The sequence below is a fragment of the Athene noctua genome, chromosome Z (genome assembly GCF_965140245.1).
Source record: "Athene noctua chromosome Z, bAthNoc1.hap1.1, whole genome shotgun sequence".
Lineage (NCBI taxonomy): Eukaryota > Metazoa > Chordata > Aves > Strigiformes > Strigidae > Athene > Athene noctua.
In genome coordinates, this window is record NC_134077.1 from 39,710,031 (window position 1) to 39,854,209 (window position 144,179).

Here is a 144,179-nt window from a genome sequence, read left to right on the forward strand (position 1 = left end):
ATAGTTAATACTATTAAACACATTGCATAGGACTAAATCAGAGTTAAAAGTGTTAAGCAAATGCAAGAATGAAGCATCAGGCATGTCTATTCCTGAAACAGAAGCATGTACAAACACATGACCTTTCCACAACACTGAGTATTCTGTTAAAAGTTATTATACATGAATCTGAAGATCTACTTGCTGTCCATTGAGCAGATTTACATTAAAATACTTAGAAGGGATTAAAATACTTAAAAGTTACTCATCCATCCTTCCACCTTCAGTTAAGAATCCAGAGATTAGTGTAACTTGTTCCTAAAGACACCCAGTGATGGAAATGATACAGCTTTCCCAGGCAAACTCTTCTTGTTTTTCTATCTTCGTTGACAAGAAGAACAAAATTATGTCAGAAAGTACTTCTGGGCAACCATACACAACATGAAATACTCTTAATGCCAAATGGACTTTATATGGTAGTATGATTTAACAAATGTCAATGTTTCAAATTTCAAATGCAGCTTTTCAAGAACTATTTGCCATAGTAACTAATTAGCACTCTGAAATCTGAAATGCTCAAATGCATGATTATTTGTATTCACATTTTTGCTCCTCCATTAGTCCCCATGAACAAAATTGTTCTGTCATCACCAGCTATCATGAAATATGATTTACTGAATATATTTCTGGGTTCACAGAGCTAAATCATCCCTTTAATTAATGTAAAACAAATAATACTATTTGATATAAACTCTATTAATTATTTAAATATCATTAGATTGTGTGAGAAAGGAAATCATTTAAAGGCATAACTTAAGTAGCTGTTTAGAATTATGAAGTGCTATTGATACACTAAAGGCAGGTAATTAAAGAAATTGGTGAATACTAGATATGAATGTTTAAATTCAAATACTCTATAAATTCATTTTGTGTTATAATGAACTTTGTCATTGCAATTGAAATGTATCACCTGGCTCAATTACCTTATATATGCTATATACTTACATACTATATGCATCTGCCTATTATTTGAGTACATCAGAGAGCTAGAGAATAAGACGATATTAAGAGGTTAGAACAGCTATGAGAGGGGTCTTCCTCGCTGTAGTGACAGCTATAAGGCTATTTTTGAAATAGAGCTCAGACTGATTTGGGAGAGCAGTGAACAAGTTGGGAACTTGCCCTGGATCAACCTTTAAGCAACTCCTGTGATTCTGGGACCCTGTTACATAGATAACCTCAGAGCTTAGAACAGCATGCACAGAAGGTGAAGACAGTGAATCACTGTAGGATCAGATCTATGGGAGACAGTTGGTGGTGGAGTTGCCACCTCAGAACTCTTACATTATAAGAGTCGGGTACATGAGTGATATCGCCCCTTGTGACAGGGAATGCGCTGATTACATCTCAGGATCCCACAGTCCTCTTCTGACCCAGCAGTTTTCATGGTAGTAGAATGACAGGCATGGGAACAGCCTTCATTTTCAGCAAAATGGTCACAGATTATTAATGCGTGCTTTTGGAGAAGCATTTTTCTCCATATTTTACTCAAATGTAAACTGACATTTTAACATTTTAATAACAGAATAAAAGTTTTTGAGTCTGGATGGGTTAAAGCTTGTTAATTACAAAATTAGATAGCTTCCTCAAGGATGCTGGGAACATCACAGAGCACATGATGGTACTGCTGATGGTATTCAAAACCACACAGACATAAAAAATCCCTGAAGTGTCCACTAGCCTGAATGATGCAGCTGTGGCTACCTGTACATAGTCAGTTTGGAGTCAACTTTTTTGACCTCTCCAGGTGGTAGAGGTCAGTTTCAGTCAGACTGGTTGCAAACAGCCTGAGCACACAGAGAAAAGTGGACAAGGCACCTCATGACACCCATCATCGTCAGTCCTCAAGTCTGTTGGATGCAAGCAGGGATTCCTTGTGTGGGGTGAGTATTAATCCATATGAAATAGCAGGGGTGCTGGGTTTTAAGCTTCAGAGGGAAGGAAGTGCAGCAGAAGGTGGGGAAGAAGAAGATGAAAGTACACTACTTTCTGAATGTGCACATGGCCTGGCACAAAACCAAGAGCTGCTGTGGCTATCTGCCATTGGTAGTTGTGGGGGAACCAAGTAAAACCACCACTGAAGGTGAGTTAATTTGGGATCCTCTGTATACATTTCCAGTATCTGTTGCTGATGAGCCCATCTAACTATAAAAATAATCTAACATACAAAAATAATATAATGTATAAAAAAGACTATTACAAATGCTCAACAGGACTGACAAGACTGATGGAATCCTAACTTCTAAGATGAGTAAGTGATGTCATTTTTACAACGGGATTAAATAGGTGTTTGCACTGAATTGTCTCTTTTTCTAGAAGAAACTGACATGAATTATTCTAAATGAAAGTTGAAGATCATGTTCACAGATAGAGTGGGGTTTTCTCCTTTTACTGGTGATGCTATTTAAAGGTCACTTTCTGAGACTAGGTTATCAGAGTCACAGCAGAGGAAACACAAAAAACAGTGTTGATCTGGCTTGTGTGGAAGGAAGTTGCACACTTTCATTCCACTGAGGCTGAATTAAACCTTTCCTTTTAAACAACACTGATTTTTAGAACATAATGATACCGAAAATGTCGAGGAAGAACTCTCTAAGACTCAGAATCAGAGTATCAGAAAGCAGGCATTCTTTATTGCAGAGCTGGGTGCATGGGGAATCTCTCCACCTAATGTGCACACCCAAGCCCCTTAGGTTAATCTTAATTGTAGGTACCTTATACATATTCATAGGGTTGCACAGTACAAATGTCACCAAAATCCGGGATAAAATAACTTATCGACACCAATTTGATGCAGATAAGCAGACACTTTTTTATTGATGGCCAGACCTGTAGGAGAGTATCCTTACCAGCAACGTGTGCCAGGCACCAGAATCATACACCTTATATAGAACTTACTCATACATATTCATTAAGTATTCATACATAAACATACAACTTCCAAGAAATCATTAACATATTCTCCTCCTATTTCTGATTCTGTGCAGTAAAGGTTAGAAATGTCTAGAAATAGGTCTGGGGTGTAATGTGAGTAGGTGGTCCATGAGTCGGTGGTCGCGATCTCCCCCTGCTGGAATTACCTTTTGCTTAAGGACACAGTTTTCTTGGCAGGTACTTGCAAGCTGCTACGGCCACTTCCCCCAGTTCCCATTAATCCTGGACCTTGACAACTACTTGCATTCTTCTAGTCCTATTTATGTATTATAAATCAGTCTACAAACCACCCCGTGTTTTGTTACCTAGGTTCTAACCATTTCTACTAAACAATTATGACCAATCCCTTCGGCCTTGGTACGGGGCTGTACAGGGGATTTTAGAGTAGCAGTCAGTTGCTAGATTCAAAATACAATAAATGTAAAATAAATGATTCTTACTAAAATATCTCTTAGCTCTATACTTATATTAAAATCAAAACACAATCAAACACAATTTGGTCACTTGATAATAAAATCAGTAACGCAAACATACATATACATAACTGAGGTGGGGTTTAGTTCACTGTGTCAGCAGTTCTGGCATGTTTATGTCATCTTTGCACCTGCGTATTGCCTCCTTGTGGCCGTCTTCAGGGATCTTCAGGTGGAAGGCAGGTAGTCTTCCTCATCACCTTTTCCCCAGTTTCGACAGTGCCAAGACTCAGAACCAGTTTCTTCTGGCTGTCCTGCTTGTTGGCCCCCTTATCTAGGAAATGTTGCACATCCTTCAGCCTTGGCTCAGCCAGTTGGGTCAAAAAATGCCCGTTATCTTCTGTTGCCATGGTTTCACCTCCTCTGCCTTGTGCCTCTGTCTCTTCATGGGTCTGAGTCTTTGTTCCCAGAGCTTAACATTCCTGAGCTTGAATAGACAATTCTTAAACCTAATATTGTTAGTCATCTTATTAATCATGTGCTTAATTTCTCAATATTTCTATATCATTAACATAAGCAACCCTGACATTCTCAAGGATTTCTATAACATTTCTTCACTTTTAATGCCTGTGAAGGAATACTCTATTGGGAAGGAAAAATCTGTGCTTATCTCCAAATTGGTTGCATCTTGTTGTGAAATGTCTATTACCAAACAGTTCTGGAGATAGCATAACAGACCAAATAGACCCAGGGAAGGGTTCTGTCATCACATGAGCTTGTGCTCTTAACCTGTTAAGAGGAGAGGACTGACACAGAGAAATGACCACTTTCCTTGCAAGTTATTTACTTAGAGTAACATATGATGATTTCTGAACATTGTCTAAGAATCCTGCTTGTCCAGACTTGTTTTGTGGATTCAGTGTAGCTTAGCAGATAGTTTGGGGACTGGCTACGATAAGAAAGTAGCAAGTAGCCTGGGGGTATGAATTAAAAGGACAATTCACCCATAGCAGAGTCAAAGACCTGAATGGGCACTTAGGTAAACTTAAACTTGAACAAAAGGACTCAGAGATGCTATCTAGAAGGATGATCTTGCCGATTTAGGAAGAAGACACCTGGACTTTGCTTCACAGCCCGCATGCCCTGGAAAGAGTGGACACCATGAAGAGGACCACATACTTCTCCCCTTAAATAATTATAATAATCACACGTATTTCCCGAATGAATTGTAATAACCCGTCCCTTCCTAATGAATATGTATGCTTTGGTGTAATAAGTATTTGGCTACTTGCCAGAAACGGTGTGCAAGCTTTGTTGAGAAATCCCCTTGCACCCTGGCCGGCATAAACATACCTGCTTTATAACTCTATTCGAGTTGTAGAGTTTGTTTCCGCGCGTCAGGACTCACGCTAAATTTGTCATAAACCCTTCCGGGATCCTCGTGGGAGTGTCACCAAAATCTGGGATAAAAACAACTTATTGACACTGTTATAATCAGTCAAAGCCAATTTTAATAAAAATATATATTTTTATTTGGGTTCAATCAATTTAGGGTGGGAAGCAATAGGCAAGGCAGTGCTGGGTGCATGGAGAGCCGCAGCTCTGCCACACGCACCCCGAGTTCCAAAAAGCAGCGTTTTTTATACTCTTGTGCCATTGTCTTTAACCAATCTCCCGTCGGATAGTTGTCCTGCTCTTTTCCATTGGGTCATTTGGGTTGCTGGGGTGCATGTCCTCCTCCTATTGGTATTTTGAAGGTCTCAAAGCGTTGGTCTCCTGGCGCGCTTTTCTCCTATTGGATCTTTTAAAAGCCTCATAGTCTTGTAATAAATTATTGTAACTAATTTGCTAAATTAAACAGGGCAGGTGTTGTAATAAAACTATTGTAACTAATCTGCTGGGCTGGGCAAGGCGGGTATGGTACACTTGAACGAACTGTAAATGTTAGACAATTAAATGTAAAATGGGCCATTCAGATTGGAACAATGTAACCATGTCTCTGAAACCCCACCTAACATTAGATGGGAACAATGTAACTATGCCTCAAAAAAAACTCCACCAAGAACTGATAGGTAATTTCTGTTTGAAGAAAAGCCTGCCAGAAGGATGAGATCATGAGGCTTTAAAAAGATTCAATAGGAGAAAAGCGCGCCAAGAGATCAAGGTTTTGAAACTTTCAAAAGACCCAATAGGAGGAGGACATGCACCCCAGCAACCCAAATGATCCAATGAAAAAGAGCAGGACAATCATCTGACGAGAAAGACTGGTTAAAGACCATGACACAAGAGTATAAGAACACGGGTTTTTTGGAATTCGGTGTGCATGTGACAGAGTTGTGGCTCTCCATGCACCCAGCGCTGCTTTGCCTATTGCCTCTCACCCTAAATTGACTGAACTCAAATAAAAATATTTTTTTAATGAAAATTGGCTTCATCTGATTATAACAATTTGGTGACCCCGATGTGATCTCAGTGTGCTTTCCTGGACTGTGGCTTCTCGAGGGGAGCCCCACAGGTTGTGGCTCGAAGGCAACAGTCTGGGTCAGTCTCCAGAGATCAACGGACAAAAAGAGAAGCAATAGTCAAAAGAATCGGAGCTCCAAAGGAAAGACTGCAGTATTAAATACCCGTAATTCTGGTGCACGAAGATCCGAACGCAGACGATGGAGTCGTGAGTATAAGGCATACCGTTCGGTTGGGTGGGATTCGGTTGCTTATGTGTGAGAGTGTGATTGAGACGGAACCTCTTTCTGGAAACAAAAGTAGTTTTGGAGCCAGGATTTGAGTTCAAATCGAGTGTGGAGGTCTTCTAACCGCGGTTCCAAACTCTTGCGAGGGATTTGGCCGGTGAAGGACCGAAGAGGATCCTATAGGACTCGTGGGTGGGAGCACGGGTTCTAGGGGTATGCGGGTTGGTAAAGGGTTCAGCCCCCCCCGCAGGACACTCTCAATGGTAACCAAGGGCGAGAGGAATTGCTGTAGAAAATTCCCAAGGCGAGAGGAATTGCCGTAGAAAATTCCCAAGGCGAGAAGAATTGCCGTAGAAAATTCCCAGGAGGTACGTGGGTGGGTAAGATATTCAGCTCCCTGGATCTAACCCCCTACAAGGGTGAGAGAAACTGCCACAGTAAAACCCCTAGATGGGTCAAAGAGAATCAAAAAACCGGGACCAGAAAAAAATTAGTAAATTACCAGATATACCACCAGATAGCCCATTAGGCATAATGAGTAGAAATTGGAATGAAAATGGTCCTACAAAAGGAAAAAGTAAATTAAAATTAGTCCAATATTGTATGGTTGAATGGCCGAAGAAACCTTTAAAACCACATGTCTTCTGGCCTACTTTTGGATCTTTTGAAGACTGGATTTGCCAGGCTTTAAGTACATATGTTTACTCAAAAAGACCTTTTAGTCAAGAAGAAAGTGATTACGCAAAATTGTGGATCAGGACTTCACGTCCCTATCCAGCTTCAATATTTACACTAAAAAAAGAATGAGAAATCTGAAGAAAAAGGGGACAAGAACAAGAAAGGGACAGAGAAAGATGATGAATGGGAACCACTAGATAACTTGCCACCCCCATACTTTAATTACACAGCTCCGGTGGCTTTAACAGCCCCGGCGGCTTTAACAGCCCCGGCGGCCGTAACAGCTCCATTGGCTTTAACAGCTCTGGCGGCTTCAACAGCCCAGGCGGCCTTAACTCCGGCTGCTTCAACTGCCCTGTCGACTTTAACAGCTCTGGCGGCTTTGCCGGCCCCGGCCCCAGCGGCCGTAACAACCCCGGCAGTTCCCCTTCTACATCCAGCTGCATGTACAAGAAGTAAAACTGCCGTAACTGAGGGAGCCTCTTTATATCCCTTACAGGAGGTACCCCTCGGAGGCAATCGAGGAGGCATCGGATTTGTGGCAGTCCCATTAAACACCTCTGATGTATGAAATTTTAAAAAAGAAATGGGGACTCTATTAGATGATCCTCTCGGAGTAGCTGAGAGGTTAGATCAATTTTTAGGTCCCAATACTTACCCTTGGGAAGAAGTACAGTCCATTTTAAGCATCTTATTTACTGCCGAAGAAAGAGGAATGATCAGGCAAGCCGGAATGAGAATTTGGGAGAGTCAAAATCAGGCAGGACCTCCAGGGGACCATAAATGGCCAAATGTGGATCCCCACTGGGATCACCAACAACCCCAGGGGAGAAAAAATATGAGAGATCTAAGAATAATAATTATTCAAGGCATAAGGGAAGCAGTTCCCCGAGGACAAAACATTAATAAAGCATTTAATGAACAACAGGGAAAAGATGAATCTCCAATGGAATGGTTGGAAAGGTTAAGAAAAAGCCTACAGATGTATTCTGGCATTGATCCGAATACAGTAGCGGGAACAGCACTCCTCAGAACACAATTTGTGGCAAAATCTTTGGAAGATATAAGAAAGAAATTAGAAAAATTAGAAAATTGGCAAGAAAGAGGATTGGAAGAATTACTTAGAGAAGATCAAAAAGTTTATGTTAGAAAAGATGAAGAAAAACAGAAAACAAAGGCAAAGATTTTTGTAGCGGCCGTAAGAGAAAGCCAGAAAAATCAGACTCCTTCCGGGGAGAAGAAGGAGAAGAAATCAGAGCGGCCAACCCGGGAAAGACCTCACCGAGAAAGGTCTGCTGCCCCTATTTGTTACTATTGCAATAAGAAGGGACATGTTAAAAGAAACTGTCAAAAACGAGAACAAGATGAGAGAATGTTTCAAGAAGAATAGGGGTGTCAGGGGCTATGTCTTTTGGGGACTTTAACATCAACAGAGCCCTTGATAAAATTATTAGTTGGTCCCCACAGAGAAGAAGTTTTATTTCTAGTTGATACAGGAGCTGAAAAATCAACCATTCAAAAATTACCAAAAGGAATAGAAAAAGGGAAAAAAATATATATCAGTAATAGGAGCAAAAGGGGAACCCTTTCAGGTACCTAATTTGAAAGATGTAGAGATAGAAGCTGAAGAAAAAATTTGTCTTAATGATTTACTTTTGCTCCCTGAAGCAGAATATAATTTATTGGGAAGAGATCTAATTCTAAAACTTAATTTAAGCATCCAGAGCCAGGGGGATAAATTTCAAATTAAATTATATAATCTAACACAAGAAGATGAAGAAGTTATTGATCCCCCAGTGTGGTATAAAGAAGGGGACTCTGGAAAAATAGAAATGGCTCCCGTAAGTATCCAAATAATAGACCCACACCATCCAATTAGAATAAAACAATACCCTATACCAATGGAGGGTCCAAAAGGATTAAAACCAGTAGTTGATGGGCTTTTGAAGAAGGGAATATTGGAGCCATGCATGTCACCTCACAACACACCCATCCTCCCTGTAAAGAAACAGGATGGATCATATAGAATCGTACAGGATTTGAGAGCTGTAAACCAGCGAACTATTACTAAATTCCCTGTGGTAGCAAATCCGTATACTTTATTAAGCTATATTTCCCCTAAGTATACCTGGTATAGTGTAATAGATTTAAAGGATGCTTTTTGGGCTTGTCCTCTGGATGAAGGGTCTAGAGATTACTTTGCTTTTGAATGGGAAGACCCTGAGACAAGACGAAAACAGCAATTAAGGTGGACAGTATTACCACAAGGATTTACAGAGTCACCAAATTAATTTGGTCAGACTCTGGAAAAAATATTACAAGATTTTGTGCTTCCTGAAGAGGTGAAGTTACTACAGTATGTGGATGATTTATTAATAGCTGCAGAAACTGAAGAGGAAGCCAGAAAAACCACTACTAAATTGCTCAATTTCCTGGGAGGAAAGGGATTAAAAGTGTCCCGAACAAAATTACAATTTGTACAACAAGAGGTGAAATACTTAGGACATTGGCTGAGTGAAGGAAAAAAAAAGTTGGACCCTGACAGGGTGTCTGGGATCTTATCCTTAAGGCCCCCACAAACAAAAAAAGAAATTCGGCAAGTATTAGGACTGCTAGGGTACTGCAGACCATGGATTGAATGTTACAGTGAAAAAGTGAAATTTTTATATGAAAAACTAACCAATAACCAACTTAAATGGTTTATGGAGGATGATCAGAAATTTGAGGAAATAAAAAAAGCCTTAATACAAGCACCTGTATTAAGTTTACCGGATATGGAGCAACCTTTTTATCTTTTTGTGAACACATCAAATCAGACAGCATATGGAGTTCTTACTCAGGACTGGGCAGGAGTCAAGAAACCTGTAGGATATTATTCTAAGCTTCTTGATCCAGTAAGCAGAGGATGGCCTGCTTGTCTCCAAGCTTTAGTTGCCACAGCATTATTAGTAGAAGAAGTCAGGAAAATCACCTTTAGCGCTCCTTTAAAAGTATATACTCCACATAATGTCAGAGGTGTGTTACAGCAAAAAGCGGAAAAATGGCTAACAGACAGCCGAATTTTAAAATATGAAACGATACTGATTGACTCCCCTGATTTGGAATTAAGAGTGACCTCTGCCTAAAGTCCAGCTCAATTTTTATTTGGAGAACCATCAAAAACATTGCAACATAATTGTTTGGAAGTAATTGAAACCCAAACAAAAATCAGACCAGACTTAAGTGACATTGAATTAGAAAAAGGAGAAATACTGTTTATAGATGGCTCTTCCAGAGTAATAGAAGGTAAAAGAAAATCAGGATATGCAATAATTAATAAAAACTTGGAGCTTATGGAATCAGGACCTCTAAGCCCATCGTGGTCAGCTCAGGCTTGTGAACTGTATGCCTTATGCAGAGCTTTGGAGCTGCTAAAAGGAAAAAGCGGGACTGTGTTCACAGATTCCAAATATGCATATGGGGTAGTTCACACCTTTGGAAAAATTTGGGAAGAAAGGGGTTTAATTAACACCCAGGGAAAAGGTCTTACACACCAGGAGTTAGTGGTAAAAGTTTTAAAGGCATTAAGAGAACCAAAAGAAATAGCAGTGGTACATGTGAAGGGACATCAAAAAGGATTGGATTCTCAAACTAGGGGAAATAATTTAGCAGATAAGGAGGCTCAGGAAGCAGCCCTGAAGGCTCAGGTAATCAAGATCAATGCAGTACAGAAGAACAGTAGTGAAAATGAACAGGAGGAGGGAGAAAAGAAGTTCACTCCTGAGGAACAATCAAAGCTGGAAAAAGTAGGGGCTAAATTGGAACAAGGAAAATGGATACTACCTGATGGACGGGAAATGTTACCAAAAGCTTATACCAGGCAAATAATAGAACGCTTACATACACAGACACATTGGGGCACTAAAGCGTTAAGTGATCATTTTCTTAAACAATTCAGTTGTATTGGAATTATTGAAATAGCAAAACAAATTACGCAAGGCTGCTTAACTTGTCAAAAAATAAATAAAAAGGTATTCCGACAAGTGGCAATGGGGGGAAGAAAAACAGCTTATAGGCCTTTTGAAAGGGTACAAATTGATTTTACAGAATTACCTAAAGTAGGAAGAACAAGATATTTACTGGTAATAGTGGATCATTTAACACAGTGGGTAGAAGCTTATCCTACAACACGAACCACAGCTCAGACAGTAGTAAAAACATTATTAGAACATTTAATTCCTAGATATGGAATAATACAATATATTGATTCTGATCAAGGCACACATTTTACTTCTAATATAATAAAATTATTAAGTCAATCATTAGGTATTCTGTGGGAATACCATACCCCATGGCATCCACAGAGTTCAGGAAAAGTAGAAAGAATGAATCAAACAATAAAACAACAACTGGCCAAATTAATGGTTGAGACGCAAATGCCTTGGGCAAAATGTTTACCATTGGCACTTTTAAATATAAGAACCAAACCATATAGCGAGACTGGATTATCCCCTTATGAAATGCTATATCGTATGCCTTATTTTCAGGGAATGCCCCTGGAGAATAATGTAATTGAAGATTATAATATTAAAAAATATATAATTGCCATTGGGAAAAGATTAAAAGAACTAAGAGAAATTGGAATAAGAGCTCAAACCCCACCTTTAGGACTCCCAATTCACCAAATAAAACCAGGAGATAAAGTTTTAATAAAAAGCTGGAAAGAAGATAATTTATCCCCTCGATGGGAGGGAACATTTCTTGTTCTTCTAACTACAGAGACTGCGGTACGGACAGCTGAAAGAGGTTGGACTCACGCCACTCGAGTTAAAGGACCAGTGAAGCAGCCTTCAGCAGAATGGATGGCGGTGTCTAAACCAGGAAGTCTCCAAATGACTATAAGGAAAGACCAGAAGAAAACTGAATGACCCACTCTAGAAGGGAAGTAAGAAATAGTCTATACCAGTGGCTCCAGATAGCCCCTGGGGATACTTTACAAAAAGTATATTTTGCACCTTGGAGAAGAGAAAGGATACCTTACCAAACTGGGGGAACGGGGTTATGTAAGTTAAAAGGAACTCCACAGGTTTATCCTTTCTGTTGTGAAACCGAAACTGATATACCTGAACTACCCGCAACAGAAGATATATTGGAAATGCCATGCATAAAACATCCTACTTCTGGGTGCTCATGCTGGGTTACTTGTCAATGTTCAAATTGTAATAAGAAATGGTCTTGTGTTTCGCTTAGAAGGCATCTTTATTGTATTCAATGCCGGGATAGTATAAATAATATAACAGTTAATAGGGAAGAGTTTGCTCAAATAGAAATCTGTACTCTGTTTTGTGGATGGGAGTTGCTAATACCTACAACCTGGGAAATATATGAAACAGACTGGTATAAAGTCTTAAGACAATGTGCCACAAGATTTGCTTGGAAGCGGGCACAACAACAAAATAGATGGAAATATCAATGCATTTTAGATTTTTAAATTTGATTAACAGTCATAAATATGGAATAAACCTCAGAATAGACTGTGTGTCTTCAGTTAATTAGGCTTATGACTAAAAAAAAAAAAATTTCACTCCTGAAGAATACCACTGCTGTTGAGAAGAATTCATACCTCGTTGCTCCAAGCAAAGGAGTAGACCAAGGAGACAGAGGGGTATAACAGTGGAGATAACATCTAGATAAAATACATCCACTAGTAAGCCTACAACTGAAGACAATGCACAGAAATATGAGTGGTATTCTAATATTGTTATACATAATTCATATTAAAAGTGTAACAAATTATTGGGTACACCAACCTTTTGAATGGATTTTAGCTCATTACAAGGATTCAACTATCATTCAAAAAGTAATTACTTCCGGAACTCCCACATTCAATGTCACAAATTGTGATTTATTGAACCCTACTTTGGGGTCTCATTGTAACTCTGAACACCAATGGGACTGGGGCACAACTAACCTAAAGGCCACTTATTGGTGTCCAAGTTCAAACCCAGGAAGAAGGTATTGCAACTCACCAGGTTACCTTTATTGTGCCTATTGGGGTTGTGAAACTATAGCCACTGCTTGGGATGTATCAGAGAAGGACAAATATCTGAAAGTCAGGTGGAGTCCTGAACATTGTAAAACTCCAACCTATGACTATTCTGGGGGTATACTCAACAGTGGAAATTGTAAAAGTTTAACCCTGACAATACAGAAACCTGAAGAGCCAGGATGGACTGTAGGAAGAACTTGGGGCGTAATGTTGAGGGAACCTGGAACTGATAGGGGAGGATTAATCCTGATCCAAAAAAGACCAGTCCTACTGACACTTCAACCTAAATCCATAGGCCCAAACAAGGTAATAACAAATGAAATTGGTCAGAATAAGACAGTAACAGATAAAACTGGAACTAACACTACAAATACCCAGAAAAATATTACTGCTTTGAGACCCATAGGATCTAACCCCTTATGGCTACTACTACAGACTGCATACCAAGCCCTTAACAGTACCAATCCTAATGTTACTTTCGGATGTTGGCTGTGCTACGATGTAAGACCACCTTTATATGAAGGGATAGGACTTAAGGCTACATACCGCCTAAGTAATGAAGCTAGCCCAGAGCAATGTAAATGGAACAAAAAGAAGATTGGGCTTACTATGCAACGAGTTAGAGGACAATGCACATGTATAGGAAAAGTGCCTAGAAACCAAAAGAATTTGTGTGGAAATAAAAAACGACAAATAAACAAGGCTGGAAATAAATGGGCCATACCGAAAAAAGGGTGATGGTGGATCTGCTCAGGGACAGGACTAACTCCCTGTTTGTCCCTAACTATGTTTAATGAAAGCAAAGAGTTTTGCATACAAATAGCAGTCATGCCTCGGATCTTATATCATCCAAAAGAAACTGTTTTTGAATATTGGAATAATAATAGCCTCAGGATAAGGAAAAGGGAACCACTCACAGCCCTAACAATTGTGACCCTCATAGGTCTAGGAACTGCAGGGGCAGCAACTGGAATTACTTCTCTAGTACAACAACATAAAGGATTATCATCCTTAAGAACTGCAGTTGATGAAGATTTGGAAAGAATTGAAAAATCAATATCATTACTAGAAAAATCCCTTACTTCCCTTTCAGAGGTCGTGCTACAGAATAGAAGGGGTTTAGACTTACTATTTTTACAGCAAGGAGGGCTTTGTGTAGCTCTAGGGGAAGAGTGCTGCTTTTATGCAGACCACTCTGGGGTAGTCCAAGAATCCATGACCAAGCTGCGTGAGGGCATCATAAAAAGAAAAAAGGAAAGGGAAACTCAACAAAACTGGTTTGAATAATGGTTTAATCAATCCCCTTGGATGACCACTCTAATAACAACCTTAACTGGACCCCTGATTATTCTGTTATTAATTCTCACTTTTGGACCTTGTATCCTGAACAAAATAATTAACCTTGTTAAGAACAGGAGTGAAGCTGTCCAACTCATGATGTTAAGGCAACAGTACACTGGTTTAGCCCAACAAGAAGAACACCGACTAGAGACTGAACGAGAAGATACCACCCTTTTAGAGGCTACGAGAGGAGCTATTTTAAAGCTTAAACCAGCAAATTAGGGTATATATAAAAAAAAAAAAAAAAAAAAAGGGGGGGGGATTGTAATAAATTATTGTAACTAATTTGCTAAATTAAGCAGGGCGGGTGTTGTAATAAAACTATTGTAACTAATCTGCTGGGCTGGGCAGGGCGGGTATGGTACACTTGAACGAACTGTAAATGTTAGACAATTAAATGTAACCGTGTCTCTGAAACCCCACCTAACATTAGATGGGAACAATGTAACTATGCCTCAAAAACCCCACCTAGAGCTGACATGTAACTGCTGTTTGAAGAGAAGCCCGCCAAAAGGATGAGATCATGAGGCTTTTAAAAGATCCAATAGGAGAAAAGCGCGCCAAGAGATCAAGGTTTTGAAACTTTCAAAAGACTCAATAGGAGGAGGACACGCACCCCAGCAACCCAAATGATCCAATGGAAAAGAGCAGGACAATCATCTGACGAGAAAGACTGGTTAAAGACGATGACACAAGAGTATAAGAACGCTTTTTTTTTTGAATTCTGGGTGCGTGTGACAGAGTTGTGGCTCTCCATGCACCCAGCGCTGCTTTGCCTATTGCCTCTCACCCTAAATTGATTGAATTCAAATAAAAATATTTTTTTAATGAAAATTGGCTTCGTCTGATTATAACAGTCTCATGCTTTTGGCGGCTTTTCTTCAAACAGCAGTTACATGTCAACTCTAGGTGGGGTTTCTGAGACACAGTTACATTGTTCCAATCCGAATGACACACTTTACATTTGATTGTTTAACATTTACAGATCATTCAAGTGTACCTACCCGCCTTGCCCAGCCTAGCAAATTAGTTACAATAGTTTATTACAACACCAATTTGATGCAGATAAGCAGACACTTCTTTATTGACGGCTGGACATGTAGGGGAGTGCTCTCACCAACAACACATGCCAGGCACCAGAATCATACTCCTTATATAGAACTTACTCATACATATTCATTAAGCATACATACATAAACATACAATCTCCAAGAAATCATTAACATTTTCTCCTCCTATTTCCGATTCTGCGCAGTAGAGGTTAGAAATGTCTAGAAATGGGTCTGGGGTGCAATGTGAGTAGGTGGTCCATGAGTCGGTGGTCGCGATCTCCCCCTGACGGAATTACCTTTTGCTTAAGGACACAGTTTTCTTGGCAGGTACTTGCAAGCTGCTACAGCCACTTTCCCCAGTTCCCACTAATCCTGGACCTTGACAACTACTTGCATTCTTCTAGTCCTATGTATGTATTATAAATCAGTTTACAAATCACCCCGTGTTTTGTTACCTAGGTTCTAACCATTCCTACTAAACAATTATGACCAATCCCTTCGGCCTTGGTACGGGGCTGTACAGGGATTTTAGAGTAGCAGTCGATTGCTAGATTCAAAATACAATAAATGTAAAATGATTTTTACTAAAATATCCCTTAATTCTATACTTACATTAAAATCAAACACAATTTAATTTCAGTTGATAATAGAATCAGTAACAGGAGAAGAGCGATGTTGGTATTGAAGCCTGTTCCATAAATGCAAATTTAAGGGCTGTGGGCAGACCCCTGTCACACAGACTAAGGGTAGTCCAGGACAGCCCAGTCACTTTGAAGAGGGCTGAATAATACTAAGAAAAGTGGATATAGTTCATGGTTTCTTTTTCATGTTGTGTTATGCATTGTAAAGGTGGTTTTTTTGTTGTTGTTTTTTTTGTTGTTGTTGTTGTCGTTGTTCTGTTTTGGGGTTCGTGGGTTTGGTGTTTTGGTGGGTTTTTTTTCCGTGTATTTCAGAGAAATCGTACTAGCAGAAGTACGAAACTAACGGCCATGTTGGGACCGTGTAGATGAAAGAGGATGTGGGGGAGCGGGGGTTGGGCGGTGAATTTGGCCAGGCTCCGAGGCTAACCTCCCACAGGCTGTGTGCAGGAACCCTGCAGTTTCCTTTCCTCCCCGACCCCGCTCCTCATCCCGCTCCCGCTGGTGTTGGGGCAGGGTTTGCTGCCGAGATGGCGCTCCGAGGCTGGGAAAAACCTCCAATGTTTCAAGCTCCAACTGTCCATCGGGGGAGAAAAGAAAAAAAAAATAAATTAGCAAATCCTTCTCAAAAAAGGACCAGTGTCGTTTCTTCTTAGTGGCACTGCACTGGAAGTCCTTTACTTAAACTTTCTGACACCCAACAAGCGACAAGGTACAACGTGCTTCGGCGTAGAAAGGCACTCCCTCCCCACACAGCGGGATACAAAAGGGGAGCCTCCATCCTCGGCACAGCGAATTCCGCTACGTGAGCTTCCGCGCCGCGGCGCACACCTCACGCTACCGCGGGCCCCCGCGCCCCCCAGCCGGGTGTGCCCACTCCTGGCAGCCGCTGCCCAGCGCCGCTGCCCGCCCCCAGGCGGCGCCCATTGGCTGTGCTCCGCCCGCCACCGCCCCGCCGTGGGGAGGGAGGTGCCAGCGTCGCCTCCGGCCCGTTGTCGCCGTGATCGCAACTGGGCTGCCGCGGGCCAGAGCTAGAGCGGAGCGGCGCTGGGCTGGGAGGAGAGTGGCTTGGCCGGGTTCGCGCGCAGTGGCGGCACCACGGACTTCTCCCCCCGGCCGAGTAGAGCGAGCTGCTGCCTGAGAGCCTGGCTTCTGGGTAGGGGAAGAACAAGGTGAAAGAAAGACAAACTAAACGCCGAACAACCCCCAGCGTCAGCGCCCGCCTGATTTTAAATATTTTTTCTTTAATTATTTCTAAAAAAGAAATCATTGTGGTTTTAGTAATTTGTGCTGCGTGTGGAGTTGTTTTTCGCTCACCCCTGACAAACAAAGGAAAAGGGGGAGGAGGACCACGTTTCGCAGAAGACATGCGTTCAGTCAGGAAGAGGTGGACTGTGTGCACGATAAGTCTCCTCCTCATCTTTTATAAGACGAAAGAAATAGCGCGGACCGAAGAGCTCCAGGAGGCACCTCTAGCTGGGTAATTGTGGGGCGCCGGGGGGGCTCCCTGAGAGGGCGACGGGGCGATATCGCTGCCAGAGGTCCTCTCCGCGGCCCCACCGGGGTCTCCCGGCGACCCTGGGCCGTGACCCGCTCACCCAGCGCAGCTTGGCGCTCTCGCTGCGGGGGGTGCCGGAGAGGGGTGGCGGGACGGGTAACGAGCGGAGCTCAGCGGCTGGGGCCGAGGGGGATGGGGTCGAGCGGAAGGTTGCGTGATGTTGGGGTTGCGGCTGGTGCTGTTCCCCCCGCAGCCCCAGTGGTAGGACGCGCCGGGGAAGTAAAGCTGGCCGCGACTGCTCACCGAGGGTCGGGGTGGCTGGAGATGCTGGTGGCGGCCGCCGAAGCGCGTTGTGCCTCGTTTCCTGCCTTGGGGGTCCTTAAGAGGCGAGCATGCTGAGGTGCGTGGCCGCTGGCAGCTCCAGGCGGCCTTTGCCTTCGTCCTTGAAGTTTGCCTGGGAGCTGTGCTTAACTTCGGTGCTCCTTGGGGAATCTTGCTTTGAGAGTCCGCGGGACATCCCCCTTAGCTCCCGAGGCTACTTCGCTGGAAATTCCTGTCCCTTCGCTGAGACCCTCTGTTGTGTATTTTCCCTCTCCTGCTTGTCTTGAAAATAAAAGGCGAAATGTTGCTTGCCATTTTTCTGTTTGCACCTCAGCTTTCTCCTTGTCGTGCCGTGTGTTTTGTGTTCGTCCATGCCTATATTCCTTATTTTTCTTTTGCAGCTATCCTGTGAAGATGTTCGGTTTTCAGCCAAATCTGTTTCTTCTTAGAGGGGTATAATATTTTGTTTTCATAGAAGGGATGCATAAATTCCGTGGTGACTGAGTGAAATCAGCAAGGAGGGAAAGGGGCTCACACTTCCTGTTTGCGCATATCGACTGGGGGAGAGATGCATTCTCAGCAGATTTTCATTCTTTGGTGGAGACCCTTGCCTTGATTTGAGGAGGAGACATAAGGAGGTTGTAAGTGCCCACAGAGGTCTGGAGGAAGCTGGGACAATTACAACCTTAGTCCCCTCTTCGCCCCTGCGGACCCCATTGTTAAAGGCAGAAAGTTTATCACTCTTCCCGGACGCTTGCCCAGGCACACCGGTGGGGAAGCAAGGCACAGATGCAGTAGGAAGGCAGTAGCCCCGATACTTCCCGAGAGCAGGGAAAGGCCTCGCCTCTGTGTGTGCCTGATTAATGATGCGATGTTTACTTCACTTGGTATTAGGGATTTTCAGAACTTGATGGTAACTTTCCCGCTTGTTCAGCTTGAGTGTAAGCCCAGTTTCTGTCATCATGCTATGGTATCTGCATACTTATGAGATACACAAAAGTTTAACATTTTTGGGTTTTAGGTGCGCACAAATACTTGTGAAAACGAATGTGTGAGGGAGAATCAGCATTAACGATACCCATGTTTCTTAATATATACTTCTTCCTTTCAGACTAGAGGTAGCTGCTAAAATGATTCAGAAATTAGTCACTAGGTAGAATCCATATATGTTTTCAAAAAAGGCCCCCTCCAGCTTATGATATGTTGTTTGACATGATTTAAAAGGTACTAAAACGAGCTGATGATTTAATATTAAATGAAATGTGTATTTGGTCAAAAATATGTATGTCCTTAACAACAATTTAAAATACAGCTGTAATGTACAGTTCATTTAGTGATATCTCTATTTCTTTGGTATCTGTGCAATTTCTTGAGCAGTATGGTGCTACTCACTTTGGCTAAGTATATTGGAATATAGTTTCTTTTCCCAGCCTGTCATCCCATCCATTACTGTATGAAGCAGGAAAAAAACAAAACAAAACAAACTAGAGTGTCCTACTAGTGCATGCTGCTGCTATTGATGTTACAGTTGTCTTTCTTCTGAAGGAAGGGCTTACGCTGTTTGGTTATTTTTGACTCATCACGTGGGCAAGCAAAGTCAGTCTTCCATGGGATGTTTTACTTCCGGAAGTAATGCAGAACTGTGAATGCATGAGATGGCCCATCTTACGGTTATAGTGACACTGCAGGTATATCCCAGATGTTCCAAAATGAACTATGTGCAATTCCAAAGCATGTGATAAACCTTAAATCAGCTGTGTTCTCATAGCAGTTTGTTAGGACAATAGTTGCAAAAGCATGCCCTTCTAAAGAAGGCATGTCCCTTTAAATGTTAAGCAAGTAAGGAAACATGCATAGTATGTGGAATGCAGTGTTTCTTAAACAGTATGGTCTTCTGCTGATATGGAAAATGCTTGCAGGAAGTTATTTGCATTTCATGAATTGTCTTCAGGGGAAGAGATAGTTGTCTTATATTGGTCTGATTGGTCACCAAGGCAAAGTACTTCAGAGTGAAGGTTGATACTCTTGCTGTCACACTTTGGCAGCTATTTCATTTACATCAGAGAGGATTTGCAGTGATTCTAGAAGATAGAAAGTAGCCCAAATTTATTTCACAGTTATGTACACAATGAAGAATTTTCTGAAGTAAATTTAGGGTTTTATGTGTTCGTTTATTTAATATTACTTTAGTGAAAATTAAACCAGTACCAATAGAAGGGAGAGGAGCTTTTAAATGAAGACCTTTGTGTTCATAGTAGTTTAACAGTGTCTAGGTCCTTTTAGCTCAGTGGAACATAATTTATCATTGTTTTACTGCACAATCTATATAGCTCACTGCACCTGTAAACTATGAATATCGAAGGCGACCACATTTCAAGTGGTACAGTGGTTTAGGTGTTGGCAACATACTTTGTTGCTGACTTTTCTCAACTCTGTCACTGTCAAAGTGTCTACCGGGCAATGGTTAACCCAGCATAAACTGCAGACATACTTTCAGACTGAGTATTTTAACTGGATCTATTTTGGTAATTTTCCTTTAGATGCATACACTCTATGCATCTAGAAAATACATGAAGGAAAATATATGTAATAAATACATTTACAACCATTATGGAAATTTTTTTTGAATTAAAAATTTTAAAAGAGGCAAAAGTATTAATTATATTCTAGTTATTGAGTTAAGGGACTTCTGCAGCATCCTCCCATGCCCTCAAGTTAGAATAATTTGGATAATTTGCGTACAGATCTTGTACCTACACAATTGCTTAAAGTTGTAGGTTTTTCGGTAGGTGGCAGTCTTACCTGTGAGTCAGTGTAATTATCAGTGCTGCAGTTGTGTTGGCATAGAGAGATGAGGGTGGGAGAGCATTGCTAATATGCTGGATTATTTTTCATTAACTGTATAATACTGACTTATTAGTTACAGGGGCTTTTGCAATCACAGAACTTCTTGCAGATGACTACACATTACCACTTTTATTAATTTAGCTTAATTAATGTCCTGTTGCAGGTTAGTGTAGTTTGCTATATAATTTACCAAATTTGAATACTTTATATACTGCAGTAATAATGTTGTAGCTCTTACTAAGTGCCAGGATCCAGTTATTTTAAGAACTTATAGTCATAGGAAAACAAGAGACAGCAATTCTTTGGAAAGCTTAGTCTCACATCTTTTCCATTTTGTTGGTTGAATGGTTGGTAGTCAAAAGTTTTGTTTGCAAGCTAAGTGAAATTATTGTTATTGGCAGTATTTCAGAGCATGCTTAAACAGATAAAGAGATTTCTGTATATTTATATATACTCCTGAGATACAAGATATTTTACATGGTAGATTGTTATATCCAACAACTTTGATATATTTATGATTAATAGCTATGTTTGAACTCAGCTGAATGTTGCTCTGACACCTAAATGGAAACAGTATGGAAGATAATGGAAACATATGAAGATAAAATCAGATTTTAGATGTAAGATGTTAGGTTGTACTTGGAGTGTTTTAGCTTTTCTGTCACATATGTGTGACCCTTATGGCTAAATAATTGCAACTGATAACATTATTGGACACTTCTAAGATTCAGCTGGACAGGGTTCTGGGCCATCTTGTCTAGACCAGGTCCCTTCCAACCTGGTATACTATGATTATGATACTCCTCAGATGTTCAGAGGTCGCTACTCACAGTTTACTTTTTTAAAATTATTTTTTAATGTTTCTTTATCAGAATTTATGAATATTATAAGATTGATAAAGAGAATAAGACAACTGGGGTTGTCTGGATGTGTGCATACAAAAGTTTCAGGAAGTCTTTAGGAAATTTTGTCGTTTGCCATTAAGCTCCATAATTCAGTGCATGAAAGTCTGTTGGTATCAATAGTCTATTAGGCCATTATTGTAGAACATGAACAGTTGTTGGGCAAAGGCTTGCAAGTTAACACTTAATTCTTAGTTTAGTAGTGAAAATTTGGAACATAGAAGTGCAGAATCTGCCTCACAATCATACTGAATTTTGGTCCAGGTTCACAGTTTGGAATTTACTGTAATTTTTGTTATGTTTATTTCATTACAATTATAAACATATTTAAGCTCTTAAGTTGCATATTCAAGTATTAGATATAGGTGTCTTACAGGTAGAGTTTATTTGCTTTGGCAAGCAGAGAGATAATTGCTTCCTTTTGTTGTGAATGAAAGGAAGTATGTGATGTAAATTAATTAAAACTAAAGTTAGCCTTAATGTAATTGTGTCTTTTCTATATTGCATTGCAGAGATGGAGAACTGAGTTTGAGTAGATCAATGATCAACAGCTCTGATAAGGTTATTCGAAAGGGTGGCTCCTCAATCTTCCAGCATGCTGTAGAAGGTTGGAAAATCAATAATTCTTTGGTGCTGGAAATAAGGTGAGTGTCTTAAATAAAAAGCAGTGCATTTCATATTACCTATAACTCTTTTCATTTCATATTGCTTATAATTCTTCTGTTCTGGAAAGCAGTCTTTTGATTTACTGTTGTAGGTGGATGTTTTATAACTGTACATATGTAGTGTTCAGTGTTAAATGCAGCTAAATTACATTAGACTCCAAAGTCAAGTCATCCTTCATCAGAATAAATAAAATGTTTTCATCTGTCTGTGTCAATCAGACCTGTGCAGTCAGTATGTACATTATGAATGTCCACATTTGACCTGGTTGTCTAGAACTGTCTTGTCATCAGTGGTGAGTAACTGGCACTTCTAGGACTTGATTTCCTCTCATGCTAAAGGTCTGAAATAGAACAGATGGAAGTACCCTGAATATACTACTTTTTCTCCCTTAACTACAAAGGGAGCTTAGGCAGGCAACTTTAAATGTAGGAGTCAAGAGCTAGGACATCAGGTGCTGTGAATCCAACCCTGTCTATCGCTGGTCCATGTTACAAGGTCAGATGTTGACAGTACCCATATCTTACGCAGGTTTCTTTTTTTAAGTCAGAGGAGCCAAAAAGAGCCTTAGACTCATGCTGAGGAGGAAGACACCATAGCAGAGTTAATAGTGAGTGAAAGTTCCGATGTGTCTGCAAGAGTTACAGTGAGTCTACTCACCCTGGAGCCTGAGAGAAGGCAGAAGCCTCTTCATGTGTTGTACTGTCTTTGTATCTTCCCTGCTTAATGAGGAAGATGGCCAGTGAGAGAAGTGTGTGGAGTATGGGTTGGGAGTGTGGAGAGCTAGGAGTGTCACATTCTTTGAAAAAAAAATACAGAAAATAACTGTTTTAAGCAGCAATCACATAGCAGAGTAGACTCAATTTTCTGAATGGGAATTTGATCTAAATAAAATGTCATTTCTATGTAATTTCCCTTTCTACTTTTTTTTTTTTTTTTTTTTTTTTCCAATTTACATCTTACAAAACCTTTAAACTGGCAATGTTCCCATGTACGAAAGCATGGCTTCTCTGAATGAGGAACTTGTGGATTTTTTTTGACGGATGTTTTATGTCCCTACTTCTAAAACATGCATAATATATGAATAGCTCAGAAATGTATGAAGCTGTAGAAAAGGACTTATGTTCTAGAAGTCTTGAGGTATGATTGACATGGCACAGCCCTGCTATGAAAGCCAAGGAACAGCATCAGGCATGGAAAGAGTGGCAGAATTTGGGTAGGCAGCAGATTAATACTCTGGAGCCTGTAACTGTGTTGCAACTGCCTGACAGGGACTCCGTGGAGTTCCGTTGTGTCCCCACTCCCTGACTGCCTAGACTAAGGGACCCTCAGACACTTGGCTGCTCCTAGGTATCTTAATTTCCTACTGGTGAGGACCTGGTGATGGCCCTAAAATGCAGCTGAGGTCAGCTCAGGAATGGAGTTTCTTCCAGGGCTGTCTGTTCAGATGCAGCCTGTTTGACCAATGTATGGTTGTTCATGAAGGCTAAGTTATGCTCCAAGGTAGTCTAGGAAAGATAAGCACATATTCTATATCAATATTTAAAATTTATATGCATATAACTGACAATTTAAGTTGAAAAATATTGAGTAACTTCAGAAAAATACTGTTGGAATTTCAAATAATAGATTATGGTTCTGGCAATTAGGAGAAAATAGCATGCTGTTTTACTTGTGAAGTAAACTGATTTGGAAGCCATTGAGTGACTTCAAGTAGAGGCAGATAACTATTTACAGTCATTTTGTTAAAAAAATTTAGTGTCATGTTTCTGAACCATTTAAAACCAGTACACGTTGCTCAAGCCAAACCATGAACAAGTAAAATTATTACAATAACTTCTTGATTAAAGTTAAGAGAGAAAGTGATGCATAGATTATGCTCATTTCTTACCTTTTTCAAAAGCAAAATACATCATTCAGACAAAGAGGTAAAATGGTAGAGAATGCTTTAGGGTTTTTTTAAGCCTGTTGCTACACGTGTATGATCTCAATCTACTAAAATCATGATTTTTAAAATCAGTTTTTCCTTACTGTTGACCGGCAGGGCAAAGTTGTCTCATTTTGTAAATTACTAACATGCTCTTTAGAAGCATCATGATGTGATTATGTAGTGATTTTTAAAAACTGTACAGTGAAAGATTTTTTTTTCTGTCTCAGTAGTACAGTGAAGAAAAACACGTGTCTTGCACACTGGTTTAAGCAGTAAAGGTTCCACTTTATCAGCCTAAAGATTTTCTGTAGAGATCTTTAAGCTGAGGTTATCCAGATGTCTGCATTGCTTGTCTTGTTTTTCAGTTAAATAGAACATTGAACATGAACAATGAACATGCCCAATCATGAACACTGGGACAGAGAACAGGTGTTTTCACTGAACCAGTAAAAGATTTTATGTCAGATTTTGGCCCTAAATCACATTAATCTAAACTATATGAAAGTGCTACCAGCCAGATGTATTCATTCCAGAAATCCTCTTGCTAATGTGCGTAACATATTCAGTTATGGTACTCAGTGGTGAGGGAGGGAAAATTGGTATGTCTTTCCCTGAGGAAGCCACATGCAGCCCCTTATGATATGTGTTGCACTCTGATGCTGACTAAACAATATGCATTCTTCTTTCACTTTTACAGGAGGTTTGCTATACAGCTTTCTTTTCTGTCACAGCAGTAAGAAGCATCTTAGTCGTAAATGTTTTTACACTTATGGACTTATCAGGACTAATGTCAAATGTGTCTAGCAGTATCGTAGAGTGTTCTCATGGTTAAAGTAACTGTTCGGCCCTTCAAAGTATATTACATGCACTGTGTAGACCATGAAGATTCATACTCTAATACTGCAACAGTTAGTGTGAACAGGGGTGGTTTTGTGTGAGGTTGACCATAGCAAGTAACAGTAAGAAAGAAACAAAAAAAGTTAGTGCCTGTTGAATAATGTATAAAAAGTTGTCAGTTCTTGGCCGTGAAGAAATGATTTGTGAAATCATTTAACGTACAGCACAAAAGACATTTCATAAAACTTATAATCACCCACAAACGGCAGCTACTTCAGTGTCTTATGTTAGCTTACAGCCACATTAGCAATTTTAAAATGTAGAAGATATTCAGTAGTGAATTTTGCTTTGTGTGAGGACTGTTCATCAATGGTATGTCTGCAATTAGTTGTCTGGTAGCTGGAATATTATGCTTTGTTATTTGCTTTGCTGACCATGGGCATCTTCTCTGGCCATCTTATTTTTGCTCAGGTTAGTTACCAGTCCATCAGCCTCAAAGGTCCCATGAATTCTTGTCAAGGCCAGACTCATATAGGAGTCAATGAGTGAAAAAGCTCCTTTATCAGGACCACATGGGAGGACGGAAAGCTTCAGATGGGTTACTGGTATCACAAGATGCTGTCTGGGACTTTACAGCCAGAAGAGGCAATCTAGTGAGTGTAGCAGCACTGTTGAGAGGGCAGCAGCCCTTTGGACATGTTAAGCAGGCATTGGAAGAAGGAGCTAGACTTTTATGTTACTGAGATGGAAATCATGGGTATTACACACTTGAGACTGTAGCAGATCTGCTGCCTTGCCAATCATGACTAGTCTAGTGGAAGAGGGTTTTTTTTCCAGCTGATGTTACTTTCAGATTGCTGACAACTTCTTTGATAATAATTAGTCATCCCTGTGCCAAAGGGAAGAAGGCTTCTATGTCCTTCTATGACAAAATGACCCAACTATTGGATGAGGGAAAAGCTGTGGATATTGTCTACCTGGATTTCAAAAAGCATTTGACAAAGTTCCCCATAGAATTCTCATAGAAAAAGTGGCTGCTCATGTCCTGAATGAGCGTACACTGGCTGGCTGGCTGGTCCCAGAGGGTGGTGGTCAGTGGAGCTAAATCCAGCTGGCAGCCAGTCACAAGTGGTGTTCCTCAGGGCTCGGTGTTGGGACCATTTCTGTTCAACATCTTTATTGATGATGTTGATAAGGACATAGAGTGTATCGTCAGTAAATTGTCAGATGACACCAAGTAAAGCAGGAGTGTTGATCTACATGAGGATAGGGAGGCTCTGCAGAGAGACTTGGATAGATTGGATCGGTGGGCAAACATTAACGGGATGATCTTCGACAAGGCCAAGTGCCAAGTCCTGCACTTGGGCCACAACAACCCCCTGCATGGCTACAGGCTTGGGCAGGTGTGGCTGGAGAGCTGTGTGGAAGAGAAGGATCTGGGGGTTCTAAATGACAAGCAGCTGAACACGAGCCAGCAGTGTGCCCAGGTGGCCATGAAAGCCAACGGCATCCTGGCTTGTATTAGTAATAGTATGACCAGCAGAAGTAGGGAGGTGATAGTCCCCCTGTACTCTGCACTGGTGAGGCCACACCTGGAGTATTGTGTCCAGTTTTGGGCACCTCAATACGAGAGAGATCTCGAGGTGCTGGAGCGAGTGCAGAGGAGGGCAACGAAGCTGGTGAAGGGCCTGGAGAATAAATCCTGTGAGGAGTGATTGAAGGAGCTGGGACTGTTTAGTTTGAGGAAGAGAAGGCTGAGGGGAGACCTCATTGCTCTCTACAGCTACCTGAAAGGACATTGTAGAGAGGTTGGTGCTGGTCTCTTCTCACAGGTGATTAGTGACAGAACAAGGGGAATGGCTTTAAACCCCAACAAGAAAGGTTCAGACTGGACATTAGGAAAAAAAAATTCCCAGAAAGAGTGGTCAGACAGTGGAATAGGCTGCCCATGGAGGTGGTGGAATCACCATCCTTGGATGTGTTTAAAGGTCGTTTAGATGAGATGCTGGGGGACATGGTATAGGGGAGAACTTTGTAGAGTAGGGCTGATGGTTGGACTCGATCCCATGGGTCTTTTCCAACCTGAATGATTCTGTGATTCTAAGACTGCTTTCTTGGCTCCCCTTCTACCTGAATGATTTCAGTCATGATGGAGAGAGAATCCACCATATTCAAACTCTTATGTCTTAAGTCCTTTCTGCTCTCTGTAGGAATGTGAAGGTTTTTCCAGTGAAGAAAACAGGAAATTCCAATTGCATTTAAGGCCATACTTTCAGAAAGGACAGATGTGGATGAGTTGGTACAAACCTATGCAGGGAAGCCTTCCATACAGGACTGATGCCAGCACATCTGTGACCTGTGTGAAATGAACTGCAGTCTGACATCTCCAGTGTGACTTCGTTCTTCAACTTATTTTTGATTAAATTTGGGATTTTATATTGGAAGGAGCAGATGAAGATTTGAATTGCAGGAAGCCAAAGTGAAAAAAAGTGTGTCAAGGATGTATTTATCTCTTTACAATGTGTCAGAGAACTTGATGAGTGGAAATTTCCTGTCAGGAAAGTGTGAGAACTTGTAAGATGTTAACAGCATCGTGGGAAAAAAAAAAAAAAAGTGCAACTTCCTCCTTAGAAAGGTTCAGATTATTATCATTGTTTATTTTTCAAGATAATATGAAACAGCCATGATGAGTCCCTGAAATGGAAACGGTAAATTCTGAACTGTTAGTGGAGCAGTACTGCTCTGAAGGCTTTTGGTGCAATGTTTTGGGGCCAGTTGCACTGTTTCCTTAGATCTTCTGTGTCTCCAAGACATGCGAAATGGAGCTCTCTAGTCTGATGTAGTGATAATAAACCTTAAGGGTTTTTTGCCTCCTTAGACCCTTACCTCCACTGAAAGGTCTATTCACTGTCAGTTGGGGTGATTAACTCCTTTAAATCCTTTCTTTTGACTAACTTGCTTAACTTCATGAAAGGCTGATATATGTTGACCTTCCTTTAGTTAAGTAGTAGCTGAGTCATGCTCTGTTTCATTTTGCATGCCAACTGAAGATTTGTGCCCTATTAGTAGGTACTTCAACTACTGAAGTGACCTTTCTGGTCAAGGGAGAGTGAAGCCAAAAACTAGCCACAGAGCAGCTTCCCATAATACGGCACTTATGTTTGTGTGGTCCTTCATGGGCTGGGGAATGCCAGGAACCTTTCCATGGTTAGTTGCAGTTAGTCATGTTTTTAACAAATCCAAACTGGTGTTGGACTAGATGACCTTTAATGTCCCCTTCCAACCCAAACTATTATACGATTCTATGTGCTGTTTTCCTTGAAGAGGATTTCTTAAGCTCCCTTTCAGTTAGACTAAAGCCAAACCCAACTGCACCTGTGTTGGGGTCACAGTCCCCACTGCCTCAGGAAGCCAACAGGAGCTGTAATTGTAGCCCTGTAAAAGGGTAGGCTGTGACTTTGTGTTACCACACAGTTGGTTCTTGTTTTGTTGTTTAATTAAACTAATGTAGCTGGCAAAAAGAATGCTTTACCTAGGTCAGAGTCCTTTGTGGTTTCAAAGTCTCAGAGCCACCTTCTGCCTTCCAGCTGGGGAGTGCAAAGCAGCATCAGCACTGGCTAGGGTAAGAAAATCAAGTTGTTTAAAAACCTGTGTGAATCCGTCAGAGAAAGTCTGCAGGAGGGCAACAAGAGGGATCAGAGGTCTACAACACATGACTTGTCCAACTAAAAAATAAAAGATGAAGCCATCCAACTTTTTTTTTTTTTTTTTATAACCTTAGCTAAATGCAGGCTGTTGCCAAGAGTAAGGAAAAGTCTGTCCTCCATAGTCAAGGTATAACGAACAAGAACAGGCTTCAGTTGCTGTGGAAAAGATCCGAGGTAGCATGAGGAATATTTTGCTGTTGTTAAGGCTAGGCAAGCACTGTCGTAGACTGTGTGAGGAGTTTGCTGAGTCCCTACTACAAGAAAGAGGTGGTTAGGAATATATTAGATGAATGTGGGCTGTGGGTGATGTAGATAAAGACACATGTTCAGTGAGGACAGAGTGTGGACTAAGTAATCACTTGGTCCATCTCTGTTTCCATAATATGGTTGCTGGTTAGCTAGCTCAGCTTTCTAGGTACAAAGATGCAGTTCAGGGGCTTCCCCTCACAGCTAGGGTACAGACAAGTGCAGATGCCCCAGCAGCGAGGATCTCTGACACTGCCTTTCTCAAATTGGGGTGGCTCTGTATGTTAAGGACTGTTATGATTTCTTTGAGTAGAAGTGTAGTGAAGACAGGGTAGAATGTCTTTTCGTTAGAATCAGGGGGAAGGCCAACAGGGCAGATGTTGTAGTAGGAGTCTACTATAGGCCACCCAGCCAGGACACAGAGGTGGATGAGATAGTTTATAGGCATTTAGGTGAAATCTCACAATCACTTGCCCTTATTCTTGTGGGAGAATTTAACTTCCTAGACATCTGCTGGAAATACAACACAGCAAAGCGGGACCAAAATCCCGGAGATTCCTGGAATGTGTGGGAGATAATTTCCTGATGCAGCTGGTGAGAGAAGCGACCAGAGAAAGTGCCCTGCTGGACTTTGTGAACAGAGAAGGAATGGTGGAGAATGTGGTGGTTGGAGGCTGACTAGGGCAGAGTGATCTCTGATAATAAGCGATAATAGAGTTCTCTATTCTTAGAGAGACCAGGAGAGGGGGAAGTAGAACTGTCATCCTGTACTTCCCAAGGGCTGACTTTGTCTTGTTTAGGTACTTGCTTGAAAGGATCTCTTGGGAGATGGTCCTGAAGGGTATAGGGGTCCAGGAAGGCTGGGCGCTCTTTAAGAAGAAAGTCTTAATGAAGGCACAGGAGCAGGCAGTCCCCAGTAGCTGTAAGAGAAGCCGGTGGCAGAGAAGACCACCCTGGCTGAACAGGGAGCTTTGGCTGCAACTCAGGGAGAAAAGGAGAGGTTACAGCCTTTGGAAGAAGGGGCTAGCCACACACAGTGATTACGAAGAGGCTGTGAGGCTATGCAGGGTGGAAATCAGGAGGTATAAAGCCCGGCTAGAAATTAAGTCTTCAGCAATAAAGGAGAAAAAGAAATGTTCATTGAGATCCTCCTGATGGTCGGCTTTGCCATTAAGCAAAAGAAATTTAAGGAGCCTGCAATGGAAATTCAATTCCTACGGATAAAATGGCAAGATGGGCGTCGCCACATCCCAATGGAGGTGATAAACAAGATAACAGCCATGGCCCCACCAACCTCTAAGAAGGAGACTCAGTCTTTCCTGGGTGCTGTGGGGTTTTGCAGGATGCACATCCCGAACTACAACCTGATTGTGAGCCCTCTCTACCATGTAACCCGCAATAAGAATGATTTTGAATGGGGCCCTGAGCAACAACAATCCTTTGAACAAATTAAACGGGAGATTGCCCAAGCAGTAGCCCTCGGGCCAGTCCGGGAAGGGCGGGAGGTTAAGAACATGCACTACACCGCAGCCGGGGAGAATGGCCCTACCTGGAGCCTCTGGCAGAGAGCACCTGGGGAAACCCAAGGCCAACCTCTAGGCTTTTGGAGCCGGGGATACAAAGGTTCTGAAGCTAATTATACACCAACTGATAAGGAGATACTGGCAGCATATGAAGGAGTTCGGGCTGCCTCAGAAGTGGTCAGCACTGAAACACAGCTCCTCCTGGCACCCCGACTGCCGGTGCTGGGGTGGATGTTCAAAGGAAAGGCTTCCTCCACGCATCATGCAACCGATGCCACGTGGAGTAAATGGGTCGCATTGATAACACAACGGGCTCGAATAGGGAACCCCAGCCGCCCAGGAATACTAGAGGTGATTACGAACTGGCCAGAGAGCAAAGATTCCGGGATGTCACCAGAACAGGAGGTGACACGTGCTAAGGAGGCCCCACCATATAACAAGCTGCCGGATGAGGAGGAGCGATATGCCCTGTTCACTGATGGGTCTTGTCGCATTGTGGGAAAACATCGATAATGGAAGGGTGCTGTATGGAGTCCCACACGACGGGTCACTGAAGCTGCTGAGGGACAGGGTGAATCCAGCCAGTTTGCAGAGGTGGAAGCCGTTCAGCTGGCTTTGGACATTGCTGAGCGGGAAAAGTGGCCAAGGCTCTACCTCTACACTGACTCGTGGGCAGTGGCGAATACCCTGTGGAAATGGTTGCAGCAATGGAAGCAGAACAACTGGCAACGTTAGGGTAAAACTGTCTGGGCTGCTGAAGTATGGCAGGACATTGCAGCCCGTTTGGAAAACCTCCTTGTGAAGGTGCGCCACGTGGATGCCCATGTACCCAAGAGTCGGGCCACTGATGAACATCGACACAACCAGCATGCAGACCAAGCTGCTAAGATTAGAGTGGCTCAGGTGGACTTGGACTGGCAGCGCAAAGGTGAACTGGTCATAGCCCGGTGTGTCCATGAGGCCTCAGACCACCAAGGTAGGGATGCAACATACAGGTGGGCTCGAGATCGAGGGGTGGACCTTACTATTGACACCATTGCAGAGATCATCCATGGATTTGAGACATGTGCCACAGTCAAACATGCCAAGCGGGTGAAGCCCCAGAGAAATGGAGAGCGATGGCTGAAATATAGATATGGAGAGGCCTGGCAGATCGGCTACATCACACTGCCACAGACCCGCCACAGGAAGCGCCATGTGCTCACAATGGTGGAAGTAACCACTGGATGGCTGGAAGCTTACCCAGCACCCCACGCCACCGCCCGAAACACCATCCTTGGCCTTGAAACCCAAGTTCTGTGGCGACACGGCACCCCAGAGAGAATTGAATTAGACAACGGGACCCTCTTCTGTAACAACCTCATAAATGCCTGGGCAGAAGAACACGGCATCGAGTGGGTCTACCATATCCCCTACCACGCACGAGCCTCTGGGAATATTGAGTGCTACAATGGACTGTTAAAAACCACATTGAAAGCACTGGGAGATGGGACCTTCAAAGACTGGGACATGCATCTAGCAAAGGCCACCTGGCTAGTCAACACAAGAGGGTCTGCCAGTCGAGCTGGCCTGGCTCAGTCGAAACCTCCACGTGCTGTGGATGGGGATAAAGTCCCTGTGGTGCGCATGAGGAATATATTGGGAAAAATGGTCTGGTTTAGTCCTGTGCCAGGCAAAGGTAAAGGCAAACCCATCCACGGGATTGCTTTTGCCCAAGGACCTGGGTGCACCTGGTGGGTGATGCAGGACAATGGAGAGGTCCGATGCATACCATAGGGGGACTTGATTCTGGGTGAGAACATGCCATAAATTATGCTGTGCCTGTGTAAATTATTACTTTGTTATTGTTAACTGCTAAATGGCAACTGGACATGACGCAGATGGTATAGAATAATGGTGTGTATTAATTATGTCCTGGTTCAGCTAGGCTAGAGTCAAGTTTTTCCCCAGCAGAGAGAGATGGGGAAGGGATCTCCAGCCGGGTTATTCATACCATGCTGATGTCAGGTCCAGGGGCGGAGCCTTTTTACTTTCGCTTCTGGTTTTGGGGGTTGCCATACACACGGCGGGCTTGCTCCTTGACCATTTAGCGGTATTTCTCCGTGTATCTTTTGTCTTGTTCACTGTTATTGCTGTTTATTGTTATTATCATTGCTACTGTTGTTGTTCAGATTGTTCTATCACTCTGTTGTATAAAATTCCTTGTTACTTTAGCCCGGGTCTGTTCCTAACTTCCAACCCGACCGGCCGCGGGTGGGGGAGGGGCAACGGCAACGTGCTCTCCGATCCCGACAGGAGTTAAACCTGTACAGTAGCAAAAGAAAGACCAGGGAGTCTCCATCCCCTGCTAGATGCAGGAGTAAACATGGTAACAAGTGATGAGGAGAAGTCTGAGGTGCTTAATGCCTTCTTTGCCTCAGTCTTTAATAATGAATCCACACTCCTCAGCCAGAAGATAGAGACTGGCAGAACGACCCCCCTGCAATCCAGGAGACAGTCAGTGAGTGACCTACTGCATCACATAGACATACACAAGTCTATGGAACTGGATGGGATACACCCAAGAGTGCTGAAGGACCTGGCTGGGGTGCTCGCCAAGCCACTTTCCATCATTTACCAGCAGTCCTGGCTGACCGGGGAGGTCCCGACAGATTGGAATTTGGCCAATGTGACGCCCATATATAAGAATGGTCTGAAGGATGATCTGGGAAATTGCATGCCTGTCAGCTTGACTTCGATGCCCGGGAAGCTGATGGAGCAACTCATACTAAATACAATCACACAACACATGCAGGACAACCAGCTGATCAGGCCCAGTCAGCATGGGTTTATGAAAGGCAGGTCCTGCTTGACAAACCTGATCTCTTTCTACGACAGGGAGACCTGCTTATTGGATGAGGGAAAGGCTGTGGATGTTGTTTACCTTGACTTTAGGAAGGCCTTTGGCATTGTTTCCCAAAGCATTTTCCTGGCAAAACTGGCTGCTCAAGGTTTGGACAATCGAACGCTTTGCTGGGTAAAAAAATGGCTGGATGGCTGGGCCCAAAGAGTTGTGGTGAATGGAGTTAAATCCAGTTGGCAGCCAGTCACGAGTGGTGTTCCCCAGGGCTTGGTTTTGGGGCCAGTCCCGTTTAACATCTTTATTGATGATTTGGACGAGGGGATCGAGTGCACCCTCAGTAAGTTTGCAGATGACACCCAGTTGGGTGGGAGTGTTGATCTGCTCGAGGGTAGGGAGGCTCTGCAGAGAGACCTGGACAGGCTGGAGCCATGGGCTGAGGCCAACTGCAGGAGTTTCAATAAGGCCCAATGCCGGGGGCTGCCCTTGGGCCACAACAACCCCCAGCAGCGCTACAGGCTTGGGGAGGAGACCTGGGAGTGTTGATTGACGGCCGGCTGAACAGGAGCCAGCAGTGTGCCCAGGATGACCAAGAAGGCCAATGACATCCTGGCTTGTGTCAGCAATAGTGTGGCCAGCAGGGACAGGGAAGGGATTTTACCCCTGTGCTGTGCTTGGCACTGGTGAGGTTGCCCCTTGATTACTGTGTTCAGTTTTGGGCCCCTCACTACAAAACGGACATTGAATGACTTGAGTGTGTTCAGACAAGGTCAATGAAGCTCGTGCAGGGACTGGAGCACATGTCATACGAGGAGTGGCTGAGGCAACTGGGGTTGTTTAGTCTGGAGAAGAGGAGGCTGGGGGGAGACCTCATCTCCCTTCACAACTACGTGAAAGGAAGCTGCAGAGAGCTGTGTTTGAACTTGTTTAAGCAAGTAGTAAGCGATAGGATAAGAGGTAATGTCCTCTATTTGTGCCAGGGAAAGTTTATACTAGATATCAGGAAGTATTTCTTTACAGAACAGGTTGTTAGGTGTTGGAATGGGCTTCCCAGGGAGGTGGTGGAGTCCCCATCCCTGGAGGTGTTTAAGAGTTGCATTGACGTAGCCCTGAGTGATATGGTGTAGTTGGGAACTGTCAGTGCTAAGTGAACAGTTGGACTAGATGATCTTCACGGTCCTTTCTAACCTAGATGATTCTGTGAAAAGGAATAATTTTTCCAGGAAAAGTGTTGAGGGTCATATTTCAGTGTTCTTTACAATATCTAAAAATATAAATTTATTTGTTATCTTTAATGTCAGATGTTTAAGTGATTTATTTTCATTCCTTAGTCCGGACAGTTTTGAGGCAGATGAGGATGAGTTTGCCATTATATAACAGTTGTGTAATACAAAGACTACAGTAGAAAATAAAACCAGAGAAATGTCACCACATTGCCCCAGAGCAATACATATTTGTATCATTTGGAAAGCTGTTTGGAGACAATGCTGCCTGTTACTTTATCAGATAACCAGGAGTTGTTGTTAGTATTTAAATATTATGAATATCTGTTTGTGATTATCAAAGGAAAAACTGAGGTCAACCACTGATTGTGACAACATGTTTCTGTGAGTCATGTAAATATGTTGCAAACAGCTGCTTGGCTTCAGATAAGAATGAGTCACATCTCCCTCACCTGCCCATAAACGTCGCACGCCACTCCCCAGATACAGTTTAATTCCTCAAAACAAAACTTGAAGACTTGAAATAAAAGTTTCTTTATACATTTTAGCTTAAGTTTGCAGAACACCTTTGCTTTCATGTTGTTTTCTTCCTTCATCTAATTGAGTTTACTTTGAAATTTTATATGCAGCTGGATGTGGATTAGCACTTACTGTTTCCATTATATACTACTTATTATTTTGTCATGTCTTTTTAATCAAAATAACCTTGTTGTGCTATTTTCAGTGTTGTTTGTGGGACAGAACAGAGGTTTAAAGAAGTTATTATTATTAATCAGCATCAGGACTGAGACACTCATGTATGTACTTTCAGTTTTTGTCATATATTCCAGTATTTTTTTTTTTCTCTCAGCACTTACATGAAAATGGGAAGTACTACTATCCCCATGGTACAGATGAGTCAGTAACACAGAGGAACTTAACACAATAGCATGGGCTTTTGCATTCTTAATATTTTTTTTTCAGTGTTAAATGATATCAGGATACAGGCAGATGAATCAATTAAAATATTTTAATGTTGGCATTATTACACACCTTTTGTATGAGGATTCTTATGTGTACTGCAATACCTGTATGTTCAATTGAATATGCTACTGACAACTTCAGATAAGAAAATGTTTTTAAATGTGAGAAGATAGTAAGATTCGGTGACTTTTGCCTATCTCAAAATTATATTGAAAAGTAAAGTCCTTAGACATTTTTGAAATTTAAGCTCTGTTAAATAAGTGGTTGACTATCTAAATCTAATTCAAGTCCACTTGAAACCCTCTGGAGGACTTGTATGAGCATATGTAAGCACATGTATCGATAAATATGCTCTGACTGTACGTAACCAGATTAATAATGGAAGCCAAGGCACTTTATTTTTTTGTCACTGTTTGGATAACTTCACTGCCTTCCTTTTATGTCTTAAAATAGTACATGTGACTCTGTTCTTGCACAAATGTTGCTACTTGTGTGTTAACAGAAACAGTATTAAGCCCATTCACTCTAGGTATTGGGAATGGGTGCTCTAAATTACTAAAGTGAATCTTCTGGCGATCATGTGTGACTTTTTTCAGTCAGACCCCTAGGTTTCTGTACATTTCACATAATTTCTTTTGTTTTTTGAGACTCATTTATGGTCCCCCCCTTCTCACATCAGAATGTGTGTGAAGTTAGTATCTGGATAGCTGTTGGCTGATGCTATTGATAACTTTTGATGCATTCATTTTTTCCTTTACAGTCACAGTTCTGGTAGCTCTGTTCTTAGGTGATGAATAATTTCAGTCATTTTTAATACTGCTAGATTGAGCAATTCCTTCTTCCTTGCTCTTTTTAATTTTGTAGCAATGTATGTTTCTGTTGCACAGTACCCACAAAATGAAGCTTATTAAATCCACGAAGATTTTAAGTTCATTGAGTTTACAGGCTGAAGACATCTTCATTTTACAGACATAACTGTCTGGCCTTACCAAAAACTAGACACTCAGGATTTTAACATTGTCTGTCCTGCTCCGTTATTCAGAGTCGCTCATATGCCTCAGCACAAGCTCTGATGCTACTTCATTCATACATGGCAACTGTAACAGACAGCCCAAGACATTCTTGATATTATTTACTTTTCTTTTGTTTTAGTTTAAGAAATGAGAGGAAACACTTGAAAAACGTTTTAATTATGTTTCACTTCCCCTATGGCATTTCAAGTCAGGTCCAGGGTGAGTATTTGTGTCACTGGTTGCAAGTTTCAGACATGTTCTTCCCTATTGAGGCAGTGACACAAGAGCTGGCTGATTAGCATGGAGCTCCTGCAGTTCATCCCTTTTCACTTGTGGGGAATTATTTCCCCTTTATGTCTCTGAGTGGGTGTTGCAACTGCTAGAGTGGCATCTCTAATGATCTTTCCATGTTTTGATATGCGGTAAGGAACTTCTGCTCTAAAAAGTTATTACATAAAATAGCATTTTCTTACTCAATTAAATGTCTATTCTGTTTTAAGTTCTACCTTACCTGCCGACAGCAATGGAAAATATAGTTACTGATTTTCTTCTTGTCTTGTTAAAGTTGCAGAGACAAAAGTTTATATTGAAATTAACATGTAGTGAACACCCTGCTCCAGTTTAGCACTCCTGCTCTGTTCCACAATTGTATTGTACTTAAGTATTTGCTTAAGTTCAGATGTGATCCTTTTATGCCTCTTCACAATGTACATGTATTGCAGAACAGGAATGGACACAAGCTTGTAAGTGTTTGCTTATTTGCAGTCCTGAGCTCCCACTGGCTTCTGCAGCTCTAGCCTGGAGTCCTTTGCAGCTTTTTATACCCAAGATAGGTGGATGCTAAAAACTGCTTGACACTGCTAGTGCAGGTATTTGTTGTTACATAGCTGCAGTCATTAAAAGTGGTTTTTTTTAAATTTACATGTTGAAAGTGTGTCAGTTTTTTAGACCCCTGCCCCCAACCTTGTAAGCAGGTACAATTACCATGGCTTAATTTCATCAGCTGACATTTAAGCAGACATTCTTCACCTGTTACTTGCTGCGGACTGCGAGTATACAGCTGTTCAATTACCATAGTTTACTTGACCTGTAGTAACTTGATAAACCCTCATATCTTGGTCATGTGTGTCTGAACCCAGCTAATAGTTTAAACAATTAGCTGCAGAGAAGCAAGGTAAAGGATTGGACTAACCTGATTTAAAGCGATGACAGGATTCCTAAGTGTTTCTATGAGTTCAGCTGACAGCTTGACTAGACCCTGAGCCACAGTAGCTTAATCTGCAGTATGTTTTTAAGCTGATTTCATTTAAGTTGATACAAAAGAGTGTGGGTGTTCTTATTTCAAGTTAATTAGGATAACTTTGGGTGAACTTCAGTTAATTAGGAGCAAGTTCATGCTAAATCGAGTATGTTATTCTGGTGATGAAATAGGAATCTGTAAGAAAACATGGCTATTCCTGATCCAAGCTGATTTGTAAGAGGTGAAGAGTGTAATGAAGTGTTTATGATTTCCTAAATCATAAATACCTCATATATTTAACTATGGTTCTACGAAAACAAACATATGCATTTATTCCAAAGTTTTGTAAAATACTCAAAAATAGTGTACCTTCTAATTTCCAAAGTTATCTTCCCTTGGTCTCTCAGTTCGTTTGTAGGAAGTGATTAAGTTCTATCACTGTAGTATTTACATGTTACATTGTAACCACAATTTGAACTCTGTCATAACAGCTTTGCTCTAACTCCATCCTAGAGTATGGGAAATGACCTCAGTCTGTCGGACACTATCTACCCTGTGCTTTACATTGTATGCTCTGTACTGTCTGTATTACTATTAAATGTACTCCATGCTAGCCATGGGTGTTGGGATTCATTTGTTCATTTTTCTGTCATCCCAGAAAGAACATTCTCCGGTTCTTGGATGCTGAAAGAGATGTCTCAGTGGTCAAAAGCAGCTTCAAGCCAGGAGATGTAATACATTATGTATTGGACAGACGTCGCACCCTAAACATTTCTCAGGATTTGCACAGACTTCTGCCTGAAGTTTCCCCAATGAAGAATCGCCGATTTAAAACCTGTGCAGTTATTGGGAATTCTGGCATCCTTCTGGACAGTGGATGTGGAAAAGAGATTGATAGCCATGACTTTGTAATAAGGTGAGTTTTCATCTGCTGTGGAAGATAGAGCCTCCTATGCTTCTTGGAGAAAAGCTGGGAGAAATGTTTTAATTTAAGATACAGATTTCTGACATTATCTGAAATTAATCTGAAACAGTATACATCACTGTGTGATTCTCTGAATTTAAATATATGCTCATACTGTTGATAAGAAAATTATTTTTACAGTGAAAATAAAAGAAGGAGCAGAGGAGGGAGTTTTGTGCTACTTATTTTTGCTGTTTGTTTTTTTTTTTATTCTAGACAAAATGAATTTTCTGTGGACACCTGGGTAGAATGAATGCAAAATGTTTTCTCTTTCAAAAATATATTCTTTCTTAGCTTTTGGCCAATAAAGATGGCCTACTATAAATTACTACATTACTTATGTGCAGCATGGGGTAAAATTTCAGTGTGATGTATTGATGTTGAATTGGATGGCTGCCATTAAGGTAAACAGAAGTCACACATGTAAATTCCTTCACATTGCTCTGAAAATGTATCCCTGCAGTTTAGGCAAAAATTTTGATATGCTTCACTTTTTATTCATTCTTTAAGCAATAGAATACCTTTGGACTTCACATATCACTAGGAAACAAAGAGGAATAGCTGGCTTCATTTGGCAGCCTAGTGTTATACGGATATAGAGAAGGTTGGGCAGAAGATAGGACAGTGATAGAAATGTGGAAATAGTTGTCATAGCAAGTTACTTGTTTTTTCTTTCCTCACCTTGAAGAAATATGGTGGCAAAAAAAAAAAAATCAAAAGGATATGAAAAGAAAAACTACATTTTTCTGTACATAAATCAAAACAGAATATAGACGTGAAAGTTGTTTTTTATTTGAAAGGTGTACTAGCAATACAAACAACCATTCAATTTTGCTTATTCCTTTTGCTTATACCACTAGTCTTTCAAGTTAACATCCTTATTGCAGAAGGAATCAAAAAATAAATACACATTTCTAAACCAGATTTAGCTTATGGCATGCTTGTTCACTCTCCCAGTGATGAAATGCGATTCATTTAACAGGTTTACAGAAAAATTTAGATACTGGATTTTCTAAATGAAAACTTTCTTTCAGAAGGCAAGGTATATACTTAAATCATGTGCTGAATTTCTTTTAAGTCATCTCCATGCTCTTCCCCATGTTTTAACTGTCATGAAACTAGGTGATGATACCTGATAGGAGATTTTAACTAATTCAAGTCATATGGAGTAAAGATAATATTCTTAAAGATCTGTGTATAAATTAAAGAAGAATGGTAAAGCATCAGGAAGTTACTGTTGCTAGTAAGTTATTTAGACTGGAGAAACATCTCTCGTAAGGGGTATGACTAATAAAGCGATTAGTATAACAACTAGTTTGATATTGTGATAGTAATCTTTATAAGGTTCTGGAAATACTTTAAAGTAAATATCAATGAATTCATTTGTATTTTGAGTTAAAGAAAAATGCAAACCATACTTCAAACTTATAGTTTCCCACATTCCTCTTCCATTTAAAAAAATTTGCACTCAACATGATATGTAATCATGTGAGGTAATGTACTGGATACTTGGTAACCACTCACCGCTATTGCCGTATAGGATTCTGGTATTAAAATGTACCATGACACTGTTACTCTGCTTTCAGCTGATTTCTCTACAAGTAAAATTATGTCATTCTACTCACCACCTGATGATGTTCTGAAAAGGTGTTACTGTGTGTCATGTATGCAGCTAGGTGTAGAGGCTAATGAACAACATTTTCCTAGAATCTCCAGTTGCTGAGTGCAGTATGCTTATCTGTTGGGGCAAGTATGTCATGCTATTCTGGTTAAATATATTATCCATTTGATTTTGATAGTATTGTATGGTCTTTTTGAGACCTGAAACAAAAGTGTGTGTTTTTGAGAGAGTTTTTTCTTAGAAGTTATCAGTTGTAATTTTAAATCTGACACCAACAATACCCTTAATTGAATGATAAAACTGATAGTGGAGATCTGTGAAAGTGAAGGGGACACAACAAACATCCAGCAGTATATGCCTTGCAGAACTTAATATCCTGAATTTTAATGCTTCTGTAAAAATGGTATGAAGATGTTGGTAATAACTGTTAAAAACACTGAATATACACTTTATTACAGGTAAAGAAGAGTGTCAGTACCTAGCTCGTTAAGTAATTTGTTAGTATCTGTCAGTGTTCTAATAATTGTCCATCTTTCTCTGAGACATTCCAGTGCTTCTCTATGTAACAGTCCCTCTCAAAGAACATTGATCCAACAGAGACATCAGTAATTAGAGTACTTTTATTACGAAAAAAGTTTAAAAATAGACATCTAAACTGGAGTCAAATAAGAGACATACCTGCAAGCTAACATATAATTCAGTCAGCAAAATTTACAAGTAAAACAATACAATTCTTCCCCTTCACACAACTCTGAATGTGCATAAATAAGGGTAATTCTTGCAAGCAATGTAATATCTTGTCAGCCTAAGTAGATTTACTATATTCACCAAACATTTTTAAGAGGCTTGGTTTTAATTACTTATTCATATAAAAGCCTTAATTTGTTCTCAGGGCATCAGAAATCAAGAGACAAGGGACATATCTTCTGCTAGGATAAAATGAATTAGTTCCACAAGTTCAGTGAAATCATGCCTATATTGACAGTAGGAATTATGACCCATCTAGTTAAAATGGGAAGCAAGGAGACTCTTTGCTATTAAAAAAAAGCGTGCTATTAACTATTCCAAATTCCCATATGCCTTTCCTTTTTACCTCCTATTACTTTACACCCTCTTAAGTCAATATCAATCCTTGCACCTCTACTATTTTTGTAGTGGTGAGCTAAAGCATGCTGCTTTACCATTTAGCACTTTGATACTATACCCAGAAAGGCTCTGAAGCATTCCAAAATCTCTGATTCCATAAAATAAATCAGAATAAAAATATGAGATAATCTACCAGATTACATTTAAAAATCTATAAATGGCACCATGCTGTTGCAGGAGCTGGTTTTTGCATTGTACTGTTTTCTGCTGTTTGTCTGTTAGGTGAGATATACGTTGCTCACTCCCTGTGATATTTAAATGCAATACATATTATTCCCCCATTGTCTACACTTTCTGATGCTGAAATTCTCATGCCAGAGCTGTGTTAGTTGTTACATCTTAAGAAACAGATGAGCTTGTTATACTAAGTGGTACATTTTGAAATGCAGTAGGTACATAGGACTTCCTAAAAAAGACAACTGTATTTTGGGTAAATAACAATACTAAACATTGCCAAGTAATAACTGTCAGATTCTTGGAATTACTTCTGGCAGCCAGGAAGTACCAAAAAGAATTCAAGTCAGCTTTGGGTTCAGAATTTGAATAATGCCAAAGTTTTGAAGAAATTTTTTTGGTTTTAATTGATGGAATTCATCATTCATGATGGGAACTATTGAAAAGCAGAGGCCAAGTTTTGGAGTTACTTGGTTAAAAAACAAACAAACCCCTTCAAACCTAATAGATAATCTTGTGGTTTTTCTTGTAGTGACACTTCTGGTAAAGTCCCTTTCATTTCATTTCAGTTGGACTATACAGAGAACAGGCCTCTTGAGTGAAGCTATTTGACTAGCTTAGGGCTGCTCTGAAAAGGAACAGCCATGAGAGTGTATTAATTGCTTCTTTGTTGGGACTGAAGTGTCTAATTTGTAAGTTACAACTCTTCTTTCTCATTGGAGTGTTTTCCTGCTAAATCTGTCAGCATCTAGGAATCAAGCTGAATATTTTTGCCATCATGGGTGCTAAAATTTTGCTGGGCAAATGTCACGCTTATTTTTCTAGTGTCCTTTGTCCTTCATGTTTTAAGTTGGCAATTCTTGTGCTTAGAGAAGTTGCCATGGAAAAAACTGGTAGTCCTTTAATAAATCTGTTGGTTTATCCTATGCAAAGAAGAAGATAATAGGTTTGACTTCCTCCCTGATATCTTGGTTTTGTGGGGAAGCAATTGTGATTTGAGCAGAAGACATCGTATCTATTCAGGAAGAAGAAAAGGACAGACCTTCTAACCACACCATGAAGGTGTGTTTTCTTATTTCAGGAGAACAACTTAAATTTCTCTGCTAATATTAATATCTAAGCAGAGAGTGATAGTAGCTTCTTTCTTCTGCATTGTTCCTTCAGCTAATAGGAAAAAGCAATCATAAATTTGTCAGAATTACAATATTAATGTACTTATATTCTGGGGCTTCTTTTTTGTTTTGTAACTTGTATCAGCTTTTATGTTCAAATACTTATTTAATATACCTTGCTTGGAGCATAACCATTGTGCCTGTAGAGCTGGATGCTCAGAATCAGCAGATCTGTTGAAGGTGAAGTTGCCAATTTAACAGACTCATTTTAAAACATGATTCTTTCCTTAAAAATAACATTTGAATACATCATGACTAGCTTCGTAGACCTTTTTCAGCTTTCAAATGTGGCAGCTCTATTTTTGCCCTCTGTCTCTTCCTAAAAATTGTGACATACATTGAAACATTAAATGAAAGCAGAAGAAAGCCAGAAACCATAATGTTCAGATGTTCTTGCTCAGTGATTTGGGTGCCTGAGAAAGGGGGAGCACCAGTGTAGCTGTTCAGTGTTTTCAGTCAAGTTAGACATGACCTCCTCCTCAGGAGAACCTTGGAAAAAGCCTGGCTTCTTCTGGCCACATTTTCCCTTTTTGACTTCACCTCATGATTTCTTCAGCTGCTGGAAGGGTCCTTGCATGACTGCTACTCCAAGTAGCCCATCATGAAGTGAGAGCTGATACAGAAATGTCATCTTATGAAACTGAAGCTCTTCGTACATAGCACCTGGTGCTGCATATGCTTGGGGCTACAGTACTGTATACCCTTCATAAGCATTTATAATTCTGACTTTGGTGCAACTTCCTTTTTTTTTAAAAAAAAAAAAAACCAAAGCTAATTCTTAAGTAGGTGTATTGGGTCTGGCTGAACTGGAATCGGTTTTCCCCTATAGCAGCCCTCACGGTGCTGTGGTTTATGCTGGGAGCTGCAGGGTGTTGATAGCACCCTGGTGTTGTGGCTGCTGCTGAGCAGTGCTTACACAGCACCAAGGTTCTTTCTGATATTTCCCCCAGTGGGACGGGGTGGGCAAGATCTTGGGAGGGGACACAGCTAGGACAGCTGACCCAAACCGACCAAAGGGATATTCCATACCATATGACGTCTGCTCAGTATAAAGCTGGGAGAAAGGAGGAAGGGGGTGGGGTCACCCTTGGTCCTCCGAGGCAACTACTACGCGTATTGGAGCCCTGCTTCCAGAGAAGGCCCGACATCGCCTCTTCATGGGAAGTAGAGAATAAATCTGTTTGCTTTTGCTTCCGCGCGCGGACTTTTGCTTTGCTTTGCTTATATTAAAACTGCTTTTGTTTCACCCACAAGGGTTAGTTTATCTTCTTTCCCCTCTTTACCCTGTTGAGAAAACAAAGGGAAGGGGGGGGGGAAGTGATAGAGTGACTTGGTGGATACCTGGCATTTAGCCAGAGTCAAACCATCACAGTCTATTCTGGCGCCCAACGTGGGGCAAAACAACGGCAGTTTTATATTAAATGTGCTGTAGCTATAGTAGTTATTAAGCAACAAGCTCTTGTGCTGGTCACGGGCTTGTTTATTGCGCTGCTTATCTTTATTTTGTTAAGCTCGGGAACATGCTGCAAGGAATCGGGAACATCATGAGTGGTTTTATTTTGCAGGCTCCCGAGGTACTTAGTCATCCTTATGTTAGTGCATTGATACTCTTTATTAATGCTGTTCGCCTGTTGTGGGTTGTGTGGAGCTCGGTATGCTCTTGGTGTAAGAGAACGCAAATTTTGAGTGAATCGGTGCCAAAATGTGCTCTGAGGCGGCCTGTTCCTGGGTGGCAGGGAGAGTGGAAGGAGTTGGGCAGATTCCTAGGACGGTTATCACCTCCTGTAGCCTGGGATCTCACCCCTGAACAGGCAAGCAACCCCACAAAATTGACACATCACCTGATAGAGGGGTGCCTTGCCTATCCCAATGAGAATCAACAACTTCTAGCACTTTACTGGGGCCTGGCCTGTGCTTATCGAGCTGCAGTTCAGCACTCTCAAAGGGCTGTGGTTGACATGGGAACTCAAACAATAACAACAACAGAGATTGCCCCAGTAGTAAAAAAGAAACAATGGACAAGGAGAACAACAGGCCCATACCCTCGATTAATAAGGGAGGAGAAAGAGGAGGAAGAAGCTGGTCCTTCAGCAAAGGTATCAGAAGAGGGAATAACAGAACTGAAACAGGAGGCAGAAACTACCCGGTCCCTGACGTCATCAGAACTGCGAGATCTGCGGAAAGACTACTGCCGCCAGCCGGGTGAGCGGATCGCTGCCTGGCTGCTGTGATGCTGGGATAATGGGGCAGATGCTCAACAGCTAGAAGGTAAGGAAGCCCAACAGCTGGGTTCCCTTGCTAGAAATCGAGGAATTGAAAGGGGAATTGGAAAGGAGACAGCAATTTGCAGTCTGTGGAGACGGCTCCTTTCAAGTGTTAAAGCAAGGTATCCTTTTAAGGAAGATCTTATGGACCACACCCCAGGGAAGTGGGCTACTGCAGATGAAGGTGTCCAGTACCTGAGAGAATTAGCAGTGATGGAAGTCATCTATGGTGATCCAGATAATGATGAAGCCCCTAAAAATCCAGAGGATGTCCCATGCACACGGGCCATGTGGAGGAAGGTGATTAAAGGTGCGCCATCCTCGTATTCTGCCGGCTTGGCCGCAATGTACTACCCAGAAATGGATGCAGGAGAAGGACTAAGATGTACGCCAACTGTGGAGGCAGTCTCTTCCTGGCTTCAGAACTTTGAAGAGAGTCTTGGTACCTCCTCATCTCTACGGGCGAGTGCCCTGGATGTTAGGAGCTCCCCAAGAAATCATTTCTCTTCTGTCCCAGTCAGGGGGAAAGGAAAGCCAAGGCGCATGACACGTGGCGAACTCTGGTTCTTCCTGCGCGACCAGGGGGAGGACATGAGGAAGTGGGATGGTCAACCCACCTTTAAGTTGGAAGCACGTGTACATGAATTGCGAGGAAAGACCCCTGCCAACAAGAAGACATCTAAGAAGGTTGCTAATGTAGCTGGTGTAAAACCACAAGGAAGTAACCAGCGATCTCCCAGATACAGAAAGACTGAGATCACCTCCCTTGATCCTGAAGAAGGAACCTCCGGCCTGGCACGGCAAGAGTCAGACAGTGAGTACTCCGACCAAGAACAGGAATAGAGGGCCCCTGCCTCCAGCCAGGAGGAGGAAAGGGATGATCGGGTGTATTGGACAGTGTGGATTCGATGGCCTGGCACATCAAATCCACAGAAGTACCAGGCTTTAATTGACACCGGGGCACAATGTACACTAATGCCGTCAAGTTATAGAGGGGCAGAACCTATCTGGATCTCAGGAGTGACAGGGGGCTGTCAAGAACTATCAGTATTGGAGGCCGAGGTTAGCTTGACTGGGGACAAGTGGGAAAAACATCCCATTGTAACTGGCCCAGAAGCCCCTTGCATCTTGGGCATTGACTATCTCAAGAGGGGATACTTCAAAGACCCAAAAGGATACCGATGGGCTTTTGGTGTGGCCAGTGTGAATACAGAAAAGGTAAAACAGTTGTCTAATCTGCCTGGCCTCTCAGAAGATCCTTTTGTTGTGGGACTGTTGCAAGTTGAAGAACAACAGGTGCCAATCGCTATGAGGACCGTGCACCGACAGCAGTATCGTACAAACCGAGACTCTCTGGCTCCCATCCAAGAATTGATTCGTCAACTGGAGAACCAAGGTGTCATCAGTAAGACACATTCGCCTTTTAATAGCCCAATATGGCCAGTGCGAAAGTCTGACGGAGGGTGGAGGTTAACAGTAGACTATCGTGGCCTGAATGAAGTGACGCCACCACTGAGTGCTGCTGTACCAGATATGTTAGAGCTCCAGTATGAACTGGAGTCAAAGGCAGCCAAGTGGTACGCCACAATTGACATTGCCACTGCATTCTTTTCAATTCCTTTGGCAGAAGAGTGCAGGCCACAGTTTGCTTTCACGTGGAGGGGTGTCCAGTATACCTGGAATCGACTGCCCCAGGGGTGGAAGCACAGCCCCACTATTTGTCATGGACTAATTCAAACTGCACTGGAAAAGGGTGATGCCCCTGAACATCTACAATACATTGATGACATCATTGTGTGGGGCAATGAGGCAGAAGAAGTGTTCAAGAAAGGACAAAGAGTAATTGAGATTCTTCTGAGAGCTGGGTTTGCCATAAAGAAAAGCAAGGTCAAGGGACCAGCACGAGAAATTCAGTTCTTGGGAATAAAATGGCAAGATGGACGCCGTCATGTGCCATTGGATGTTGTCAACAAGATAGCAACTATGTCTCCACCGACCAACAAGAAGGAAACACAAGCTTTCCTAGGATTTGTGGGATTCTGGAGGATGCATATTCCAGGTTACAGTCAGCTTGTGAGCCCTCTCTATCAAGTGACCCGAAAGAAGAACAATTTTCAGTGGGGTCCTGAGCAGCAACAAGCCTTTGAGCACATCAAACAAGAGATAGCTCGAGCGGTGGCTCTTGGGCCTGTTCGGACAGGACCAGCTGTGCAAAATATACTTTACACATCAACTGGGGAGCACGGACTCACATGGAGCCTCTGGCAGAAGATACCAGGTGAAACTCGAGGTCGACCATTAGGATTTTGGAGCCGGGGATATCGAGGATCAGAAGCCCACTACACTCCGACTGAAAAGGAGATACTGGCAGCATATGAGGGGATTCGAGCTGCTTCAGAAGTTGTTGGTACAGAAGCACAGCTCCTCTTGGCACCACGGCTGCCTGTATTACATTGGATGTTCAAAGGAAACATCCCTGCCACACACCATGCAACCAGTGCTACCTGGAGTAAATGGGTCGCGTTAATCACGCAACGGGCTCGACTGGGGAAACCCAACCATCCAGGGATCCTGGAAGAGATCATGGACTGGCCAGAAGGTAGAGATTTTGGAGTGCGGCCTGAGGAGGTGGCTCGTGCCCAAGAGGCACCGCCATATAACGAGTTACCAGAAGATGAGAGGCGTTATGCTCTCTTTACTGATGGATCCTGTCGTGTGGTAGGAAGCCATCGGAAGTGGAAAGCTGCTGTGTGGAGTCCCACAAGACAAGTCGTTGAGGCCACTGAAGGAGAAGGAGAGTCAAGTCAGTTCGCAGAAGTAAAAGCGATCCAACTTGCCCTAAAGATTGCTGAACGGGAAAAGTGGCCAGTATTATATCTCTACACGGACTCCTGGATGGTGGCTAACGCCCTGTGGGGGTGGCTACAGGAGTGGAAGAAGACCAATTGGCAGCGCAGAGGTAAACCCATCTGGGCTGCTGCATTGTGGCAGGACATCGCTGCCCGAGTGGAAAACGTGGCTCTAAAGGTGCGTCATGTAGATGCTCATGTGCCCAAAAGGCGTGCCACTGAAGAACACCAAAACAATGAGCAAGCAGACAAAGCTGCCAAAATTGAAGTAGCTCGGCTGGACCTGGACTGGGAGCGTAAGGGTGAGCTGTTTGTAGCTCGATGGGCCCATGAAACATCAGGGCATCTTGGCAGAGATGCAACGTACAGATGGGCTCGTGATCGAGGGGTGGACCTGACCATGGAGGCCATCTCACAGGTCACTCACGAATGTGAAACATGTGCTGCAATCAAGCGAGCCACACGAGTAAAGTCTCCCTGGAACAGAGGGCGATGGCTGAGTTTTCAATACGGTGAGGCCTGGCAGATTGACTATATTGGACCACTGCCACGAACACGCCAAGGCAAGCGCTACATACTCACCATGGTAGAAGCAACTACGGGTTGGCTAGAAACGTACCCTGTAAATCATGCCACTGCCCGAAATACCATCTTGGGTCTTGAAAGGCAAATTTTATGGCGACATGGTACTCCTGAAAGAATCGAGTCAGACAACGGGACCCATTTTCGAAATAATCTTATAAACTCCTGGGCAAAGAAACACGGCATTGAGTGGGTGTATCACATCCCTTATTACCCACAAGCGTCTGGAAAGATTGAAAGATATAACGGACTGTTGAAGACTATGTTGAAAGCATTGGACAATGGGGGATGGAAGCATTGGGATATAAATTTAGCAGAAGCCACTTGGCTAATTAATACCAGAGGATCTGTTAACCGTCCTGGGCCTGCCCAAACAAACCCCCTTCATACTGTGGGAGGAGATAAGGTCCCTGTAGTACACACAGGGAGGTGGCTGGGGAAGGCAGTGTGGATTGCTCCTCCCTTGGGAAAAGGCAAGCCCACTCGTGGGATTGTCTTTGCTCAGGGACCTGGATGTACTTGGTGGGTAATGCGGGAGGATGGGACTACTCAGTGTGTGCCTCAAGAACATTTAACCTTGTGGGGAAAGTAATCTGTGGGATGAGTTGTATGTTGCAGGAAGTGATGGAGGAAGTAGGAACGATGAAGAGTGAACCAGACACGTGCAATGACAACCCAAACCTAGCCGGTGCTGGAGTCCAACGGTCAAGCATACTTCTGTCCTGAGCATCTATCTTGACAGATGGAAGCCAAGACACTGAACATCTGAAGAAGTGAAGAAAGCTTATGGAATAGATAAATGAATATTATGTGGGACCTGGGCATAACGTAAATGGTATGGAATAAGGGGTGGAGACTGTATTGGGTCTGGCTGAACTGGAATCGGTTTTCCCCTATAGCAGCCCTCACGGTGCTGTGGTTTATGCTGGGAGCTGCAGGGTGTTGATAGCACCCTGGTGTTGTGGCTGCTGCTGAGCAGTGCTTACACAGCACCAAGGTTCTTTCTGATATTTCCCCCAGTGGGACGGGGTGGGCAAGATCTTGGGAGGGGACACAGCTAGGACAGCTGACCCAAACCGACCAAAGGGATATTCCATACCATATGACGTCTGCTCAGTATAAAGCTGGGAGAAAGGAGGAAGGGGGTGGGGTCACCCTTGGTCCTCCGAGGCAACTACTACGCGTATTGGAGCCCTGCTTCCAGAGAAGGCCCGACATCGCCTCTTCATGGGAAGTAGAGAATAAATCTGTTTGCTTTTGCTTCCGCGCGCGGACTTTTGCTTTGCTTTGCTTATATTAAAACTGCTTTTGTTTCACCCACAAGGGTTAGTTTATCTTCTTTCCCCTCTTTACCCTGTTGAGAAAACAAAGGGAAGGGGGGGGGGAAGTGATAGAGCGACTTGGTGGATACCTGGCATTTAGCCAGAGTCAAACCATCACAGTAGGTGTTATGGGAGGAGATACAAGGAAGTAAGTTTAGAAGGCTAAGGAAACATCAGTAAGAAGTGACTTCTGTAAACCCATATACAAATGATCAAAGTTTTAAAAGTAGTCTCTTAAATTAATAGGTGTCCTATGAGCATCTAAATGTAGAACACAGGAAGTTAGTCTGACTCCTGTAATTATCATGAGATAAAAGGACAATATTCTTTTAAATTTGCTTACTCCTACTGTTGGTAATACAGAGCTTTTAACTAGTAGTTTTCTTTATGGTTTCAAATGCAGGGAAGCTTCACTAACACATTTGTTCATTGACTGTTTCGATTAAGAAGTGTGACAATGTTCAGAACAGTCTTAGTTTAAACACTGTGGTTTATTTTTTTTTTACTGTTTTCCATTTCTGAGTGTTCAAACTATTACTTTTTTCTACATTCCAAACTTGGAACCCCAAAGTGCTTATCCAAACCCATGAAAATGATCATTTCGCCTGAATTTATTGCAAGGATAATATTTTTTTTTAACCCCTTTTGTCTTCACATGAGTGCAGAACTGTTCTGAAGTTTTCTACAGTAACACTTCTGTAGCCCTATAGAATATGCCCTTTATGGACAGTAATGTGTAAAGGTAAATAAAAAGGCAAAGACACAGGTATTCATGAAACTACTAAGTTCCATTTCTCAGGTTTTCTTACATTAAAATATCGTTCTCCGTATTTCACTACTGTAGTTTTTTTTTTTTTTTTCACATGCAACAAACTTTCAGCGATTCCTTCATTTTAGTGTCAAAGTAATGGTATTGGAAAGAACAGTAAAGCTAATTTGTGGGTAACGTTGCAACAAAAACTCACAATAAAGAGGTAAATACTGTGTTTTGCCACTTTCTAAAATACCACTTAGACCTTTCCTGTCACTTCTGTGCTGTGTCAGTTGAGGATAACTTGCATTTCAATCACTGGTGTTAAGGAAGATGCTAAGAAGAAGGAATTTAATGATTATCAGTACAGGTTCTAGTTTGGGTAACAAAAACCAATAAAGTTTATTAGCAGGTGATATCACAAAAATCCATCTTCTAGTGTGAAATCAGTCATAAATTCAGGATTCTTGTGGAATAAAAGGGTATCGGGTCAGCAATGGTATATTTTACATGACACATCTCAGAAGACAGCTGTGATTCCTGTGTGTGAGTAGAATTCATAATTATGCTGTATCTGAGCCTCTACACAGCATACAGTGCTAATGAGACATTCTCTATTGTGCAATGCAGAGGATAAGGCCTGGATGAAGTAGGTATGTTGGGGGATTCCCTGCTAATCCAGATCCATATATAGTTAATTTGATTCAATTTTAGTTTTGTCAGGTGCCAAACAAGTACACACAACATGTGAGAATCCATACATTTTACTTTGGCAGTGGGAGATAGGAGGTTTGTGTATGGTTTTTTTTGTAAATCTCCCCTTTTTGGGTGTATGTATGTATGTATGTGAAGGTGATTACAGTGCTGCTGCACACCTTTGTTTGAAGAACCAAATGAAATCATGTGCTACATACACACATGTGTTAGTGATATACTTCCTGCAAGTAGACTGGCTAGAGAGTAATCCAGCTGTTAGGCTGTCTGCTACCTTGAACTTAACTCTTTTCCTTCTATGTGCTTGAGCCTTGCATTTTACTTCCACATCCAAGTGTTTCTTAAAATGTCAAGAATCTTTGAATTCAAGATTGAAGTTTTCATTCTTATGGGAATCTGGATATGAATCTGAGTATAAAAGTCTTCAGTCTGTTCAGGAAAGAGTGTATGTTACAGATACTATTTAGGTAATGCCTTATGTTTCAGAGATAATATTATGTCTTCCAGCAATAATCTAATTTTCATTTTTTGGCTTCTCAGTATATATAATCAATATTGTGTGATGGATATTTTTGGCTTTGCTCCACAAGGAGAAGATGTTAATGAAACAAAGCATGGTTTTGTAGCACTTTTGTGCAGCTTGAGCTTTAGAGTGATTTCTAGGTAGTTATTTCAACCTGTAAACCTCAAGTGCATGTTGTTAAGTTTAACAAGTGTATAAATCCATGGCCAATTCTTGCATTATTACTGTATGAAGAATATTCTTGTAGTTCTCAGTGTCAAGTAAAATGGAAATAGTAATCACTTTTAGTCAAGAAAATTTGTATGGCTTTTATTTAAAATCGACTTGAAAACAACAATATATGGCCTATGAATATGTTACGTATTCATTTGTGTGCATATACATGGGCTGTATGTTTATTAATGACCAAGCAAGTTCAGCTGAATGTCTGTGGAGTAACTGACTTCTCATTTCAGTGTATTTTTGTGAATACATTTTCATCATTTTCTTTGTTAAGCTCTGCTGTCTGAAAGAGTTAAGTATGTTATGGATGTGTTTGGGCCATAAAGGTGTCACAGCAAATGCAGGGTTAATTACTTACATTTAAGTGTGATATAGCAGCGCTTACTCCATTCTTCAGTCTTTTCTCATGGCATACAACTCCAGACATAGGCCATTTGGCTCTTTTTCCCCACAGTTTTTCTTAATATATTTCACTGTAACTGATATATTTAACAGACAGTTGTAGAAGAAACAGGTTTTCAATCGCTGAGACTTTTCTGTCTGTGTTTCTAAGGATTTCTGTTACTGTACAGATACCTAAATACCATGTGATACTTCAGACATGAACTAATTTTTTCGTTTTACCACAGTTCTCTTTTTAGTGATATAGCATTGTAGTACATGTTCCTGGTGAAAATCTGCTATCACACTGAAAGCTTGTGTTTGGGAAGCTCTGCATTTTTACTATGAATATTTTCTATACATATATTTGCCTTTCAGTATCATGATTATACAGGAATGCTACGTAAATTTAGTGACCCTGTAAATTTACTGATTACTTAAATCATATAATTAATGCCTGATAGTAAGTTTAGACTAACTACCCTGTTGAAATGGCTATGCTGAGGTTTTGGATGTGGTCTAGGCTGTTGTCATGGGAAGAACAGGGACTACATCATTAATTAGAGGTATCATGCATATTATGATACTACCAGTCCCAGATTATGAATGTTTCCCACTCAGGTTTTTTGCTAACCTTCTCGCCAAAATGTTCCAATCTTTGTCTCATTAGACCAGTTTCTGAACACTTCTACCACAGATAGTGCTTAGAAATAAAGGAGCAGATAGTGACTAAATATTTGCTAGTTCAGTGCAAGAGGAAAAAGAAGGAGCTAGAGCTCTTGAGTAAACAAAAATCATATAGAAAAAATAGCCATAAGCTTGTTAAAGAATACACTTACAGTGAATTTTTATGCCAAAACAAACAAAAGAACTTCTGTAAACCATTATTTTTCAAAATTATTTTTGCTGGGACAAGCTGCTGAAAACAGTGAATAGCTTCAGCTCAGGAGAAGGTTTACAAACCTTTATATAATATGATGTATATTCTCAGTGCTCGTATTTGCAGCTGTGTTCAAGTCAATGCTTCACTGCTATGTGTGACTTCTAATTACAACCTGTTCTTGTATTCTGTGTTACTAGTAGAAAGTTCGTCCTGTTCAGCTTTGACTGCAGCCTGCTCACTTGCAGGTTGATTAACATGGAGGCAATACTGAAGTTTTTTTAGAATGAATGGAAGATGGCAGCATGCTGCAGAAAATTGTGTTTTACAGTCAAATTTTAATCAATCATATAGTTGCAAGGTATCAATGCAGTGTGTGAGAATAGGACACAGTATGTTACAGTTTTCAATAATTTTTATTCTTCCTGCTGGATTTGATATATAAATGGCACTTTTTTTTTAAAAAAAAAACCAAAACAAAACAAACAAAAACAAAACAAAAAAACCCCCAAACAAAACAGTAGTAAGGTTCCATTTGTTGTGTACAAACTCCTAGGCACATAATAGTGAAACTTGAGGTGCAGAGTCCCCCTTACCTCCTCATCATTGTTGTTGATATATCCAACATTCTATGTCTTAAAATGAGCTAGAATTAAAGAATATAACACAGCAAGGGGATTGCATTGCCTCTTTCAAAGTTGTTCAGTTAATAGGCTTCTTAATTTCTTTTAAAAGAAAATAAGCATATGTTTACATGTGTCTCTGTGTATGAGGATTTCTTGAAAGAGTCCTGAGAATTTATGGGAGATCACTGACATCTGTTAACAAAATAAGCTTAAAAATTCAAACAGTGAATGAAGTTGTGGCATAGCATAAAGATGCATTCGAGGTTAAGAGAAAAGCTCTGAAATGGGTAGTAAAAGCTGTTTACATATAGTCAGGTCTATATGCCAAAGTGCAGTAAGTAGTTTTATTAGCTCTGAAACATACAAGAAAGATGATGACAGACTTTTTAGCAGGGCCTGTTGCAATAGGACAAGGGGTAATGGTTTTAAACTAAAAGAAAGTTGATTTAGACTAAATAGAAGAAATTTTTTACAATGAGGATGGTGAAACACTGGAACATGTTGCCCAGAGAGGTGGTAGATGCCCAATCCCTGGAAACATTCAAGGTCAGGTTGGATGGGACTTTGAGCAGCCTAATCTAGTTGAAGATGTCCCTGCTCATTGCAAGTGGTTGAACTAGATGACCTTCAAAGGTCCTTTCCAACCCAACTATTCTGTGATTCTATGATACCTTTCTATAAAATTGTCTTGAACTCATCTGGAATTAGAAATTATCTAGTACTAGCAGTTTAGTGTAAGTGTTGTAATTCATCACTAGCTCAAACTCATGAACTTGTATGGAAACACTTCTGACATAACTGTTCCATAACTGCTTTAATCCCTGATGAAGAATGTGCTGATTTTAACTCATATATTTTAGCAGGTGTTTTATATTTTCCAACTTTGTAGATAAAAAATTAATACTCAATATTGACACTTCTAATTTAATGAGTATTATAATCCTTTCTTGAAGGAAGTAGCCTCTAAGAAAATGAGAAGTGACAATGAGGGTAATACTTTTATAACTTAGTCAACTACAATTAATTTAGTAATGTTTATTTCCTTAGCAGAGCCAGAAATCTGTGTAGAGCTTGTCTTACATTCATGTTCTAAACCAGCAATCTTGGCAGTGTACTGCTAACAGCACCTAGTTACTACTTTGAATACAGAGCCTTTCAAAGTGCAGATGTATTTACCACGCTATTTGTAACTTCAGCACTGCTGCTAATCCATATTTATATAACTGAATTTTTAAAAGATCAAATGTTAAGAGGTGATCAGCATTTGGAAAGCAAAATGCCTTACCTTCCTCTAATACTGCAATCAGGTGTCTAATGTGAGACACTAAAGGTTGAAAAATATTATTAATATTCCACATAGCTGTCCATAAATAATACCACTCTTACTGTGTGCATTTGGATTGCTCATTACTTTATGAAGTTATACATGAAAAATGTGAACATGCGGTGTGTTAAGAATTTGTACTGGTTATGCTGTATACCTTTCAAAAATACAGTATTTGGTATTAAGTATTCTACTGGTGAAAGAGTAATGACATGCAAGGTAAGTAGACCTTATATTTGTTATGCCTATGACAATTTTTTCCAGGATTTAGGTGAGATTACATTTATATGCTGGTTTGAAACTACATATTCTTTTAAGATTTAGGCACTGATACTGTTGGCAGATCAGAAGGGAGCTATCAAAAGACATGGAATCATATTAAAACTATAAGGCCTATGTTATATGTGCACACTTTGCATATGGTGTACAGCTTTTAAACAAGGTAGTGTTGCTACATAGTTGCTTCTCAGAGTTGGACACAGAGCAGGATTTGCAATGCCAGTCATGTGCATATATGTATGACTACTGAAAAAAATTCTGCTGTACAAGAATCCTTCATTATGTTGTGCAGTCTGCCTTTAAAATAGGTATTTTCAAGAGCAGCAGTTATTCAGTGAATTTGATTGGTCGATTTTAAGTCTTTGGCTTGATCTTTTTATTTTTAAATTTTATGCAACACCAGACTTTTGACCATTCCAGACTACAGGTTCATCCATTAAGATTTTTAGAAACAATTTTCAAAGCCAGTATTGAAATCAGTGTAAGTTTTTCTTGTGCCCTATCTACCAGTTTCTAAAAGATAGTACTCTTAGCTGCCTGTATTATATGGAGATGGTTTATGGAATAGATGTATAAAGATACTGAAGAATGTAAGTCTGTTTCCTAAGAAAGCTTACATCTGCCCACATGTCATCAGAAACTTGGACAGCTTTATCTCCTGAAAATATATAGGCTTTATGGTCTTCAGAAAATTTATTTCTAAAGAAGATAGGACTACTTCTTTAGCTGATAATTACAGAATGAAAGTTTATGTTCTGAGCACTTATCGTTCAGGACTAGGCCATCAGTTGGTGTTAATTAGTATTGCCCTGCTGACTTCAGTAATTGCTATATGACATTGGAGATACAGACATTAGAAGATGCTGGGGGATACGCTTAAGTACAAAGTTTACTGTACCAGAAAAGTATTACAGAACGAATAGAATACTATTTATATTAGCAATATAATAACATGCAAATGTTTTGATGGACCTAGTTCTGACATTGCTTCTTAGCATCCGTCACCTCAACAGAGCAGAGAAAATGTTGTGTCAGGACACTTATTTGGGGCATACCGGCTACAGGCTAATTCACTGAGGTTGTTGTGGAGGTAATTTGTTTCAGTTGAATCATACTGGTCACTGAAATCACAATTTCTGAATTGCATTTCGTTACCTGCATTCAGTGCTGCCCATGGAAAATGCTGCCTCTGTGTGGTTACATATATATGTATTTATATAACTGAGTTAAAAAACCACTGAACACAAAGGCCTGATGAGACCTTTTTCAAGCCTAGGAAAAAAAGCTACTGAAAAATCAAACAAGGTTTGAAAATGAGACATCAAGGGAAAGATTAATATTTTTTTTCAAAAATTTCATTTCTAAATTAAATGAAAATACTAAATTTAAAAACTTCTCATCAGCTGCAGTGAGACTACCAAAAAACAAAATAACAGAAATGTATTTAATGTGTGGTAAAGTTGATTTGAAATCATACTTAAATACTGTATTGTAAAAAACCTGCAATGACTAACCTGTATAAATTATACCTTAATTGGCTAACATAGCTTCCTTTAAGAGTGTGAGCTGTTGATAACATGATGACAAATGAATACAAATGGTGTAGAAAGCATACTGTTATGAGTAAGTGGTACTCTAGTCGTTAATGCATTTTAAAGCATGATGACATGGTTTTCAAATGTCCAAGGAACTTTTTTTTATTCTCACAGCATTATGTACATTTAGCATTTTAAAAAAATTTGTGTTATGAGTGTCCAAGTTGAGTATAATGCTATATGTTATCAGACCTATTATCACTGGTACTTTTTTCTCACATTAAATTGAAATGGGTTTGCATATTCATTTTCAGCTTTCCCTTCATGCACACATCTTTCTGAGTTAATGTTTCATATTTATTTTTGTTTTTCCATTAATTTCTTCCTCTTCAGGTGCAATCTAGCTCCTGTGGTGGAGTTTGCTGCAGATGTGGGAACTAAATCTGATTTTATTACCATGAACCCATCAGTTGTACAAAGAGCATTTGGAGGCTTTCGGAATGAGAGTGACAGAGAAAAATTTGTGCATAGGCTATCCATGCTGACTGACAGTGTCCTTTGGATCCCTGCTTTCATGGTCAAAGGTGGAGAGAAGCATGTGGAGTGGGTTAATACATTAATCCTTAAGAATAAATTGAAAGTGCGAACTGCCTATCCATCACTGAGACTTATTCATGCTGTCAGAGGGTAAGTGTCTGGAAAACACTGGTCTGTCCTTGGCATAATGAAGCTCATAACTAGAATTCCTAGCAGGCATCAAAAAGCTTAAGTAAAATGTTAAAAGGAGTATGATATTTCCATTATTGTTATAATGAATTGCATTTGTGATAAAATAAGTTTGGTAATAAATGTCACTCATTTAGCCTACTCTAATGTGAACAACTGCATTAGCACAATAACTTTTCACTTTCAATTTTATATACAAAAATTATTTATGATCATTATAGTGAAAGATTGATGAAAAAATAGTCTGAATTCAAATGATACCTGTGAGTCATCAAATAAGAGGACAGTGAAAGTGCTACATGTCTTCTTTTGGGCAAGACTGTGGAGATAAAAAATAGAAGTTAAATAGCATAGGGGTTGAGGTAACAACCATGTAAATAATGAAGTCTGGAAGGTCTGAAAATAATGAGTTCCTTCTTAAAACATCTAGGACTTTGTAGCAATCTTTCCCCTTTTGAATTTGTTCAGATGCTTGGCCAATTCAAAAACACTTATCAGAATCACTGTAAACATGAATATAATTAGTCATTAAAAAAAAAAATGCATCCATGCTTTGTACAGAGACTTTTTTTTTTTTAACAGCATGATTAAACAGGACTGTCAGATGAAGGCTCCAATGTCATTGTCACTGCAAGTGAGAGTATATAGGGCTATGCATGAAAACTGTTCAGAAGATGGTAGTGCAACATTTATTTGTGCCCTGAATTATGACAGTATGACAATATTGAGTTCCTTGAACTGTGCTGTCTGTAGGGTTTTGGGAGATGTCTTAAATTATTGGTATTGTCTTTCACACCAGTTACTGATTATGTATCTGCCTACAAATTTGTTACTGTTACAGCAGCAGGGATAAGATCAGAGGGGATGTTTGAATTGTTACTCCAATCTAGTATGACAGTATGAGAATAAAGTTTAGAAATGTGTTGTTCTTCACAATATTATGACTTTTGAATATGCTTTTCTCCTTCTGCTATGTGTCTTCATGTGGTACATGATATTCTGCGATATTCTTCACGTGGTATGCTTCTGGCACTGGAAAAAAAAATCAATCCTTTTGGAATGTTCCAAAACCTTTGGAAATAATTTTTTTACTGAGTTGCTCAGTTTCCATAGCTGTTTCATTATACAGTAACAATCTAGCTATTTATGGGCCTTGATTATGTTGAATTTTCAAGTATTCAAAATGCCTTTAACACATGAATAGGTGTAGTGGGTTTTGTGTGTGTATATAAATTAAATAAATAAGATTACTTCCAGTTTACAAACAGCTGTTCTCATTTCCACCTGCTAAATCTGAGCAAAACTAACAAATGTGAATGGTAATTCAGACTGTGCAGCCTTTTCGGTTGATCAACTTGAGAGGGCTGTGTCTTAAAAAAAGAATTAGCACCTACATTGGCTCTGAAAGAAAGGCAGATAAAGCTCAGCCATCAGAATTGGTGTTGAAGATTTAGACTATACTGTATTTCAGGTTATACCTAGCAGTATTGTCTGTTATGACTGCACAAATTTATCAGGTTGTGGCATCTGTGTGCTAAACCTTGAGTCCTCCACTTCAAATGATTAATCATCTCACTTTCCCTTTTTTGTTCTTGTGAGAAGTAAATATCATCATGTATTCTTTACTGTTCTTTTTTGTAAGCTGAATAAGAACAAAACAAAGTTAAATTTATCTTTGGTCTAAGTCTTGAATTTATGAAGTGAGGTGCATGAGGTGAATATGTCTTAGTGAGTTAAGTTTGGAAGTCATACTGTTAGCAGTAATACATGTGGAACAAGCATTCTTCAGATTTCTCAGACGGTTGTCTTAAAACACCAGCCCATAATGATGAGGTTTGTATTGCAGCAAAGTTAAATCTAGGGAAAGAGTATAATCTTTTTAGAGGCTGAATTACATCTATCTAAGTTCTGTTAGTTTCATATGTCAAATGGAATATACCATGGTAGTATGAGAAATTAATAAGCAATAACTGTTCTTAAATTAAAACGTGCCTGAGCTAAAAATTACTATTTTCTAGAAATAAAGTACTCGAAAAATAAAGTAAAATATAAAGCTCCATAACCTGATTATCAATTCAGTCCATTTTGGTGGTAAGACTTGTGAAAGTTAAGCAAGTTACAGATCCTAACTTGAGTTTGAAAGTAATGAACATCTAAGTCTGTCGCCATTTAAAACAATGTGTGCAACTTATGTACTTACTTTTAAGGAAATTCTTCATAATACTGTATTCTATCTATTGTGCTCGTTTATTTCAAATTCAGTGTAAACTGATGATTTATGAGCCTCTGAAGAGACACTACCTAAAAGGAAGTCCTACAAAGCACTCCTTGTTTTATGAATCTGAACTATTTTTGTGTGTTTATTTTGACATATCTGTTGGTTTTGCAAGCTCTCTGCTTGCAAGTTTTAAGTCTTTGTGACCATGTTAATAGTGAGGTACCGTAGTGGAGGCCTGTGGTGCTGTAAAACATGAAGGATAAAATATGTGAAGATAGCTGTTAAATGTGGAACAAAATGAAGAAATTGTCCCGTAAAACCTCCATGTTAAAACACACAGTAAGATCTGTACAGAGCAACTAATCCCTTTAATTGAGTGCCTAAGCAGATATGCAAGACCGATGAAATGCAAGGAATATACTATGTCTTTTAACCTCATAAGCCTAATAGGGAGATGAATTTCGATTTATTGATGAAAGGATGATGAGGAAAGCTGAACTGCAAGAAAAAGATTTTGTAGCCTGTCTTAGGTTATGCAAGAAAACTACTTGCATCTGCAACCTTTCTTTTGTAGACTTTTGAGCATTCTCAGATATTTGTATCTTTGTTCTCAAATGTAGCTCACTTATTTTCATTAAAGGCAACAAAAGTTCAGAGCAGACTCAAGGGAGTGTAGCATTTGCAGTCACTGTCCCATATTAATATTTTTAACATCTCCATAGTTCCCTTAATGTCCATACAAGTAAGCATTCACTACTTCTGTTTCCATTTCTTGTCTTGATAATTCCAAAGCATTCTGGCTTTACTTTTTATTTGAGTATGCACATTTTTCATTAAATAATAACATGAAGGTAGGTAGAGCTGTTTTAAATTAGACCTTAATTATAAGAGAATCAATCAAGAATTCTTTTATGTGGGTCTTAGGTTGTTTTTTTTCTATCTTAAAACCTTCCCACATTCATAACTTAAACACGATGAGATTTTTTTTATACTATTCCAGAGACATATCAGGAGGGTATACTGAAGAACTGTCCCCAACTTGAAAGCATGTTCTTACAGAGATTAATAAAAGGTGCAATTTTATGTTTTATTAAGCTGTTCTGGAAGACTTAGGCATCCATGCTGGTTTTTTTCTGTACCACAGATACACCTGTAGATGTGGTATATCACAGGGCTATACCATAATTCATATCACTCAGCTGGTTGAAATGAGGCTTTTATTTGAAACTTTTATGTACTGCAACTACACATCTTCAAAATAATATAAAAAAATAAAACACTCAGCCACCACAGGCATGAAAACTGCCTAAAAAGAGAAGATGCCTATCCTAAAAAGTTAGAATTATAAAGTCTTTTTTGTCTTTTTTTTTCTTTTTTTTCTTTTTTTTCTTTTTTTTCTTTTTTTAAGAACAACAACAAATAAATTCCCAGGTAAACTTGGGAGTTCTTTGATTTAATATGCCTAAAATCTTATTAAAACTATGTAAATGTAGTGTATTATGGGCTAAATAATTTGGTAACTAAATCATGAATAAAGTAAAATTAATAATTTCAACCTGACATATTAAGTACTAATAGAGGTGTTTAATGCTGAAAGGTGCAGGCTGATGGTCTGGAAAGTATTGTCTCTGTTCTTCTTTTGTGCATATCGAACTGCCAAATTGTTCAGACAAATTAGGGTTTTCCTTCATCAGTCTTTAAAGCGTTAAGACATAGGCAGTTTATAAAGACAGAACATAAACTTTCTTAGACTTGTTCTGTTCTAGTGAAGCCAAATTTTACATTCCTATGTACTGTTGTTCTATATAATATCAAGGCAGTTTTGCTGCAGTCACATACAGCACTGAAATTCTCTCTCCTATTTTTCCTTCTCTTAATAGAAGAAACTTTTTGAGCAGCACATAGTATTTGGGAGTTGTTCTTGATTAGATAGAATAATGACTGCATTCTGAGATCATTGTGAAAAACTTTATTTTCTCCTGTCCATTTTGGTAATAAAAAAGGTAATGTGGTATTGTAAAAAGAAATTACTTTTTGCAGATTTTAAGCCTTATAAACTTCTGTGAGTGATAGCCACTCCTCTAAAATATCAGAGGAATTCAAAGTTTTAAAAACAGATTATGTAAATACCAAGTCCAACGTGATAACTATTTTATTAATCAGTAGCGTATCTTAAATGGCTGTTGGATTCAGATTTTTTACTTCAGTAGATCTAGATCAAGTGGCTTCATGTGACAATTTATTTTCTTTATTTTTCTTTTGTACGTCAAGTTAGAATATTGGATTTGGAAAGTGGTTTGGGGGCAGTTGCATGATTTTTTCACAAAGTGTTTCTAAAAGCTGTTTTATAGAACATTTAAATGTAATTGTGTACATATTATTGAGAAAATAATTGAGGTAATCAATATGTAACAGAGTTCAAGATGGAACTAGAATCTATAAATCAAGAGTTTAACTGATTAAAAGGATTTCTTTGTTCTCTAATGCCACTGCCAGGAAGGTTAATTATTAAATACTTATAGTGAACAAATCACCAAACTTTTTTTAAATTTAATGTAACAACAAATTTCAAAACCTTTGATTTATTAAGAGGCATGAGATTGAATTCTGAGCTCTTTAATTAAAATTACTTTTAATAATATTTTTCCAAGTGAGATGATTTTCTTTGAGGTGTGGACAGTGTTGGTTATGGGGTCTGGGCTCAGTAGCAGAGCTCTAATGGAATATGCATTAAACAGTAGGCAAACAAGAACTGAGCCTGCTAGGATTAGCGTCCAGATTTTTTACTTCAATGGTCCATTGTGGCAGACAACCAAACATGAAAGTAGGATTAGCAGATGCTTTCTGCTATGGATACTGCCTTGTGGTTCCCTGGTGGGAGTAGAGAGGGCTCCTGAGACTAAGCGTGTCATTGGCACATTAGGAGGCCAGAGTTAACTCCCAGAGCCTTTCACAGCTCTTCTGCTTCTGTTGGTGAATATCTGAAGGTGTCTGCTGGAGAGAGAGAACACCACGCTCAGGCACACCCTGCCAAGCAATAGAATCTTTTACAATATGGTAGTTTTCTGAGCAGCTTTTTTTTTTTTTTTTTTTTTTATACTTCCTCTCTCAACTCTACAAGCAAAGTTCTCATGCTCATCTTCATGTGTAGAATGTTTTCTTGGCTTTTCTTTCGTATTGGAGCCATTCCATAAACTGTTAGTCACTCAGCAGCACTGAAATTCCATAAACTGTTAGTCACTCAGCAGCACTGAAATTGCTTCACATAAGATTCCTTCCCATCTTTTGGGTTTGGAACAGTCGCATGGACATCCTGTGGGATTTGCCTGTGCTCAGCTTATTTCCTCCTTGATACTGCCTGTGAAAGAGCAGTAGTAGAGTTGATCCTGCATTAAACATGGCAGAATTCCCACTGATACCTCTGGATTGTGTGTGTCAAGACTATGATGTGTCTGTTTATGGTCACTTTTCAGTGCAGAGTCTTTTTTCTTTTGTAAGTTAAAGCAAACAGCTGTTGTTTGAATGCAGTGACCTTTTACACAACTTCACCATGGCTCCAGAGCCCTTTGCTGTGGGACTTACAGAAAAAATGAGAAACTCAGACATGCAGAAATCAAGTAGTTCTCCAGTGTCCCTGTATTAATAAAGAAACAATTGCTGGGAGAAATCTGTATTATAAACACTTCTGTTTCTTTTCTAACTGCTAACAGACTTCACTTTTTTCTTTACTGCAAAAAATATTTTTTTAAGAAGAGACATTTTTAAGTACATGGATGAATAAATAATAATTGCAAGAAAACAAGATCTAAAAAAACCCATTAAGCTAAGAATACGATGCTGTACTTAATATAAAATCACCATGTCTTTTGCATCATGTCATATAAATATTCAAAATATTAGGAAAAAAAATTCACATATTTCCCTACTTTTCAGTGGAGTACAACCGTGTTTCTTGTATATGTGGATGTTAAAATAGAAGTTCTATATTACAATACCCTTGTGCCCTATGTAACATATCAGTAAAGCTGGCTTTGTTTGATAAGTTATGCAAACAAGTGGGATGCCAGTTAGTTTGGATTTTCAGAACTTAAATCTATGGTGTGAAAATATTCTTTGGATCCCGGGATCCTGTCCTAATAGGAGAGCAGGAAGTGATGCTTCCATTCCTGCAGTGGAGACACTCTTGGGTTGTTCTTTCAGTCTAGCAGCTAATTAACAGGGCTGCAGGGCCCATGCACCTCATGAGGGTTCCTTCTTGTCTGGTTCAAAGTTTCTCAGGATAAGATTTTGTTTCCTTTGCACAAGATCTCGTATTTTATTGTGAAGGAAGATGTAGCAAGATCTGTCAAGAGAAATGTCACTTTTTGAGAAAAAGGAGAACTTTTTCAATGGGGCAAAGAGTTGAAGTAGAGGAGAACACAATGGGAAAACTGTGAATGTGCACTAAACTGTTTACTTTTTATGCTTTTCATTGCCTGGTGCATTCTGCAAAGTAGACCATGAAAAGCCTGACTATGATTGTAGGGAACCATTATTCTTATTTTTATATATCTTTTGATAATAGAATTCTGTGAGTTTTTGATTGGGGGGTGAGGGTTTGTCTCTTTTGCTGTGACAACTGCTTTTTCCCTGTTTATTTGCAACATATATACTTAAGACTTGTAAAACTCTTCTAAGGTTGAATTTCAGGTTTCATGTACAGGAGAGCAACAGAATAGGTCATAAGACAAATAATCATGAAATTACCCATTTTCAAGTTTTCCTGCTTAGTTTATCTACGAAAAGCAACAGCACTGTAGCTAATGCTAATGACAGCCCATCTGAAGTGCATGTATACCAATGCACACAGCATGGGTAACAAACAGAAGGAGCTTGAATCCGTGATGAAACAGGAAGATTATGATGTAGTGGCTATTATGAAACATGGTGGGATGTATCCCATGACTGGAGCACACCAGTTGATGGCTACAAGTTCATTAGGAGAAATAGACAAGGAAGGAGAGATGGTGGGGTGATGCTGTATGTTAGGGACTGTTATGATTGCTTCAAGCGCAAGTGTAATGAAAACAGGGTAGAATGTCTTTGTGTTAGAATCAGGGGGAAGGCCGACAGGGCAGATGTTGTAGTAGGAGTCTACTACAGGCCACCCAACCAGAACAGAGAGGTGAATGAAATATTCTATAGACACTTAGGAGAAATCTCATGATTACTTGCCCTTGTTCTTGTGGGAGACTTTAACATCCCAGACATCTGCTGGAAATATAACACAGCAGAGTGGGACCAATCCCGGAGATTCCTGGGATGTGTGGGAAACAACTTCCTGATGCAGCTGGTGAGAGAACTGACCAGAGAAGGTGCCCTGCTGGATCTCCTCTTTGTGAACAGAGAAGGACTGGTGGAGGATGTGGCGGTTGGAGGTCGACTAGGGCAGAGCGATCATGAAATAATAGTGTTCTCTGTGCTTAGAGAGGCCAGGAGACATGGCAGATGTGCTTGGCAGGTTGTCTTGGGAGATGGTCCTGAAGGGTATAGGGGTCCAGGAAGGCTGGGCACTCTTTAAGAGGAAGTCTTAATGGCTAAGGAGCAGGCAGTCCCCAGTAGCTGTAAGACAAGCTGGCTCCAGAGCAGACCACCCTGGCTAAACAGGGAGCTTTGGCTGCAACTCAGGGAGAAAAGGACAGTTTACAGCTTTTGGAAGAAGGGGCTAGCCACACACAGTGATTACAGAGATGCTGTGAGGCTATGCAGGATGGAAATCTGGTCTAAAGCCCAGCTAGAAATTAATCTGGCTTCAGCAAGTCAAGGATAACAAGAAATGTTTCTGTAAGTATGTCAACAGCAAAGAAACACCAGGGAGAGCCTCCATCCCCTGCTTGATGCAGGAGAAAACATGAAAACAAGTGATGAGGAGGAAAAGGCTGAGGTGCATAATGCCTTCTTCGACTCAGTCTTTAATAACAAGACTAGTTGTACTGAGGGAATCCAGCCTCCTCAGCCAGAAGACAGAGACTGTCCCACAGTCCAGCAGGACATAGTCAGTGATCTACTGCATCACATGGATATACACAAGTCTGTGGGACTGGGTGGGATATACCTGAGGGTGCTGAAGGAGCTGGCTGGGTGCTCCCAAGCCGCTTTCCATCATTTACCAGCAGTTCTGGCTGACTGGGGAGGTCTCGACAGACTGGAGGTTGGCCAGTGTGATGCCCATATATAAAAAGGGTTGGAAGGGTGATCTGGGAAATTACAGGCTTGTCAGATAGACTTCAGTGCCTGGGAAGCTGATGGAGAAGCTCATCCTGAGCAGCTCAAACATCACACAACACATGCAGGACAACCAGATGGTCAGGCCCAGTCAGCATGGGTTTATGAAAGGCAGGTCCTGCTTGACAAACCTGATCTCCTTTTACAACAGGGCGACCTGCTTATTTGGCTGTGGATGTTGTTTACCTTGACTTCAGTAAGGCCTTTGGCACCATTTCCCACAGCATTCTCCGGGTGAAACTGGTTGTTCATGGCCTGGATGGACACAGGCTTTGATGGAAAAAATCTCATTGGATGGCTGGGCCCAAAGAGTTGTGGTGAACAGAGTTAAATCCAGTTGGCAGCTGGTCACGAGTGGTGTCCCCCAGGGCTCGGTTTTGGGGCCACTCCTGTTTAACATCTTTATTGATGATCTAGACGAGGGGATCGAGTGTACCCTCAGTAAGGTGGCACTCCCAAGTTGGGTTGGAGTGTTGATCTACTCGAGGGTAGGGAGGCTCTGCAGAGAGACCTAGACAGGCTGGAGCCATGGGCTGAGGCCAACTGGAGGAGTTTCAATAAGGCCAAATGCCGGGGGCTGCCCTTGGGCCACAACAACCCCCATCAGCGCTACAGGCTTGGGGAGGAGTGGCTGGAGAGCTGCCAGTCAGAGAGGGACCTGGGGGTGTTGATTGACAGCCGGCTGAACAGGAGCCAGCAGTGTGCCCAGGTGGCCAAGAAGGCCAGTGGCATCCTGGCTTGTGTCAGCAATAGCGTGGCCAGCAGGGACAGGGAAATGATCTTACCCTTGTACTTGGCACTGGTGAGGCTGCACCTCGATGACTGTGTTCAGTTTTGGGCCCCTCACTACAAAAAGGACATTGAATGACTTGAGTGTGTCCAGAGAAGGGCAACAAAGCTGGTGAAGGCTCTGGAGCACAGGTCGTACAAGGAGCAGCTGAGGGAACTGAGGTTGTTGAGTCTGGAGGAAGCTGAGGGGAGAATTCATTGTCCTTTACAACTACCTGACAGGAGTTTGCAGAGAGCTGGGGATGAGTCAATTTAACCAAGTAATAAGTGATAAGACAAGAGGTGATGGCCTGAAGTTGCACCAGGGAATGTTTAGACTAGATATTAGAAAGTATTTTCTTTACAGAACAGCTTGTTAGGTGTTGGAATGGGCTACCCAGAGCAGTGGTGGAGTCCCCATCTCTGCAGGTATTTAACAGTTGGGTTGACATAGCGCTGAGGGATATGGTGTAGTTGGGAACTGTCAGTTTTAGGTTAATGGCTGGACTGGATTATCTGCAAGGTTTTTTCCAACCTAGATGATTCTGTGATTCTGTGACTGTTAACAGGGAAGCAGGGAATAAATAGCACATGGTTTATTGTATTTCACAGAATCACAGAATCAACTAGGTTGGAAGGGACCTTGAAGATCATCTAGTCCAACCTTTAACCTAACACTGACAGTGTTTTTGCAGTTTTGTATGTATTTTGAAAAGTCTTTTGCTACTGAAATTGGATTAATGCTTTCAATTTTAGCATTGTATTGCATAAGAACTGTCAATTTCTGTGTTTCTGAAAACAATAAAAATGTGCAAAAATAATTATTTTGACTGTATTGTACTCCTGAAACAAAAATTCTGGCTGTGCAGCTGAGAAGCAAACCAGAAACAGTTTTTATAGTACATCTCTGAGGATCAAAATAGAGAGGACTGGAGTTCATAGAGAGGAGTCATATTGGACAGATAGTACTGGGCAGATGGAGAGTAGTTTCTCTCTTTTTTCTTGACACTTGAGGTGACCTATCTGTTGATTTTGTATGATACATGTACACACAAGGAAGTTCTGTCAGGTTTCCTTACTTTTTAAAACTGGTATTTCTTAGGTAGAACTTATAATAATAACAGTTATGCTATTTTTTGTTTTGATTATAGTATCTACCAGGAGTTTTTGAAGACATGTGCATTTAGCTTTGATCTTACTGAACTTTCGTGATGAGGAGCAGTTGTATTATCTAGCCAGTAACAGATTTCTTCAAAGGCTTAGTGAATTACTGAGTTAACGTGGAAATAAGCAAACAATGCTGTATCTCTATGTGCTATATGGTATGGCATTTCCCTTTGGTCACTTCAGGTCGGCTGTCCTGGCTGTGTCCCTTCCCAGCTTTTTGACCACTACCATCTGACTGAAAATGCCTTTGCATCTGAACTTTTCAGTGAAAGAGGAGAGTTGTTAGGATTACCATGTTACCATATGATACATTCTACTAGTTCTAAATATTTTTTTTTTCCATATTGATCCCTTCATCTGGAAAAAAATAATAAAAAATAGTTTTAAGACTAAGCCTTTTTTTTCCTTTTTGCGTCTTTGTTACAGGGGAGTTGGCAGGGGATACAGAAACAACAGAAAGCCCAGACCAAACCAAAAGAGAGAAGATGCCTGTGATTGTTCCTTTTGTAATTCTTCTGTATTACACTCCTAGCTGCCACACTGCATTAGCAGGGCTAGATCAAGAACAAAGTATGGCTTTTCTTTCTGCACAGATGACCACAATAGATGAAAGATAGTACCACAAGGTACTGTCAGTTACCTTATATTCCAATTCAAGTCATTGGGTTGTTTGTCAAAATGAATAAACAATCCAGTCTTTCAGTGAAATAATATATTGGGACAATCCTCACAGGGGTGTCAGTATAGGAAGGAACTGTTTGGCTTAGTATCTTCTGTAGCCTCTCTTTTCAGTGCACATGAGTTTCTTCAAGACTCCTTTAATGGATTTGTTTAAAGTCACTGGGTTCTTGTTTGTATATGGAGAAGGACTTAAGTGCTTCAAGTCAGAAACACTGGGTAGCATTTGGGCATTTTATGTCTGAAGTTACCAAATGCCAAGGCTAATGGCTACCTGTCATGGTCCAGTCGGTGGACTCATGATGGTTCATTTGCTATGATCTCGAAAGTGCAAAATTAAGGTGACCAACACCAAAGGGGATAGCAGTAATAAAATAGGGAAACTTTACTGTGTTGCCCGTGCAATAGTTAGAGATGGGTGAAGGAAAGGAGAAAAGTAAAGTTTAGAGAGAGGAGGGAGAGAGGTTATAGCTACCACCGCTGATCTTGTGATGTCCTAACAGTCCCGGGTCCAGCTGATGCTGTGTTGTCCATCGTCATGGTCCTTGGTGGGGAAGCTTCCAATTTTCGTTGTCCAGAAGTCATCCTTTTGTGCTCAGTAACACACCTTGCTCCACCTCTGCCTCAGGGGTCTCCACCCTTCTCAGAATTCAGTTGTCATTTCTCCTTCTCGAGCGAGGCTATCGCAGATATGCAGGGGGGAGTGTCCGAGGCGTGGTCAGTCTTGGAGGCGGGTAGCCTTCCACCAGGAGGTGTGTTTTGGTATTATAATGAAGTGAAGTTCATCTAAGGTTCATGATTTCTTCATCGATGTTATGGCAACAGTTGCGATTCATCTTTTTTGACAGTGGCTATGCGATTATCTCTAACAGCTGTGGCTGGGCCCAGGTACCGAACAATAGCACAGCACTCTTAGTACCGAGCGGCTCAGGCACCAAAGAACAGCACTGCACTGCCTGCACCACATGGGTCAGTGCTCAGGAGAACAGCACAGCACTTGCTGTGCCACACAGTTGTGCATTATGGAGCCATTGTACCGCATTCCACTCCAGGGATCGGCAACTGTTCCAAGCAGGCCATTGTCAGGTACCTCACTGTCCATGTCCCTGATGACAATGTTGAGACAATGCTGATCTTCTGACTGACACTTACACTACCTTGTGTCTAAACACAGCTTGTGCAGAAACAGTTTTAAACAAGGAGTCCAGGGTTTACAATATTTCGCCATTGTGTAGGAGAAAAGCTCCTGTTCATTCTTCTTTCTGAGATGTACTGGGTCTGGCTGGGATGGAGTTAACTTTCTTCATGGCAGCCCTGTGACATATATAGGTACTGTGTTTTGGATTTGTGGGTGAAACAGTGTTGGTTACACACCAGTGTTTTGGCTGTTGCTGAGAGATGAGGTGATCCTCAGTTTACTTGTGGGTGGTGGTGAGCCTTCCCCCCCCCCCCCCCCCTTCACCTAGGAAGTTGTCTTTATCTTGATTCATTAGTTTTCTTGCTTTTGTGTTTCCTGTTCTCTCCCCTGACCCACCAAGGAGGGAGGAGGGAGTGAGAGAGCAGCTACGTGGGTGCTTGGCTGCTGGCCAGGGTCAGCCCACCACATGAGGGAAAGAATTTGTGTATTTGCCACATCAGCCAAGTACAGGCTTTTCAGGGACTAAGAGAAAACTACTAGCCTGTTCCAGTTTGCATCAGAGAATTAAGAGATTGAGTTAGAAAATGAGAAAAAGGGTGAACACTGCTGTATTTCAGACATTTGGAACATAACAAGGCCAAGCAATTAGGTTGGTGCTGTCATGCCTGGTGATGTTTAAGCATAGAACATGTTTTGAAAGAAAATAACTGATTCATTAGTCAGTGGGTCTGGCTTCCGCTACTTCAGTATTAGAAGGTGCCATAGTTTGTGTTAGGTGCTTGTGTTTCCGATGGAATGGGATTTAAATCTCTCACCAGTCCTTATTTCCTTCCCAGGATAGACTGAAGTCTCTGCCCCTCTGTTGTATTGTAACACATTTCCTTCAGCAAAGGTTTTTTGTTAGGTGTTCTGCTGTCCATATGCTCATATGTAGATGTAAGGACAGGTCTGTAAATGTATGGGAGATTAATGTCATGTGTGGATTCACGTTATGAGTTTAATATGTAAGGTTGCTATATTGAAGTCCTTTTCTGAGATTTGTCCTTCAGTCTTCAACAAGTGCATTAATGGGCCACAGGAAAAATTAAGAAAATGCTATTCCCAAAATGTAAAAAACCATTCCTTTTATTTCTAGCTTTTTAAAAAACAATATTTCTGTACTGAAATAATTGATATGTTAAAGGATTTTACCAGACTCTGGGTATCTCTGTACTTGCTCCATTAACAGCTCAGAGTTGGTCCATCACCTCAGTGAGTGGCAACAGCTGACAAAAAGCATCTTATATTTATATGATTCTTCATAACATGAAATACAATACCAATTCATCATCAGTTTCAAAAGTCCATTATATTCCAGACTTTTGACTAGTTCTTCTCGTTCTACTCTCGTTCCTTTTCTGACATTGCTGCTCACTGATGCAGTGTTTGGTCATCACGATTACTTATCTTCAGTATTGTTCCTAGAGCACCTATGCATACTGCATTGAACTGTTAGTATGGTTCCTAGAGGACCTGTGCTGTGTAAAAGAGTATTTATTAATATTCTTGCTATTAATAATATCCTAAGAGAAAAGAGATTTCTAAAGCTTATTCCTTTTACAGATATATCTTATGAGCTCCTTGGAGACAGCTTATTTACTATATTTATTTACTGTATTTATTCTGTATTTAGTGGAGCAAAAGTCATCATCATGCATTTTTTGAAGCATATATTTAGTGAAATAGCCAAAATTGACTGAGAGAAAGTTATTGCTAGAACCTGTTTTTTCATTTTAAACTTATTTGTACTTTATTTGCTAGCAGTGGGATACAAGGGAATTTCCAACCTGAATGAGTAATCATTTTCTGTTACAATTTACAAGCAAAGACGATCTATAAAAGGATTTGAGATAAGACCCTTCTGAGAACAAGTGCAACTGCTGGTTTCAGAACATTTTGGAGACTCATGAGGGGTTTTTTATCTTCTCCATTTCAGTATAAATGTGGGCACACTGACCAGAAGTGTGGCAGAGAGGAAGTAGTGGGTGTATCAGAGTCATACTGAAATGAACAGGTGGAACAGTTTATGTTCATATCAAAATCTTTAGCATCAGATGAAACATAGTATACAAAAGGGCTAAGAGGACAGTATTCTCAAACTGTTTGTTCCAGACTGCTCCTACAATGTAAAATCCACCTGTGGGCTTTGCTGACTATTTGAAAGGTTCAGACTCACTTGGCATGAACTTGCCAAGTGAGGCCTTTCTTACCTTTAGTCTGTAAGAGACAGAATATAGACAAAAATGCAACAGAGGGAAGGTAGACTACAGAACATATCCCTCAATGACAAGAAGCTTTTAGAAAATAGTTTAAGTGTTTCTTTTTATATTCCTTTGCAGAGCTAGCAGTCATCCTAAAATCACTGATAAAGACAGGATGGGGGAGGGAACCCCTCCCTTAATGCTGCAGTATGTTCTCCTCTCCAAACAGTGAGGTGCACATTTTTGCACAAACTATGAAGCTGCATGGCTGCGTGAAACCTCAAAGCTTATCTGTGAGCCATGCTACGCAGAGTGTGGCTGGCTGTAGGGGACTGATGTGAGCTAGCACTGGAAAATGCGGGGCTTGACCTATTGACTACTGATGTCAGTTAGGATTTCTGCTTCCTGCAAGGGATTTGTCATGGATTTTCATAGAGGAATTGATTCACTGTAGTTTGTGGCTTTCTCTGAGTCCCCAAGGACATTTCACAGTGGGAGCAGATCCAATAGAGATGATGCTGGCTGGCTGTGAAGTCAATTAGAAGGTGACTGTATGAATTCTGAGGAGGGAGAAGGACAGATTTGAGAGGACATGGATAGAAGAAGATATGGCTCATGCCTTTGGAAATCTCAACTGTCTGTTGTTAGTAGTGAACATCTGTCCTTTTCCTACTGAATCCATTTAGAGAACAGTAGGCTCCTTACCAACAGGGGTAATGCAGACAGGCTGTTGCAGAATGCAAAATTTGCCTGAGAACTCCTGGTTTTAACTCATGAGATTGCTAAACCATTGTTGCTATTTTGGTATGATGATCATCCTCTGAAACGGAGATGAAAGAGAAGAGGAAATCAGTCTTTCTCTTTTTGTTTTCAGTTTCTATAAACTTGTTTGTAATATGCAAAACAATTTCAGGGCATGAAATATCTGGGAAATGTGCCAGTGTGTAAACACATTTAATTTCTATAACATTGATGATTTGAAGTTAAGTAGCTTGAATTCAGACTGAAGATCTCACTTCAAATTACTGTTAATTAAGTGGCTGATGGTAACTTAGTAAAGCCACTGGCAATACACCATGACTTTAGTGTAATAGTAAGTAACAGTAAGACAGTCCAGTTTTTGCTTAAAGGCTTTAATCAAGAAAGTGACAGGTATTTCCATTCCTTTTAAAATAAATTTTTAAAAATGCATTTACACGGCCTTTTTTCATTTTTTTTTTTTTTTATTGTAATCTTACAGTTCAGTGAATGGGGTAGCTGTTTTGTTTCAAGATTGTCATAATTCCTTTTATTATTGTTTTATAACAGCAGTACTCCTACCTGCTGGATGTGTCTATTGATATATTTTAAAGTTCATGAAACCCCCAGAAAGAAAACAAATTATACAATGGAGAGGACACGTCTTTATTTTTTTTGGCAAATACTAGCCAATCATGTCCAAGTCTTTTGTCATATTTCTCTATACTCCTTTCTGAAATATGCAGCAGAAAAATTAAAATCATGGAGAAGTCTGTCATATCAGCAAGTCTTGGAGGAAAGCAAGCTAAAATCTTTCTGGAGGAAGAACATCTATTAATCTTACTTGAAAAGAACAGGAATTTCTGTTGGGTACTTACTGCTTGTAAAATCAGTAATGCCAATTGATTCAGCCAATTTCAGATAGGTATCATATATTTGTTTTTGACCAAGTGTAGCAATGAATGAAAATAGTTTTTTCTTAGTCTATTGCATGTCCTTGTGAAACCAGTTGGCTGAGCAGAACTCCAGTCACATCTCATTTATATTAATTGGTGTTTTCATTGGTATTGTTCAAGGTAAAGAGCTTAACAGGATGTGAAAAGTGAGCAAGAGTCATTCTCTAAAGGTACTGGTCCTTTGACATGGCAGGTTTGGACTCCTGTGTATTGTCTTCCTGAGTGCTACATTAAGTTGTGATGCAGTAAATTGTTTCTGTTCAATCATGTTCTTTCAACACATGCCTGCACATGCTTCAGTGAATGCTTTTTAACTGTTTAAAGGTTTTTGTGTAATCTTGATCCTAAGGGGTAACTTCTGCCTCCTTGTTTTACTGAAGTTTACTGAAATTTACTTTTATTTGTGTGAATCCTGGCTCTTCTCATTGGTTAATTCAGTGACAGCTGTGAGATTTATTACGGTAAAATCAATAGCTTTTATATCTGATTAATCTGCTCTGGTTCATTACACTGATCAAATTTAAAGGCCTCTAATGGATATTTTGTATAATAATCTTTAAAAGGGAGGCTTCAGATTGTATTGATTAAATCAAAAGAGGTCAGATTTTTTCTCTCTAATTGCAGTTAGTCTAACAATTAACATAGCATTGAACATGTTCTTTTACTGTATCTATCTGGACCTGATGTTAGACAGTATTGGCTTCAGCCTTCAGGGGAGTTGAGTGCAAGCTGGAACCAGTTTTAATGTGTTTATCATTCCAGTGAGCAAAGAGCATTCTAAACATGTTCTCAGATTCACAGGCTATGTTTTCAACATTATTTTCCGTATCAGTGCCATTACTGAAATGCTCCACCGGTACAAGGCATATTCCTCATCCTGGGATCATTATAAATTTCACCCTCTTGCAGGGACACGATATAATACTGCATATCAGGGATCAGAATGTCCAATGATTGTGCCTTTTTTGTGAGTTTTAGGGTAGATTTAACAGTTGATATGATGTATTAGAAAAGAATACATGTTCTCGCCTGTGAAATAGATGTTCTGGATAACAAATAAGTTATTCCAGGGTTTTCTGAAATGACAAAGACTGTATTTAACAATTGAAGTAGATCCTTCTATTATTGTATTCCTAATTCCTTAATATACATACTGGACATATTGCATTTTATTCTTATTCCTCAGATATTAAAAAAAAAAAAAAAAAAAATCCGAACAGCATTTACATTGTTTTGAAAAGAGAGAAAATTAGTTAGTGTTTTTTCTGTTACAGAAATACGTTTACCGGGCATTAGTGTAAGAACAGATATTCACATCAGTAACAAAGACTAGTGAAATTAGAACTAGAAATTAGAAACTACTAGAATTAGTGCAGTTTAATTATAGCACTCCGGTAACATTCTGTTGCAATTTTCATAGGAAAAATGCTAATCAATTGTAACTTGTAGTAATGCTTTCATAAGATATTAAGAATTTCATAGTTTTCTGAAATGTGTATTTTATAAATTTAAACCAAAAGTTATCTCTGTGTTTCAAAGAATTTACCAATGTCCACTGGTCAGTCTGCTGCACATTGCTATTATTATAACTTTGCAGTAAGACTACATTGTTCTTTTTCCCTTACTGACCTTTAGCTGAATTGTTATCTTTGCTCAAACAAAAGATGGTTTCCTGTCCTTAATTGGCTCATGTGAGTGAAGCGTCTTATCCAATCAGTCCCACTCTTGTATTGTTACAAACCAAATTCCTTTTCCACTCCATTTGCCCATATTTGGCATGGGAGAGAGCTTTACATGTGGTAATTTTTAATGAACATTTTGTCATGTCCTCACCAATCACCAGAAAAAGTCAGGACCCTAGGGCACAGTTTGACAAAATGAACCATGTGGTTAGGTTGTATTATGTATTATTTCAATGACATGTGTAGATATTATTTCAACTGAAAGTTAAATTCAAAATTACTTCTCTCACAGCTGAAGTATAATCTGTGTAATTGCCATCGTGTAATAGATATTTAATAGTAATGCAATAGGAAAATTATCATTTTGCATTTATTAAAGCATTCATCATTACTATGCAGGACATGGGTCAAATTAATTTCTTGGCTATTTTTGCTGACACAAGCCGTTATAAACATTTCCTACCAAGGAACTGCTTCAGTAATCTTTCTGAGGTTTGAATAACGACTCGGAGACATACAAATAAAGGCCCTTTCAGGAAGGGAATATAGCTGGTAGAAAGAAGGCTGGTTATTTATCACCCTGCCCAATCTCTACCTGTAAATTGCCCCTGTGGGCCAGGTGAAATTGGACACACTCTTTAAGTTCTGATTTCTCAGTTTCAGCTGCAGCAACAGGACAGGTCCTAGTGTGGGCTTGTGTCTCTGCCCTTCAGCTGGAGGCTAACCTCTGGTATCAACCCTGCTGATGCCACAGACCAAAATTCTACCTAGGAAGCTAGCCTGCCATCACCTTTAGGTCCATGAAATGTGCCAGCAGCAGAGAGCATGTGCCTCATATGCCAACCCTGAATGGGAAGGGAGTCCCAGAAGACGAGTAGAGATGAAAGGAAGGTTTTCCAGCAGTGATTACTGCTCAGGGCATATCTTTTCCTTCAGCAGAGGAGGGAATTCTGTTTCAAAAACAGACAAAACATAATTGTGAGTCAAAATACAGAACTATAGAATTATAGGATCATTGAGTGGATTGAGTTGGATGGGACCTTAAAGAACATCTAGTTCCAGCTCCCTTGCCATGGGCAGGGACAACTTCCACTAGATCAGGTTGCACAAAGCCCCATCCAGCCTGTCCTTGAACACTTTAAGGAAGGGGGCAGCCACAGATTCTCTGGACAGCCTGTTTCAGTGTCTCACTACCCTCACAATAAAGAATTTATTCCTTACGTCTAATCTAAATCTACCCTCATTTCAGTTTAAAACCATTACCCCTTGTTCTATAATTACAGTCCCTAAGAAAGAGTCCCTCCCCATTTTTCCTGTAGGCCCCATTTAAGTGCTGCAAGGCTGCTATAAGGTAATCACAGCCTTCTCTTCTCTAGGCTGAACAAGCCCAACTCTCCCAGCCTGTCCTCATAGCGGAGGTGCTCCAGCCTCCTGATCATCTTCATGGCCCTCGTCTGGACCCGTTCAAGCAGGTTCCTGTCTTTATGTTGGGGGCCCCAGAGCTGGGCGCAGTACTCCAGGTTGGGGTCTCACAAGAGCAGAGTAGAGGGGGAGAATCACCTCCCTCGACCTGCTGGCCTCACTTCTCTTGATATGGCCCTGGTTATTGTTATCTTTCTGGGCTGCAAGTGCACATTGCTGGCTTATAGTCAGTTTTCCATCCACTAATACCCTCAAGTCCTTCTCTGCAGGGCTGCTCTCAATCCACTCATTACCCAGCCTATATTTGTGCTTGGGATTGCCTCAACCCATGTGTGGGACCTTGCATGTGACCTTTTTGAACTTTGCAAGGTTCACAGGGACCCCTCTCTCAAGTCTGTAAAGGTCCCTCTGAATGGTATTTTTTCCCTCCAGCGTGTCAACTGCATGACTCAGCTTGGTGTCATCAGCAAATTTGCTAAAGGTGCACTCAATCCCACTGTCATTGTCACCAATAAAGATGTTAAACAGCACTGGTCCCAATACTGGCCCCTAAGGAACACCACTCATCACTGCTGTCCATCAAGCTGTTGTCCACAACTCTTTGAGTGCAACCAGCCAGCCAATTCTTTATTCACTGAGTGCTCCATCCATCAATTCCATGTCTCATCAATTTAGAGACAAAGATATCATGCAAGACAGTGTCAAAAGCTTTGCACAAGTCCAGATAGATGACATCAGTTGCTCTTCCCTTATCTACCAATGCTGTAACCCCATCACAGAAGGACATCAAACTTGTCAGGCACAGTTTGCCCTTAGTGAAGCTAAGCTGTCATCAGCCACCTCCTTTCCATGTGCCCTAGCATATTTTCCAGGAGGATCCACTCTGTAATCTTGCCAGGCACAGAGGTGAGACTGACTGGCCTATAGTTGCCCGGGTCTTTTTTACTTACCTTTTCACTGGGGTTTTGTTTCCCCTTTTCCAGTCAATGGGAATTTCACTGGACTGGCACAGTTTCTCAAATATGGTGGATAGTGGCTTAGCCACCATCTGTAAGCTATATAAATTTAGGCTGTAAGTGTCCTGAAAATCTGAAAATCTCAGTGAAGTAAAATACCGGTCTTCTGTGACTGCCTTCTCATTTCGCTGGTGGGAAAGGCTGTTTTTTCTATACACTACATACTTCCTTTTGTCTGTCATTTTTCTATACTTTCAATCTCTATTTTGCCTTATTTCTCCCACCTCTATATATTGTTTCTGTGGGTGAAAGATTTTGGGAAGTAGTCTTATTTTACTGAATACAAAATTAGTTATGAAGGCAAAGGTAGTTTCTTCTCTAAAACCAATAAAATACTGACATGCCATCTCTGATCCGATTATGATTTTTCTCTTCCTCCCTTCCTTTGCTTCATCACTTTTGTTTACCCCAAACTAATGCCAATACTCTTAAAGAAGGAAGTAAGTAATATTTACAGTATGTGTGATAGGAAAAAAAGCAATTGACTCCCTCTAAAACATACTTACATTTCTAGCCCCATTTACTTAAAATGCAATTGCTTTCTTTTGCTTACTTTTGTAACATTTTTGTTAGGTTTGGGCCCAGTGTGCTTTCGAGAATGAAATCCAGCACTACTTTTCCTTCTTGCATTTTTCATTTTCACTGTCAGCATGGTTAACTTTTGTGTTATTTACTTGTGTTGACTAGGGAATGGAGATGTAGTAGTGCTCCAATCTTTAGTCTCTAGATTTCTATAGGAGTCTGATTTGGTTAACATGTTACAATGAGTTTAGAGGTGTTTACCTATTCACTGATTGTTTTGCCAATTATCAAGACTAGCATAAAGGACACAGCCAGCATAAAGATAAACCAATAACCAAATTGTATTTGATACAAAAGAGTCAGTACATGGGTGAGCACTGGGGTTATACAAACAAGTCAGTCAGATTATACATAATCACCATCAATCCCACTGACCCCAACAACAACACCGCACGACCAACAATGGGTGGAATAAATGGTGAAATGCAGTTTCCCATAGAAGGGACGGGAGACAACCGAGTCAACAAACCAAATACATAAGACCAAGGAAGCCACATACTGAATCTCTACACAGCCCGCATTTACAAAAGCCAGACCTGACTAGAGCCCAGTCCCAGGGAATCAGGAGGGCCTTCCCCAACAGGAAACTCTTCAAAATGCCTCCATCTCACAGACAGACACTGCCCCTTCCCACAAGTGGTCCCAGCTTTTATCCCTAAGTGAGACACCTGACCTTTGTTTACTTAATGTGGGACACCTGGGGCTCCTTTACCTCATGGCTCTCCCTGCAAGGCCACACCCTGGAGGGAAGCCTAAAGGCAAACTCACCCCCCTTTGTGAAGGGCTGTGGGAATCACCCATATGTCAACCTTAATTTGGGGCTTGGGGTTGAAACCCCAGCATTTCACTAATATATGTTTAACCACAGAGGAAAACTACACAGTGCAGCACTGCTTAAAGTCATTGGTCTGAGGAAGTACCTTCATCTGGAATAGTAGAGATGTGCTCTAATTGAATCACACCAGCACAACTGCATAAACAAAGCAGCACAGTGCTTTTCTCCCATTATGCTTATCATATTCACTGGTCATGAGCATTATCATTAACTCATATTCTCTGAATGTATTGAAGTCCAGTCGTGAGGACTGTTGCTATTATCACTAGCTGTTATGGAGGTCTCTAAGATTGTATGGTCAAAGTGTCCTTCCAGCCAACAAACTGTCACTTAAAAAAGCTTTGCTGGCTATTTTGCACCTTCCCCCTTGGTTATAAAAGGCAGCCAGATAGTGAAAGCTTGGACTTTCACACAAACCTGCAGAACATGATTGAGTTGAACTGTCTTCTAGATTATCTAGAGATTAATTGTTTATGACATTCCAACTAGGTTTTTCTTTCCAATTGTGTTTTAGGAAATAGGGAGATACATGTGTAACAGAGGGTATAACATTAGTGAATCATAGAATCATAGAATCATTCTGGTTGGAAAAGACCCTTGGGATCATTGAGTCCAACCATCAGCCCTACACCATATCCCCCAGGATCTCATCTAAACGACCCTTAAACACATCCAGGGGTGGTGACTCCACCACCTCCCTGGACAGCCTATTCCACTGTCTAATGACTCTGTTTTCTTTGTGAAGAGACCAGCACCAACCTCTCTACAATGTCCTGTCAGGTAGCTGTAGAGAGTGATGAGGTCTCCCCTTAGCTTTCTCCTCCTCAAACTAAACAGTCCCAGCTCCTTCAATCTCTCCTTGTAGGATTTATTCTCCAGGCCCTTCACCAGCTTCATTGCCCTCCTCTGCACTCTCTCCAGCACCTCGTATTGAGGTGCCCAAGACTGGATATAATACTCCAGGTGTGGCCTCGCCAGTGCAGAGTACAGGGGGACTATCACCTCCCTACTTCTGCTGGTCACATTATTTCTAATACAAGCCAGGATGCCATTGGCTTTCATGGCCACCTGGGCACACTGCCATCTCATGTTCCATTGCCTGTCATTTAGAACCCCCAGATCCTTCTCTTCCACACAGCTCTCCAGCCACACCTGCCCAAGCCTGTAGCCATGCAGGGGGTTGTTGTGGCCCAAGTGCAGGACCTGGCACTTTGCCTTGTTGAAGCTCATCCCGTTAATGTTTGCCCACCGATCCAATCTATCCAAGTCTCTCTGTAGAGCCTCCCTATCCTCATGCATATCCACATTCCCACTTAACTTGGTGTCATCTGTGAATTTACTGACGATACACTCTATGTCCTTATCAAGATCATCAATAAAGATGTTGAACAGAAATGGTCCCAACACCGAGCCCTGAGGAACACCACTTGTGACTGGCTGCCAGCTGGATTTAGCTCCACTGACCACCACCCTCTGGGACCGTCCATCCAGCCAGTGCTTGACCCAGCAGACCGTGTGCTCATCCAGGCCATGGTCAGCCAGTTTTTCTATGAGAATATGAAAATTAAACCCGAGCCCTACTGAAACAAATCAGAATACACTTATGAACTTCCATGTAACTGAGATTGCACCTTTTGCTCTAACCCGGCCTTTATAGGTTTAGCATTTGGAAGAGAAAGAAAATTCAGGAAAAGAAAGAAAGAGCTTGTAGTACATTGACAAGTCACAGTAAAGTTTTGAATGCGCACATCCATTGGTCAGTTTCTAGCTGCACTTTCTAGCTATAGACAGGAAAATAGTTTATTTTCTGTGAATGCAGAAGGTATGAAACAATGGAAAAAGGCAGACTATCAAATTATGACAAACAGTTGCTTGTGTTTGGTATTCGACTTTTCAGTTCTGTGTTTTTTCCTAGTTAATAAAATGCTTTTGTGCTGTTTTCTCATCATTGTTACTGTACCTTGCTACAGACTTTTTTTTAATCTATTAGCTTAGATGTGACTGTTTATGAACCATCTAAACACATCACTCCTCTTCCATTTCAAATCCTCATAAATTCACATACATGCTTTTTGATCACCATTTTTAGACCAAAGGGTCAACCTGTTCAAGTTTTCTCCATTATTTTTAAGGTTTTATCTTAGCCTTTACTATTTCCATGTGTTTAAACAGTTCTATGGGGCAAGAGTGAAATATATGAAAACATAGTCTTCTTAAATGTTGGAAGTGTAAAAAAAAAAAAAAAAGCCCATTAAATTAATGCCAGCAGGTTTTAACCAATGTATAATAAAGAATAATTGAATAATTTACTTCATGTAGGTTCTGTCTATATTAATCAAAAACAGAGTGATTTGAACTTCCAGGCTGACACATTGACTTTTATCCTGTAAGTGTGAAGGTAGTTCATTCATTTATAATGGGAAGGGGAGTAAAACAAAAAGAAAATGATGTCATTTTATTATTTATCACTGGTAGGTTCTAGTTTGTAGCTTTAAATTAAAAAAAAAAAAATTTTTTTTGAGCAGGTCAGAATTTGTTAGCCTAAAGGAAACACTAATGTGGCTTCCTATCTTTGTGTATGAGGTGGCAGTATACACATGCAGCCCAAGAAAGCCAGTCGCATCCTGGGCTCCATCAAGAGAAGGATGGCCAGCAGATGGAGGGAGGTGGCTTTCCTCCTCTACTGTGCTCAGTACTCCGGACCCCACCTGGAGTAGTGTCCAACTCTGGAGTTCCTGGTATAAAAAAGACACAGACCTGTTGGAATGAGTCCAGGGGAGGGTCATGAAAATGGCCAGAGGGATGAAACACCTCTGCCAGGAAGAACGGCTGAGAGAGTTGGGGTCATTCAGCTTACAGAAGAAAAGGCTCTGGGGAGATCTTACTGCAGCCTTTCAATACTTAAAGGGGGCATATAAGAAAGACAGAGATAGATTTTTTTACCAAGGCCTGTAGTGAGAGGACAAGGGGCAATGGTTTTGAACTCAGAGAAGATAGGTTTAGATTAGATGGAATAAATTTTTTACAGTGAATGTGGTGAAACACTGGAATAAATTGCCTAGAGAAGTTGTGGTTCCCCCTCCCTATATGTGTTCAGTCAGGTTAGATGGGGCTTTGAGCAACCTGATCTAGTGGATGGTGCCCCTGCCCACGTCAGCTGGAGTTGGACTAGATGATCTTTAAAGGTCCCTCCCAATCCAAACAATTCTGTAATTCTTTAATTCATAGAATGTTGTATTTTACTCCATTATCTGTATTTCAGGAATATATTATTGTCTAAGTATGTCACAGAAATAAGATATGCAACACCTCACTGAGAGATGTATCTCTTTCCACCAGACTTCAGGAAGGAGCTGATTTGCCAGAAAGGATAACCTTTTCTCCAGCAATTTATTAGCTTTCTTAGTCTGTAAAATGTACTCTAGGTATGTTTTACTGCACCTTTGCTATGTACCTGTGTGGACATCTACTGCACTTGTGATCTCTAAATAATTTATAACTAACTTCTTTTAAAATGACTAACTGACTTTAAAAATGGTCACCAGAGGAACATACTGTGCTAGAACGTCAGCTGATGGCTTCCATGTCTCTGAAGCAAGGATAAATTTAAATTTCTATGCAACAGAAGACTAGCCACTTTTACGGCCAAATGTTCAGCACTCTTTTTGATGTAAATGGATTCCTAAGGGTTTAAATGACTTTAAAAAATATATGTATGGATATTCTTTGCTATTTTCAGTAGCTACCTAAGTAAGTAGTCTCTACTCTCCACTTCTCCTGTGGCTTAAAAGTCAAGGTGAAGTGATTGAAGTCAGTTCCCAGAAGCCTGAAAACTTTGAGAAAAGAGGTGAAAAGGAGCTGTGAAAAACCCTATTCGGGTTTTTCTGTGAGAATGCTGAGCAGTTAATCACAGCCTGAAGACTAAGGTGTCCTATATATATCAGCAAAAGGTTTGCTCATCAAACTTATTTGAAAAGTTGTCATGAATGTGACTTGCATTGTGAGATAAACATGAAAATAATGTCAGAGAAGATGCGTTTTCCCTCACCACTGAAAAAACAGTGTGGCTAATTGTAGATGGCAGTGAATAAATGATCTGGAAGACAAATGATAAGCAAGAAAATAAGCCCTTCTATCGAAAATAACAGAAGTGACCTTGGCTTCTGGAAACTGATAAGGAAATGTTGAATGGACCAAAGCTTAGGACCTAAGGAATTCTAATACAGGTTCTCAGATTCACAAAAGAACTTGTTAGGTAGGTCTTAAAAATAATATGTCAACGTTCAAGGATATGCATGCATTCCAGCCTGGCCAGTAAGGGTATGAGAAGATGGTTATTGTGGAGTGGAGGAAATATGGACATAATGATCCTTCTGCCAAAACCAGTCTGTTAATAATAGCATTGTGTTATAACAGTTTTATTCTGAAAGCTTCTCTAGTGATCTTTATTTCCAATCTGATTCTTCAGTTAATATTTATCACAGTACATTTAAAATGTCATTGTTCAATTGCTTTGATTTTGTTCTTCCTTGTCCTGAAAAATACACAGCTGTTTCCTAGAGTGTCTGAATCAAAACTGCTATTTCACTGTCTCACATACAAGCACACACATGCATGCTATTTATTACTCCTTTGTCATCTGTTATTTACTTTGTTCTTTATAATGACAATGAAAGTATGACAATGGCAAGTCAAGTCCTAGCTGTTGTGCTGTCATCAGATTTACAGTCATTCTAACCTGATGACTGCTAAACCCAACCTATGCTACCAGGCAAGAGTTGGCATCTTTCTCATGATCTCTGTTCAAGACAGACATATAGTCTCTGATGAGAATCAAGGGTCATCACTTTCAGTATTAAAAAAAAAAAAGTGCTGTTGCTTTTTCAAGTACAGCAGGCCAGTTTTAGTGAGCGACCTCAAATAATTGCTTAAACATGCTAATTGCAGTCTTCAGGAAATATCTTGAAGACTGTATCTGTTACCTTTTAAGTCAATAGTTGTCACTGGATGTCTCTACATTAGTGTTCTCAGTTTGCATCAGAAGACATTTTTTAAGTAAATGTCCTGATCATTCTTTTTTACTGCTCTTTATGTCATGGGAGGATCTTAAAGCACATGTTTTTCAGATTAAAATGGACTGGAGCATTACTGTAATGGGTACTGTATGGACACATTACTGAAAATCATAACCAAGAAAACTCTCCAAATCAAATGATATTTTAGAAAGCAGACATCGGTTTACTGCAGCACTGGATGCATGAGGGATTTCTCCTGCTAACATGCACATCAAGGAAAAAAGCACACTCATTATATACATTAAAAAACTGAATATTTATATAATTGCCAAGAAGTACCCACCTATTTGCAGGGAATTTAATGCATATGTTAAGTACCTGCCTATTTCCAGGAAATCTAATACTTTCATTACGAGACTGCCTCTGTGTACACAGACTCGCTTATCTTGTCTGTGCAAAGCATTCTGAACTGGGGAAGTGTCGCTCTTCAGTGTGTAGGTTTCCTTATCTTGTCTGTACAAAGCTTATACAAAGGGGCCTGTTTACTGGTATATTAACTAAACTGTTTAAGTCTTTGGTATCAATCCCCCCTTCAGAAGTAGTTAGATTTTATTACTACTTCCATATATTTTTCTCAATGGTTGTCTTAGTACAACCTATGCAGACTCCTATAACAACTATAACTACATAAATTACTCCTTCCAACAACATGGCTAACCATCCTTTTAGAGACCATCTTCCTAATCCTGGGGGGATTTTGTTGAACCAATTATTTTCTGCTGCATCCCTGATCTCTCTGTTGTCTTCTGCTACTTTTCTCAATTTATTTAATGTTTCTTGCAGGTTATAGATGACATTTGGGATGTGGATACAGCATTGTTCTTTGAGTAACTTAAGATATCCACATCCCCCCTTGTTCTTTAACTAATAACAAGCCTAAGGCTAGCCTATTTTGTAAAGTCATTTTAGTATTAGCTTAGACCTGTTTATTAAGAATTTGGAATCCTTTTTGAGTGACTCTTGACAAAGTTTCTACTTGCCAAGTCAGATTTTCTATCAGTATTCGATTTTCTAAAGACACTAGTCCTGGTAATACGAAACTATGGAATCCCCAATCAAGTTGTACTGCTGTGGAATGCCCTGTCCAAGTATCAAGGTCTTTTTCTGTTTCAGTGTCTCTTAATTTCTCCCCAGTATTGGGCTTTGATTGGACTCTTTTTCCATGTACGACATAGGGTCAATAATCCTAAAGTTATTTGTCTAGTTACTGTACTAAGTCATAGTCAGATAGTCCAATATTGATCCGATGTGACCCATGTCTTGTAACCTGGAGGCGGAATTTTTTTCTACAGTCTTCATTTAAAAAATTGTATTTCTTGCAATATTCCATCATCATCAAAGTAGAATTTAGGATCGAGATTTTACTATGATTTAAAACATTGGGGCACCTCCAGTTGGCTTTGCTAATATAAATTGGTTTTGTGCTCCAGTTAAAACACCAATCTACATTTCCTATATATTTCCAATACCCTTCTGCTGGTCTGGTCCAGGGTGTAAGGTTTAAACATTCAGGGACAGTCGTCTCATTTGTGGCACTGAGGCGCGGAAACAAAATCTAGAACTCAGAAAGAGTTATAAAGGAGGCATGTTTATTCAGGCCAGGGTGCAAGGGGATTTCTCCACAAAGCTTGCACCCCGTCTCTGGCAAGTAGCCAGATATTTATTACAACAAAACATACATATTCATTTGGAAGGGCTGGGTTATTACAATTAGTTCGGGGTATAGGTGTGATTGTTAGAATTATTCAAGGAGAGAAGTATGTGGTCCTCTTGCAGTGTCCTGCTGTTAAGCAAAGTCCAGATGTCTCCTTCCTCTTAATGAATTTTTCAACTTTGCTTCCTGGGCAAGCTCTCTGGCCCTTTGGTTCCTTTCCAGGTTGTAGAGTCAGTCTTTTACCTGTTTGTTTTGTTAATTGGAACTTTTGTGTCTGTTAAGATGTCCCAGAAAGTAAGTCCTTTAGCTGGTATGTCTCCCCCTTTATCTCAAAGACAGGGATTAGTTTACTGTCTATCCTGTTTTCTGTAAGAATGTTATCTACTTAACATTGCCTGAGGACTAGCACTCCTTTGGGTTTTTTTTGCTTTCCTCAGATCAGCATTCAGAACAATGACATTCATATCATAATTCCAACATAATTTTCCTCCATTCAGGAGTAAAACTTCATTATGTTAACAGTTTCCAGTGGTCATATGCCAGCCTATGGTTTTCTTAGTGGGAGTCTGCAAGTCTTGCTGTTTCTGACACCTGCCCTTGGGGTTTATGTAGTGTCTAAGACCTGCCTTTTTTAACTGTGTCAGCAGTATTTTGCCGTTCTTTCAGGGAGGACATATTGACTAGTAATGATGTCCCAGGGTATAGGCTAGCCAACTGAAGCAGGAATCAGGATGCATGCTGTAACATTACTAAGACTACACATTCTACCAAATTCCAGTATTAAAGTTAGAATTAAGTTTTCATGTAGGTCTGCACTGGCCCCTTCGTCTTCACCAGCTCTTAAACTTCTTAGCAGATCTGCAAGCAGTACAACTCAGAACTTCGTAATTCCTGAGTTAATTAAGCATAAAGGTCCTTATTGTTTGACTGCCATTTTGGTGATGCAGCTGTCTTAATCCTGCTGTGATGTATCCATGGAGTGACTCCTTTGAGTTTGACAGCTGTGTAGGTGGTGAGTAAAATCTGGAAGGGTTCTTTCCACTTTTCCTTCAACAGTTTGACTGACACATCCTCAGATACACCCATTCTCTGGTCTGGTATGGATGCACAGGTATGTCCAGGATAGCAGTGTACTCACAGTGACATACCTGTGGAGAGAGGACAGAACCTTTCATAGAGAGATAACACACTCTTTCAGGTAATGTTTTCTTACGATTTCAGGATTAACTCCTGTTTCTGTCACCTAAGAAGGTTTACCATATATGATTTCAAATGGACTAACCTTTTCTTTAGTTCTTATGCTAGATGTGTATTCATAGCAAAGCTAACCATAAAGCATCCAGCTGCTTTATCTGAGCCTTTTGGCAAATTTTGCTTATGTTTTTAGGCTTTGATTCATTCTTTCTACTTTCCCACTTGATTGAGGTCTCCGGGGTATGGAGATCCTATTTTACCCCTAATGCTTTAGCTAAACTTTAAATGGCTTCTGCTGTGACATGTGGACCCCTATCCTATATATACCCCAAATCTCGGTATTATTTCCTTAAGTAACACTTTGCTATTTCTTTTGCCTTGTTGGTGTGACAAGGGAAAGCTTCCAGCCAGCCTGAGAAAGTATCTGTCATTACCAAAAGATACTGGTATCCATTTTGCCATGGTAATTCAGAAAAGTACTTGCCAGTAGTCTCCTGGCCTCTTGCCTCTCTTTGTCACATTTAGTAAAGGTTTCAGGGTAAGTGAGCATTGCTCTTCTAGCATAATTCACATTTCTTCACTATACTTTTGGCTGTTTCAATCATTCATACACTTAGCACTTGTGTTTTCAATGCCTCTATCATTGTCTGAATTCCCCGGTGAGTTTCTTGGTGTTGTCTGTTAGCCAATCCATGTATAATTTCCTGTGTAACTTACTTGATGTGAAGGATTCACCACCATACTTCTTGATTTTTATTTGCCTTCAATAGCTTATCCAGTTGGTTGTCTTCTGGTGTATACTGCAGACTCTTAGGTCCCAGTTTCCGGCAAAACTAGCAATATTTGACTTTCAGCTTCTTTTGCAGCTTTATCTGCCATACAGTTTCCTATATGCACTGCTGGACTATTTCTGCATTCATGTGCCTTACAATGCATGATTGCCACCCGTCTAGGTAGATTAATTGCTTGAATAATTGTTGGATCATTGGCCTGTATTTGACTGGGGGTCCTTGAGACGTTAAGAGTCTCCTCTCTTTCCAAATGGTCCCATGAGCATGGACAAAGGCAAACTTTCAATCTGTCCATATATTAACAGTTTTGTCCTTTGACAGTTATAATGCTCTTGGTAAGGCTATGAGCTCTGCTTTCTGGGCCAAAGTTTTAGATGATAGAGCTTTGGCCTCAATTACTTCCTTCATGGTTACCACTGTGTATCCTGCTTTCTGCATTCCTACCTACATAAAGCTGCTACCATCTATAAACAGGTCCCAGTCTCATTTTCCATTCACACGTCTTTCAAGTCTTCTCTGCTGGAGTATATCAGCTCAATTGTTTGCAAACAGTAATGAATTAATTCTCTACCAAGATCAGTGGTTAGAAAGGTCACTGGATTCAGGATTGTAGTTACTTTCAGCTCCACATCATCTTGCTCCAAAAGAACGGCTTGATATTTCAGCATCTGGCTTGGTGACAACCAGTGTCCCTTTTTTTGTTCTAGAACTGCTTTAACTGCATGAGGCACAAATACAACTAGCTTTTGCCTGATTTTCGGACCTGTTGGATCAGTAATACCATACCCACCACTGTTCGGAGACATGCTGGCCATCCTTTGTTGATATTGTCTAGTTGTTTTGAAAAATACCCCATCGGTCTTTTCCATGAAGCCAGTCTCTGGGACAACACACCTAAGGCAATATGCAGTCTCTCATGTATGAGTAGTTCAAATGTTTTTTCTAAATAGGGAGGCTTAGAGCCAGAGCACTTATTGAGGCCTGTTTCAATTTTGTAAACACATCCCTGCACTCCTGAGTCCAAACAAGGTTTCCTTGCCCCTCTACAGCTTCATATATAGGAGTTTGGCAGTGAGTCCAAAATTCATTATCCATAGACAACACCATCTGGCCATTCTGAGAAATGCTCTGAGCCCTTGTTTCAATTTGGGTTCTAGGATTTCACAAATAGCCTCTTTCCCTTCAGTTCCAAGAATACACTTGCCCTGGGAAATTGTGACCCCCAAATATGTTACTTACTGCTGGGCAATCTGTGCCTTTTTCCAGGACACCCTGTACCCCACCAGCCCCGAAAAGTTTAGAATGTCTATTGTCATTTGTATGAATCCTCCTTTTGACTTGCTGCTAGTAGTATGTCATCTATGTACTGCAGCAAGGTGATATTTTCATGCATCTTTTGCCAGCCTTCTAATTATTTGGCTAATTGATTTCCAAAGGTTGTAGGTCAATTTTTAAATCCTTGTGGTAATACTGTCTAGCTCAGTTGGGTTTTTCTACTGGTTTTAGGGCTTTTCCATTCAAAACTGAACAGTTCTTGACTCTTCATCTGCAGAAGGTGAAAGAATGCATCTTTCAGATCCAATACAGTAAACCATTTATCTGTTTCCTTCAGGGTGGCCAAAGGAGTATATGGGTTTGCCACTACTAGGTGGACATCCTGCACAATTTGATTTATAGCCCTTAAGTCCTGAACCAATCTATATTCTTCTGAATGGCTTTTTAACTGGCAGTATCAAGGTATTGTATTCTGACTGGTGTTCTCTTAATAATCCAGAATTCACTAATTGTCCTATTAATGGTTCTAATCCTTTTCTTGCTTCTAGTTTAATTGGGTACTGCTTTTGTTTTACGGGTCTAGCATCTGGTTTCAACTGAGTGATTACCAGTTCTGCTGCTCGGGATCATCCTAGTATTCCTGAAGCCTGCATGAGAAGTGTCACAGCATTTTCAGTTTCTTCTGGTATCTCCTGTAACGCAGCTTCCTTCTGTAACATGACAACTTGGGTATCCAAAACTTTATCTTCAAGAATATGGTTTTGGATTTTTCCTTTTCCAAAAGTAATTTCTGCATTTAATTCAATTAATATATCCCATGCTAATAGCGGCATGGGGCAATCTGATATATAAAGAATTTGATGGGTTAACACCCTTTTCCTAATTCCAAACTTCAAAGGCTGGAAAAATGGCCAATTTTCTTTCTGCCCTATGACACCAATAATTTACATTCTTTGATTACTCAAATTACCCATGCATGTATTTAATATTGAATAAGTAGCCCCTGTATCTACTAAAAATTTTACTTTCTCCTTTCCTAAACTTAGTATAAACAGGGTTCTGCTGGGGAGGCTTCTGATTCTTCCCTTGATCCTCCTCAGTCTGAATCTAGTATCACCACGTAAACAGACTGCCTTGGCATTTTCTCAAGGCCCTGCTACCTTGATTGTGGACATTCCCTTTTCCAGTGTTCTCTCTGCTTACAGAAAGCACACTGATCCTTTTCTAATGGTATTCCAGCCCTTTGTGCTCCTCCAGGAAGCTTTCTTCCCCTCAGGCCCTGATAGCCCTGTCCTCTGACCCTACCAGTTTCCTGGACTATGGCTGCTGCCATTATCTTACTGTCTTTAAGCTTCTCTTCTCAGTTTATCTTTCTCCACCTTTTCCCTATTGTTACATACTTTCCAGACCCTAGATTGTCCCATAAAATGTGGACCAACAAGACACCATCCACCTCATTTTACAAATTCAAATCAGTATATTTCTTTGCAGCCTCCATTAGTCTTTCAAAGAAAGAATAGGGATCCTCATTTTTTCCTTGGATGACCTGATACAATTTAGGCCAATCCTTTGACTTTGGAATAGCATTCCAAACACCATACAAAATCAATTTTTAGGATTCGGTTAATAACAAACTTTGAGCAGTGATGTTAGGATCCCATTTAGGGCTGTTGGGAGAAAAATGATCCTCTATCCATCCATCTTGTGGGACTTGAATATGCACTTGGTCCGCCTTGGCCATAATAATTATTCTTTCCTCATAAGACACTAAGTGGTTTAAGGTAACTTGCAGATCTTTTGAATCCAGATCATGATTCTTGAACTAGTTTCCATAACTGTTGCTACCTGTTTGGTCCTCCTTATATATGCCTGCCATCTTCTTCCGGGCATTTAAATCTGATACCAGAAATGGCACCTTTACCCAAACTGGTCTGTCTGTTGCTACTGCTTGCCTGAGAGGGGCTTCTATGTTCTGAGCATTCCCCTGCCTAGACCTACCTGCCATCGGACTGAAACCTTCCTCCTCATAGGAACTACCCAAATTGCTATTCCTTTGTTACTTTTGCCTTTTGTTAGCTTATTCCTCTTGTCTTTTGTTCTCCCCCCTTTTGCTGTGTGCTGCAATTTCCTGCTTATTTGGCCTTGCCCCTCTGCCCTTTCTTGGTCCAGCGAACATCTCAATGTCCTCTTCCTCTTCTCCCCATTTCTCTTCATATTTGTTCCATCACTTGCTGATGCTACATACCAAGCAACAGTGCTTAGGTGGTTTATTATTTTCTGCTTCTAGTGCTAATAGACCACTTTCACTTGCAGTCAAGCCACACTCCTTATGCATATCATAATTAGCCCATAATGCAAAGAACAAATTCACATACAGCGTTTTATCCCATTTTCCTTTACATCTACAAAACAACATTAATTGTAACACTATATTATAGTTTATACTTCCATTCTTAGGACAATTCTTCTGACCATCTAAAGTATACAAGGCCATCAATTATGACAGTATTCTATCAACTTTTTCCAGGTGAGGGCATTGCCCCCAAACTTTTAATATACATCCCAATGGTGTTTTAATATACATCCCAAGGGAGAGCACTTAAGAATTTCTCCTTCCATAGACTATCCAGCTCCCATTTTACAAAGCTTCAAAATTACCATGAATACGCAAACAAAATCCAGACTCCGGGCATCCCAGTAGTATGGTTTACACAATTGCATGCTACAAGTTCCAATACCAATAGCTCAACAATGCATACCTGGTTCATATATGACTTACTTGTGAGCAACCAATACTCATGACCAATGTCATTAATCTCCCAGATAGCTGTTGCAGAAACTCACCCAACCAGGGAATCAAAGGGCCTTCCCAAAAATACTCTGGTGCGTGCTGGAGTCCTCAAATTCCTCTGGTCTGTTGAGGCACTGGAGAGTTTGCCCCATCTGCGTCGCCAAATTCTGTTACTGAAAATCCTAACCAAGAAAATTGCAAACCAAACAGTAGTTTAGAAAGCCAGTATTGGTTTATCGCAGCGCTGGGTGCATTGGGGATTTCTCCTCCTAACATGCACACCAAAGAAAAAAGCACATTCATTATAAACATTTTAAAAATGAATATTTATATAATTCCTGAGAAGTATCCACCTGTTTCCGGGGAATCTAATTCATATGTTAAGTACCTGCCTATTTCCAGGAAATCTAATGCATACATTGGGAGACTGGCTTTGCACGTGCATTCGCTTATCTTATCTGTACAAAGCATACTCTTTGCCATGTAGGCTTCCTTATCTTATCTGTATGAAGCTTATACAAAGGAGCCTGTTACTGGTATACAAAGGGGCTTGTTATTGGTATATTAACTAAATTGTTTAAGTCTTTGCTATCAGACATATACTCAGCAGTTATAAATCAGTTTAGGCTCTTGAGAGTTACTCGTACGAAGGGTTACAGGGTGGATATTCACTAATAATATCCCCTTAAAAGAAATCAGTATGTATTTTCAAAAGGGCTATTGATGTACATGCAAAACAGATTTAGAAGTGCAGGAAACAATTTTATATCTTGCTCTAAGAGTACCTGTAACTCAGCTAATGTCAAAATAATGATAGTATTGTCCCAAAAATGGGGCTTCATCACCCAGTGTGCAGATGCCCAATTCATACACAGAATGGAGGTATTTTCCTTTATTACATGAATGTGTATGCACATGTGCCTGTCCTGAGACAGTACACCATGGTCCCAAAATCTGTGATTTTTTATACACCCAATCTATACATATTCAATACACTGAATACATATCTACTAAGTGATGGGCCATAATCTTAATGCTTAGCATATAAATTAACATGCATGCCTAGTTTGCCCTCTCTGCCACCTTCTTTGGAATCTGGGGTGTAATTAGAATTGGTGGTCCATGGATCAGTGGTCACGATCTCCCCCTGCCAGAATTACCTTTTACATAGTTTCCTCATGGTTTGGCAGATGTAGTCAGGTCATTGCAGCTCACTGTCTCTACTTCCCATTAATCCTTCCTAGGCTTCTGCTTTTTGACATGTATATACAATAGCAGATTGTTTTAAGGTTATTTATTTGTTTCTACCATCCTAGCAGCTAAGCATTTGGTTCTACAGTGTTCCTAACAAAACTAACCTCTGATCTTTTAGCATTCCTTTTGATAATCCAACATCAGTATCTCTATGAATTGCCAGATAAATTATGTTGCCAGTTTGATCATTAGTATATTGCTCATGGAATGAAAACCATTTTCAATTACACCTTGGTTGTCTTTTGAAAAAATGATATAACATTCTTACTTTAACATGTTCAGTGTTTTGGAAGCTGCATCAATTCACTTTTCACAGAAGCACTTGCAGACTTTTCTTCTTAATCCTATGTGTAATTTACTGTTGCAAAAGAAAAGATATACAGGACTGGGCTAGTATCTCTAGCACTGCTATTGCTTTCACATAGCCTAAAGATTGAAATTTAGTAGAAAATATTACTTTACAGTCTTGTTCTTTATGGACCTTCTGGAAAATATTTTTACACTATCACTAGTAATTTACACTGATGACAACTATTCCTATCAGTGAAACCTAAAGTAAACTAGCTGTAAAATCATTGTTTCCTTTCCCACATAGTTTTTTTCAGCGTAATTTCAATTACTTTTAAAAAAAATACATAGATAAGTATTCCAGCTGTTTCTGTGTGTTAATTGCAGAATTAATTGGATCATGTTGTTTTGAATAGCAATAAGTCTGTATTATTCATTGCTTACATTGGGGTTAATTTTAATTTCTTTTTTATTTTGTAAGGTTTTCAACTCCTATTGCTTTCAGTCTCTTCTGCAGGGGTTTACTATCTGCTGCTGGAACAAACCAAGCAAGACTCAACTTTTTAAACGAGTAGAGTGTTTTTAATAGAAACCTTGATATTTCTTTGAAATTTTAGACCATCTTTTAGAATGTGCCAAATTATAAACATGTTACAATAAAGGTATTTGTAATTTGTCCTGTGACTTGCACACAGTCTATGACCACATCTAGCCTCCACACACATCTCTGAAGAAGTAACACCTTAAGAGTCTTTGCCAGCCTTTTCAGGCAATTCTCTGCTTAACTTACATTTCCCATTCATTAAATTGTATCATATCTTTTTCCTCAAATATGTAAGGTTATTTTGTATTTTCAGTCTTATCCTCTACTTTCCAGCCATGTTATGTGCAACTTTCTTTTGATGGAGAACTACTGATGGCTACTGATCATAGTTTCAAGTCAGCTTTTCTCCTAGATAGGTGGAAACTGTTGTATTTTGCTACAAAGTCATGGGTTTTAGCTTGTTTACAGTAGTATGAAAATAAGCTTCCACAAGAAAATAACAAAATAATTTCATTTCTAAGAGTAGGATTTAGAATTTATTGTTTGTTGTCAGTCTAAGAACAGAACATGATTTTACCTGAGAAAGATGTCCCTTTTAAAAGGGACTTGCCTCATGAAGAGACACAGAGTTGTGCATTTTTACTAAGTTTAGCTGGTGAAATAGCTGAGCATTTTATAAACATCCTGTACTTTGTATATGAGGGTAGAGCATTGGATGTCATATATCTCAGTGGTAGCAGGGCTTTTGGCACTGTCTCCCACAATATTCTTGCATCCAGGTTAGGATATTGTGGTCTAGATGACTGGACAACTAAATCTGTGAAAGTCTAGATGGGTGATTGGGCTGGATCCATAGGCCCACAGGAGCCTTATGAAATTCAGCAAGGAACCGCCTAGTTTCCACACCTAGGAAGGGGTAAACCTTGCAGCAGTACAGACTGGGGACTGACTGAGTGTCTGGGACCGGCTCTGCTGGAAAGAACCTGCGCATCTTTGCAGGCAGCAAGAGCACCAAGCTATCAGTATTCCTTGGCAGCAAAAGGCAAAAAACATCCGGGCTGTATTGACAGGACCATTGATGGTCACATGAGGAAAGTGATTGTACCCCTCTACTCAGCACTTGTTAGACCACATCTGGAGCCCTGTGCTTTGTTTTGAGCCTGCCTAATACAGGAAAGATAGTGGACAACTGCAGCAAGTTGAACTTAGGCTACAGAGGTGGTAGGGCTGGAGCACAGGCCCCATCAGCAGTGGCTGAGGGGCCCTACTTTGAGAAAGAGGTTAGACTAGGCATCTGCTGACGTCCTTTCCAACCTGAATGATCCCATAATTCTGGTAAAAGTAATTACTGAGATGTTTAGGTTTTTTACCCATGTCTCAATTTAAAATCAAATTACTGTATCTAGTAAGTCTTTCAGCTTTTTGTTATTATAATAATAGAGGTAAAAAAGATTCTGTGCCAAAATTACATTTTTGCATACAGAATATTAAAACATGCAAGTCTTTTATTTATGGTGTGGAACTACATGCAAGAACTACGTTTTGGTAAGATAGTAGAATTAAAAAGGAAGGAAAAAACATTTTCTTTATGCCTAAAGCGTCAGAAAGTATTAAAAAAATGCTGGCACAAATCCATTATAAGACAATACTTATCTCCAGTCTTACAGAAGTACACTCAAGGACAGCAAGAAATGTTTCTATATCTATGTCAGTAGTAAAAGAAAGACCAGGGAGAGACTCCATCCCCTGCTAGACACAGGAGGAAACATGGTAACAAGTGATGAGGAAAAGGCTGAGGTGCTTAATGCCTTCTTTGCCTCAATCTTTAATAACAAGACTAGTTGTATTGAGGGAATCCAGTCTCCTCAGCCAGAAGACAGAGAATGCAAAAACGACCCCCCCGCAATCCAGCAGACAACCAGTGACCTACTGCATCACATAGACACACACAAGTCTATGGAACTGGATGGGATACACCCAAGGGTGCTGAAGAAGCTGGCTGGAGTGCTCGGCAAGCTGCTTTCCATCATTTACCAGCAGTCCTGGCTGACTGTGGAGGTCCTGACAGACTGGAAATTGGCCAATGTGATGCCCATATATAAGAAGGGCTGGAAGGATGATCTGGGAAATTACAGGCCTGTCAGCTTGACTTCAGTGCCCGGGAATTTGATGGAGCAGCTCATCCTGAGTACCATCATACAACACATGCGGGTCAAGCAGATGGTCAGGCCCAGTCAGCATGGGTTTATGAAAGGCAGGTCCTGCTTGACAAACCTGATTTCCTTCTATGAGGGAGATCTGCTTATTGGATGAGGGAAAGGCATGTAGTTTACTTGACTTCAGTAAGGCCTGTGACACCGTTTCCCAAAGCATTCTCCTGGCAAAACTGGCTGCTTGTGGCTTGGACAATCACACGCTTTTCTGGGTGAAAAACCGGCTGGATGGCTGAGCCCAAAGAGTTGTGGTGAACGGAGTTAAATCCAGTTGGCGGCCGGTCATGAGTGGTGTTCCCCAGGGCTCGGTTTTGGGGCCACTCCTGTTTAACATCTTTATTGATGATCTAGATGAGGGGATCGAGTGCACCCTCAGTCAGTTTGCAGATGACACCAAGTTGGGTGGGAGTGTTGATCTGCTTGAGGGTAGGGAGGCTCTGCAGAGAGACCTGGACAGGCTGGAGCCATGGGCTGAGGCCAACTGGAGGAGTTTCAATAAGGCCAAATGCCGGGGGCTGCCCTTGGGGCACAACAACCCCAGCAGCGCTACAGGCTTGGGGAGGAGTGGCTGGAGAGCTGCCAGTCAGAGAGGGACCTGGGGGTGTTGATTGACAGCTGGCTGAACAGGAGCCAGCAGTGTGCCCAGGTGGCCAAGAAGGCCAATGGCATCCTGGTTTGTGTCAGCACTAGCGTGGCTAGCAGGGACAGGGAAGGGATCTTACTCCTGTGTTGTGCTTGACACTGGTGAGGCCACACCTTGATGACTTTGTTCAGTTTTGGGCCCCTCACTACAAAAAGGACATTGAATGACTCGAGCGTGTCCAGAGAAGGGCAATGGAGCTGGTGAAGGGTCTGGAGCACATGTCATACGAGGAGTGGCTGAGGGAACTGGGGTTGTTTAGTCTGGAGAAGAGGAGGCTGAGGGGAGACCTCATCACCCTCTACAGCTACCTGAAAGGAGGTTGCAGAGAACTTGGGGTGAGTCTCTTTAACCAAGTATTAAGTGATAGGAGAAGAGGTAATGTCCTCTAGTTGTACCAGGGAAGGTTTAGACTAGATATTAGGAAGCATTTCTTTACAGAAGGGGTTTTTAGGCATTGTAATGGGCTGCCCAGGGAGGTGATGGAGTCCCCATTCCTGGAGGTCTTTTAAGAGTAGAGTTGACATAGCGCTTAGGCATGTGGTGTAGTTGGGAACTCTCAATGCTAGGTTAATGGACTGGATGATCTTCAAGGTCCTTTCCAACTTAGATGATTCTGTGATTCTTTGTATGCCTATTAAAAAGAAAACATTCTAGAAAAGAGTTCCATATTGGACTGGATGAAAGAGAAGGTCTAAAGTGTGTGGCCATGACTGACTACATAATATGTCTCTGGCAGATAAAAATATTTTGGAGGTAAAGATGCTTGAGTTTGGGATGAAGAACAAAGGTGAAAATAAACAAGATAATATCAGAAAAAAGGAGTAGGAGCAGAAGGACATCATTAGAGGAACCATTACCTGGTTAACCATACTTTCTTTTCATTATATTTTTGCAGTCTCCTACTTTGATCAAGGTGTCCTTTTAATTTTTTGATGTATAGTGCTATTTTTAGTTACCGGTTACAATTTTGGTAATTGTTAAGTGTAATTTTATAAAAATAAAATACATGAACATTTCTAAATTAAGTAATGAATTGGCCTTCATTATTTCAGGTACTTCAAGATACTCTACTCTTGCATGGGTTTCTTCCATGTTTGGTGCTGTGTTTTTCCCTTACCCCTGGAGGTTTGTTTTTAACTTCTGAGTGTTAAGCTGAAATTCATTATATATTGCCGGTGTCTTTACTAAGTTACCATCAGCCATGTCATTGAAAGTAATTCGAAGTGAGATCTGTTTCAATTCAAGCTACTCCATTTTAAGTCAAGAAATGAAGTGTGTTTACACGTTGGCACATTTCAATAAACTCAGTAGCCTGCTTTAGAGCATGGCCTCACAGAAGAGTTGTCTTAGCATAGATATCAAGAGAACAAGGGGCTGGAACATTGTAGTGGTGCACTGTGTGGCTGCAGCCTTCCACTTGATAGTGGTGCATGTTAGTGATGTTTAAATAGCAGACTCCATTTTCTAACATATCAAAATTCACTTATTCCTTTGTCAGTTAAATTTCTCTCTCTATCCAGCATGAAAAACAAGAGTTCATCATGGATGAAGATCTAGAGGTTACATGAAACAAGAGATTCTTTCTCAGATCTGTGATAAGTTGCTTCCCTCACACTGTAACCTTAGATAAGAAATATCACATATAAATAGGTAACAAGGGTATCTTTAGGCTTAAAACTAAAGTTATAGAAAACTCCAGAAACTGAAAACAGGTATAGAAATGCTTATTGGTTAAAGCACTTATGACATCAATCAGTCTCTAAAAATCAGCCTTAACTAGGTTTCATATTAGAGTATCTACTTGAATGACTAAGAAGGCAACACATATATTTCAAGACTAAAATCACAAAGAGTACTTACACAATACAACCAATTTTATCAATTCAAGCAGAGATTGGGAGCCAAATATTTGTAGAGATCAAATGATATGCAGGAAACTTCAGTGTGGAGCACTGAATGAATCTAACTTTTAATTCATTGTATTACTTGGGGTTTTATTCATATGAAGTAGAGCTGATCTCAGGTTGCGAAATTTTGATAGTAAGTACAGCAAGTACTATTTTTCATTTTTCATATTTTTAAAGAGAAACTGAGCAGTTAAACTTCCCTTTTGTATGATATCTGAAAATGACAAGCAAAAGAAAAGATTTGCTTTTATATTGTAAAATTGTGAGAGGCTCTTTATAACATCCTGTTCCTTCATTACGTTATTCCTGTACGGAAACTGTTAAGTAAGATGTAGCATCCTTTCCAATTATTTAGATCCACCTGTTTACTATTAATTTCATTCTCTGCTGTGATCATCCTGTTCCTGAAAGGGTGAAGTTCAGCTGAAATGATAGCAATTGTGTCCTATAGTACATCAGGTTTGTTTGGCTAGAGACACTCGTGTAGATGGCTGACTGCATGTGATTAGAGTGAGCACCAACTTTTGAAGAGAGAAACACCAGTTTCTACAAATCTGTTTTGCTTTATCTGTGATATGAAGTGCCAAAAGTGGTCAGCGTTATTTCTTCAATAATTTTTCTATGAGCAAACATTTTTTTAAAAATCTTCTAGAATTGGCGTCTCTACTTTGTTTTTAAATGTTGCAGTTTCTCAGAGTAGGAAATAAACTGTTTAGCATCTTATCTCAGAAACCTCTGTCTGAAAACTCAGGTTTATGAAAACAGTGAAAAAATTATATGCAATTCATTTGTCATTTGTACATGTAATCATTCCCCATTGCATTTGCTTCTTAAATATTCTTTTCTCCATCCTGTTTTTTACAGCCTAACAAAATTCTGAGCCATTCATTCCATTGTCTTTGGAGAAGCAATCACTCAGCCTAGATCTGGCTTTTGCTTGCAGAGTTCTTCAGCTTTCAAAAAAGAAACTGAGCACAATGCAAAAAAAAATTATATTTCACATGCAGATGTATCTGTGATTCAAAGACATCAGCCTTTAGGCCATATGGTTTTGGAAAAAAATGAAACTGAAAAGACCAGTTTCAATGGATGGTTATTTTTAATATTGCACAACATCTGATGCTTTTAAGGCACTTTAAGCTTTGATTAAAGAGATATTTTTACTATCCTATCTCATAGATGGGATGTTCATCCTGCTACACCGCTAAATACCTTTAAGGCAATCTGGTTGCATATTCAGAGTTCCAACCTTATTGTAACCCTGCTTTAACACAAGGCTAACTCTGATCTGATGAGGCTTATCTCCCTTGACCCTTTGCCTGGGCTATGGTAGAAACAATTCACAGCCTATAACTAACAAAGAATATAGTGATACAATGCAATGTGTTAGGTTTGTGTGGTAACGCTATGTAAAGATTTGCCTACTTACAGCCACTCATTCCCACAGTTTGACCAGTACAACTGTGTGTGTGGCTGCTGTTTATCTGAACCAGCAGAATTACCAGGTTTAAGTTTCTAAATACCCTTTTTCATTTCTTTGAAGTAATAACAAACTACATTGAATCAGGCTTGGGAGACGTGTTTTACCAGTAATAGACTGGCACTATTTTACTGAACTTTTATTTTTAAAGATTGGAAATGTGAAGCAATGTTGGTGGCAGATTTTTAAGGTACTGCTGTGAGCTACATGCTGGAGTCCAGTTCCGTTCTCATATTCTTTCTGCACCTACCCACCATTTGCTTCTTTGAAATCTCTCTTCATCTTCTAAATCCACAACCATGTTGTTACTGGCTCAGGGAAACGGTCCCATAGCTTCAGTTGGATCTGTGAACTGTTGAATACAAAACAAAATGTTTTTAAAATTATTAGTGTAAGATTTTGCTTTTCTGGAGACTGCTGTTAACAACCAGGAAGCTTTATATACTTAATCACAGGCAAAGTAATTAAAGCTTCACTTCTGTTTACTTCTGAAAGTTAGATTCCTAATATGTTGTGTTTATTATTTCCATTTATTTTCTGTTTAGACAAGCAATCTGTGAAGTAGTCACTAGGCCAATCAGTTATTCAGTGTAGGGCTGACTTGATGAGTTGAATTGGATGCTGCAGGAGGTCAAAGTTTATAGCAGTAGACTGTTCCCTTATCTGGCTGAGGAAGTTAACTACAGTTTTCTAGTATTTGCAGGCATCATGACTTCTTGTTAGGGTTAAAGCCTGAACTAAGAACCTTAGTTGGCCAACTTTTTTTCAGCACTGTGTTAACTAAGATCTCACTTTTCTTCTAGGTGGAATAAAGGTGTGACAAAACAATGTCATCATTTATGATCTCAGTTTAGAAAGAAGAAGAAAACTTTCGCTTTTTTTATAGTGTAAAACAAATGCATAACAGATAAAATAAGCTCACAGGATTTATTCATACAAAGTTGTATGAGTTTCTTAAATTTACTTTTTCTATCTTTGCAGCTATTGGCTGACAAACAAGGTCCACATTAAACGACCCAGCACTGGTCTCCTCATGTATACTCTTGCCACCAGATTTTGTGATGAGATTCACCTGTATGGATTTTGGCCATTCCCAAAGGATTTACATGGAAAACCAGTCAAGTATCATTATTATGATGATCTGAAATACCGGTACTTTTCTAATGCTAGTCCTCATAGGATGCCATTAGAGTTTAAAACATTGTATGTATTACATAACAGAGGAGCACTTAAGTTAACAACAGGGAAATGCATACAGCAATAAAGCACATACAAAGTACAATGAGAAGTACAAAATACACACTTCATCATAAAGATGTTGTGGAATGACAATGGGATCTCAGTGAGGATATATTTCAATACCCACTAAGCCATCAGAGGAAGGAATTTTATCAGAATTACATAACCAGCTGTTACACCTGTAAAGTGCTATATAACTAAGTATCTTGACTGCAAGGATTTAAGTAAGTGCCACTTTCACTAAAAACAAAGCTTGAATGTATACTCAGTAGTGTTTACAGGATCCAGTGACATATTCATCATTAATTAAAGGGGAAAAATATATCCTGCTTACTACTGACTTGATGCTGTGGTCAGACAGCCCGCAGAAGAAATCCCCAGTGGATGGAATATTTTCTTGAGCAAATCAACCAGGTTTTGGCAGAAAAGATCATGATGGAATTGAGTAGAAAAAGTGAAGTCCATAAGATTCCATAAGATCAAACAAATTAGTAAATACCTTCAGTCAGAGGACTGGTTTTGATCTTGTATTAAAACCTCAGCTTTTTTTGAGGTTTTTCTTACTACTATTGATTGGGTTTTGTTGCTTTTAAGTATTGAAGCCCTTAAACGATTTTGAGGATGTTATGAATAATTAAAAGTATTTATCTTATGGAATTGTCTTAGGAAAAATATTTGTGAGAGTGGAGGGAAGCATCAAATATTTTATCAATTGTTATTGTGCTGTATCCTGCTGTCACACAACCCATATAATGTCCCAATTGTTTTTCTAGCTACTGCTGTCAGTACCTACTACATGGAACCACTCAGAGGTCATTCCGATCCATTTTTAAAGAGAAGTTTTTCTGTTGTGTTCAGATTTGAAGATATACAAGAAGGTGCCCTTATTTGTGGTACCAGAGATTACTCATACACATTTTTACCTTCCCTTGAAGTAAAGGTCTAGATTTAGTATGATGTTTTCTTGCTGCTGAAGGGAATGTATTCCTTATGCTATTTAAATTCTTGAATTCAGCATCTCAAAACAAAGCCTCTTTACTGACTTTGCTTATAAAATTTCATTCTTCAGAAATATCTGCAGAAGTAAAGAAATTATTTCATGTATTCAAATATATATATACACACAACTTTTATTTCTGATGGAAAGAAGAACACAACACAAAGTCTAAAGGAACTCAGGTGACACTGGAACACATCTAAAGAAAAAAAAAGACCTAGCCAATTAAATGAAAAAGAAAAGATCAAGCAGTTCTTTTAAAACTTAAATTTCTAATCTCGTTCTATGATTTATCGCTAGTATACCCCTTTGTATCAGCTTGATGTTCTAATGTGTAATTGAATGAAATAACACAGAGCTGCATTATCTCACAGTGATTTTTCTGAGTATCATTCTTGTTTATCCACAAACCCAAGAATTCTTTCACTCTCTTCTTTCAAAAAAGAGAACAAGAAATTACAGGAGGTAGGAGAGGGTGGAGTGTCAGTGCAGCATACACTTAAGATACAAAACCGTGTCTGTATATGCTGTGTTTTAGCACTAATGGAGCAGGTAAATGAAGAACACCATGGTTCCACCATTTTCATGTCAGGATAGGCTAAAGAAGAGGCATGCAGATACAATGTATATGTATTTTCTTGTTATATTTTCAGCTCTGCCTTAGGTCCTCATCTCCACATACACTATTTGGTGTATCTATTGCATTTTGAACTAGCTTGAGTAGTTTCATATGTAGCACAACACTTCACAACATTTGCTAGCGAAAAGTGCCATTTATTATACTTTTTTCCTCTTAAGTTCACATGTATTTCATCATGCATGACTAAAGCCCTGTGATTATGCAAATTTACTAGTTAAATCACTGCCTTACAGACAGTGTTACCAAAAGCTGATGGCAAATAGAAATTCATTCCGTTATATCTAAGACATGGTAGCATCTTTCCTTATTCACCAGTCTCTCCTACCCAGTACAGTTTACTTTGGCTATATGCTAATGTATGGTATGAGGTCCTAACATGATCACCACTGAAACCAAGGCATCATGAGCAACTAAACAGCAATACAGATTGGAATATGTTTAATTAGTTGGTGATAAGACAGAGGGTGTTATTTGTACACTGTGTAAACTTGCAGTGTAAAATAAGGTTATATCCTTGATGAAAGTTAGGCCGCTTCCTATTCTGTTAGGGTTTTGCTGCTGACAGAATTTCTGTTGAGATAAGGAATTCATAGATGCCAGTTTCACAGAAGCCCGGAAAAGCATCTTGTTAGCTTTATCTTTTCTTCTGGGAACATCTTTTCTTCTCTCTAGTGTCAGACCACCAACAAAAAGAGAATTCAAGTAGACTAAAATATTAACCAACAGATTTTTTTTTCACCTCAGGGAAGGTTTTAATACACCAGTTGATTAGTTCTCTGAAAGCAAAGTAGATGGAGACACTAATTCTTATGGTAGTAAAAAAAAAAATAATTACTTGTGTAATTGCATAAATGAAAACAATGTGATATAAATAGGAAAACAGATGAACAAGTCTGCCTTTGGAAGCCAGTGGATGAAGAAAAATTTGGCCTGAGCCTGCTTTGCAGATTTCACATTTGATTCTCTATGAGTGAAGTTAACTTTAGTACACAAGCCATGGAGTCAAAATTTTTACCCTATCACTAAATTTGATAGAAGAGGGTGATACAGGGCAAGGTTTCTCCAGCTTGGTTTGGCACAACATGACAGTAGCACCTACTTCCAAGACAACAGAGTTTGCCCATACCTTCTGAAAATCTTAACCTCATCTCCTGCAGGCTTTCCACCTTCAGTACTGCACTCTTCTGGCACCATAAGCCATGGTCTTAAACGTCTCCACCATCATCCACACTCATCCTTCTCATAGCACCTACCCCTCAAACTGGCACCCAGTTTGCCTCTCACACCAGGTGCCTCCCCACTGAAAGCATATGATTCCTCAATCTGCCTCAGATTTATTCTGAGCTGAAGTGTAATGTAGTAAGTAGTAGGTTTCAAACCATCCTCTGAGACAAGTAGCAATTGTAATCTTTGACTGTGCAGGTTTTCACAAGGACTAGGAGTCATTTTACTCTGTTGGTCTTGTGTAAGATCTGTGTCCATGTGGAGCCCAAAACTTCAGGGGCTCCCTGATATGTAGTTTGTTTTGATGCAACTCGTCTGGTTTGAGGAGGTTTGTTATCACCAGTTACTGGTTACTCTCGGGTGACCTGAGGTAGGATATGCACAGAGCTTTTCCTGTTAGATTACATGACCTTGGCTGTTAGCCCTCGCATAGTTGGGAAGCTGTAGAGCAGTGGACTCATTGCAGATTCCCTTTCTTACCTTTCCCTTATACTTTCTGGCTCTGTATTGCTGTGGGGCTCTTCACACATTTCTGTTGAGGCACCCCAGGTCCTGAATAACAAAAAAAAAATATTATTTCCACAGTATGACTCTTCTTCCTCAAAGGTGACCCAGGACGTAGTACCAAAGGCTTAGCTGCTGTATAAGGACTTTACAGTGGAACAAATTTCACCTCATGGTCCTTCCTTCACAGGGCAGCCGTTAACAGTTCAAGCTTCCATAGCTGCCTTGAATGATTTTGGTTATTTATATACATTCACACACATACAGCACAGATCAGATAAACAGGCTTTATTATAATTACAACACATCCAACGCTATCTAATACGAAGTAGATAGGATAAAAAGAAGAAGAATCCCTAATATGTTAGGATACCTGCCCTAGTGAGAAACAACTGAGGAATGCCCATCAGTTGAGTGTTTGTCGAATTTATCTTCACATCAGTCATACCAATTGCCAGCTGTGGTTCCTAAACGTATGTTAAAAATAAGAACTGGGAACTACATCAAGACAGCAGTGAGTGTGTATTTTTCCAAATCTTGTGGCAGCTTTACATTGAACAACCTGAATTCATTCAGATAAATTTATTGTAAATTGTTTATTAACATACATGTTAATGTTCCTGTGGCAGAGAGTCTTTCATATTTCATAAAATTAACAAATATATTTGATTGTTAAGTTTTCAGCTTTGGGGCAGTTCTCTCTCCTACAGCTCTGAGCCACTTTCCAGATAAAAGATCTACTGAACTTTTCAAACCTTGAATAGTTTACACAGCCTGATGTGTAATAAGGACTATACCATTCTTTTGTTAAACAGTATAAGCAATGTGCTTAAGGTCAGCACTTTTTCTCTACTTGATGGCAATTTGAAGAAGACCGGTGTGGGTTCAGTACCTTTTTTTAAGTGTTTGATTTAGCAAAGTGCTGAGCATTCTTTGCAGTGACTTTCCTGGGAGAGACATGTCCAGGATTTAGATGGGGATCTAGATTAGCATATTTCAGGAAATAACTCTGAAAATGCACATTATTTATTTTTAAGAGCACTGTTCCTTTGTGTAGAGAAAAGCACAATTATTCTAAATGTAGGTAAAATAAAGAAAATGCGTTTACAGAGAGCTTCATTCCTGCACAGTACTATTGCTACTGAGCATATGTAATACACTTTCTGTGGTTTAAAGTATTGGTATGTATTCTGTCAAGATTGTTATGTTTGACACTGTTAATATTATTTCAAGTACACCTATGGGGATTGTTTTTTATTTGTGTAACTGTAAAATAAAGAATTATTTTTCCCTTTTTTGTCCAATATTGAATTCCATATTCCTTTGTAACATAGTTCTAATAAGATTTTTCAACTATATGCTAATTGTAAGGATATGTGGAATGAAAGTGTCTGCTCCTTTAAGGTGTCTGGTCAAGGACTTTCTCAACACAAAAAGGAATACTAAGAAAAGGAGGAAGCCATAAATAAGAACACAGAGATGCAGACCTGACTAACAAATTATGAAGGAGTCAGCAATGGGAACTAAACTGATCAGTTGCACTAACTGGTAAGGATACATGAAGTATAAGAATGTTTATTCTGGTAAGATTATCTTATCAAGACACCTTGTCAAATGGGATACTAAGAAAAGGCAGAAGCAATAAGGTATATGGAGACACAAAACTGATAGGGAAATCATAATGGAGACAAAGACAAGAAGCCAACCTCATCAGTCACACTAACTGAACACTATCAAGAAACTGCAGGCAAACAGGACTTTGCAGCTGATAAGGATGCAGATCTTAGGGTCCAGGATGTTGGAGAGGGTGTCGGTGGGACTGTACAAATTAATGAGGCAATGTGCAGGGGAGGAAGAAAAGAGGAATAGACAGAAAAGGGGCCAGTTGCATGTAAACCATGACCAGTCAGTATGCTTGTCCGGTCTTTAACTTCCAGCCACAGGGCAGGAATGGTGTGTGTTCCCAAAACCACCTGCTGTGTGGGGCCATCAGCATGAATAAGACAAATGAGGGGCTCAGCACTGGTGGCTGGAGCAGGACCACAGGTCACAGTCCATATGCCTGGTGCCAGCTGCTGGGGATGAGTGTGTGTATCCTCCCCAAACCCAGTGTGTGTGGAGTGTTTGTGTGTAATCACCACCGAACTTCAAACTGGACCAGCCAGTGAGTAGGAGACCCTGGGTCAGGGCAGGGGTCTCAGGAAGGCAGAGGGTCTGTACTGGTGTGTCCAGGGGTACCTGCAGCTGTGGGGTAATGTGGCCCAAGTGTGTGAGTGCTGTGTGTTTGCAGCAAGCACAGAGCTGGACCCACCAGCGAGTCAGAGATCTGTGGAGCAGACGGGAGGGCCCAGGACTGGCCCAGGGGTGCTGGACATACAGAGGGGCTGTGCTGGTAGTCGACAGATCTGCAAACATGCATGTGCTTGTGAACATGGTGACCTGCTGTCTCTGACAGACCAGGAGGATGAGGTGGCTGGGCTGTCTGCCCTTGTGGTTGTGCGAGTCCTCTATGGGGGTGCTCCCGGAGGCAGTGTCTCCTGTATGAGCAACTGTATGACAGTGTTCTTGGTGTGTGTCACGGGGATATGTGCTCAGCTTCAATTCTGGTGGAGCCTGCAAATGCCAAAACATCACCCTTACCCCTCAGCCTAGGCAGACACCCCAAGTGCCCCAGGCATCAGGCTGGCCTCCCATCAGTGTGCAGATTTAATTCCTGCCGGGATCGGAGAGCACGTTGCCATTGCCCCTCCCCCACCCACGGCCGGTCGGGCTGGAAGTTAGGCACAGACCCCGGGCTAAAGTAACAAGGAGTTTAATACAACAGAGTGATAGAACAATCTGAACAACAACAGTAGCAATGATAATAACAATAAACAGCAATAACAGTGAACAAGATAAAAGATATACAGAGAAATACCTGTAGCTGGTTTACGGACAAAGGATTCCCGCCACCCTGCCCGCCAAAAAGCAAGGTGAAAAAAGGTTCCACCCCTGGACCTGACGTAAGCATGGTATGAATAACCCGGCTGGAGATCCCTTCCCCCTCTCTCTCTGTTGGGAAGCTTAACCCTATCCTAGCTGAACCAGGACATAATCCACCCCTTTATTCTATACCATCTGCGTCATGTCCAGCTGCCATTTAGCAGTTAACAATAGCAAAGTAATAATTTACAAAGGCACAGCATATTCTACGGCATGTTTTCACCCAGAATCAAGTCCCCCTGTGGTACGCATCGGACCTCTCCATTAACCTGCATCACCCACCAGGTGCATCCAGGTCCTTGGGCAAAAGCAATCCCGTGGATGGGTTTGCCTTTACCTTTGCCTGGCACAGGACTAAACCAGACCATTTTTCCCAATATATTCCTCATGCACACCACAGGGACTTTATCCCCATCCACAGCACGTGGAGGTTTCGACTGAGCCAGGCCAGCTCGACTGGCAGACCCTCTTGTGTTGACTAGCCAGGTGGCCTTTGCTAGATGCATGTCCCAGTCTTGGAAGGTCCCACCTCCCAGTGCTTTCAATGTGGTTTTTAACAGTCCATAGTAGTGCTCGATTTTTCCAGAGGCTGGTGCGTGGTAGGGGATATGGCAGACCCACTCGATGCCGTGTACTTCTGCCCAGGCATTTATGAGGTTGTTACGGAAGTGGGTCCCGTTGTCAGACTCAATTCTCTCTGGGGTGCCGTGTCGCCACAGGACTTGGGTTTCAAGGCCCAGGATGGTGTTTCAGGCGGTGGCGTGGAGTGCTGGGTAAGCTTCCAGCCATCCAGTGGTTACTTCCACCATTGTGAGCACGTGGCGCTTCCTGTGGCCGGTCTGTGGCAGTGTGATGTAGTCGATCTGCCAGGCCTCTCCATATATATATTTCAACCATCGCTGTCCATTTCTCTGGGGCTTCACCCGCTTGGCATGTTTGATTGTGGCACATGTCTCACATCCATGGATGATCTCCGCAATGGTGTTGATAGCAAGCTGTACATCCCACCTCCTCATGTTTTCTCCATGGTCACGGAGGAAAAACCACAGAGTGCCTCGTGGTGTGTGCCTTCTGCTGCCTTTTTCTTGGATGGGGAAACGTTTACTTCTAATGGCTGAGACATTAGCCCGTGTAGGTGGAACGTAGGACATGTCCTCTTCCATTTTCTGGAGCCTCTGAGACAGTTCCTCCACAGCTGAGACCAGGGAATGGTGAGATGAAGGGAGATTTCCCTCATATTGCTGGAGCTTGCCAGCCACTCCATCCACTGTTAGAGTGTGGGTGTCTGTCCACCAGGACACTATTGCCAATGATTTTGAGTGCGCTTCTGGTGCGCTCTTCAGGAACTTTCGCCACATCAGGTGTGTGCAAGGGGCCTGATCTGGGTCCATGGGTGACTGCTCATCATTCAGATCACCATAGATCATCTCAAACACAGCCAGTTCCCTGAGGTTCTGGATGCCTTTCTCAATGCTGGTCCATTTGCTGACCTGACATAGGATATCATCCTTGTAGGGGTGCCTCTCCCTTACACTGAGCAGGAGTCACTTCCAAAGGCTGAGGGTTTGAGTCTGTTTCCCTATTTCCCTATCAATGCCAGCCTCCTTGGCCAAAGATCCCAGCTGCTTGACCTCTCTGCCCTCCATCTCAAAAGCACTGGCTCCATTGTCCCAGCATCGGAGCAGCCAGGTGCAAATCTGCTTGCCTCTTAGGTGGCCGAAATCTCTCCGCATATCTCGCAGCTCAGTCGGGGACAGAGATTGGACAGTCACCTCTGGTCCTTCCTCCTGTTCCCCTGATGGGCCTGGCTCATCCTCATCCCTCACTCTGCGAACAGACTTTCTGGTATATTTTGTTTTCTGTATCGGGGCGACTGACACTGGCACTGCCTGGTTCTCTGGCTCAGTCTGTGTGCTGGTGGAGGCAACTGAGATTGACTCTGCCTGTGCCCTCAGTTCAGATACTTTTCGTGTGGTCTTTTCTTCCCTTTGAGGGCAGCGGGTGGTATTAAAGAGGACACGGTATGCATGGGAAGTCCCCAACACATTGCAGCGATTTGTGTCTCCTGGGTTTTGCCAGTTTGGTAACACACCCTTTCTAAGCACTCCATCAGCTTCTCAGGCCTCTGCATTTTCTCAGGAGTGAATTTCCAAAGCATTGGGGGTGCCCACCGACTCAGGCCTTTGCCCATCTTTTCCCACACCCCTTGCCACTCACTATCATCTGACCTCAGGGCAGGTTTCCGGGCACTGCTATTGTTAGAGAAGTGCCGCATGGCCAAAACAGAAATCAGGCAGGCATTCAGAAGGCATTGTGCTGCAATCACAGTGGCCTGTAGGCTCCAAGGATAATTTAAACTCCCCAAAGCCAAGAGGATCTCTTCCCCTGACTCACTCACAGAGGGGGTGATACCCCTAACAAAAGCCCAAACAGCAAACAGGTACCGGCCCACCCCCCCGCACAGCGATACAAAGGCAGCATAAGCATTCAACAGCCAGTATAACAACATAAGACCCTTTGCACATCTTCCACTGATAACAAACACCACCACTGGGATTATACACTGGATATAAGGATTAATCCAGCCCCACCACGCAAGCAAATGGGCCAGCATTGCAAACATTTTCTTATCAAATAAACACGAATACAAACAGAAAGATTACACCCAACAGATTGCTCTATCACACTCTAGTCAGGGTCAGCTCCACTTTGGGCGCCAATTTTTTTTTGTGTATTTTTAATTCCTGCCAGGATCTGTGAGCACGTTGCCGTTGCCCCTCCCCCACCTGCGGCTGGTTGGGCTTGAAGTTAGGCACAGACCCGGGCTAAAGTAACAAGGAATTTAATACAACAGAGTGATAGAACAATCTGAACAATAACAGTAACAATGATAATAACAATGAACAGCAATAACAGTGAACAAGATATAAGATATACAGAGAAATACCGGTAGCTGGTTTACGGACAAAGGGTTCCCGCCACCCTGCCCGCCAAAAAGCAAGGTGAAAAAAGGTTCCACCCCTGGACCTGACGTCAGCATGGTATGAATAACCCGGCTGGAGATCCCTTCCCCCTCTCTCTCTGTTGGGAAGCTTAACCCTATCCTAGCTGAACCAGGACAATCAGCCTGGCAGGAGAGGTCCTGGCCCAAAGCAGCTGGAGGAGGCAGCCATTCATAACATACCATTAATACAATATTTCAAAATATTTTAAGTGGTTCATATGAGCAAAACTTACCCAGTGAGGGCCAGAATTAATCTCTGTATACACTTCAAAATGTAAAAGAAAATGAGAAAGTAGCTTGTATAAATCATATACAATAGTGCCAAAACCATACACAATGCTTTAAAGCCTATCAAATCGATCAGTATCATGTTTAAATCAGTAACAGATCGATAACCTTTGCCAGGCATGCTTCAATAGCAAATACACAACTACACCCTGGCTATAGAAACTAGACAAACACACCAGTATTTTCCATAATGAATTCAATAGTTTTTATTCTATAATTGCAGATCCAGCCTTCACACCCTGCTAGAGCTTCTATGTATTTGAAAATGCTATAATAGTCAAAATTTTGCTGAGCTGTATTCTTTTTCATGGCACGAGTGCAAGAGGCCATATTTTGCTGATTCCTGCTTATAGCTCTGTCATATTAATTAGATTATTTTAAATGACTGTTTATATTGGTAAAGTGCTCTCTTTTGATTACTTACTACAGGAAAAATATAAGCATATAATTTATAATCAGTGACAATGTACATGAAAAATTCTTGCACTGTAATGAAGACCTGCTTACACTGGCAATATTCAGCTGTACTTGCTCCTGCAGTCTTTAACAGTAGCCTTGTGAGCCTCAACTTCCTGTATTCAGTTTATTTCTTATTTTCTGTTTGTCTTTTATGTTCCAAAATAAATGCATATATAAATCAAGGGGAAGTTTTCACCATTTTATTACTGCAAAACACTAGATATTTGATGTGATTCAATTGTTGCTTCTAAGCCTTAAGAAACCTGATTAACAACATGAAAGACTGCTTCTCAAAGGAGTACTGCCAAATGAAGTGTAATTTCCACTTCCAGTTTAGTTTTTCCTTTGTGGCACTCAGGTGATAACAGAGCTATCCAACTGCACAGGTAGCTAGTCAGCACATTAGAGAGGCTGTAGTCTCAAAGGAAAGAATACTTCTTTCCTGGAGATTAAAATGTAATTCCAAGGAAAGTGTGATGAGAAACATAAAATGACAAAGGTGGAATGAGAAGGTTCTGTTCTAAAGGAGACATCATTGCTTAGTCTCAGTGTTGTTTGATTATTTTAGAACGAACAGGAAACATCTCTCCTTAAAAAGTGTCTGTTGATTACAAGTCAGTGTCCTAGTCTCCTCGCAATCATTCCATGTTCTCTAGACTGCTGTATACATACTCCGTTATTCTTACCTTTTTTCACTCATTTTACATTGCCATAATTTGAGTGAAAATAGTGGAGTTGATACTATTTAGTGCAAAGTATGTTTAAAATAAAACAGTGTTTAGTCTTTCGAAAGAGTGAGGAAAAACAGATCTATAGAAACATACCATATATTACCTGTACATCAGGCAGAGAATAAATACAGTCTTCACTCTGTTGCTTTTAAATCTACTGTCTAGAGTTAGATGGGAGGTTTCATCCCTGTCTCCTCTACAGACTAGCATCTGTTGTGGTACACCAAAGAGCATCCTCTTCTGAAGAGCCAGGGGAATTCTCATGAGTGTTCTTCATTCTGAGAGGCAATGTGAAGCCTAAATTTCTATCCCAGAGTGGAAAATGTGGACAACCACCCAAAACACAACTCCTATAAAGTCCAGGGAAACATTGCAAAATAAAACATTTCCAATCAGGAATGGCAGACTGCTGTGCTAGGACTCCAGATGCCAGAACTACAAGTATAGTCATTTCCAAATATAATGTGAAAAATTTTAAGGCTCTCGCTTCTTTATTTGCTCCAGAGAAAAATAAATATCAAAATAATTTATTTTGCCCAAGCAACAGCATTTTTGACTGTGTATCTGTGGATGAACTCAGATTTTTGTGTTTAATAAAATCCTTATAGTTCTTCTAGAATAGCTTAAATGGTATTTCTCCTCAGGAGTAGACCATTTTGTGAGTATTATAAATAGAGCTTTTTCTTCTGTTTACTGTGATTGAACAGTTTTGAGTGTTACTGTTATGTCAATATGCTGATAACACACAACTCAGTCTAGGTCCTGCCTTTAAACTTAGTCCCCTTCTAACCGACACACAAAGGCATCCCTGGAAATCCCCCTGCCAAAAGAAAGCCTATTAACATACTGGGATTCTATCCAGGAGTTAAGCCCCAGACCCATGTAAAAGCTGGAAAATTAATTAGTTCCAAGATCAGAATGGCATGGAGAGTCAGCCAAGGCCCTGACTGTCTGAAAATATACTCTATACATAGAAGGAATCCTTCCAAATAGTCGTCATGATCTTTAATCTCTTAACAAATGTTTTAAGCAGTTGTATGCTTTTTGTAGTTGGTCTTTTTGCCTCAAGTAATTAAAGCCTTCAGTAATCAATTTCTGAAATCCTGACAAAGGGAAATCAACTTGCCTAACTGTGCAGGTATAAGCCAGAGAAAATGAGAACCTCATGGAACGACCTATTACACATGCATAAGAAAGACCATATAAAGGCAACACCCCACGTGTGTCTTTGTCGGCTGACCACCTACAGACCAAGCTGACTACTCTGTGACAACATGGGATCCAAGGGTGGTGATTCCCCTTTTCCTATCCTCTCCTCCTGTCTTTTCTCTTTCCACTCTCTCTCTTTTTCTTACATTCATGTATGTAACTTTTGTATTAATTGAATTGTGATTAGTTGATCATTGATGGGTTATTAGGAAAACAGTCTCATCACCAAAATGCCTTTATTCATTCCCCGGACAGTTATCAGTTGATGCTTGCCAAACTGTCTCCATTTACTTACTAAAGCAGTCAGTTAATAAAGTCACCAGCACAATTGTTCCTCTGAGTCATTGTCGTGACTTGGCCCACCCTGCATCTCTGCTGAGCAGAGACTGGCTCTTCCACCAGCACAGGCTCTTGGGGAAATTCAAAAGATTCACCCCCCCTTGTAACCTACTGCATGCGATGAGACATCTTCATACTATTATGTTATTAACCTTTACTTTGATTCTTGCTTTCCTGAATTCAGAGGATTATATAGGAAAACAAAGTGGGAACTGGCTACTCAGGCTTCTTGAATTTATCAAACCTGAAGCTGTTTTTTGTTAGTGTAACAAAGCAATGGATGGAGTCAAGGATTTGAAGGCTTCAGAACAGCTGCTGTTAGGCAAGTTCTGTCTCTGGGCAACCACAGGAGGGATGGGGGAGAGAAATGGCCCACCGCTCCACCTCCACAGAGCTCGCTCTGCTTCTCCCCCACAGGGCATCCCACTCAAGTTGTTTGAGACAATCCTCTTTATGAGCAGTTACTTGTTTACAAACAGTTTGTGACAGAAGATAACAAGAAAAAAAAAAAACAGTAGCAAAATAAGAGCAGACAATTTCAAGTGTTCCTCTCCTGACCCCTCAGCTGCATGGTATTCAAACTTTCATCTCCAAGATTGTCCAATTGCTCTCCAAGCTCTCTGTTCTTACTCTTGCTGAATCATTGGCAACTGCAAGCTGACTCCTACTGTGTGTGAAGAGAGACTATTTGAGGCCTGAAGCAGTGTTATGTAGCAATATGTCAGCCTGGAAAAACATCTATTGTAGTATGGTACTCCACATGTATGAACTGCTTCTTCTAGACGGTTGGAGTATCTTGGGCAGTGCATTGTGGTAATGCTCTCTTCTCTGCTTCTACAGTGCATAGAAGAGTGCTGTGTGATACACAAACATGGTTCAGTGCTATAATAGCTCTAACTCTGTTCACCATTAAAAACACTATTAAAAACATTACTAAAAACATGGCTTTGTTTTGATCTTTTAGAACTAAATAGACCAACACTTCTGCAAGCTGGCTTGCAGGCAAACACTTATGCTGAAAAAAGATGATGGTTTGCATTTTCTCCAATTTTCTGCTGAAATCAGTTATAAGAAAAAAATAACTTTGTGGCTTGAAAGCTAGTAGTTCTCTAAAAGTAGAAAGATTTTCCATCTGTATATCCTGTTTAGTTGTGCATTTATTTAAATAGCACATAGCACTAAAATATGTGTTTGTAATTATTTGATATAGAAATAGTTTGTATAAAGTGTATTTCTTCGAAATTGATTTTTTTTTTGACTAGTATACAGCAACAAGTTGATAAATTTCAGTTTCATTTCAGTTGCTGCTATAATGAAAGTCAACAGAAAGACAGAAAAAATATAGCTGAGTTAAGATGAACATCCTTCTGGTTTTATATAGTACACATCTAAATGATGTCATGGTCACTAGGCAGAGGATCTGATCTACTATAGTGATATGCATAGTTAATTAAAATTTATAATGTAAAGTTTGAAGATGGTGCTCTGACTTCATTGTGGGTTTTCTTTTTTTGTTAAGATTACACTGTATTGTTTTAATGAACGTGATTTCCTCCTCAGAGTGTTATCATTCGCTTGCTTCTTTGATAATTGTTACAGAACACATAAGGTCTATACCTGTATATACCCACCAACGTTAAGACGAAAATTAGCAGAACCCTTGAGAACTGGGAAAACACCTGTGTGCAGTCAATCTTTTGTCACAGGGCAATCACTCCATCCTCACCAGGTCACCTGCCCAGGTCTTTAGCTCCACCTTGCTAGACAAGAGAGCATAGCAACATGAGAATTCTGTAACCTGTGGGCAAGAAATCCGTAACTGTGAGCAATGCACCATTAGTTACCATGCAGACACAGTTTCCTACTTGCAGAATGCCTTTCCAGAAGAATCCTGGAAAGGAAGGTTAGACATGCAGGCAGTGTGAAAGAAGTAGTAGATCTATGGAAAATGACTCAGTTTTTATTTAGATCAGTCTCTGGACTTCACAAGCTGTGACAATACCCTCTGACAGAATACAGCATGGTAGGACTATGGCTCTGAAAAAAAATCTCTGGTTTGCAGTAGCACTGTTCTGCTTAGCTGTTGAAGAGAAGCACACAGGTTCTAATTTAAGCCAATTCTTCTTGAGTTGCCTTGAAAAAAAGTAAATATTTATGGAGAAGTACAGATAAAACATGCAGATACATATTTACTTAATTTATGAGGTATAAAAATATTGCTGACCTTCCAAATTAGTTAAATGCATGAGAAGCAGTAAAGCTGATCAATAAATTTTTTAAGCAAAATTCTAATTTGCAAATGGAAAACCTTTTACTTTTGAACACAGAAAGCACTGTAAATCAGGAGAGAGCGATTATACATGTGACTTCATACTGAGCACATTAATAAGGAATATATCAGAACTATGGATTTTTCCCTGGCTTATGGATGATCTCACTATTGAAGTGGCTGATGATGCAGCTGGTAAAGAACTCTCCTGAATACTTTTCCTTCTCTTATCACTGAGATACAGTCTAAAGTGAAAAGGAGGCCAGGTAGAAAATAGACTTGTATTATATTACACAGACAGCAGAGAAAACACTCATTGGGTAAGTGTGATTACTTTAGACTATCAGTTGACATATGAGGCGAGCTTACTTTCTGATAATGCTGTAGGGCAGGATTGCTGTCATACAATTTCCTATTCTCAAGTAGTATGGAAGACACACGTCTGTTTCTTGTCTTAGATTAAGTCCTTGGTGTCACCTGAGTCACTGTCTTGGCCTATACTGCAGCAACATCTGAAATATGTGCCGAGAAGGGGATTAGATTTTAACTATTCAAAAATACATTGTGCTTGATGAAACCAGATTTTTCTCAGAACTTAATCAAAGTAACAATTCTTTTGCACACAAAACACCCAAACATTCAGTGTGGCTATTTAAAAAGCATTTTGTTTTCAACTTTAATTTGGGCTAACAGTATATTAACAGCTTATCTCTGGTGTTATATAGGATAAATTGAAATATTACCTTCCAGCAGAAATGTATCAACTAGAGACAGTGAAATTAGAGCATGTTCACTGTTGTGACTGCTTTGTTGCATCCAGCCTAGAGTGTGGATGGGAAGCAGATGGGAAGCAAGAACAAGGTGACTGGATGGTGATGTTTGACATGTGCCATGAGTAGCTAATATCTGCATAATTTTCTTTTATTGAAGAATAGAGATTTTGTTGCCTTTGGAAAGGCATTCTGCAATAAAGACTGAAACCACTAGCAGAATTAAGTACATAAAACTTAATCCAGAAGAAAGATCAGCAATAATGAGGTAATGGACAAATTATGAGGACTGTAAACATAACAAGAGGGAGAGGCAGTGTGTGTTTAGAAAGCTGATCTTAATGGTGTGATGCTGTTGCAGATGCCATGTAAGTAGGAGTGTAGTCACCTGTGCAAATGTCCCCTTCCAGTGACTGGGACAACCCTGCTGCATGAACCTCCTCAAAGCTGTGAGGCAAGGGTCAGGGTTGCAACTGTTGGTGGTCAGTTTTGGTCTGAGGGGATTTGGGGGGCAGAGTGGAGCGACAGGTGGCTTTTAAAATTGTTTCTAGCAAGTATCATCTGAGTGAGTGTGTTTCAGAGTAGTGGCACAATAATACCACTGCTCAGGCTGTTTGAATCTTAAGCTATTTAAATGAGGTACACCAGTGCAGAAACTTTACAAACATTTCTGGTTTTACCTTCGGTATACTGGTCCCTGAACACTTAACCTAGTTACAACTCATAATGTTACACAGATCTATTGAAATGAAAGCAAGAAAACCACTTTTTTTCTGTGCATTGGCTACCATTGACAAAGCACAATGGTGATTCTATTCATATATTACATGTATTACCACATATTGTCAATCTTTTTTTTTTTTTTTACCAAAACCTACCTTTTAGGCTTAAGCAACAGCTAGGACAAAAACTAATGAGTGAGCTGTGGAGTAGGCACCTCTGTGTTTCTGTTGATTGCTATCAGACTCTCCTCTTACCTTGAAAGCTTTCCTGCAGCAAGCCAGGAATTAGGAGTTAAAGGCAGCTGATGGCTAGATTGTTTTCTGATGCTGTGTGTGCTAAACTGCAAAGGAGTATTTGTGTTTTATTCTACCAGTATGAAAACCCAGCAAGATACATAAGTAATCAAGAGGAGCTAAAATCGTGTATGTACAGACACATGGGAAAGCGAGCTAAGTATGGAAAAAGTTTTTTAAAGGAATCAGTGCCCAGAACCAAAGTCAAACAAATTCTATCAGGAAAGAAGTGATACCATTTTAGTAGGGAGGGTGATTAAGTAGTCTGACATACACTAGGGATAGATAAATGTTTTACCAGGGAAGAGCAAGACCTCTCTGGATGAAGTACCCTTCTGAATCTAGTAGGGAGAAAAGAATAACTAACAGGAGGTCTAAAGACCTGAAGCAAGGCCTTTGCTTTTACTTTTTTCTACTTTCTATTTTACAGAAATGCGTTTACAAACATCCTTATTTTAAAGAGGTAAAAAGTTTCTGGTTGAAGCGTTGTATGAACACGTGGGCATATTAAGGAATACTTTAGGTAGCTTTAGTCTGGGGAAGGAGCTATGACGTTGGAATGAACTTTGGGAGCTTTGTGTTTGCAAAAGAATCATGTAAGCCTTCAGCACTGCATCCACTTTTGCTGGCACAGGCAGGACCTGTGTGGAGCACATGCAGACTGTGCCCAAGAGTAACAGCAGTTCATTCAGCATTGACTGACAGATCCCCAGTGATGAGAAGGTGTTCCTGCAGGAAGGGTAAAAGTGTGCAGCTGAAACAGCTGGCGGCCACCTCAGCAAGAAAGAGGGGCCTAAAGGAACTAAAAGTTTGCTTTAGGATCATAGTTCTATGTGTTATAGCAGAGTGCCTCTTAGCCCCTTTGTCTACCCTGAATTGTTTTTTGTCTTGTATTAAGCCAATGGAAGTATGTTTACTTGGGGAAGGAGGGGGGAAATCAGCTTGTTCAGCACCAGTAATTTTAGTTCGTTATCCCATGAATCTGGACAAGGGATGTAAGCAAAATTGAAATTTAAGAAATAAATATTCCTTTAAATTTACGTGCCCTTGACTTTGTCCCTGTAAAGTTCTAGCAAAAGGCTTAGGTAAGACAGTGGTGGCTTTAAATAATGAAACATTATTGACCTCAGGATAGAAATAATTCCGAAAACTGGCAACCAAAAGCACTTCTAGTCTTGCTTGGTCTGTGAAACAGTTCATTGCCTATGGCACAAAGTTTCATTCGCAGACCTGAAGTATAAGAGATGATGCTGAAGCTAGTTTACATTGCTGCAGTACTGCCAAAAGCTTTGAGGTGGAAAGGAGTTAAATGAATTTTTCTTGAGGACAATTTGAATGTCTGCAGCAGTTTGACAGGAAATTAAAGTGATGGAAGATCAGTCTTCCTTCTCTAGATAGCTTTTTAACAGATCCTGGATATTATGAAATATTGAGACTGGTAGGTTCAGTGACAAAAATCTTTTTCTTGATGGCATTTTTGACTCTAAGTGTTAGAAAAAAAAAAGAAGAATGAAAAAAAGAACTAAATTAGTTGGCTAGAGATTTGAACATACTTCAAAAGGAAAGAGCATTTCCATGCAATTAACACTAAAGCTTATTTCAGTCCACATTAACCTGCTTTAGTTGCCAGCACATTAAATCTCGTATTTATCAGCCAGGCCACTTGCCAACCCTGTACAAAACGCACTGAATTACATTGTGGTCACTGACCAGCTCTTGTTCTGCTTGTCTGTCTTCTAATCCTACAGAAAAAAATAATGCCTATTTCAGTGCTCAAAGTAACCATATGATCACATCATAAGTGTGAGGAGAAAGAAAACATATGTTAGTGCTCATAACTAGAACATATGATAGACATAATTTTGATTTACCAGCTCTAGGAAGGTTCCTTTTAGCATTAACTCAAAAGTTTCTTGATAGGATAAAAAAAAAAAAAATATATATATATATATATGGAAATAGGAAATGTTATGAAAAAATCAAGTCTTGGCAATGGTGCGGGCTTCCAACACAATTTTTTTTGCCTGTGTTTGCATGTGTAGTTCCCATTTCATTGTTCTTACATTTCTAGTCTCCTGGGGACACACTGCTGGCTGAATTTCCTGAGTTTCCATCCAGCTGAGAAATGTGATGGCACAATATCAGGCCAATGCTTTCAAAAATTTATTTATGGGCAAAAAGGAAACACATTTGGCATATAAATCCAATAATCTATTGTCAGTACCACTGAAATCTGGATAATGTAATTCAAGAATCATTATTAATCTAGATTATTGCAGAAAAAGAAAAATAATGCAGTTAGAAAACAGTGGGGGGGGGGGAGGAGGGTTAGTAATAGCAACAATACAATTTACATTTTAATACACACACTTAGTTTCTGGTCTTTTTTTCTTGTGCTGTGCTCATCCTTCTTCTGCCACTTTCTGTCTTAATGTCAGTGTGGTCATTCTCATGGTTCATAGTGAGTTTGCGGAGTTTTCTTCATCCAGTGTCCTTTGCCAGGAAGAATGTGATAATTCATACTGGTCATTTGCTGTTTGCTGATATATCTTTACATCTTGCTTTTTCTTCAGTAGTCTGCAACTCCGTGTTACACCCAAATTTACTATATAGATGCCTTTGAGTATATTGCACACCATTTTTTGTTACCTAAAATCAGATTTTATTTCTAGCTACAAGTCTGAATTTTAACTGACTACTGGGTGAGTTGTTTATTTCTCTGGGACCTCCAGGGCCAAGTCTGTGCCTCATCTCAACCCACTACGCCACATCCTGTTCCTGCACTTTACAAAGCTTTTGCTCCTTCTCTATAGGTTATGTCAGAATATTAGCTCATTGCAGACAGGATGACAGCTGTTACGATCGATATCAAAAATGTTGCTGTGGCATATAATGAAAAAGGTTAGAACAAATTAGCCATAGACAGCTTGTTAGTTAGAAGAATTGCTGTCACAGCTAAACCAGGCAAACCTGCAGGCAGGTTGGGAAAACTCAAAAACAAGCCTATGACAAGCCTCCGTCCTGAACCCTTGCAGACTGAGTAGAAAATGTATGGTCTGTTGCTAGCAAGAGCAATAGATTTTTACAGGGCTACATGGTTACACATAGGACTGGGAGTAAGCATGACCAAGAGTTTAACAGCAGCCTATGGTATCCCATCTCTAAAGTACTGCTGGCCTAACATTTGTGGAGTGGTTTATCTTCCTCATTTTTCCCTGAAACTTCATCTTAGAACTGTAAAAAAAAATTCTGTGAATGCCTTTCAAAGATGTATTTGTTGAAATCAATGTGCGATAGTTAGAAGGAAGTATAGCATTTGAATTAAGTGTCAAATTTCCACCAAATTTGTGTTAGAAAATGTTTCTGTAACAAAGATGTTATGATGTCAATGATTAATTTTCACATGTAATACAGCACTTCTTGTGTTGCATTTATCTTTGCTTAAGAGAGCACAGAAAAAATGTTCTTGAGTTTGTAAAACATTTGTAATCATGAAATATGCCATTTTTGATTGAACAACCACTTTAAGATGACTACTGAAGCTAAAAGCCAGCCTGAAGATAAAAGAGAAAATGGAATCACAAATGAGCAGATGTAGCATTACTTGATTAGGGATATCACAACTCCTAGGACCACATACTAGTTTTTAAATCTGTTCCCACACAAAAACAAGTCTTGAGCATCATTACAGAGTGCTCAGGAAGCATCCTTATTCATTTTGTTCTTAATTTTCATAGATGTACAGATAGGAGTAGAAAGGGGTTTTTGTTTTGGAGTTTTTTTCAGCCAGAAGAAGAAGAAATGTGTAGGTGCCACAAAATATTCATAAAGAAGAAACTGTTCGTAAAGAGGATGTCTCAAACAACTTGGGTGGGATGCCCTGTGGCGGAGAAGCAGAGTGAACTATGTGGAGGTGGAGCAGTGGGCCATTTCTCTCCCCCAACCCTCCTGTGATTGCCCAGAGACAGAACTTGCCTAACTGTGCAGGTATAAGCCAGAGAAAATGAGAACCTCATGGAACGACCTATTACACATGCATAAGAAAGATGATATAAAGGCAACATCCCACGTGTGTCTTTGTCGGCTGACCACCTACAGACCAAGCTGACTACTCTGTGACAACATGGGATCCAAGGGTGGTGATTCCCCTTTTCCTATCCTCTCCTCCTGTCTTTTCTCTTTCCACTCTCTCTCTTTTTCTTACATTCATGTATGTAACTTTTGTATTAATTGAATTGTGATTAGTTGATCATTGATGGGTTATTAGGAAAACAGTCTCATCACCAAAATGCCTTTATTCATTCCCCGGACAGTTATCAGTTGATGCTTGCCAAACTGTCTCCATTTACTTACTAAAGCAGTCAGTTAATAAAGTCACCAGCACAATTGTTCCTCTGAGTCATTGTCGTGACTTGGCCCACCCTGCATCTCTGCTGAGCAGAGACTGGCTCTTCCACCAGCACAGGCTCTTGGGAAATTCACCGCTCTCATAACCCACTGTTGCAACTGTGGGAAAAGCAAAACAGTGAAAATCTGCAAAACACACATTTCCTTGACAAATGGCACCCAGAACAAACACAAGACAGGATGAAGATCCAGTGATTTGCAGTGGCACCATGGAGGAATGCAAAGTGAGGTGGAGGCTGCGCGGTCCCATTCTTTCACTTATCTCAAGGACAGATTTATCTCCTTCTCTTGTCTTCTCACAAGCACTGCTTTGCAGTAGTCTGCCACCTTGTGTCTCACTCTTCCTCTTGTCCCAGAAAAAACAGCGCACCCTCACCAAGGAATGTGCCAAGAGGCAATTGCTTCATCACAGTCCTATCCCTTCACACATACATACTATGATAAATACTACGCCAATTTTGTCTACCTAACTTGGAAGGAAAATAATCCGACACCAAATTGGAGGGACAGATCAACGGGTTTGTGTTCCTCCCCCTCGTGAAGTGCTAAGGCTTGGACAACAAGCCCAAGCCAGAGTTGACCTGTAGATGAATCCTCTATATTTTATAACTGAAAACCATTGACCTAGTAGGTATTGTACTAAGTTATAACAACCCACTTAGGCTGGTGTAAAAAGTGCTAAAGCATTGAAATACTGAAGCCTGAATAACAGGCCTCAAGCCAAAGCTGCTAACTTAGTCTGTATTCATTAACAAAATATGTAAGCTCACTAGTGAAAGATGCAGCCTAGAATATAATCAGTAGTGGGGATGAAATGCTGAGAGAATGTATCCACCTTCCCTTGTTCAGCCTTGTTCAAGGCTGAGAACCCATGTATTTGGTCTTGTTAGAAACTCCCTTGGTTTCCCCCCCTGAGCCCTGGCCAGGCTTTGGGTGGAATCCAACAGGAGAATGAAACCAGAAATATTACGCTCAAAACAAAGGTGCCAGCTATTCTGGCTTGCTGATTTTTGAGTATATAAGGCTGGACCCGCTCACAGCGACTTTGGAAGCCTCACCTATGGGTGGACGCACTGTGTAGGATTTCCCACTTGCCGGGACAGGCTCTGCAAATCCTCGCTGCAACTGGGGCTGCCCAGCGACTGAGGATCTGGATGATGGTAACATATGCAAGTGGTGATGGATCTTTCTTAATCACTATTCTCTCTTTCATGTAGTAATGATTTGATGCATTACCCTGTATTTTCCTGTTTGTTGCTTTAGGTGCACTATTCTGCTTTTTCTTACTGAATGTTTTCTGTATTACCCCGTTACATTATTTGGTTATCACCAGCAAAATACACCTACTCATTTCCCTCTGGTGTCCGAGTTTAATTGGTATCCTTAATCAGTAAAACACCCCCCAGAATGGACGCCTTTTTGTAAGATTTGAGCCCTCAGTTACGCCAAGTGATCATCCAGGAATTAAGTGTGTGTGATTGCAATTGGGGTTTTTTTGTGTTTAGTGCTATACAGCCAAACTGAAGTTTGTGCATTTATCATAGGCAATCTTAAAGAATCTGTAAATGTTACGTAAGCATAAACTGTACTATTCTGACTACCTGACTGCTTCTCTTGAATGCAACTGGACCTACAGCATATGGGCTGTTCACATATCTGGTGTCAGGCCTACAGTTACAGCCATAATTGGCATACCTATTAAGAGATAAGTCCAGCCACCCCTAGCCCCTCTGATCTCTGAAGACTGGATAGAACGCAAAGGGATTAATCTCTTACCAAATTAATTCATCACCTTAAATGCAACACCCACCACATGGGATGAGACAGTAGGCAACTCTGTTATTTTTCAGTGGCCAAGTTCTTACTCTTTCTTTTAAAGCAATTGTCCAATGTCCTCATGTCTGTCCTTTTGATCTTACGTGGGTGTAAGCTAGATTTACTAAAAAACACGGGATATTGCTTGAGCATTATTATTGTGCAGAAGTTACTGAAAGTCAGGGACTAATGTTTTAAAGCATTTGGTTACTGCTTTGGAGCTTTGAAGTAACTTGCATTGCTTAACAAGACACTGTTTAGATGGGTGTCTGACCTGATCTGTAAAGCAGTTCCAGATTTATGTACCCAATAGTGGTTCAGCCAAGAGAGGTAAATCAGAGAAGGTGTAGGTAGCTGAATCACTGAAAGAAGACCCCTGGCAACATGAGGCAGCAGAAGCTCTACAAGTTTTCTCGACTATTAGCTCTAGTAAAGTACCATAGTGAAATTTATCCTGTTGCCTGAGAAATGACAGAAAATCTCCTCAAAGGTAATATTTAATTCTCAAAAGTCAATAAAATCTTCATCAGTCCTTTTGACTTTCCCAGATATAAGTCAAGAATGAGTCTCTCTTTACAACCTCATTTGCCCTAGTCCTTTACCCCTTTTCCAATGTTTGTGTTGTCCCTCAAGCGGGGTCATTTACCCGGTGTGCAGTACACCAATATACACACAGTGGGGTGCTAGGTGGTAATTCTGTGCCCTGGTTCAGCTAGGATAGGGTTAAGTTTCCCCAGCAGAGAGCGGGAAGGGATCTCCAGCTGGGTTATTCATACATGCTGACGTCAGGTCTGGCAGGAGCTCGGGAACTTTTTCCTTTGTGGCTTTGGTGGCAGGGAGCACACGGTGGGCTGTCAGTAACCATTGAGGTATTTGTCTGTATATCTTTTGTCTTGTTTAATGCTATTGCTGTTTATTGTTGTTATCATTGCTACTGTTGTTGTTCAGATTGTTTATCACACTGTTGTATTAAATTTCTTCTTATTTTAACCGGGGGTTTGTGCCCTACTTGTGTCTGAGGGTAGGGGAGGGACAACGGCAACGTGGTCTCTGGTCCCGGCAGGGATTAAACCAACATATTCTGTCACTGAAATCGGGAATAAACCTCCTTAACACTGGTGTTTGGTTTTTTGGTTTTTTTTTTTTTTTTTAATGCTGGCATTACTTTATTCAGCTGGGGACATGAGGGAATTGTTCCACTGAACATGTCCACTATATGTTGCCTCAACCAAAACTTATTATCACTCTGTTACATACATACGCATTAAATTTCCCAGAACTAATTATCTACATTGTTACTACACGTGCAGCTTGGGTCTCTGATGGGCTTCCCTGTGGTCCTTGGTGGTTGTTAACAGTCATTAGTTCTTTTTCCATCATTAGTTATTGATTACTCACCTACTTCTGAGCAGTTTTCTTAATTACTTTCTAAGATAAGGTTGTTTTGCTGAAATGGCACAACCTGTCCTTCCTGTTTAAATTAGTAACTATCTTACAACAATTTCCCCCTTCAAGACTTCCAAAGTAAGATCTCTTGGGAGTCTCATTCTACATTTGCTTATCATAATAACGTTTATCTTGTCTGTGACCCCTACTCTTCTTACACAACATAATATACACATCACTCCTATTCCCAGTATGACTATAGTTTCTTAAGTCATTGTAGATCTGGTAACTAAGTGAGCCATTGCCACCTGAATTTCTCTTTTGTTTTGTCCCCTTCCTGTACTGCCTTTTCAATAGATTATATTCCTGACTTTTGGATTTTAAAACCATCTTCTATGTACATGCAACATTCTTTCCCAGTTATAGCACAAGTACCGCCTTTTCTTGATACAAGGTAGTCTAAGAACATACTGTTTTTCAGGGCTACTGACCTGTAACAATTCAAATGAGGTGTTATTCAACACGTTGACTGTAGTGTGGGCTAGCAGCTCCACCAAGATACTCAATTTGTTTATGTAAGTTCATATTTTTGTGCAGCACACACAGGGCACATTATCTATAGAAATCAGTCTCCCTCACTAATCACTGGGTGATCTTTAATGTCTATCATACTTTTTTTTTCCTAGAATGTCCCTCAACAATGTTTTTGAGACTTGAAAAGGTGGGGCTAATATCCCCATGTAACAGAAACCATACCATCCTGGTAGGAGTCGTTTGTATGCATTATTTCCACAAATAAAGTAAGTTCAAGAGCAAGAAATATAGTACGTTTTTCCTTCTTTCCATCTTTTAGTCCAGCTGTAACTATTAGAGAATGTGTACAGTGTCTGTGGCTGGAAACAGGATTTATAACAGACATGGTGACATTGGTGGTGGATGTTAAATAGTATGTATGGGTACTGTTGCCCGCTGTCCAAGACATTGACCAAGAGTTATCCTTCTCTATTTTACAACATATGAGCCCGATTTTCCCATGACCTCGTAGAACTATTGGTTGAGGTGTTTCAGACACATGGTAGGTATTTTGCACTACAGGTATAATCATGGCTTTATATTTTTCTTAGGTACAATTTTTATACATAGTACTATTAGCATTGTACCTGGTTCCACTGTATTCTTCCCACTATCCTGCACACAATTCTGTCTCATACAGGAACTATTCTCAAGGGAAATCCTGCACCCCCTGTCATTATTTGTGAGCAAATCCAACAATCAGTCATATTCACTGTCTTTGCAAAGCTATTTTTAAAGTTCTCTTATGTGTTGTCATGATCAGCCCCACCAATTATGCTTTCCCCACTACACCCCATCCCCAGACACATAACATGAGAAATGTCCTCATCTCTTTGTTAATCTTATCCATAGGTCCTCTGCTGATTTTGCTCTCCACTGAGGTTCATCCAGTGTTGAGACTGGTTTCACTAGAGTGACATGCATCCATGAGCTGATCCCTTCCACTTTGACTGCAGTATACGTGATCAGGAGGACTTGGAACAGTGTTTTGCACTTTTCTGTAAGAGGTTCATTGCCCCATGTCCAGATGTACACCAAGTCTCCTGGATGATAGGGATGTGCTTGAGCATCTAGGGTCACTGGGGAAGCTAAACTAACAAATCTATGCAAAGATGAGAGTACCTTTCCCAAAGATATTACATATATCCCTTAATCTATGGTTTCCCATTATATGACTGTCCCCTGGAAAAACAGTTATTTGGTAGGACCTTCTGTATAAGATTTCATGGGGACTCACCTTTGCTTTGGAGTTTGGTTGAATTCTTGTTCTTAAACTAGCTAAAGGCTAAAGAAAGAGCCATCATCCATTTAAGTGATGTTTCTTGGCAGACTTTACTCTTAGGCTCTAATTCATTATTTCCACCATCCTACTAGATTGTGGTTTCCATGGTATATGTAGGTCCCACTGGATTCTCAATATTCTGGACACATTCTGCACAACCTCTGCTATGAAATGGGGTCCTCTATCTGAGGAACTCCAAATCTAGGTATTATTTCTCTTAATAAGACTTTTGTTACCTCCCTAGCTTTGTTGGTGAGACAGGGAAATCTTCCTGAAAGGGCATCCTGAAAGTATCTACTGATTACATTTTGGTAACTCAGAGAAATCTATTTGCCAATATTACCCCAGGTTTGGCCTATCTCAATTCTCTTTGAATCTTTAGATTGTTCGTACAATTACATCAGCTAATGTTTTCATTTTTAGTCCTATATATTAACTTCTAACTCTTGCAGCCGAAGCATCTGCTCCCATGAGATTCACTGTGGGGTTTTTTCTCTTCAATATTTCTCAATACTTGCCCATCTTTAGTTGCTCACCAACCTTCTTCTGATTTGGTATATTTTAAATGTTTAGCAAGCTGATCCTCTTCTTTTGGAGTATTTTGGAGGTTCCCACTGAACTTTTCTCAAAGGAATCAATGCTCTGATCAATTATCCTGTTCTACAACTCTTAGTTTCATCACCCTCTCAATTTATTCTCATCACTTCTGTTTGTCCTTTCTGGTGGGCTTTGCAATGCACAATTGCAACTTCTGTTGGTTCTAGAAGAGCTTGCAGCAATTTTAGAATCTTTCATTCATACTTAATAGTAGCTTCTTTGGAAAACAGTAGTCCACACTCCTTCCAGGTGGCTCCATGCACGTGCACCTCTCCAATCGCATACTTAGAGACTGTCTATATGTTATACCTTTAGACAGCTCCAAGGCTCAGGTTAGAGCTATAATTAGCAGAAGTGTTGGGCAGCAATGGTCATGCTTCAATTTCTTCTTGTAGTGTTACCACAGCATATCCAACCTTCTGTTCCCCTTTCATCATGAAGCTATTTCCATCTTACCATTCTTCTAATTCTTTGTCAAGTACATTACCAAACAGTGTAGGGTTATTCTTGAATCCTTGCAGCAGCACTGTCCAGCAGAGTTGTACTTTCTTACTGGTAGTAGGACTTTTTCAAAGGCGAAGATCTTCTGGCTTTCCTCCAAGGGTATTAGAGCATCCAAAATTTCTTCTGAGATCCTAGTCTCTTCCTGTTTCTTTTCAATCAATAGATGCAATTGAGCTTTCCACACTATCTCCTCAGGCACATTGTAGCTGAATAGACTCATCAGAAAATGTTAGCTATGCCCTCAACTTATATAATAAGTCATGTCCCAGCAATGGGAGCGGGCACTCTGGCATGTATAGAGATTCATGAGTTAATGTAGTACTTCCAATTTTACATTCCATAGGTTTTAAAAATTGCCTTAAAGATCACTTTCCCATGACTCCATCAACTAGCATATGCGTTTTACTTAAAGGTCCCTTACATATGGTTACTACTGAATGGGTTGCCCCACTATCTACTAGAAAATCAACAGTTTGTTCCCCAGCTTGTCTGGAACCAGGGGATCAGCTGGGGAGATTTTAATATTTTCCCCTGGTCCCCATCATTCATTAACCTGATAGTCAGGTTAACATCTAATTTTGGCCCCCCTTTTCCTGAGGATTCAACAAATAGTTTTTTTCTCTGTGAGCATTCACATTTCCTGTGCCTTTCTCTCCTGCAAAAAGCAGGGCAGATTATGACCCACAGGGATACAGTTCAAAGAGTTAACCCTGGGTCCTCATTCACCTTCTATTCACCTCTACTTCAACCCCTTCCTCTGCCTCCATTTGGACTCCCAGTAATTGTCACTGCCAGCAACAAAGCTTGTAATTCTATTCCTTTATGCTTCTCTTTGAGACTTTCCCTCTTTTCTCTCTCACCTCTATTATTGTAAAATTTGTATGCTATTTCTATCAATTACAATATGACATTCCTACCACTTTTGCAATATGTGCAATACATTGACTATGGTTAATCAGCAGTTATTATATACACATTAAAGTATTCACTTCCTGCTCCTGAGCTGGAATTGGGCTGGTCTTCATCTTCACTGTCACTACTATCCTATTATTTCTTTTTTTCCATCTTTTTCTATTAATGCTTTCTACTAATACATACATTCCATCAGCATCATCCATCAACAGACTACATTTTTACAAATTTCATGATTATGTCTTAAACAAAAACAAATCAACATATACAACTTCATCCCATTTTTCAGTTCTTCAGCAAAACATTAATTGCAATGTAGTATTATGTTTTAAAGATTCATTTTTCACCATCCTTGAATTGATACTGCAGCTACCACTAAGTTCAATTTTTAGTCAGGAGATCCTCTCCAAATTTATTCCCATTTCTCAGGATTCATCCTAGAGGAGAGCAGAAGGGTGTCTCTGGGGAAGTAGTAGTGCCCATTTTGGTACCAAAAAAGAGTTTTCTAAACAAATATTTCATACACCAAAATTCCAAATACAAAGTGAGGGATGTCCTTCTTCATTATCAAAACAACATGTAGAAACAAGATCATGCTACTGCCATGTATCTTTGTGATACAACTTATGCAGAGCTCAAAACAAAAATAAATATTACACTTACTTCTTACCTTCCACCCCCCTTTTCCTCATACTTTAAAAATACCTCTTTTAGTAACAATGTACCATTGTGTCACTTGCTGTCCAACTGTGGGAGAGGAGCCAATGGAATCCCTGATCAACGAGTCAGGATGCACTGGAGTCCACTCTGTTCTGTTCTCCCCATTGGGCAATCCCCACTGACAGATGATCTGGGCAAGGCTGTCAGTGCAGTTCCATCTCAGTCACCAAAACTTTTGTCCCTCAAGTGAGGTAATTTACTCAGTATGCAATACACCAATATACACAAAGCAGATGTATTTATTTATTCCATGTCTGCAGAGTGGGATGCTAGGTGGTAGTTCCCCAAAGCTAGCACACTGCACAAAAGAACTTCAATGCATTTACACACTTCAGATTACATGAATGCACATTTACTGTAATGACCATTGGTTAGTTTCTTATCACTTTGTCCCTCACTGTTTAACAACATGCCTCATCTTGATTTAAAGTTAGAGTGTCTTTTAATACTTCTGCACAAATACAAAGGGGGGGGGGGGGGGCACATCTTCTTGATCTTAAAATAAGTCAGTTGTCAGTCTCACCCCTGCTGCCTTTATCTTTTCCCCAGTTACTGCTAATTTTCTTCTCAGACTATCATACATCTTGTCTCCTGGGGAAGGATGATCCCCTCCTACCAGTCTTTTTAATGTTAACCAGATATGTATACTTTCTACAAAGTTGGAGTAACTCACTCCCTTATCTCCAAGTTCCTTCTTTTGATCACAACAATTTTAAATCAGTGATTTACTCTGTCATTGTTCTTTTTACAAGTTCAGAATGAGTAGAGTAAAAAATTTCCTAAGGACATAATTTGGATCTTTCTCTGACCCAAGTCCTACTCCCTGCAGACAAAAATGGCCAAGCAGATTTAAATAAAAAGCAATCATTAACACATTTCCCGGTGTGTGTTCAGCTGCAGAACAAAACATCTCCAGAGCTGCCTAAGCAGTGTGTACGCTACTTGTTAGAGCAGTACGGGTCTGTACCCAGTAGGAAGGCAAGCTACACTTTGTTGGGTTTTGGCTGGACAGTGTTTTGATTTTTAGCTTAAGACAATATAATTCAAATCCTGCATTCCTGTCCATTTCTGAGACAAATGTAATAGAGACTTTGTCAGTAAAAATGCACATCAGCTTGCTGATAGAGAAGTACTCATGGTTGCAACATTTAGACTTAAATATCCTCAGGTAGTTGAATGCAACACCCTTCCTCCTGTAGTAGTTCATTACTGGGGCATTACAGCTATCCTCCTTCAGTATTGTAAACATACATTCTGGCCATTTATGCATATTTTACATAAAATCTATGTACTTTTTAAAGTACATGCTTTTTTTCAGATTTTAGGACATAACTGACTTTTAGCACAAAATATGTAAAAAAATAGTTGACTAATACATTTAAATGTTTCAAATCCAATGGAAAGGGAGCTCCTTACTGAAGTGCTATTTAAAATAATCTTGGTTTTAAAGAACTGTAAAATATCAGCTTCTCTGACATGCTTCTAATTTGTCTGAGTATTTAAAGAACAAAGTAATAAACCAGTACTTAACTGAATACCAAAAAGAGGGGGAGTTGGGGTGTGTTTGTTTGTGTTATTAAAATTGTTATTTTAAAACCTGACTTTATACATGAATAAGAGAAGTTGGAGTGGGGGGAAAGATGTACATGTTTCATTGATTTTCAGGAAATAATGCAAGCCCACAAGCAAAAGGCAAAAATATAATTTTTATATGTTATATATATTTTTAACATTTATCACTGAGTAAATTGTAACTTCACCTTCTATTCTGAAGATCTTCAAAAGAAGGAAAAGTAAATTAATAGGTTTCTTATCTACAATGATATTTTGTCTTTGTAGTTCTAAAAACTTTGTCCTTGAAGAGCAGACAACATTCATATAATTTTTCTAATTCTTTGTCTTGTATCACTAAGTGAATGTGATCATAATGGCCTGCATAAATTTTTTTCCCCCAAACTATTCAGCTATTTAATACCACTTTTCCATAAATGTGCTTTGTCACTTTTTCTAAAAAATATGCATGGAATGTTTATGCAAATTTTCAGAAGACAATAACTTTCATATATATATATATATATATATATAATTTAAAGGAACAACTGCAGCTCTGGCATCTTTATAAAAGAGACAAACTGCAAAATTGGATTTGTCCATCTCTCTGTCCCCTGATCGATGGAGAGGTCCCTCAGCAATATTAGAGTAGTCCTTGAGCTCAGTTGAGCTAAGCTGAAGTGGCTTTCAGAGACCTGTTGTTCACTGAACTGTTACAAGAAAAGAAATACTATGATCTGTGGTCACTTTGTCTGAAGGAAACCTCCTGGCAACTACTGTGGAAAACCCAATGCCTGAAGTTTTTTTCTGATATCAACCAAACATAAAAGCTATAACTGAACTTTTTGTAGAGGTAGCTGCATGCAGAAATGTAAGCAAATCCTAGAAAAATCCTTGTTTCCTCTACACACAGTGTGAATTACTTTAGACATGGTTGCAGTTTTAGGGACAGGGCTTGACACTAATAACTTGAGAGGACTAGTATCTTCTGAAAAGTGCCTGGATGGGGACTATAAAACTAAACACTGTTTGGGTTATATACCCTCAGGCTAACATTGGCAATGAGTGTGTAACAGGTTTAAAAACCACAGACATTCATGTGGTGTAGTTTTTAAATTAACCATCTTTTCTAGTAAGAATCACAGGAGTGTATCGCAACTTGATGCTTATTTTTGGAGTGAAAATACTTAATTCTTAGCAACGTTTTTCAAAAATTTACATTCCTCCTGACTAGAAATCTGGCTGAAATATTATATAGAAAAAAAGATGAGAGGTTAACACTATGTGGAGTTTATTTTGTGCTTTAAATTGTTCTGGTCAATATGTTGCAAGATGAGTGGTAGGATGCTGTCATAGACCCAATTGTACCACCACACCCTTTTCCCTTCCTCTGTCAGTAACATAGAGAAGAGGAAGTTAAAGCAATGTTTTGCTGATAAGCTACAGCCAACAAGCTGAGCTTTATTGCCTAAGCATCACGTGTCTCTTGCATCCTGGCCACTTCAGAGGCTATTGTGATGGATTGACATGGAGAGCAGTAGCACAGTTGTATTTGGGAAGACCTCTGAAGTAGTCTGTGCACCAGCTTACAAAGGTGAGGGAGGGAAGGAAGGTGATCATGAATATTGATATAGAAACTGTCCCATTTTCATTCTTTACTAACCATGTTCTGATATGGAGTGGATCAAAGAAGAATATGATTATAATTTTCAGGGTGTTTTGCATGTGTTTTTGCTTGCAGCCTAGTAAATATTGTAAGATGAGATAAGAGAAATCCTTTAGAAAAGAGTATACAGATCATGTTAATGAAAATTATTCAATGGGCATTTAATTTAGAGTCACTTGCTGAGAGCTAGTGACAGCTGACCAGAAAGTGCTCAATAGCCCTTCACATCTCTGTTGGTCAACTGCAGGTTGTCCTGTTGTTCTGGCAGAGGCTCTTAATTCCATGTTGATCACATTTTTGGGCCTCCATTCATTATATTTCACACTGTGTGCTGCAAGGAACAAGCAGGAATGGGTTTGTTCTGCTTGCATGCTGTAGTTAACATTCCAGAAAAGTGGCTGTGATTAGCCAAATCAAACTCTTTCAAAGACAGCAGGCACAGGCCAGCTGAAGTGCTGCAGCTGATGTCACCCTGTTAAAACACTGACATCCTTCTAATCCGTGGCTAGAAGAGATTATTTTATTTAGTGAGTGTTTTGCTGATCAGGGATACCAATTAAACTCAGACACCAGAGTGAAAAGAGCAGGCGTATTTTACTAGAAATACCTAAATAATATAATGAATAATACAGAAAACATACAGTAAGAAAAGACAGAATAGTGCACTTAAACAAATAGGAAAATACAGGGTAATGCATCAGATCATTACTACCTGAGAGAGAGAATAGTGATTAAGACATCACCACTTGCATACGTTACCATCAACCAGATCCGCAGTCATGGGCAGCCCCAGTTACAGAGAGGATTTGGAGAGCCTGTCCCGACAGGTGGGAAATCCTACGCGGTGCATCCACCCATAGGTGAGGCTTCCAAAGTCTGTGGCAAGTGGATCCAGCCTCATATACCCAAAATTCAGCAAGCCAAAATAGCCGGCACCTTTCTTTTAAGCAGAAATACCTGGTTTCAATCTCACATTAGGTTCCCCCCAGAACCTGCCCAGTGCTCAAGGAAGAAGCTAAAAGAGTTTCTCTGCTTATCTGATGGGATTATGTGCAAGGTCTCACATCAGGTCTCGGGGACAGACACCTGCCTCCATGACTCTGTTGTTCTAATCACATACAAATGAAGGGAAAGATACATTCAAGATAGCTACATCCTCCACGCATTTTTCATTAAGGATTACATACTGAGTTAACAGTTTCGGTTCAGGGCCTGTTGCTCAGGCTTCAACACTTCCAGCCTTTATATCAGGATAGGTGGTTTATTATAACTTAGTATATTACCTGTTAGCACAATGGTGATCAGTTATGAAATATACAGGATTCATCTATAGGTCAACTCTGGCTTGGACCTATTGTCCAAGCCTTAGCACTTCAGTGAGTGTGCATATGAAGAATCACAGAATCAACTAGGTTGGAAAGGACCTTGAAGATCATCTAGTCCAACTGTAACCTTAGCAGTGACAGTTCCCAACTACACAATATCCTTAAGCACTAAGTCGATCCTACTCTTAAACACCTCCAGGGATGGGGACTCCACCACCTCCCTGGGCAGCCCATTCCAACACCTAACAACCCGTTCTGGAAAGAAACACTTCCTAATACCTAGTCTAAACCTTCCCTGGTGCAACTAGAGGATATTATCTCTTCTTCTCTTGCTTATTACTTGGTTAAAGAGACTCATCCCCAGCTCTTTGCAACCTCCTTTCAGGTAGCTGTAGAGGGCCATGAAGTGTCCCCTCAGCCTCCTCCTCTCCAGATTAAACAACCCCAGTTCCCTCAGCCGCTCCTCGTACGACCTGTGCTCCAGACCCTGCACCAGCTTCGTTGCCCTTCTCTGGACATGCTTGAGTCATTCAATGTCCTTTTTGTAGTGAGTGGCCCACAACTGAACACAGCCATCGAGGTGCGGCCTCACCAGTGCTGAGTACAGGGGTGAGATCCCTTCCCTGTCCCTGCTGGCCACGCTATTGCTGACACAAGCCAGGATGCCATTGGCCTTCTTGGCCACCTGGGCACACTGCTGGCTCCTGTTCAGCCAGCTGTCAACCAACACTCCCAGGTCCCTCTCTGACTGGCAGCTCTCCAGCCACTCCTCCCCAGGCCTGTAGCGCTGCTGGGGGTTATTGTGGCCCAAGGGAAGCCCCCGGCATTTGGCTTTATTGAAACTCCTCCAGTTGGCCTCAGCCCATGGCTCCAGCCTGTCCAGGTCTCTCTGCAGAGCCTCTCTACCCTCGAGCAGATCAACACTCCCACCCAACTTGGTGTCATCTGCAAACTTACTGAGGGTGCACTCGATCCCCTTGTCTAGATCATCAATAAAGATGTTAAGCAGGAGTGTCCCCAAAAACGAGCCCTGGGGAACACCACTCGTGACTGGCCACCAACTGGATTTAATTCTGTTCAGCACAACTCTTTGGTCCTAGCCATCCAGCCAGATGTTTTACCCAGCAAAGTGTGTGATTGTGCAAGCCTCAAGCAGACAGTTTTGCCAGGAGAATACTGGGGGAAAAGGTGTCAAAGGCCTTGCTAACTGTCTCTGCAAACTGAATCTTTGGGAGATGACAAATGGGGGTGGGCTAGGAGTTTGCCTGTAGTAGTTTTTTTTTTCTTGTTTGCTTGTCCCCTGCTTTGGTACTCCAAATTATATTAAAACTTTTGACTCTTCTCATTCCAGCTTCATAATGAATGATCCTCATATATATTTATTTAGAGAAATACTTCTTTTGTGCTTAGCAGATCACAGCACCTGAAGGAGAAGAACAGATAGCCACTCACCATTTCACAGCAGAGAGATTAAGATCCATGTCTGTCACACTTGGACTCACTGACCTATTTACTGATGGAAATGTGGTTTTGGAAGTAATTTGATATCAGTTTTGCAGTACTCTAGTCTGAATCTACTAGCCTCTGACAGAGCAGACTGGTTGGTATAAGGGTTGTGATTATAGTTGGTTGTCACTGATGTAAAAAGAGGAAAAGTTTTGGTGTTAGGAGAGTTTTCAAAAATGAAGATGAAATCCAGTTTAGAAAAACAGGAAAAGTTATAGCAGGAAAACAAAGTTGATATTTCTTCATAAGTTATATTTTCTTATTATGTTTTATTTACATTAGATGCCAGAAATCATTCTCATAACAAGACAGGTAAATTGAAAATAAGTTATTTCTTGTCCTCTCTCTTCCTCACACACACTTCGTCTCTACTCACAACCAATCTGCCTTTCTCTCTCCCTCTCTCCCTCTTTATTCCCCCATTTCCTCTCTTTCATGCTGCCTCTGTCACTATTTCTCACTCCCATTCTCTCTTACAGACACTCTGCCTGTGACCCTATCTCCCTCATGCTCTGCCTCTCTTCCCACACCTGGTTACACTTCTTTTTCCCTCCCTGCCTTGGTTATAGATTTTCTTTGGATGCTTTTCTCTCCCCAGTTCCAAATTTTTGAACAGGGGGGTCAACATCTTTCCCTTCCCTTTACCCCCCTGAACTTACAATAACAAAGCTTATTTTTAAAAAATCCTTCCTGTCTCCCAGCCCCTCAAAAACTTGATGTATGGATTTTGTTAGGGAAGTCATAAGCATAGTAAACATGCAGACTTAGCTGTGGTAAAACAAGCAAAACAAAAATCCTGACATACTGGAAAGGAATACATTAAAATTTTTAAAAGTACAACACTGGTCTCTGATTTTCTGCTCCACTCTTCATTATTCTTTTACCTGCCTACAAGTTTGTATTTGAAGACAAGTATGCTGCTTTGCAGCTGTCTCAACTCAAACTGGACTATATGAATAGTAACTAATTTGGATATTCAGTCCTTGATATCTGATGATTTGTTTTCTGCTTCTTGAAGTTGAGTCAACTAAGAATGTAGAAAACCCTCTTGGACCTCCTTCCTGTGTCGCTAAGCTCATGATGTTAGTTAAATCTTATTTGGTAAGAGCTTTTAAGTTTATATGCATGAAATTAAGATCAAAATCCTAAAATTTACTTACATTACCTGTAAAAGTCTCTTATTTCAAAAATTACACTTGCATTTCTTGAGTCTTCAGATCAAACCTTTGTCAAAGCAAGATATTTTAAACAGCTCATGCAAAAGTAATGAAATCGAAAATTCACCTAATAAAGCTGCTTTTTTACTTAGTTTACAATAAATGGTATTTACAAAGTAAACAGTTTGGACTCAGTCTGCCTCTTTGTTAGAATATATTAATCTTTTCTGGGGGATAATTGCCAACAAGACTGTATTTAGTGTGAGCTTTAAGAAATAAAGCAAACCTCCAGATTCTTCAATAAAATGACAGTTCTTTCTCTTCCTGTTATTGTTATCCAGAGAACACTATGCTATGAATTGAAAAACCATATTCTTCCAATACACATAGAAAATTATTTTCTCACCTACAAGCTCTTTATTTGACTGATGACCTATTTAAATAAGCTATATCTGACACTTGTTTAGTTAGACATGTAGGTGATACCATGCAAGGACAGTCTGGGATTATGTTTTTATTTTTTTTATTTCCTAATTGTTTATGTAAAATTCTTGTGCTTCTTTCTGTTACAAAGGTCTCGCTTTTTCTTTCTTTCTTTCTTTCTTTCTTTCTTTCTTTCTTTCTTTCTTTCTTTCTTTCTTTCTTTCTTTCTTTCTTTCTCTTTCTCTCTTTTCCTTCCTTCCTTCCTTCCTTCCTTCCTTCCTTCCTTCCTTCCTTCCTTCCTTCCTTCCTTCCTTCCTTCCTTCCTTCCTTCCTTCCTTCCTTCCTTCCTTCCTTCCTTCCTTCCTCCTTGCCTTTGCCTCCTCTTCTTCTCTTCTCTTCTCTTCTCTTCTCTTCTCTTCTCTTCTCTTCTCTTCTCTTCTCTTCTCTTCTCTTCTCTTCTCTTCTCTTCTCTTCTCTTCTCTTCTCTTCTCTTCTCTTCTCTTCTCTTCTCTTCTCTTCTCTTCTCTTCTCCTCTCCTCTCCTCTCCTCTCCTCTCCTCTCCTCTCCTCTCCTCTCCTCTCCTCTCCTCTCCTCTCCAATTTAATTTTAATTTTAATTTTAATTTTTAATTTTTACATGTTTGTTTTTTCTTCAAATTAAATAAAATTTCCTGGCAATTTATTATGGTTTAGAGAAGGAAATGACAGTGTTCAGGTTCTCTCTTATTTCTTTACTAAACAGTATATAAAAAAGAATAAATTATTCTTTAGCCTAATTTTACTCACTGGCTCTAATGATATAGAAGTAGTAACATAAAAATCTGAGTCTTGAACAGTCATCTCTAGAAGATGATGATACCTTACACTTCCAGTTGTGTCTGAAATGTAAATAAACCATTATTCTCCTTTACTTATTTACGACTAGTTTAGCTTTTCAACCAAGTATATTGCTTTCCCAGCTGAGTATTCAGCTGAGCTTTCTCTGTGGGAGTATCAGCTAATCTTGAAGTTTGCTTCTACTGATGATCTGATTTCAGCTGGTTTGCACAAATTTTACTTGGGATCATTTAACTTCTGAGAAAGCTGGAAAGAACATTGGAATCTAAGGAACAAGTTGAAGTATGATTAAAGGGAACAAGCTTTTTGAAGCTTGAAGAAGAAGGAACCTGCATCTCACTACTAGGCAGTCCAAAGGGAAAGTGGCCATAAATCAAAGTATTAGCCATGTGGCTATCTGAACATTGATAGCAGAAATGGAAAGGGGCCCTTAAGAGCTGGCTTGAGAAACACTCCTTTTTTCATCACAAATTATTTATGTCATCCAACTCATCACTGAAAGAATTAGACAAGTAGCAGGCATGCCTAGTTACATCAGAGTGGACACCTCAATAACTAGCATATATTGTTCCATATTGCACTGCTATAATCTAGAATGGTGTGTAACTGGGATGATGCTGGGTGTATATAAGTAACCAGGAACACAGTAGCTATGTCACATATCTAAGAAAATGCTTTAAATCATCCCTGTCTAATTACAGGCTCCTACTACAGCTTCTCTGGAGAGCCATAATATGCAGTTCCTGCTACTTTAAAAATCTTTCTGTGGGAAATGTGTATTTATTGACTAAGACTGAACTTGGTTGAGTATAATGTGAGAAGAAATAGAGTTTCTAGGAGGCCAAGGGAAGGTAAAAAGATACAGCAGGGGCAATATCACAGAACAACGGAATGAAGAAGTAGCAATATGTAATGAAAACTCCTCCTTTTCCTTCAGACTTACTGTATATTTTGTGTGTGCATAAGCCAAAACAGAAGGAAGGTGAAAGAAAGGACCTTTGTTCCAATGAACAACACCATTGCAAACTGCACATGTGAGAAAGGAAATATGTTCACCCTCACAGTGCTAAAAACCTTTTTACAGACACTCTCTGAAGTTTCCAAAGCCTTTTAAAGCATCTGCAGCAAAACAGAAAGAGGTCATCATCACCTTGAACCTAATGTTGTATCAAAAAAGAATGAAACAAAACTTCAGAAACCTTTAACAAATTGCATATAGTCCTTTTTTGTTCACAAACTCTTGCATTTTATTCATACGTGGATAGACAGCAAATATGTTCAAAAGCAGACATTACAAGCAAAAACTTAAAACCAGTACCATTTACTTTTTACTTTAAGGACCCTTCTCTTTTCAGTGACAAGATACACTTTTTATTCTTTATCAGCTCAGCTTTTGGTTGTACATGCATGAATTTGGTATTCTAACAGATACTTGTACGAGGACCTGTAACCAAAGATGTTTAAAGTGAGACTATTCCATTTCTACAAATTTACAGACCCTCAAAATCTAGAAAAAACACCTTTTTAAATATTGAATGTGATAAGGACAAACAGTTGTGTGGATGGGAAGTATGTTATTCTACAGTTCCCTGGAATGATTGCTTTGACTTAGCTTTGGATATGGAGGGTACAGATACCTCCTGAAACAGAGTTAAGCTAGAGCAGGATAAAACCTTACTTGACAGGCCTCTAAAGCATTGATATCCCAAGGAAAAAGGGGAAATTCTGGGGAACTGGAAGACGTTCACTCCCTGCAAGCGCAGGGTTTTACTTCTCTACCCTTACAATGGCAAATGATGATGGGACCAAGTGGAGTCTGTGTGCTTTGGTAGCCTACTGTTTCTTCATTCTTTTCATCCCCAACTCCTTGACTGGATTTCTGAGGTCTGATTTTCTACTTTTTCTCCTACCCATCTGCTAGGGAGTCACAAGACTCCCTAACAGTACATATAGGATAACTAAGAAGATATTTAATGTTCTTTAACTTCAGGAAACTAACATACTAGGAAACTGTTGTTTTCCTGCTGATGTTAGTCTGCCAGATCATGTTGTCTACAACACAGAAAAGTCTTTAGATACTGCCCAGAAGTTCTTCATTTTGCCAGTTCCCAACTGACATGAAATTATTTTCTTTCTTTACTAATTGTGAATGTGCACTTGCACCTATTTTGTTTCATAGCTTTAGAACACATGCATACATAGATATAATAGATAAATATATATATATGTAACACTGAACTTTTGAAGCAAAATGTGTATGTATTAAACACACACACATATATATATATATATACCAAACTAAATTGCATATATTTCCTGCAGGATTTTTAGTTCCTTACAAAGTGATGTCAATTTATTTATTACTTTGGTTTATGTGTTATGTGTTCTCAGTTAATTAATGCCTTTTTTTTTTTTCCCTGTAAGTTTTGACTTCCTTTCTTTCTCAAGGGTATAGAAGCCCCTGATGTGTAGACTGAGATGGAAAAGGAAGCTTTTTATTATATTGGCTGTTACACAGCAGATACTTAATTAGCTGTGGATTGTCTACAGCACTGTTAATCATTACCAGGGCAATTAATCTAATTTTAGCAATCGTGCCCCTTGTTATTTAAGTGGCACTTCTTTCTATAATTTTTACTCAACACAGAGCAGTCTTTCAGCCTGGGTATGTTCCTCACCTGCAAGCTTTGATGAAAAAAGGGGTGATTTAGCATAGGTGAAGTTAATGTCTCTATGTGTACTCTCCTGCTGACACACTTCACATTTAATTTCTGTCCTGTTTAATTCTCCTCCAACAGAAGAAAAAGACATAATGAAAGGCAGAAGTCAATTGTTTCAGATCAGACTGCAAAAGACTTTCCACACTGATATATAGGAGATAGGAATGTCTGGCTCCTTCTTTCACTTCCTGGATGAGCGCTTATCTGAATGATGTAGAAACCCCATGTGAGGAAAGAGTGGTTTCATGAAATACAAGAGTTTACATTTGGAAACTTCATCTGATATTGAAAACACATCTTATCTTAGAATGGCATCACTGGGGTTTTTTTGTCTCAAGCTTATGAAAATTGTTTTGATTTAAGTCTGTAAGGCTTGAGAAAAATTTTGGAATATGTTGTGCTTGTAGCAGCACTAGAACTTCTAGAAAGTTCATATCAGCATGTGTAGAGATGCCCAAAGGTCCTGTAAGTTTGGCTTTTCAGTAGGAGTTATCTTAAAACTAACCGTAAAATTGGTTAAAAAAATTTGGCTGAGAACCCTTCAGCATATTTAAAAATATAATTCCATGTTTTTTGATGTTTTCCCATAGAGCTTGACATTGTTTCCTAAATTTAGAAGGTAAAAATAAAAGACAGGTGACCTTACTTTGGAAAGAAGTTGAAATATTATTTTAAAACAGCATATCTTACAGGGTAAAAACTTAATCAGATCAGTAACTGTAGGTCCAGCAAAGAAACCTCTGTCTCTCCTCATGAAAGAAAAATATGCATTTTGTGCTCACTAAAGAATGATAAGAATGAAGAATTCCTACGGTTTATGATCTAATCTTAGCAGATATAGAATACACGCATTCTACACTGTGAAATATTGATTAAAACTGTGACATAAAGCTGTTATTTGGATGAAAAGTGGTATAGAAGCACTATGACAAATAGTTAACAAAAAAATCTAAAAATAACCTTTTTTCATTTTCTTTTTTTTTTTCATATTTTCATATGAAAAAAAGTTTTATTTTCATATATAGTTTTATTTTCATATATAGTTTTATTTTCATATATACTAAGTGTTTCAGGATCAGACATATCTCATCAAAAAAAGATACTTTGGATCTTACTTTACAAGTTGTGTTACTAGAGCTGTGCTGGCTTACAGGATCAGGACTTTCTGTGTGTAAAATAAAGCCATGCAAACTGTTTCTTAAGTTACTGCATAACTGACACCTATGAAATATATATTGAGTGAGACATGTTGCCAAGAATTTCTTTTATTTAATCAAATAAAGACAATTACTTCTGCTTCCTCAAAGTAACCAAGAAGGGTCATGATTACTTTTAAATTTGTTTGGGTAATGGAAATTTAAGTGAAAATATGAGAATTTTAGAGGGGTGGGGTGTGTGTGGAATATTAGTCATTTGGTCACTGAACATACAAAGAACAGGAAAGGAAATCAGGCAGGTTAAGCATCATCACTGTGCCTGTGAGGACATCTTCTTTCCAGATGTTATTCATAACATCTTTGAAACAGTTTTTGATGATAGAAAGAAGAGATAATCAGAACAAATAGTGGAAAGAAGTGATCTTTGGGCTATGTCAAATTGAATTAAGATCAAGCTATTACCTTATTTGTGTTATCAGAACAAAAAAAAATGAATTTTGTTCCGAAGAATTCTATGGAAGTACCTGTGGAGGAAAAATCCTGGGTCTCCTCTGTGAAGTTGGGTACTCATATATACCAAAAAGAGGTGTATTCCTTTAGCATCCACATCATAGTTGAAGCCTTTGCTGTTCTGTCAGTCTAAAAGGGAGAAAAAAGTGAGAAATTTTTCTTTTTGTAACAACCCCAGATCCAAGTCTCCAAAGGAAAACCATGGTTGGAGATACTAACTAAAAGTGATGACACGTGGTATCTGATAGTTTTTGATCCCTGCTTTTTGCAGAGACAGGGAGCTTTTGTTTCCTCCTTATTGCAGAGTCTTTCAGTAACATGGTCTATTTTTTTGTTGTGCTTTGAATGTCCTACTAGCTCTGACAAAGACTACTGCATGTTCAATCTATTCTTATTCCTATATGTATGCTAAAACACCATAAAACTAAATAATTATTATTTCTTTATTCTTTAAAACTTTCTGTTTACTTACTACTCCTGTCCATAACTTTATATTATGATTGAAATTCTCTTAAATATTAGTATGTCCACTGATATATTTCTAGAAATTAGTCACTCCTTACCATAATTTTTTAGCATATACGTAAAATTAGTTTACCATAGAAAAGAGGGCTGATAGTTGCAAGACACTCCATGAGTGAACAGTTAAGCTGGATAAGAGTTAGCTGTACCTGTTGCTTGAAAAACAGTACCCTAAAATTGTGCAGGTGCAGCCTTATGTGTATGTCAAACCCTGTCCTTCTGATACCTGAGGTTACTGTTTCAGCAGGCTCATACTAAGTTAGTTAAACATCATACCTGTGGATTTCCAGGAACTGAATGAGTTGATTCATTCCAGGTTGTTCTTCATATATTGATATATTGATTTGATTTCAAGATCAAGACACAGTATTGTTCCGGTATAGTTATATTACCTATTTCACTAAGACTTCAAGCTGCATGCACAGAAATATATTTAGTAAATTTCCAGTAGAACAAACAAAAAAATGCATAGCTATATTTATTTACAGGCTACATCAAAGATTTAC

The 144,179-nt window shown here is 40.1% G+C and overlaps 1 protein-coding gene across 1 annotated transcript; it reads left to right on the plus strand.

Moving 5' to 3' along the window:
- Positions 1 to 16,824: 16,824 nt before the first annotated feature.
- On the plus strand, positions 16,825 to 106,329 carry ST8SIA4 (ST8 alpha-N-acetyl-neuraminide alpha-2,8-sialyltransferase 4). The gene is made up of 5 exons (XM_074932610.1): positions 16,825 to 17,293; positions 21,894 to 22,025; positions 38,224 to 38,481; positions 57,288 to 57,581; positions 101,415 to 106,329. Exons 1-5 carry the CDS (start codon positions 17,181 to 17,183, stop codon positions 101,695 to 101,697), a joined length of 1,080 nt encoding a protein of 359 aa, XP_074788711.1. The 5' UTR covers positions 16,825 to 17,180; the 3' UTR covers positions 101,698 to 106,329.
- Positions 106,330 to 144,179: the final 37,850 nt, after the last annotated feature.

Bases quoted from the DNA above. Each gene is read 5' to 3' on its own strand.
- ST8SIA4 (XM_074932610.1), top strand. From the start codon at position 17,181: ATGCGTTCAGTCAGGAAGAGGTGGACTGTGTGCACGATAAGTCTCCTC. The intron at 17,294-21,893 runs GTAATTGTGGGG...ATTGCATTGCAG, and splicing joins CAGGAGGCACCTCTAGCTGG to AGATGGAGAACTGAGTTTGA. The intron at 22,026-38,223 runs GTGAGTGTCTTA...CTGTCATCCCAG, and splicing joins TCTTTGGTGCTGGAAATAAG to AAAGAACATTCTCCGGTTCT.